This window comes from Chanos chanos, chromosome 1, assembly GCF_902362185.1.
Source record: "Chanos chanos chromosome 1, fChaCha1.1, whole genome shotgun sequence".
NCBI lineage: Eukaryota > Metazoa > Chordata > Actinopteri > Gonorynchiformes > Chanidae > Chanos > Chanos chanos.
Window position 1 is genome coordinate 32,885,653 of NC_044495.1, and position 144,179 is coordinate 33,029,831.

At 41.6% G+C, this 144,179-nt stretch overlaps 9 protein-coding genes across 10 annotated transcripts in view; 3 read left to right on the forward strand and 6 right to left on the reverse strand.

Moving 5' to 3' along the window:
• The first annotated feature begins 4,215 nt into the window (after window positions 1-4,215).
• phox2bb (paired like homeobox 2Bb) lies at window positions 4,216-6,182 on the forward strand. Its single transcript, XM_030788395.1, has 3 exons — window positions 4,216-4,456; window positions 5,154-5,341; window positions 5,757-6,182. The coding sequence occupies exons 1-3, from the start codon at window positions 4,216-4,218 to the stop codon at window positions 6,180-6,182; spliced, it is 855 nt and encodes a 284-aa protein (XP_030644255.1).
• Window positions 6,183-9,356: 3,174 nt separating this feature from the next.
• limch1b (LIM and calponin homology domains 1b) lies at window positions 9,357-81,004 on the reverse strand. 2 transcript variants are annotated; one of them, XM_030776009.1, is made up of 27 exons: window positions 80,894-81,004; window positions 51,856-51,926; window positions 49,041-49,110; window positions 42,466-42,572; window positions 39,352-39,382; window positions 37,030-37,140; window positions 35,038-35,236; window positions 30,697-30,949; window positions 21,961-21,996; window positions 20,881-21,007; window positions 20,624-20,784; window positions 19,912-20,350; window positions 18,589-18,942; window positions 17,484-17,565; window positions 17,151-17,245; window positions 15,971-16,070; window positions 14,899-14,924; window positions 14,291-14,404; window positions 13,045-13,137; window positions 12,713-12,892; window positions 12,526-12,614; window positions 12,289-12,404; window positions 11,656-11,767; window positions 11,329-11,412; window positions 11,052-11,160; window positions 10,734-10,836; window positions 9,357-9,718 (listed from the first exon to the last, which is right to left on the reverse strand). In XM_030776009.1, exons 1-27 carry the CDS (start codon window positions 81,002-81,004, stop codon window positions 9,693-9,695), a joined length of 3,399 nt encoding a protein of 1,132 aa, XP_030631869.1. In that variant the 3' UTR covers window positions 9,357-9,692. The 2 variants fall into 2 exon arrangements, with proteins under 2 accessions (XP_030631869.1, XP_030631877.1); XM_030776017.1 differs by lacking the exons at window positions 49,041-49,110; window positions 51,856-51,926; window positions 80,894-81,004 and adding an exon at window positions 42,916-43,195.
• Window positions 81,005-84,158: 3,154 nt separating this feature from the next.
• On the forward strand, window positions 84,159-89,130 carry tmem33 (transmembrane protein 33). The gene is made up of 8 exons (XM_030778264.1): window positions 84,159-84,245; window positions 85,320-85,390; window positions 85,901-85,995; window positions 86,189-86,376; window positions 87,007-87,074; window positions 87,217-87,350; window positions 87,633-87,716; window positions 87,981-89,130. The coding sequence occupies exons 2-8, from the start codon at window positions 85,346-85,348 to the stop codon at window positions 88,108-88,110; spliced, it is 744 nt and encodes a 247-aa protein (XP_030634124.1). The 5' UTR covers window positions 84,159-84,245; window positions 85,320-85,345; the 3' UTR covers window positions 88,111-89,130.
• Window positions 89,131-90,429: 1,299 nt separating this feature from the next.
• ccna2 (cyclin A2) lies at window positions 90,430-93,378 on the reverse strand. The gene is made up of 8 exons (XM_030783415.1): window positions 93,166-93,378; window positions 92,253-92,493; window positions 92,067-92,173; window positions 91,590-91,813; window positions 91,292-91,496; window positions 91,092-91,205; window positions 90,729-90,862; window positions 90,430-90,481 (listed from the first exon to the last, which is right to left on the reverse strand). Exons 1-8 carry the CDS (start codon window positions 93,376-93,378, stop codon window positions 90,430-90,432), a joined length of 1,290 nt encoding a protein of 429 aa, XP_030639275.1.
• Window positions 93,379-94,374: 996 nt separating this feature from the next.
• On the reverse strand, window positions 94,375-100,465 carry bbs7 (Bardet-Biedl syndrome 7). The gene is made up of 19 exons (XM_030787703.1): window positions 100,430-100,465; window positions 100,154-100,219; window positions 99,794-99,856; window positions 99,487-99,662; window positions 99,094-99,280; window positions 98,719-98,791; window positions 98,448-98,564; window positions 98,217-98,347; window positions 98,002-98,086; window positions 97,639-97,741; window positions 96,862-97,054; window positions 96,666-96,740; window positions 96,470-96,535; window positions 96,209-96,348; window positions 95,526-95,690; window positions 95,270-95,379; window positions 94,935-95,038; window positions 94,664-94,787; window positions 94,375-94,508 (listed from the first exon to the last, which is right to left on the reverse strand). Exons 1-19 carry the CDS (start codon window positions 100,463-100,465, stop codon window positions 94,375-94,377), a joined length of 2,148 nt encoding a protein of 715 aa, XP_030643563.1.
• Window positions 100,466-105,070: 4,605 nt separating this feature from the next.
• anxa5a (annexin A5a) lies at window positions 105,071-114,978 on the forward strand. The gene is made up of 14 exons (XM_030783531.1): window positions 105,071-105,167; window positions 106,295-106,432; window positions 106,664-106,683; window positions 108,824-108,908; window positions 110,082-110,176; window positions 110,720-110,833; window positions 111,358-111,448; window positions 112,153-112,232; window positions 113,360-113,410; window positions 113,655-113,748; window positions 113,929-114,024; window positions 114,371-114,429; window positions 114,654-114,776; window positions 114,919-114,978. Exons 1-14 carry the CDS (start codon window positions 105,071-105,073, stop codon window positions 114,976-114,978), a joined length of 1,203 nt encoding a protein of 400 aa, XP_030639391.1.
• Window positions 114,979-123,162: 8,184 nt separating this feature from the next.
• On the reverse strand, window positions 123,163-123,834 carry fgfbp1a (fibroblast growth factor binding protein 1a). The gene has a single exon (XM_030790465.1). It carries the CDS (start codon window positions 123,832-123,834, stop codon window positions 123,163-123,165), a length of 672 nt encoding a protein of 223 aa, XP_030646325.1.
• A 1,802-nt stretch (window positions 123,835-125,636) lies between these two features.
• fgfbp2a (fibroblast growth factor binding protein 2a) lies at window positions 125,637-126,779 on the reverse strand. Its single transcript, XM_030789974.1, has 2 exons — window positions 126,334-126,779; window positions 125,637-125,955 (listed from the first exon to the last, which is right to left on the reverse strand). Exons 1-2 carry the CDS (start codon window positions 126,777-126,779, stop codon window positions 125,637-125,639), a joined length of 765 nt encoding a protein of 254 aa, XP_030645834.1.
• A 3,956-nt stretch (window positions 126,780-130,735) lies between these two features.
• prom1a (prominin 1a) overlaps window positions 130,736-144,179 on the reverse strand; it is a 47,106-nt gene continuing 33,662 nt past the window's right edge. Inside the window, exons 13-28 of the mRNA XM_030777949.1 lie at window positions 143,897-144,049; window positions 143,594-143,717; window positions 143,093-143,196; window positions 142,628-142,712; window positions 140,756-140,902; window positions 140,541-140,612; window positions 139,085-139,177; window positions 138,293-138,310; window positions 137,351-137,404; window positions 136,558-136,638; window positions 136,352-136,420; window positions 135,850-135,939; window positions 134,057-134,172; window positions 133,014-133,037; window positions 132,440-132,508; window positions 130,736-130,805 (exon numbers count right to left, since the gene is read on the reverse strand). Coding sequence (XP_030633809.1) covers window positions 130,736-130,805; window positions 132,440-132,508; window positions 133,014-133,037; window positions 134,057-134,172; window positions 135,850-135,939; window positions 136,352-136,420; window positions 136,558-136,638; window positions 137,351-137,404; window positions 138,293-138,310; window positions 139,085-139,177; window positions 140,541-140,612; window positions 140,756-140,902; window positions 142,628-142,712; window positions 143,093-143,196; window positions 143,594-143,717; window positions 143,897-144,049 — 1,369 coding nt within the window. The remainder of the gene's footprint in view (window positions 130,806-132,439; window positions 132,509-133,013; window positions 133,038-134,056; window positions 134,173-135,849; window positions 135,940-136,351; window positions 136,421-136,557; window positions 136,639-137,350; window positions 137,405-138,292; window positions 138,311-139,084; window positions 139,178-140,540; window positions 140,613-140,755; window positions 140,903-142,627; window positions 142,713-143,092; window positions 143,197-143,593; window positions 143,718-143,896; window positions 144,050-144,179) is intronic.

Genomic DNA, 144,179 nt, shown 5'->3' on the forward strand with positions numbered 1-144,179 from the left:
ATAAGATTTTTATGCTAATCCGTTCCTCTTCGGGCCTGGCCTCTTGGTCACTTGAAAAGGCCCAGTCAGACGGGCAGCCACGCGGCGGTGCACGGACGACTGCACAAACGCCTACATTACCGCACTTATCACAACCAGTGCACAAAATATGCATTAGGCTACCACAGTTAACAAACTGAACCGGAAATTCTTCACTATGCCTCGGTTTACTGGCATGGACTAAATTGCGGGCATTAAACAAATACTCTGCACATTGGTTGTCGTCATCCACATCCTCCTCATCACAATTATCAGGACCACTTACATCTCTTCTCTTGGACAAACAGAGCACTGATGGGAGTCATATTCATAATTACACGTGGATCACTCCATGACTGATTTTCCTCCCGTTATCATGGTACGTCTAGTGTATGACAAAACCACGTTCCTGATGTCAAACAATTATGATGCAATTCGTGTTCAAGTGCTATGAGTCAAGGCATTTCTAATGCATCTCTCCATGTAAGAAATTACCCTAGTGCTGCATTATGTACAAATGGTGCGTAGCTAACTCGAAATCTCACCAGAGCTACTGACAAAAATGCAAGCAAACATTCTGTCCATTTTCCAAAGTTTCAAAGAAAAGGTATAGAACACTTAGTGATTGATTGACTGAAGTGACAGGCTGATTGAATGATTGATTATGCAGAGGTCGTTGCAGAACAACCGTGTGCTTAAAGGACACGCTTTAGTGCAAGCCTATTCACTCTGGACAGCCAGCAATTTCTAATGGCTTACTTCAGCCTATGATCAGTTTGAGCACAAACGTCCCCCATCTATTTCCCAGTTTCGTATGGTGTTGATTTGCTTTAAACTATTACATGTCTGAACAATGATAGCCTGAGCAATTGTGTTGTTTTGTTTCTTTTTAATCGTCAGAAAATTTTATTTATCACGATTCACCCGGACTTAGCATTGCAATCAAGAGAGAAGTCCGCGATAAATATTTAATGTGTGATAGCAAACAGATACTCCCGAGGGCTCCGTGACCATTCGTTTCACGCACATCCTTATTAATTTCCTCTTTGATAAGCGTAGGATTTCCTCATCTCAAAGTGAGACGTTATGTTAAACCTGACAGCAGCTCCGCCCCTCCGCCTTCTCTCTTTCTCAATCCCCCTGTTTTTCTCCCTGTTTGGAAGTGTGATACAGCCCATCCATCCATACACAATGGCATTTTGTTCGTCTTTTTTATCCGCTTGCCGACCCGCATTCCACCAGCCCAGAGCAACAGAGTAACGACATGGAGCGCTAAAGACAGAGGAGTTCCTCCACGCCTTTTAAACGTCCGCGCCTATTGTTCGCCACTTCGCAAGTGAAATTTAGGGTCTTGTATGCTTCGCACTTTGTCTGATTTATTTAAGTGAAACCATATGGACACGGTTATTTATGAGTCATTAAATCACAAATTAACCTCCAGTATACTGTTATTAAACCATTACCGTACTGTTAATCATAGATAACCAAGACTTTTACGGTTTGTGTTGGAGATGGTGCTTGTTTTTAAGGAGAGGCCATTGACCCGTTAACTAGTATGCCGTAACACGTTCATTAAGTTGATTTACTGTCGATCTAAAACACTATAGCAGATAAATAAAACGCCAAATCCTATACAGAATATGCATATATAGTCTAATTCAAGTTTGGAGCTGAAAAAGTGTGTGCGTGTTTGTGCGCGCGTGCCCCCCCCCCCCGGCCCCCCATCTTCAAGCACCGGGCACTGAGGTGAACATGTTTCAGACCCAAATCGCAAAATCAAAGGTTAACGCAGGCATTTTAACCCGCCCAACAGATTGTGGAACCAGTTGATCACATAACAGAAGATGTTGAAAATATAAAAGATGGGCGTTACAATGGCTGGTGGACTATGGAGCAAGAGAATAAAGAACCGTTTGAATAGGAGAAACGGATGGTAAAAGCTATAATTCTATTTGCCTCGGCAAAATATCAGAAAGGACTTCTCGGCCCTTTGTATGTTATTAGATTAATTCCTAGAGATGGTTTCTTTTTGCTCACCAGACGCGTGGAGGGAAGACGGTGGGGCAGTTGGTCTTTGGTTTCCGTAATCAAATTAACCATTTGGTACAACTTTTGGGCACAACTCGCGTGTAGAAAGAAAAAAAAAACATTTACATAAAGGGGGCTGGGTTGTGTCAAGAAAGAATGAACTTTTTAATCGTCGTTTATCTTTCTTTTCAATAGGACACCAAAGCAACTGAAGGGAAAAAAGACAACTTAAACAGCGCAGCAATGGTGAAAAATCATCCTTGAAACTCTTGATGCCTTTATTCGAATAAACTCATACATTTTAATCATTGCTTTCTTTACATCTGGACCAAGCCCATGTTTTAGGCTGCTGCCTTAAAAATACACGAAGAAACCATTTTTCTCTAAGCATTTAATCAACTGACATTTGTGTTGATTTATTTTTCGAAGATGGAAAACTGGTTAATTTTCGTGGTGAAGAAGAAAATAATTGTTTACATTTGTTTACATTTGTGCTATCTGAATCCATTAAAAGACCAGCTTATTTTTTCATGTCCATGAATTGTTAATATTAGTTTCTTTCCACGGACATTGTTTTATTTTAGAGAATGTATTTGTATTCAAATTAGTCTTATTCTTTTTCATAACAATACAAATGTATTTTTGTGTTACATAAAATGCATTTTAAATTTTGCATAGAGCCTATTCCAAGGGGCAAACAACACTCCATTTTTGCAAAGTAAATAAAACCCCTTGTTTTAAATCGATGTATTATTTAATTCTGTTTAACTAATCTGTAAAGACAAACCGAAACTCAAAGAGGAACACAATTACCAAAATTAAGCACTTGACCAAGCCCAAAATATTTGATGATTATTTTACCAGTTTGTTACTTCTATTAGTAACAAATTGTTTGCCCTTTAACGACAAAGATAGCTGCAATAAAACTAATTACTAAATAATTTTAATAACATAACAGACCCCTCGTTTATGAGACTGCTCTATGCAAATAAACAATAATGAATCAATTTATTTAAGATATTTACGGCCGCAGAAGAAGTGCTCCTTTGTGCTCTTTCTTTAATCAACAGTGGAATGTTTTTATCCCCATTTATGTCTTATGAATATTTTCACTGCGCAACAACAACAACAACAACAAGAACAATAATAATAATAATAATAATAATAATAATAATAATAATTAGTAGTAGTAGCAGTAGTAGTATATTATTATGATGACGACGATGATGATGATGATGATGACGACGATGATGATTAGTAGTAGTAGCATTTACAAGTTATCTGTAGTATAATTTATCGCCAGATAGAGATCAGAGCAGGTGCACACGTTAAGAAACTAGTTATCCCCCAGTTCAACCTGTTCCCTTACTCCAGTACTGGAGACCAGCCACCTCCATGTTGTACTGAGTATGTAACATTCTTACATACAAACTATAACATCCGCATTTTAGACCTAGGAGGCAAAATGGAGAGAAGGGGCAAGAGAGAGAGAGATAGAGAAAGAGAGAGGGGAATACTATCGAAAATTCAGCCCAAGGTATATGGTCGGTTAAAAGGCTTAAAAGCTTGGGGAAAATTGGATCAGGGAGAATCGTCACCCAACTTTCATTATTTCCAAGTGGTGTGATTGAATTAAAGGGCAAGATGGCGGTTTGAGCGGAGAGGGCTACGCTGCGGAGGGGGCTGGCGCGTAATGGCGGGGTATTAAATTCTAATTAGAGATGCAGGGGATCAATGATAGGAAGGTTGGACAGCCCGATCCCCCAGTGCCAGCCCAATAGACTGATGAGTTATTGTCATGTAAAAAAGCGCTAGCAATAAGACCCAAACGCTGTGCTATTGTCCAAGCGGAAAGAGCCAAGTTTATTATGAGGACTATATGCTCTAGAGACCTGGGGCTAGGCGGCTCCTTGGGAGGCTTTTCATAAAACAAGGCTCAGCTCCTATAAAGGAGGGCAGTTTTGGAGCAGGCGCCGAGCAGTGCACATCTATCCAAGGCACGAGCCTCCTTCAAACCAGTAAAAATCCAACCATCACAACCTCCCCAAGTCAACTCGCCTTTTGCGTTCTTTTTTAATGTGCTCCTCGCCTATTTAATCCAATTTGAATTTGACGCTTGTGTGGTTTTTCTCTGGGAGTGCAGCTTTCCTTCTCCACTGAGCCTTTTCAATGTATAAAATGGAGTATTCTTACCTCAATTCCTCTGCCTACGAATCTTGTATGGCCGGGATGGACACATCGAGCTTGGCGTCAGCCTATGCGGACTTCAGCTCCTGCAGTCAAGCCAGTGGCTTTCAGTACAATCCGATCAGGACCACGTTCGGGGCCACCTCCGGGTGTCCGTCACTGACGCCGGGCTCCTGTAGTCTGGGCACCCTGCGGGACCACCAGAGCAGCCCGTACGCCGCAGGTGAGTCCACCGCCAAATTTAGCACATTCGCTGAGAGACACGAGAATCTCAGCCCCGGTATATAGGACGTCTTGATTGCATTTGAAAATGGAAATGTGTTTAGTATTTACCAAACGAAATTTGCTTACACAAATGAAAAAATTTATCACGTTAGAAGCGATTGCAGGCAAGAGGTAATTCAGTTACAGGGTTACACTATCCCAGTCACACCCTAACCGCCAACAAAATTATCTTAAGCTGCCAAAATGATAGGCATAATTTATTTACTTTGCGATGAGACATAAACCTTTGAAAATAATGAAATAACCAAAGACTTAAGCTCATTATTGACACTGAATTGAAGTTACTGTAGCTACTACGGAGGGGGATGGAAGCATTTATGACAAGTTTCCAATTCAGTTTTCAATAACATTCAATTAAGCACATTTCACAAGTTAACAAGATTACACCTGATTCAGGATTTCTATGGCTTTCGCTTCCACGATTACGGTTTTGATGCATTTAATTTTAACCAGTTTCTATTACTGTGTAGCTTATTTTTTATTTCTTGGTTCTCCTTAAATGTTTCCTGAAGTAAGATTTTATTCTACACCGTTGTTCCTCTACTGAAATATGACGCATATTGTATTGAATTACATTACTGGTTTGCATTGTGTACAATTATCTCCTGTGCTTCTTTTCCATTCTATTTTGACAGTTCCTTACAAGCTGTTCACGGACCATGGTGGCTTGAACGAGAAACGGAAGCAGAGGCGAATTCGGACCACGTTTACCAGCGCACAACTGAAAGAGCTGGAGCGTGTTTTTGCCGAGACCCACTACCCGGACATTTACACCCGTGAGGAGCTTGCCCTGAAAATCGATCTCACGGAAGCCAGAGTGCAGGTACACCACCCAGAAACCCCCGAGTGAATGACGTTACCACTTGATGCAACGAATATGTTGTCTTTGCAATTATAACACACTTGTTTTCATCCGGAAAACAGATAAGCGAATTTTATAGAATATATTATGTGATGCCACTTTATCGATTTCTGAACTTTCAGAGGGAATTTCAGCCACCATTACTTTAAATTTAAGGACATAATGAAGTACTTAGTGTGTTTTGCACAATAGTGCTTGTTTAGTAGTCGTATATACGAGACTGATACTTTGCTGAACTTGATCATGAGCCACATATTCGATAGAACATTTAGAGCAAAAAGCATCTCACTCAACTTCTTTGTTATCATCGGAATGGTCTGTAATGCAAAGTTGGTTGGGAAATAGAGGGATGTCTGATCATTTTACATTTTTGCAGGTGTGGTTCCAGAATAGGCGCGCAAAATTCCGCAAACAGGAGCGCGCTGCTGCTGCAGCAGCTGCTGCAGCCAAGAATGGATCCGGAAAGAAATCGGACTCAAGAGAGGATGACAGTAAAGAAGCGAAAGCCACCGATCCGGACAGCACAGGAGGCCCGGGGCCCAATCCGAATCCAACCTCCAACTGCGGCGGACCTAGTCCCACCAGCGGACAAGTCAATACCACTGGAAACGGGCCCGTCGAACAAGTGAAGACGTCGGTTGCTGGCATGGGTGGCACTGCGCCGAGTCAAGGCTGGGCTTCAGCTCCAGGCACCATCACCTCTATTCCGGACTCACTGGGTGGACCGTTCGCTAGTGTATTGTCTTCTTTGCAAAGACAAAACGGTGCCAAAGCTACTTTAGTAAAAACCAGTATGTTCTAAAGCAGCGATCAACCGAGAAAAAAAGGCAGACACGGAGCGAAGAACAGTTTACCTTAGTGACTGACAAGTATTGACTCGTGTGATGCGGAATGCCAAAAGAATGAGAGAGGCATCTCTCTGCTAACAGTTAAAAAATGAGGAGACCAACAAAGGTCACCATATGACTTTCGATGCCATTCGTTTACATACCCAAGCTGGATAATATAATTGTGTACTATACAGTTCATAATTTCACCGTGTCTATTTTGTTTATTAAAGAGTTACTGTGGTCAGTACCATTTCTTTTCCACGTATCCAAGAGCCTGCCAGGTGCCCGTCTACTGCAAACGCATTCTCTGCAAGGACTCATTGCCAGTAAGAGTGCCAACACAAAATGGCACTACTCCTCAAATTGTTTGTTTACATTGTTTTCACTGACTTTAAGTGTCACAGTAACGGGAACATTAATGTCAATACCACAGATTATTGCCAAACGAGGCACAGATTTTTGTTTTTAATGACACATTTGCCAAGCCTTTGGGTCAGTTGCTATGACAATATTCATTTAGATATCTTGTATCTGTCTACGGCAAATTATTCCCTTCAATGGCACAAGTACATATTCACTGTTGACAGGAATACGTAAACGTTTTGTGTGTCTTTCTACGACTGTGTTTTTGTGGCTCAGATTGTATAGTGTTAATACGTATTATCGTCTTCGATAGATAAACATAGGCCATATCCCCCTTGTAGTTCATTGAGTCTTTTTAATGTTTTGCAAAGTTACAACTGGCAATTTACTTTTGAAAAAAAGGAATGGATGCAAACATTGTATTTATTTCTATATTATTTGCATGTTGTCTTTTCCGTCCAATTTTATAATAATTTCCCCTATTTTGTGAGCAAATGTAACATGTTTTGTCCAGGATTTGAAAATTATTTATATGTAGGTAATGGATGCTTATATTTAAGAAGGAAATATTTCTACATGTGCACATAGTTTTTCAGGTGTACCATTGACATGGTTGTTGATGATAAAAATAATAATGAACAAAAAACTCACTGTCATTTTTGTTCTTTCGTTAGAGTTATAATATTATTATTTCAGTAGGGGCAATCTGCTGTTCTCCCCTAATGAGTCTTTTTCATGGTTCGAGGCGGGAATCAGGACCACGGATAGCGACACCATTCTAACTGCTAGACCACACCGCTCTCTATGATGCAAACGGTTCAGGAATCACACCCATTATTTCAAATCAGAAAAATAAAAAAGCGAACACGGTATCAAGAATCATATGAAAATATATTTTAAATGGTAAATATTGTGATATTAAAAAGACGGACAGTGAAAGAATACTTTAAGATTTTTATTTATAAACATACAGGATAGTGTGAAGCCATTGCATTTCAACATCAATTATTCTATATTTGGATCGTGTACAGTTGTATATCACAATAAATAGACCTTAGATTTGATATATCACTTCCAAGGTAGCTATTCATTCTCCTACACAATAACGAACGTCTCTGGCAAATACCTCTGCCCGGTTCCAACCTATATATTTCAATTATAGCATACTTTAACGTATATTCTTCAGACCCGAAGCATAGAAATAATGGCTATATAAGAAAATTTGAGAACAGATTAAATTTTTGAATAGAATCAAGATGCTTAAGAATGAAAAGAAGGAATCTGAAAAAAATTACGACCTTTTGTGAAGGTACATGTATCATAAAGAGCATTTTCCACGGTTAGTCTGAGCCTAAAATAAGCCTAACTGATGGCAGACATACTGACTGATTTGCTGTTGGCAAACAATATATAATTTGTTCGAAGACAAATGTAGTCACAATCATATTGCAACCATATTGCAGCAATATATTGCTAGCTGTGTTGGACATAAGCTTGTCGAATAGCAATGATATTTTCTCTCTAATCCTGCCTAAAAATTACAACACAAGGCAACGGTAAGCCGAAATTGTTGTGTATCAAAGAATAGCATCTTTTTCTCGGACAGGTGAATCCTACTCAAAATTCCTGTTTCAACAAATGGCATGTAATTGTGTCCTGGGAAATGTATAACATCGGTTCCGTTCGGGAAAAAGAATTTAAACTGCAGTCCATGCTGCAGAAACCGACTAAGAAAATAAAACTGTGTGTAATAATGATAAGGAAGGTCCTTAGTAATCGATACAGCAAGGTGCGATTGGAGCAGTGTCATCCTCCAGCTTAATCTGAATAAAATACATCTCAGTTTCCCAATTTGACAACAGGCATGGTCTTTGGATTTCAACAATTAAGTCGACCTCCGGACAGTTTGCAGTCACTTTCCATTCTAAGGCACATGTTAGATGCAATAGCATTCCAAAGAACGATTTTCTGAAGAATGTGTCTCCTATTTGAGGAACTGGAATGATTTAGTGGTACGTGTGAGCGGAACCGTAGCAGCGATATTACCTCCTCCAAGCATCCAGCTTGCATGCATTCTCTCCCACTGTCTGAATCGATGAAGTCTAACTTAGTGAGCAAACAGTTAACATATTTTTTTTCCCAAGCCAGGAAATGCCATGGGGAGCGTGAAAGTTATTGACCAAAGATACCTCTGTAATTACGACCATGCTTTCCATTATTATATAGAGCGAAACGAAAAATAAAAAGAACGACGCGCTGACGTGGTCGAGCTGCCTCATTAAGGAAGCATCGTTGATTTGGTTCAGCAAAACGCAAGCAGCAAGTGCTATTATTTTGCATGTCCATATTGATTTTAGGCAGATCAAGTTTGTGAAGACACAAAAATACCGTGGGACCCCTTGTCCACTAGGCTATATCTTGTCATGAAATCGTTTGCATGTAACGCTAATTTCCGTTATTTTTTTCGTTACGCCAAATATGAATAATTCTGACTCGTTGTCAGTGTGGATGGAGAAGAGCACAAGGAAAAGAATGAACACTGTATGAAGTTACACAGACTTTTCCTCCATTCTACAACAAGAGGCAGGACATCGTTAACTACCAACATCATGCCGTATCCCTTTGATTTGAACACATTTGAAGGTGGGAAGTTATTTGAACAGTCATCAAAACCAGAAATCCATATGAGTTGCATTTCCACTCTACACCAGACTTCACTGTGCTACACTGATTTAAGATGATCTCACGGTGATCTTAAGATGGTTTTAGATGATATCCACAGTTTGGTTAGTGTTGAGAAAATGGCGGTCATACTGACAGTACAGGCAGCAAAGGCTTATTGGACAGTTACAGACAGATGATCTCTAGTGGGATCTAAAGGATTATTTAAACCTGCAATTATGAGCTACTGGATTTGAACACATTCATCTAACTCTCAGTGGGATGGTGGCGGTTGTGGTGTGGGCACACTTCTCTCCACTCTAAAGTATTGCAAGTGGTCCCCACCAAGTCTATTTTGGTCTCAGTGTGACTCTTCCACATGACTGGGATAATCTGAACATGCTGGTGGAGGGAGAGACTGTGAAGGTGTCCTGATGGATGCCAAATCACTCATCGCATCACAAGGTGGTGGGCTGACCTGCAGCTGAGAAACGCAGCAGATGAGAGAGCAGTGAGTGAATGGTATGCCATTGCTTTCTTATATTTTCCTAATTCAGTGCTCTAAAACTGAAAATATTATAGCGGATTTAACCAGCCAGCAATGCAAAGATATGGTTATTGTTGTTAAAATTCAGATTCGTTTGATGGCACATCTGTTTGTATATGCTCATGGCAAAAATATTATGTTTATTACATATCTGCATTCAGGTGAACTGGATTTCACCGAGTAGAACGTATTCTTGGAGCTAGACTCCCTTGTTGTTCCTGGAACAACACTGACTATTGACCAATCGTTGCCCTCTGATGTCATAATCGTGTGCCTCCCACTCCTCAGCCATTTCAAAAGTGTCTTTATGAACAGATAGGGTGTGTGCTAGCCTGTAGCTGCATATTTTGAATAAAATAAAATTGAGCAAAACCCTTGATTTATTGAAAACATTTTAACTGCACATCTTTCAGTCATTAATTTAAATGAGAACTCTTAGTAGAGTTAACTAGCCTGCGAGGCAGCTTGGTAGGTAGGCTAACAAGTTAGGTTGCTAATAGTCGTGCAAAAGTCTTGTTAGCTTCACATTAATACAGACAGGTTTACCATCTTTGTGAGTCACACAAAGACCTGTGACAGTCACATTTTCTCTCATATCTTGTATTGAAAAATGATCTCCCCTTGCAGGGAATGATGCATACATTTATGAGACCCAAGCTCCCATCCAGCGGGTGCTCCTCGTGGGCTAACTCATTGTGCGGGGGGCACACACTGATGACATCAGAGGGCAACGGTGGGTTAATACGAATGTTGTTCAAGCAATGACGAGGGAATGATGTCGATCCAGGGAAACATTCTATGCAAAATCGCTTTCACCGTTGCATTAAGAGTAAATGTACACTCACTCCATCATAACTTTTAAACATGATGAGTCTAGTGATGTCCTGATGGACCATGTAGAGATGGATTTCTGTGAGAGCGATGTGTGCATGCGTGCGTGTATGTGACTCACAGCGTGAGCGGATGTAACATTGGTGACAGTTGAGCAGGCCATTACGAATCCTCACATCTGTCCCTGTAGTGGTGTCACCCAGCTGTCCCTTACAGATCCCACACTGAGAGAGGAGAGAGAGAGAGAGGAAGAGAGAGAGAGAGAGAGAGACAGAGAGGGAGAGAGAAAGAGTCACTGGCATGAAATAAGAACAAAGCATTCATGGCACAGCATGCACAGCATTAAGGGGACTTCAGTTACCTCCCACACCCGCCCACACTCAGTCTCACACACACACACACACACACACACACACACACACACACACACCATACTGACCTTGAAGCACTGGATGTGGAAATAAAGGCTGAGTGTCTCAATGATCATGGCTGCCCCTTTACCCAGAGGATGACCACAACTGGAACACAGCTTCTTCCCACTGACAGACCTACTCACACACACACACACACACCCCAAAATGTCACTGTGGTTTAAAAACAAGCTTAAAGTCTCTGAAATGACAAACACATGCACAACAAAAAGATGAGGTAAAAGATGACATGGTGAGAGAGAGAGAGAGAGAGAGAGAGAGAGAGAGCGAGCAGTATTACTGTACCTGTTTGGTGATGGAGGTTGCGTGTCTGATGAGTATGAGGATGATTTTAATGATTTTGGCCCAACATTCTCAACAGAGCCAGACCTGAGTGTGACAAGCAACATGCAACAGTCGTACCATACACACACACACACACACACACACACACACACACACACACACACACACACACAAACAAAGCTCAAAGCCTGAATGATGATGTACTCTCCAAGCATATGGTAAGATCAAAGGCAAGATTAACTAAACATTCCTCTCACCTAAGTGAGAGTTTCTCTCTTTAATACAGGTAATGCAACCAAATCCAAAAACATACTACTACACACAAACCTTCTCCTTTGCTGTCCAGCAGTTGGTGTCAGTTGTGGGTTTCTGTTGCAGTCAAGGGAGGCAGTCTTCTTCAAAGCCTCTGACTGCTGCTGATTACTGCCCCATAACACATCTGCATGACATTATTATTGTTATTATTATTATTATTATTATTATGATTATTATTATTGTTATTATTATTATTATTGTTGTTGCTGTTGTTGTGACCTGTATGTTAACAATAGATAGAATTAATAGAAATTTATAGAAATCCCTCCAATAAAAGCAGTCACTTATCTGGAGTGGTATTGGCTGCCCCCTAGTGTTGAAATTAAAAAAAACCCTCACGTTTACCAAAGACATGCAGTGTCACAGTTATTGGCCCCAAAACAAAATTTTGTAATTGATTCAATGTCACGTTTAATTTAATCTTGTACACAAGTACAATATTCATAATGATAGCAAGAGGAGAAAACTGTTTGGTGACACGCTCTGACCAAGCTTTGACTGGGGACATTGTATTAAGGGAAAAGTTTCTGGCCCTCCAGGCAATGGCCACGTGTTCTGTCTCCCTATCTCTGAGATCCTGCCCCCAGTCTTTCAGTCCCATGTCACTCCCTCCTGACCTCTGAGCTCTGCCCCTCTCATTCTCACCATGGCTGGGGTATGGGGCAGGCCTGCTGTTCTGGTTTGGCTCCTCTGGACCTTTCTGTCCATTAGACTGACCGGCACTGATGCCTCCTTTCTGGCTGGAACCCAGGAGTGGAGTGCTGTGGTCAATAAAAATAAAAGAAACGACAAAAATAACAACAAATTTTATATATATTATATATACACGAACAATATAACTTTGATAAAGCAACTTTGACTCTTTTTTTTTTTTTAACTGACCTTGCTTTTGTCTGTAAGTTTTTATTTTTCATTTCAGTGGCTTCATTTCTGTTGTTTTCCCTTTGTCTCAAATCCTTTGAGTTCCCCATCTACAGGTATGAAAGGGTAAATTTAAAATACCACCTAAAAAGAAGTCCAGCCTCAGTCATGTACAGTTAAACTGTCAGCCAATTCAATCATCTCTCACCGTCTGTTTCTCCAGCACCTCCTGCTTGTGTTCCCAGTCAGTGAGGGAGGGTACTGTGGTGCTCTCTGGGTGTGTGTTTGGAGTGCTTGTGGAGGGTGCTGTGGCCGCCTGGTGGGGGGAAAGGGGTATGGGGGAGTGGGGAGTCAGTGGAGCCACTGTCTCCTCCAAAATCTTTCTCTCCTGCATTACACACAACAACAGAAAGAGACAAACCATTAACAAAACATGAACATCATTCATCTCTGGCACAACACTAACCATGAAAGTGAAAAAGTGAAGGGACAGTTTGTGTGAAAGAGAAGAATATGGAGAGGAAAGAGGGATGACCTCACCTCCTCATGATACCTCCTTTCCTCTTCTTCCACCTCTCTCTGAGCTCTCTCCCACTCCTGCTTCAGCTTCTCCTGTTCACGTTGGTATTTCTCCTGTGGGTACACATGGACACACACACACACACACACAGACAATACATAAACACACACACACACAAAAAGAAAGAAGGCTAAGTTAACATCTTCGGAACATTTAAAAGATAGTGACTTGTCTTGTAATGTTGTCTGATAAAGTTGCCATCTTCAATCACAAAAAGACTGCTTTTTTTCCCAACCTTTAATTGAAAACTTTTTTTTTAAGCTTTCAGCTTTGCAAACATACAGCATCATGCACCAGACACTGTAGAATGTTCCTTAACATTCTAAGGTGTTGCTTCCCATTCGACAGTGTTACTTCGTCACATAGTTCTCATTTAACCTCTTCTTATCAGATCAGATTTGAGAGAAATCATAACTGTTTAATAAAGCAAAGCAGAAGCCCAGGAACAGCCAAAGTATAGGGAAACAAACAGTCTTTAACAAACATAAGCAAACACACCACGTGCAATAAGGTTATCAAATCTTCATAGAGCCCATGCAGAGTTAGGTTGGTGGTGTTTCTGTGCAGGTGGAACAAGTGCTCATGGTGTCGCAAGCACAGGTTAGCATGACTGAAACATGTCCCTAGTTACGTATCTTAACCTGACTCCAGACCAGACGATCATAACCAAAGCCTGCCTGTTTTTAAACTGTAGTGCATTTCCAGTGCTAGCGAAATTCAGTTCCTCAGAATGGTATGGATGTTAAAGCGAACACTTTGTTCTGGTTAGTTTTCAGCAAAAGCTCAGTTCTAATTAAGAGAAGCTGAAATGGGGGACAAACAGACATGAGTTCCCGAGGCTCAAGCATGCACCCTTGCTGCATTTCCATGGGTTCTCAATCTGAAACCCATTTTCTGATCCAACCTTCAACAAACAAAAATATAGCCTCTCAAGAATATTTTGGTGTTTCTGGAGTTCGGAAGATTCTAGACCGCTTCTTTTTCCCCAGACTTCACTCAAAGCGCCTGACCCAGAAAACTCATTTTGTGAGACGGTGTTATAAAAGCATTGGGATTGCCAAGCTGCGGTTGGTGAGCGATGCTACATGCTGTATCTGGGCTCTGTCTGTGAGGCTGTCTGGATCCAGGGGGCGGGGAGGGGAGGTTTGGCGTGGCTGAAGCTGAGCTGCGGCCCAAGGGGGTTAGTTTTTCGCTGCCCGTCTGTACCTGAAGCATGCGCTCCTGCTCGTGCTGCCACCTTTCCTGACGCTTGCGCTCCTCCTCAGGGTCCCAAGCAAAGGGCTCACCCCGTTTGAGCAGATTTAACACGGCGGGGGAGACCTGGTGGTGCCGCACGCCCGTCAAGCGTGAGCCCCCACACACACACGCACACACACAGACACGGACACGGACACGGACACAAACACGAACACAGAAAAGGAGAGGAAAGGAAGAGACAGATAGAGTTTGCCTACATCTATCCCCATGCTTATATGTTTCCTGATTATCAGGAGCAGAAAGAAGACCGGTGATGTTGCAGGAAAGCAAGGACAGTTTGGGTGTTCTCACCTGGTGTGAATAATTCCTGACTACACTGTTCTTTGTAGTGTATGTAACCTGTTGATATTATCCTTGAAGGTTGGTTACTTCATTATGTAATACTTCAGACATTTGACAAAGGCGAATGATCTTGCTCAAATGTAATTTGAACTTCTGTAATTGCTGACATCTGCATTTCAACACCAGATGAGTGCCAGAGAGAGAGAGAGAGCATGGAGTGATAAAATCCCTCAAGAGGAGAGACAAGGGCTCACTGATGAACCAGTTTGACTTACATTTTCATGTTCTTTCTGTCCTCCCTCTGTGAAAAAAACAGAGAAAAAATGAATACTCGATACTGAATTTAATTCTGAAAACTGAAAAACATCTCTGTACTCTGAGAGCATGAACATTAAAAACAAAAGCTTTCCTGTGCTGTGACTGCACACTTAGAGTAGACAAGAGTTTCCTCCTGAAAGCATAGTCGACCATAAAACCAAAGAAGGAAATGAACCAAATCAAAAAGAAGAAATAAACACACAAATACACAAACAAAATATGTGTACTGCAGAATAACAGGTGCAAACTGCGTTAACGCCTACAGAAGGCTTGACCCCTAACTTCCAATCTGATCGAGTTTGCTTTTTGCTCTTTGGAGAAGATTTCATTACAAAGTATTGAAGAAGAGAGTGTCTGAGGAAGAAAAACAAATATCAACATAGCGGTGTTATTTCTTTTATGACATTACAGTGGCCCAAAATAGGTTTGAGATATTGGCAGAGTAAAGAAGGCCTAAGTGACTGTAAATGAGAAACTTGGATCCGGTTTCATAAAAAGGGGATGAAAAGGGGGAAATGACTGTCAGACTTCTTACTGGTATTAGATGAACACTTTAGAAGATTGCTTAGTCTGCACTGATCACACACAATGAAAGAAATGGTATGTAGGTAAGTAGAGACAATTTTCAGAATGATGCTATTTTAAAACCACCACAAATCACAAAAAAACACACACACTTCCCTGGCAGCCAAAAACAATGATGGAGTGTGTAAGGTTAGAGCCACAGACATGGTACAAGCCCTCTGCCAATGGGAGAGCCCCAAAAAGGCCCCATGTGACCAGGCAGGATGATGCTCAGCCAATAGGCGAGCAGATTACCTGGTGGGGTGAAGAACTCCCAGCGTAACCTAAGGTTACTAAGCAACGGCGGTTGCTGGGCACTGATAACCAGCTCTAGACAACAGCCCAGAGAGGAGAAGAGAGAGGGAGAGAGGACAGAGTTGACGCTAGACCATTAAAGGTTTGATTAGCAAGTAAGATTGAAGGGGAATCACTGAAGAGATGAAAGCCACTCGAAAAGCAACTTGCCTGTCGAAGATGGTCCACTACCTGGTTCTGTTCTGGGCGATTCTTCAATGTTCTGGTCACCCACTGCTTTCTTTGAAGTTTCCAGGCCCAACGTACTGATCTAGAATCAGAATCGACACTGGTTAAAATGAAAACAAAATAATTTGTGGAAATTCATGAATTCCTACGGTTAGAAAAATATGTTTCCAAAACTTGCAAAGCTTCATATTACAACCTTAGTACCAGTGCTGCACAGTTAATGCCTCTATTCACAGAAATCACAACAACTACAACAAAACAGTGCATTTCACTATCCCTGACTCTACATACAGCCCTTTAATATCTAAGCAGGTCAGATACTCATGCCAAGACGGTACAAACTACAGATCAGCCTTTCAGAAAATTGTTCCTTTTCACTCCTAAAACTCAGCGGTCCAGATTTACATAAGTCTATGTGTAATACTGGATTTCCTACTGGGCAGAGCACAGGTGGTGAGAATAGGTTATTAAGCTGTCAGCGTGAACACTGAACACTGTATGGCCCTGAATATTTCTGCTTAAGACCTCAGCTGTACTCACTGTTTACCCATAAGGCTTCAGTCTAACACAGTCACATAGCAAGTCATCAGATTCAGTTATGACATCACAGTAAACGCGCTAATCTGCACCAACGAGGAGACCACATACAGCAGGAACTGATACAGGTTTCACCACAAATCAGAACCTCCGGTTTCATCTGCAGATCAGGGGGCACTAAGATCTGCAGATGAAACCAGAGGATCTGGTTTAAGATTAGATCTACATCACCTGCTACTGTAAACATACAGGATCCCAGCCACAAACTACACTTCATGTTTATCAGGCAAGTCAGACAGCGTGTTAACTATGATTGTTCATTCTGCTGCCACCTTGTGGTTAAGTGCGCAGCCTAGAGACACAGGAGCAGTGAAACTTGCTTGAACTTCAAATCCACATCCCTCCGGTATCTGAACCATGTCCCTCACCACCAGGGCAACACCACACTGACTGAGTGACTCCATGTGGACCCACACTTCCCTAAGCAATCACAGCTCTTACACACACACTAGTCATATCATCACACCAGCTGTTACTGTGCACTGGACCGTATGTGGAAAACCGTACATTATGATGTACACTATATGAAGTATTCCAATGAGATTTGATTGGTCTGTGGACTGACCTGTGTGGCAGAGACGTCGTCCTGTGTAAGGGTGTTGGCATTCTGAATTACTGAAGAGGAAGTCTCAGCCTGGCCAACAGGAGGCTGACTGTGCCCTGAAAACAACAGTCCATGTCAATAAGTCAGATAAGGATGAAAAGACTAGGAAAATATTATTTAGTATTTTTTCTATCATTGCCAATCAGACAAAGTATGGGTTTGGCTTAGAATGAAAATTTAGTTTGTAATAACTTACAGATGTATTGTGAGGATGGCTAATTACAACCAGCTAAAAAGCAGTTTCAGTCAATAAACAGTGGGATGGTAAGGTCTTTGAGAACTGAGATAACAGACCTGTTGGAGGGGTGTGGTCCGAAGCCCCCTTTGTTACTTGCCCCTCCTCCTGTGGCACTGCCTCTCCCTCACTCTGCAGCTCCTACAGCACACACAGTGAAAATGTTCACTGAACAGGGCCAGCGTTGAATGTGACTTTCTCTCTCTCACTTACAGAAAAATGTATGGAGCACTGCAAGCAAGTGTTTTTGAAGTTCAACAGACTAAGCACAATGTGCATAAAGTGTGCATGGGTAGATATGTATGTTTGTGTGTGTGTGTGTGTGTATGCACAGGTGTGTGCACATGTATGAGTTATGTGCCCATGTGTGTAAGAGAGAGAGAGTGCTTGTGTGTACACGTGTAAGTGTCTGTATGTGCTTGTCTGTGCTGTGCGTGTATCTGTGTGCGCGCGTGTGTGTATGTGTGTGTGTGTGTGTGTGTGTGTAGGTGTGTGTGTGTGTAGGTGTGTGTGTGAGTGTGTGTGTGTGTGTGTGTGTACGTGTGTGTGTGTGTGTGTGTGTACGTGTGTGTAGGTGTGTGTGTGAGTGTGTGTGTGTGTGTGTGTGTGTGTACGTGTGTGTGTGTGTGTACGTGTGTGTAGGTGTGTGTGTGTGTGTGTGTGTACGTGTGTGTAGGTGTGTGTATGTGTGTGTGTGTACGTGTGTGTAGGTGTGTGTGTGTACGTGTGTGTAGGTGTGTGTGTGAGTGTGTGTGTGTGTGTGTGTGTGTGTACGTGTGTGTGTGTGTGTGTGTGTACGTGTGTGTGTGTGTGTGTGTACGTGTGTGTAGGTGTGTGTGTGAGTGTGTGTGTGTGTGTGTGTGTGTGTACGTGTGTGTGTGTGTGTGTGTGTACGTGTGTGTAGGTGTGTGTGTGTGTGTGTGTGTACGTGTGTGTAGGTGTGTGTGTGTGTGTGTGTGTACGTGTGTGTAGGTGTGTGTGTGTGTGTGTGTGTACGTGTGTGTAGGTGTGTGTGTGTACGTGTGTGTGTGTGTGTGTGTGTACGTGTGTGTAGGTGTGTGTGTGTGTGTGTGTGTGTGTGTGTGTGTGTGTGTGTGTGTGTACGTGTGTGTAGGTGTGTGTGTGTGTGTGTGTGTGTGTGTGTGTGTGTGTGTGTGTGCTGACCTGGGGCAGTGCTGCGGGGAGGCTGGCTGACTGTCTCTGTTGGGTGCTCTCTCTCTGACTGTCTGACACTGGAGCTGGGGACTGGTACTCTGACTCTGCTTTATCAGATCTTGCCATCACCTCCTTCACCTCAGACAACCTCATCCAACACTCAGGAGTGTGTGTGTCTGAGGGAGAAGCTTCACGCTCAGGCGTGTCTGTGGTCTCAGAATCCGAAGGCCGAGATGGAGATGGGAAAAAACACAAATCAGAGGAATCTGCTTCGCTCTCTCTTTCTTTCTCTCTCTTCAACTCTACCTCATTGCTGTTAATGTCATTCCCTGTCTCTCCATTCACTCGCAGTGTGTCTTCCACCTGAGAGAGAAAGAGAATCAGACAGAGAGAGAAAGAAACAGAGAGAGTGAGAGCGAGATCAGAGTATTATCTAATTTGTAAAAACGGAGTATACTGGCACTGTGTCTGAAAAAGTAATTGCTAAAGTATGACACCAGAACTCATTTCCTCCCAATATATTCAGCTCTTGCTTATTTATCATTCAAACTCCCAGAGAAAAAGAACAAGCCTAAATGAATCACTGTGCTGTGTGCGTGTGGGTCTGTGTGTATGAGTGCGTATGGCATTGCATCTGTGTGAATAAGTGTGCATGTGTGTGTGTGTGTGCATACGCAAGCAGGAACTGAGGCTGTAACTCAAGCTGTCCGTGCTGTTGAATAGAGTGCTTCAGTGAACTGGAGCCCAGTCTTGAGGCTCTTTTTGTTTCCGTGGAGACCACTTCATATGGAGAGGGTTCACTCTCGCACACAGAGTCACTCCAGAACACAGGACTCCATTCAACACACTCCCACTCAACACACACTACACATTCCTACCAGCAAGGGGCCACACTGACACAGCCAAAGTATCCATTCACATCCCCCGGATCCTGAGACACAGTACCCCCCTGCAGAATATCTCTATCTCTGTAATGCTCTACGAGAAGAACCAAAATCCCATCCCATTTCCCACTGTTAACATGACTCCCAAACACAACTCTAACCACATTCTGTGCTTTAGCCCTCATTGGTGGTGTTTGTGAGATCAAAAGTTTCAGATTCTGCATTGGCATTAGTCCTGTGTTAATTAATTTAGGCCAAGAAGAGTACACACTACAGAAGGGAATGCTTTTGAGTATAAATGAATACCCAAACAGGATGGTCTAAATACAAAATATAAAACTGACTAGTTGTATCACCAAACAGAACCCTGTGTGTTATGGTGTTCAGTAGTTACACAGAGGGAAAGACAGCCCCACCATGTGTTCAGGTCCTAACACAGGAGCCATACCTTAGCAGTGCTCAGGCACGTGCTGGTGGTCCTGCTCTGGCTGTAGGGTTTGGGGCTCAGTAAGGGCGCGGTTTTGGGAGAGAGACCACGTGCAGGAGGGCTGTCCGGAGACCTGGTTTCTATCCTCTCCTCGATGAACCCCGACACACGCGCTTCCATGGTGGAGGTGAATTTGGGGACGGGGAGCGACTGCTGCCGTAGGTACTGCATGGGATTGGAGGAGGTGGGTGACAACGGGGCTTCTGAGGAGAAGTGGGCGGAGGAGGTGGCGGTGGGGTCAGCGGACACGCTCCGCTCCAGTAGTTTAGGGAGTTTGAGGCACTCTAGGACAGCCTCACTGATGGTGAAGCGTTGAGCGTAGCGGTGCAGTATGGAGGCCGCCTCCTCGGGCGTCCGAGCTCTCCTGTAAGCTTCGTGTAACTCTCTCTCCCGTCGCTCTCTACAGAAACAAACAGAGAGATTCAAAAAAGGAAAACAGAGACCAAATTTAGACTAAAGAGTGAACCAAGAAACAAAGAGAAGGAAAGAGAGAAGGCTTTTTCAATTTACAATCGACCCAAAACACAAAATGGCCGCATCTCCCCATTTTTAGGCCTGAGAACACTTTAATACGCACAATGTTGGACTAAAGCGTGAACTGTGACAAAACAAACGTACTGAAAAGAACATAAGATACAGGAGTATACTGACAAAGAGAGAAATGCAGACATACTTCTCCTCAACAATTTCACGGTAGGTTTTGATGCTCTTCCTTCTTTGGGAACCTCCTCCTCCATCTCCAGTCATGAGTCTCTCCATCATCTTCCTCTCCTCCTCTTTCTTGATCAGGTCCTGGGACATACTCCTCCTACGACTCTTCCACCGCGCCAGGTCCTGACCAAACAGCAGCTTATGTTACATATCAATTTCACAAACCTGTGACTGAAATACACATTACATTTGAGTACTTATGCTCATGGGGAGACTCACGTCCTGCCAGTGGTCCTCTTCCTCCTTCATTCTGATGTACTGGTTGTGCATAAGCTCATGTCGGACCTGACTGTGTGGTGGCAATGTGGAGTCTTCCTCATAACGCACATCACTCATACTCACACTCCTGACAGGGGGGGAGAGAGAGAGGGAGGGGGGAGACAGGGAGGTAGGGGGGAGAGATACTCTCATAAGCTGAGATCTTTTACAGTACTGTATGTGGTAAAGATAAAAATACTGCATTAACTGAGTTAAGGAATTAAAGATAGCAGTTTAGCTCAGAGTTATGAGTTGGCCGTGCTTCTCATTTAGCTCATGCAGCTTAGGAGTACAGCCCAGAGTACCACACACACACACACACACACACACACACAAAAAAACCCCATCAACAAACACCTCTGCACGTTCTTTAAATATGCTTACAGACAAGAGAGCACTGTCCTGATAAAAGGAGAGAGAGTGTGAAAACAGCAAAGGAAAGAGGAGGGGGGAGTGTATCATCATTCACTGGGTACCTCTCAACAGAAATAAACCAAACCACCAGGGAAAAAGAAATAAAAGTCATTTCCAATAACAGACAGAGAATAGTATGTTATAGAACCTTCTTAAAACGTCACTTAGACGTAACGTAATTAACCAACACAGGGAATGTGACACTCCCAAGAACCTTTCCTCAAATTCATTCTTAATGTGAATAGCTGCAACTCCCTGTTTACAGTCAGTCAGCACTGGTCATTAGGGGTTAAAGTTGTCTAATAAATGACAGACAAGAGCCAAAGACCAAATGACACAATGGCATTGGTTCACAGTTGACCTGAGAGACGCAGGTAAACAAGCTGCTCAGTCAGTAACACAGTCACAGCCACAGTGTGAATCAAGGTGAAGCAGCTTAGTGGCTCACTGAACCCAACACAGACACAGGTTTAGTGCACTTGTAGTGTTCTTAGTTAGAGCATGCATTTGTACTGGCTTTGGTGTGTCACAGTGTCAAGTGAATACATGCATACAGCAGATTTTGTGAAGAAGCAGTTCTGTGTGTGTGTGTGTGTGTGTGTGTGTGTGTGTGTATTACAGACTTACTCAGAGTAATCACACATACTAGCTCTGTGGCTGAATCTACAAGAGGCAAAATACGGAGAAAAACAATGGTTTATAATGATACCAACATATAGAATTGAAACAACACTACATTCAAGAAAAACAATAATAAACATCATGCTGAAGTAAGCCGAGCTTATCCACATTATACATTGTAGGAAGTACTTATGCGTATGCATCCTCAGCATTTGACCCAAAATGCACTTTTTAAACACTATGTCCATTTACAGCCACAGGGGGGCAGTGTAAGCATGCAAAATCACCAAGCCAAAGTTACAAATCTTTTAGCATATGCTGCTGACCACACATACCAGGGTAAATGGAAAACAACCCCTCAGAGAAAGCTTTTAAGACTGTCTCTGTTATTCATGAGAAAAAAAAAAAACTTCAAAGAGAAAGTTACTCAAAATTCAGACCAAAACTGCCAAACTGGTGGTCTGGGCTTCCCTTAAACGTCTCTGCCCACAGAGCACCATTAAAGCGATTGGGTGACGTAGTGAATGGGTGTCTGAGTGAAAGTGCGGCCTGTGGTCTCACCAAGGGAGACCACAAGAAAGAGACAAAGAGAGACAGTGAATTGGGACTGTTCAAACACACAAAAGCAGAAACACAGCCTGCTACAATGGGTATATAAACGCGTACACACTGTAAAACATAAACTGGCTGTGTTAAAAAGCCAAGGGTAACATGGCTACACTGACTTTACAGAAATATGAACCGAACCGACATCAGAACCACAGTTCACGACATGAATAAGCCTTAAAAAGTTCTAGTTTTTTCACAAATACACAGTATTTGTGGTGAAGCAGCTCATGTGTACGTCTAACTGAATTGTGTTTGATTTTTTCAGTTATGAGGTTTTGCGACCTGAATGAGTTTTGCCAAATGTGGGAGAAATATGCATCACAGCATTCACATTATGGTATTTTCTGCAAGAGAGTGAATATAATAAAGCTGAGGAGGACTACCAGTTCATTTCATAGGATTCTACTGGCCATGAAGCAGAACAAATGGAAGCTATCTTTAATACTTCTGAACAATCTGCTTTTCTGCCCCAAATCCCTCCTTACTGAAAGTATTACAGAGGTCGCAAAGGGCAAGGCACAATGAGAGGAAACCATTTAAAGGTATTGCTTTGGGCTATAGTTTGACCTTGTGTTGTGTTAAATGATATACTTCCTAAAGTCAGGGGTCAAGAACATGTAAACGGTGGGAACATCCATAGATAGTGCCTTTGATGTCATCTCCACATCCTCCAAAACATACACGAAAAACATGCAAATATGTTAAGAATATACCATATAGGACAATGACAAACACCACTTATTTTATATTTCTACGCATTATAATTTTCTTTTTTCTACATGTTCTACATCACGTCTTCTGCAAATGTAAATAAAAAAACAGCGATAAATAAAGTAAAACGAGGTGAAACAGACAACCATAACAAATGGCATATCCTGTTTACTGTCTTTTATCTCCTGTGCTCCTGGGAGGAAGAGGATACACGTCTCACGAAACACGCATCACCGGTACTTTCAGAGCAATGCACAGTATTATGAATGAAGGAAAGCATTTTTTTAAAAAAAACACACAACAGTTATTGGGCTATGTTTAGAAATCCAAAACAGAGCTGTTGTCTTAGAGACTCATGCATGTAAGTCCAGCATCTTCAGTCACTCATTTAATCAATCAGCCGGCATAGGCGAGAGACACAGGCAAGCTGTCCATGGAATGATGCCTGACACTGGTTCGGCGACAGTGCACAATGTCTAACAGATGTTTATAATCAGTCACATTCATTAAACTAACGATAAGGTCTTTCATACAAGGTTAAGGTTAGTTAGTGGCCTAATAATCAGTCTAATTAGGTTTGAACTGCTTTCAATATCTAATTTGGAGTCGTAAAGATTACTCGGACATTAAACATGAAGGGCTAGTCCACTGAAAAACATTTTCCAGATTTTCTCTTATCTCCTGATAAATTCATTGTCAAAATCAGTCTACATGAGATGGAAACCACTTGCCTGTTCTTACATTATCAGTCTCCCCTGCTTTTCTTGGCTCTCTTTCTTAGATGAATGGAAAGGGAACGCTCAAGGCTAAGCACTGCGTTTTATGCTCTTGAAACCACTTTGGATGAGAGCATGGATTTCACAGACATACCTGGGAATCTGGAAATTTCTGTAAGGTGCACAGGAGCCTTGAGCAAATTTTAGATCATCTTGTACGGCCATGTTTCGCTCAATTGAAATGGAGGTAGCCAAGAAAAGCTTAAAATATCATCAGTAGATTGGATGAATGGCCACAGCCATATATAAGCCAATTTTGTCAGTGACTAACCTATGAATGTCATTTTTCAAAGGCTTCATCCTTTAACAAGCGTGGTGCTGGTTTTTACACGAACAACTCTTGCCAGCGGAGGACTGCATCATTTCAGAGACAAAGCTATGACAACTGCCTGTCAGCAGAAGCCTCCTAAACAAGACCCGACATGCTTAACAAATAAAGGCTTTCTCTTTAAATGAAGCAGCAGGCCAAGGCAAAGGAGGCTCACGTTGGTGGGAGATCATCGTCCGACAAGGGAGGCTGTTTGTGAGACTTGTCCGCCTCTGACTCCGCCCCTTGGGTGTGGCCTATTTGACTGTCTCCTGCTGGCACGGGCAGGTTGTGGGTGGGGCTTGAAGAGTCATGCTTGGGCGACGACTGAGATCTCCGTGCCCACACATCATCAGCTGAAGGAGACGCCGTGCCGCTTTTATCCGATTCCGAACCGGGGAAGTTTCTCAGAGTATCCGGCCTACTCTTTGGGGTGGGACTGAGAGGACTGGTCACTACGATGCTGGTTGTCATGGTGCTGGTCACCATGGTTGTGCGGTAGAACTCCTCAGAACATGAGCGAGCAGGGCTGCTGCTGAGAGAATCATCCGATTATCACCATCGGCAACAAAGAACAAACGGAACCAGGTCCCCAACCCGAAAACGATCATAAGCAAAGTAAATTAAACTTAATTCAATCAAAACAGCCTGGTTTCAGAACAATTACTGCATAATGTCAAAAACAAGAAACAACAAAATAACACATCATGGTTACACTGTAAACTTGTTTGCAGATGTCATTCTTATTCGCAATGTGTGCAAAAGCATGAATGATTTTCACACACACACACACACACACACACACACACACACACACAGATACACCCCCCCCCCCCCCAAGTTTTTTCTCCCTTCCCCAAGTCCATGTATCAGATGTTCTATGTGCATGCAGAGAAAGCTTCTCTCAACGTTTATTAAAAGTAAATCAAACACGAAAAACACTACGGCCCAGTGAACCTTTCTTATAGGAATGTATATGCAGCAAAACTAATGGGTGTTATCTGAGATGAGTTCTGTAGACTGGTACCAGGTAGAATCCCTCCATGTCCATTCCATGGTATGTACTGGACACATGGATGGAAACAGTTCTTAAACACTCCAAAATTAAACTCTTTGAGTCCACATTTTGAATGTGAGGGGTGAGCTATTTGGGCTTGACTGACAGAGAGATATTAATTTGGGGGGTGGTCCGGATGTGTGTAATTCAGAGGCCCCCTGAACAGACTTCTTCTTCTAACTTCTTACAGTGGCACTAGTTTCTTCTAACTTCTTACAGTGGCACTAGTTTCTTCTAACTTCTTACAGTGGACACTAGTTTCTTCTAACTTCTTACAGTGGACACTAGTTTCTTTTAACTTCTTACAGTGGACACTAGTTTCTTGGCAGAGGAGGACAAAGACTCTTTGGTGGCTCTCAGTTGGCATCAATGTCCCAAACCCATCCCCAATACCTTTCATAAGCTCGCCAATACTGGCACTGTGAAATGCCACCACTGTCCATGACAGCACACACAGCTGGAAGAATTTTCACACCACACACACACACACACGCGCACACACACACACACACACACACATGCACACTCATGCGCGCGCGCACACACATACACACACACACACACACACACACACACACACACACACACACACACACACACACACAGAGAACTTAGGGCAGACACCACACAGACACTAAAGAATATCCACAAACAGCAAGAAATCAAATACCAAAAAACAACCAAGACTTCACAAACTAGCTTCTTCATGTCCGAATTTACCGAAAAGAAAATACGAATTTGAGAAGGGTGGGTAGAGAGCTGACGTTTTATTTGTAAGTTTGCTATTAGCCTGTATTCACACATGAAACAATGTCTCTGGTCAAACCCCTGACTTTTGCCTTAATTATGAAAGCTTGAACCGCCTTAACTCCTTCACCCTTTTCATTTCCTCAAGGGTTTATTCTGGCCATTACACACTCCTGCTGTTGTGAAACAAATCTACTCTCAACTAATAATAATATCATGAGACAATGGAGCTTTTGGTATAAATCCCATAAACCACAGATATGACTAACCCCTAATAAACCTCAGGCGTAGGCTTTGGATAACCGTACATCAAAGAAGCATGCACTTCCTCAACAATATGCCTCGCTAGATGTGAACTAACGTGCAAAGAAATGCATTTAAAACTGGCTGCGTTGAAATGATAAGACTACAGAGGAGCTTGTGCGTGGTTTGGGCCTGTGGTTGGATACAGAACTGGTCTTCACACCTGCAGTGTGGAGTGAAATCACATTCTGTTCTCACAGTTGACCAGCCTGGGAAGTCCAGACACAGCCCTGTCCTGTTCAGGGTCTAACACAGGAAACCCGCTCCTTTCCCCTGCTTCCTCTGAATGGGTCACATGGACTATGCGTGTCTGTCCCCAGGATTTCTTTTCTCACCAAAACACAGACACACATACCAATACACAAATACACGTGATGTGAACGAGTACTGCACAGTGTTGTACAGCGAGTGCGATGGAACATTGGAACACAATGATGGAACACAGTGAGGCAGTCTGTGTTTAGTGAACTGTATATCTGAGTGAGGTCTCGGAGAATAGTCACAAAAGATGGAAGAACTGGAAAGCATCGGATTTGGTCGGCACACGGTGACATTTAAGTTCCTCCAGGTTACTAAGGTAACACTTGTCTAGCATGAAAAGTGATTTGCTCCTTCAAGAGACTATGGCTGCCATAGATACTCTATGAATCTCGCTATTCAGATTCAAGCACCTTTTGTAGGTCCTCTAGATTCACATCATGACCATGCACCAGAATTTGACCTTTTCGGGCCTTGAGATCAAGGCGTTTAGCCCTTTTCTTGACCAACATTATAAATCTAGACCCCTTCCCTCCAACAGTTAATCTACTCCATCCACACTCTTTCACTGGAAAAAAACACTGATTCTTCTTGTCACTGACATAAATTAGACCACAAACATCTCAAAATGCCAGACAACCAAAGGGCTCCAACCCAAACAGCTGGTTCAGGTTCCGTCTGTGAGAGAGAGAACCATTAGAACCAGCCACAGAGAAAGTTCTGGATCTCACAACAGCAACCCTGGAATGGTATTCAGACCTCCCAGGGACAATGGTCCAGACACACATCACAGAGCACTGCTCTTTTAACGCGAGTACAGTTTTATCCAGTAGAGGGAACACATCGAAAACAGTCGGTTAAACATAAATTCAGTCAAACACAGCTCCAACACTAACATACAGACCATCCAGCTTTTAAACTGTATTTGTGGTCAAATCAGCCGACTGTATATCATTTCTTGTCATGAAAACAGGAACATTTTATTATTCTGACAGTTCCACAAGCTTTCATTTACTTAAGCAGAACAGCAAAAACAGAGTTATACTGTTTCTAATCTGATGGGCTTTTTTTGTTATGGAAAGCTTTTCAAACATTTATGTCCTGCAGCAACAGTGAATGTAGTTCTTCATACTCATTAATGCTGAATATAGTGCAATACACTGAGCTCGTCAGACAGGTAGGGCAAGGGCCCTGCAGCCCTGAATGTGAAGGGGGCAGAGTTAAAGGTTGAATGTGAAGGGGCAGGGTTAACTGTTGGAGGGGCCTTTCTGCACCTTGATTCTGTGGTGACGGTCAGCTGTTGTAGCGCGTCTGGGTCAGTTTGCTGAGCGTTAGCTGGCAATTGTGGCTGCACATCTGGAGATGCAGGTTCGTCCCCACTCACAGCTGGTTTGGGGCGCTCAGCGGGAGAGAGTCCGGGACCTCGGTCCGTGTTTGCTCTCTTCACGCCGGATGTGATCTGGGGACCGTCTGCCTGTTCATCCTCATTTTCGCTCTCCTCCTTCTCCTCCTGTTCCTGATTATGCTGCTGGGGTTGGGGTTCAGACAATAGTGGTGGGTTTGGGAGGATAACTGAGGGTTGGTGGGTTTTAGTCTGAGGTTGTTCGGGTGGAGAATCTTCTAGATGGGAGTTTTTAAGACGGGCATGATTAGGGCGGGAGCTTTTAGAGTGACGTTTTCTGGAGGGAAGTTCTGATGAGCAGGGTTCTACAGTGGTTACTGCTGCTGACTGCTCTAATACTGGGGAGTTACTTGCACTACATTACATAACCACAGCACAGCAAAAAAAACAAACAAACACAACCACGACACAATCAAATGACATAATCACGAGGCAGACAACCACGGCACAGACCATAACAAGCCGTGGACACGATGGGGAACAAAACCACACAATGGAAAAAAAAAAACGTGAGGACATGAGGACAGAGGGAATTCACCATCACATTACAGGAAGGTTGCAAGAGGGAAAGGAAAAAAAAAAAAAAAAAAAGGAAATGAGACAGCCAAAAGACATAATAATGCAGATGTATTGCTCTCAAAACATTTAAAGAGATGAAAAAAATAATTCTGCAGAGACAACATCAGCAAAAGTTTTCATGGATGAAAATTTACACGATGACAAAATAACAAAATGCATTAAGTCATAAATCCATTTACGACTTGTACGATTACATGCATGCCCACTATAATCAGAAAAATGGTACATAAGCATTCTCTCGCTCTCACACACACGCACACACAACAACAGCAATGTCAGAGCACACTTTAATTATAAATGAACTCTTTATTCATCCTCTTCTCTAACTTACCAATGAAAGATTCTGATCAGTCAACAGGATTTTAAATAGCCTATTTAAACCTTATTTAACATAACTAAAAGTCCACTAACTATATACCAAATACTGGCTGCATAGAAATACCATGCACTTCATTTCTCAAAATACTTTGCACATACAGAGCTAGCGAAGGACAAGTTATGGTCTTTTTCCCCTGTCAGTGGACACACATTTCCAGTTAAAAACATACTGGAAAAGAGGGGAGGAATGCTTTCCTGGGGAAAGGAAAAGTGGTCAGAAAAAGCATTCTTGGGGATGGGGTGGGGTGTTCCACAGCACTGGTAGAGATCAGTCTCCATCCAATTAACACCATCCTAACACATCTGTTCTACATCAACCTCTCCCCTCATACCACTACTGTAAAAAAAGACAGGAAAAAAAACCAAAACAAAAAAAAAAAAAAAAAGAGGCCCCCGCCCCCCACTTTCCCTTCTTCTTAGCCTAACTCCCAATGATGTTTCCAATCAGTGAAGAACATATTCCCCAGTCTCTAGATCTTTCCCAAAATGTGAAGACGTGAGGGAAAATTGGCGGGGTCTTGGTGTTTTTTTGAGGTGCTATGTTGAACTTGGCAATGAGGAAGACTGTTGAGGGGCTCGGCGTAAAGGAAAAGAAGACAGTCCATCCCAAAACACTTTCTTTACATATCTTGGCTACGATAAATTTTCTTTAGTCTTTATTTTGTCTGCGAGTTTTTGCCAAAGAGTGGGGCCTTGAGTCTGTTGCTATGGTAAAATGCATGGATTGAGGAGGAGTGTCATAAACAATAACTGAAGCTCACTCCACAGCTAATAAAGTCTGTGCTGTGAACAGCCTGCTAACAACCCACTAATAAGTGCTAATACAATCCCATCCACTCATCCATACTGAGTAAGGTATGAATGAAATAAAATAAGCAAATTCATTAAAATGTGATTAAACCAAAGGTTACATAAAATACATATTGTGGGGAATTTTGCTTATTTAACTGAGCTTCTTCTCCAAAGCAACTTAAAATGATTACTCTATATGACAGAGGGGATAGACCTGAGCAGCAGTCCTAGGGTTAAGTGCCTTTCTCAAATGCACATGAGCAGTGAAAAGTCATGTTTGGACTTCAAACCCATAACCTTCCATTAATTAGGCCATCTCCCTTACCGCTATGAAATCAAAAGGCTTTTGTCTTGAGCAGATTCAGCTTTGCTCCACTCTCAATCAATCCCCACTGCAGCTCAGTGTCTACACCCACAGAAAAACAAACAACTTCTTACCCAGTCACTTTCATACGCCTGCAGCAGTTACAGGGGTTAGAGGAGTAATAATAACAGGTTGGCTGGGATATCCCACAGACCTGTCAGCTAACACTAAGAAGGGCACAGTCACCATGGTTACATATTACGCTGATAGACTGGCTAACTTATGTAACAGCTGAGATGACTGGGCACCGAAAACATAATGACATATTTCATCGACTGCAAGACTGGTCGCCATATTTACCTGCAAAACCTCTCTCCTCCAGTTGGTTGACAGCGCACACTGACAGCATAGTTATGTATGACAGACCAGTTGCCTTAGTTACAGTAAATCAATCTCTCCCACTAGAGGTAAACAAACAGCGATGACACGTCAGAGTGTCAGAGTGGTCGTCACAGTTACCTGAACGGCCTCTCTCCTCCTATAGGTGAGGAGGCGTTGCTCCAGCTCTTGCGGCTGTCTTCTCTCTCGGTTCTCTTGCGGCGTAGCGGTGTGGGCATGTAGGCTGTCTGGTTGCTCTTGTTGGGTAGGAACTGGTTGAAAGGCATGGCTGTGCGGGGCTCGCTGCATGAGGTTCGGCGTGCCAACATGTCATCCTTTCGCACATCCGGTATCCTTCTGTGGGGGACGTCCGACTCTGAGTCGCTACCGCGGCCTATGCGTGAAAATCATTAACAAGTGTTAACAGTATACACACAAGAATGAGAAGAACCACTGACTTATCCAATCTGGGAACCTCAGTGGATTTCTGTGTTTACTTAATATCATTCCTGCGAAATAAGACCTGATTTCAGGGCAAAAGATACATATTGGAGACTGTGATGAAAATGGAGAGACTTTTTGAAGCTAGCATCACTCAGACACCTTGGTCACCACCTCTGTTCTCAGCACTGCCCCAAACACTGCACACCAATGCACGAACTGCATTCTAACCACAAACAAAACAGAACAAAACACAGAACAGAACTTCTCCAGCTGTACATAATTTATAAAGGAAAGAATAATTTAAGACAAGAAATGTCATAAAGGTTTGGTCTAATCAAATGTTTGGATGATATTATGGATAGATGGACATCTACTGCTCTTTGAAGGAAAACCAAAAGTGACAGTTGACCTAAAAATCCATTACATCTCTTGAAAAAGACCAGAGATAACGATTCACAGAAACAATGTACTTTCATCAACTCCAAACTCCTCTTAAGCACACATAGCTGAAAATCAGACCTCATACATGTGAACATTTTCTGAGAAGGCTACTGGCTCTTCAAATGCACCTGGATTTTAAGAGACACACCACTCTTTCTCTCTTTTTCATTTCTCACCCTACCGCACATTCTTCAGCAACCTGTTCTCCACATGTCTTGCTCTCTCTGGCACTGACAAACCCGCTCTGATGGAAGGATATACCACTGCATGGTTTACATCAAACACAGATAAGAGAATTTTCTGCTGAATTTCTGTCAGGACAGACCAGAATGACTGACAAGAGTTAGCTCAAGGGAGTATCCCATATATTTTATATGAAAAATGAAATCCCTGACTATAGTCTCCAACAGACAGATCCAACCATGCAATCTATGTAACCGCTGTGTGACTCCGTGGAGTCTGAGTGGGACCTATGTGTAGCATTACTGAACTATTAGATGGACAGTGGGAAACATACGGAACCTACACAGGTGAAATGTCGGAGCACACACGTGTAAGCAGAGTGCTATGTCAATGACATGCTTAACCCACAGGAGCATGCCCACAAACCAAATTAAAGCCATGGTCTATACAGTTAAATGGACTATATGTGTTATGGCACTGGAGAAGAGAAAAGAAGAGAAGAGAAGAGAATCTTCCCTAAAAGAAGTGGTAAAATGTTTTTTTTTTTTTTTTTTTAACGATTTCTTCTCATACCATGACTCATTTGACATGATGTCCCAAACAAGAAAAAAAAAATCCAATAGTCAGGGTTCAATACATTTTTGTGGAAGAGTTTGAACTGACTGTAGTTTGCTCTTGACTGTTCCTGCAATCCCCTCTCAGCTATGAGACAAAATTTACTCAAATAGATACCCAAAGTCTCAGACTGGAGGGTCACCAAGTGCCTAGTTTGTTTTGGGTAAACACTCATAATTAGAAGGTCTTTCATGTAATCAAAAGCTCCCTTGACCATAAGATCTGGTCTCACATCAGTTTTGGAATGGGTTCAGTGAAATGTTAGTCCACTGCAGCTGACCTGTGGTAAGTTATACCGTCTCAAATACAGTTGACCCACAGTGAGGCATGCAGTGAAACAGCAGGAGAGTAGACAAGCAACACAGAGCAGACACAAAGACAGTTTCTCATTATAAAGAAACTGACTGCAAATAAGGAGAGGGAGGATTTCCCGACAGAACAATGTATTTTGCCATTCCAATATTCTCAAATTGATATTGTTTGAATTATTATCAGACCTTTTAAAATGGTTCAAGCACTCCTGTTTCACTACTCCAAAGAGCTATGAAGATTTAATAACTAATTAAGCTTCACATTGGCCGGTCTTATGTGTTCCTGTGAAAATGGGTGACCGTTTATTTACAGACCAAAAGAAACTCAACAACAAGCTGGAAAATGAGGCATTTTCAACTGGAAAGACGTCAACTTCCCCTCTATTTCCCTCCTGACTAAAACACCATCTGACCAAAACAGGAAATTTTGACTTTCCTCAACATGCTACAGATCTTCTCTACAGAAAGTATGGCCTCATTACTTAACGAAAGACTGTAAACTTTTTATATGACCTTGTTAAATTCAGAAGGGGTAGCCTTATTTTATTTCATGGCTCACAACTGCTTACTAAAGTGACTTATGTGCAGAATGACATTATAAAACTCTTCATCATATTCTGCCAAGTTATAATTATCTCTCCAAATCTACTTTCAACGGCACACATAAATACCCCTAAAAACTGTTTATGAGTCAACTCCACTTTCATAAAATATTTACAGTGCTAACATGTGTAAAATAGCACAAATTACACACACACACACACGCACACGCAAACACACTCATGCACACATACATGCACGCGCATACACACAAATACATACAAACATGCACACAAACACACATACACAAACATGCACACAAACACAGACTTTATGCATATAATTATCGATTACAGAGACTGGATATTGTTTGGATACTTTGACAATATTTACCATACTTAGCACACTGTGTGAGGTTTGCCTTTAAAGAAAAGGTCTACCAGTTATCATCTTTATGATACTTAAATTAGACATAATCACATACAAAACAGACCAGTATAGAACCACACAATTATCATCACAATAAAACAAACAAAACCCAACATAAGCCTGGTCTCTGCTACAGACCTTAAACATTACAGAGAGAGAGAAAAGTGAAGAGAGAAAAGAGGAGAAAGAGGGAGAGACAAAGAGGAGAGAGTGAGTGAGAGAGAGTAAACGAGGGAGAGAGAGTGACAGTATGTGTGTGTGTGAGAGTGAAAGAGAGAGAGAGAGAGCGGGAGAGAGAGAGAGAGAGTCTACTGCCTGTATGAGTAAACCCTGGACTGCAGTTTCACTGTGGTCAGTGCCTGTCTTGGTTGTCTGGTTTGGTTTATATAGTCCTGGAAGCAATCACGGAGGTAAAAATCTTTCATGGGCAGAAAGTGTCTCCAACACTCCCTGTGCTCACTGCAAAACAACAATCCAGAGGGACCATACTCACAAATTCACAGATATATTTAGAACAGAGAAACAGAATATCTACTCTTCCTTGTGTGTGTTTGTGTGCGTGTGTGTGTTTGTGTGCGTGTGTGTGTCTATGTGTGTGTCTGCACAGGAACTGAGTCTTGTCGACTTGAAGTTTTCTGACTCAGCACTTGAACCCTCAGCTTCATTTAGCCCACGAGTGTAACAAAACCAGATTATACAGAAGCTTCAAAACCATTAATGGAGTAAGGGAATAAGTTGAGGTGTGTCATGGTGTGTGTGTGTGTGTGTGTGAGTGTGTTTGTCTGTGTGAGTGTGGAGGGGGCAGGGGGTGATGGGTGGTCAGGCTGCATCTACACTAAGATAAAAAAAAAAAAATCCATCAACATTGTCGTTGCGTTTTCTGATTGGTAGCACACAGTGAAGAGAGGCCTTGTGTTGCGAGACAGGCAAGCCCAAGCTCTGTTATCTGTCTTCACCTTCAAACACAATCAAACTACATTTGAAGTCTTTCAGCGGTCTCTCTCTCTCCTCCCTTTTTCTCTCCCTCTTTTCACGCCTTTTTTTTTTCTGAGGCTGAAACAGGCCTCAAAGGAGCGTAACCAATGACAACAGCATTCTGATCTGCTCGCAACATTTGAGTGTGGATAGCCACAGACCACAGACACCGCAGTACAGATGTTAAAACCAGTCCACATTCAGCCCTGCCACATGACCTCACACACAGAGATACTGCATTAATGTATTGTGCTAACATAATACAAGTTGCCAATCATAAATATTAACATTAAACTGAATATCAGTTGTGGTCTAAAGCAACATCTTCAGTCTCCATCATTAATGCTCTCTATGGAAAGAAACAGTTTTTGTCTATGTGGGAAATCTAATTGTCTCCTTTTTCTGAACATAAGGTCTTTGCACAGTTGGGTTAAAATAACCTGATCAGAACGATGACAAAACCATGCATATAATATGTATAGCTGTGATGGTTTATGGACTGTGGATACTTGAGTAATAAGAGTTCTTTAGGCTTGTCACTCACCATCACTGTTGCCGCGGGCGACCAGGACGTCTGGTGAAGGGGTGTGGCGGGAGCGGGATCCGAGCGAGTCCAGGCTGTCGAAGGAGTCGTCGCGGCCGTGTCGCGGTGGAGAAAGTGAGTCGCTCCGCTCTGATTCCCAACAGTCAATATAGCCACTGTCCCTGATACTACGTTTAGGGCTGTCCCAATCTTCAGCCTCCTGATACAAACACACACGTGCACGCACACACACACACACACACACACACACACACACACGTATGCACACACACACAGACACAAATACTTGTTTGTAAAACATTGGCATGTCTTGAAAGTCCTATCAGACTAACGCACAGAGAAAGTTATCTAAATACACACTAGAGGAGAGAACATTCAGAAGTAAACTACTGGTCAAATTATGAAATATGAACTATGAAGTAATGATAACAAAGTCACATTAGTCTGTTTAGAAATTTCTCTTTTTGTCCTCTCTCTTTCTTTCTCTCTCTCTTTCCATTTTTCCTCTTCTCACTTACCCAACCACTTCCTGTCTCATCCATCTTCTTTCCTCACTCCTAACTTAGACTTCCAGCCCTCTTCACCAGCTCTGTATATCCTCTCATTATCTCTCATTTACTCTGTCTGTCTGTCTGTCTGTCTTTCTCTGGTAGATCCTGTCTGAGGGGGGATGTGGGGGCACTTCTGCCTGACCCTCATGATGGGGGTCTCACCGCACAATGACTGTCTTTGACGGTTCACAGTCACAGAGGCATTCCTTCCATTGGCCCAGTCCACTCTCTGACCCCCCCCCCCACACACACACACACACATACAGACACAGGGACACGCACACACACACACGCATACGCATACGCACACACACGCGCACACACACACACACACACACACACACATACACACTCCCTCCCTCTCTCTAACATACAAAACTCTAACCACCAAACTCAAATACACAAACCAGGCTAAGCAGTGGAATAATGCAATTACTGAGAGGAAAGCTGTCCATTTACTAAAAAAAATAAAAATCTTGTAACCAGTCACTACAGCAGCTACTACACGGGGCAGAAACCTGAAAAAAAAATAGCTTTTGTTGATTAGAGGCTGGTAACACACACTGAAGGGTGAGTCAGCATTTTTGAGACCGCTTGCCATGTCACCAAAACACAAGAGAGTCTTTCATTAAAGCATCAGCCGCTTCCACACCGAGATTAAAATGAGTTTCACTGACTCTCAAGAGCACATATAAAACACTGTCCTCTGTCAAGACAGCGAGAATCTTACACAGGCCTTTACACAGCTGGAGAACCGCTCTACAGAGAGAGAGAGAGAGAGAGAGAGAGAGAGAGACAGAGAGACAGAGAGAGAGAAAGACTGTGACTTTTATACGATGGACGCACGACATGCTGGAGAAGTACATTGCAGCCGTGTGACATCATTCTAAATGAGGCCATTGCAACGTGCATGTGTGCATGTGTGTGTGTGTGTGTCCTCCCAAGGGTTTCACAAAAGCCCTCAGTCCTGGTTGTTTGGTTGTTGAGTCCAGTGTCCTGAGATCATCTCTGGAGAGAAAACTTGAGGCTGGTCCATGACTGACTCAAGCGGAGTGAAATGGCAGGGAAAACAGCAGTCCACCCATCTCCAGAAAGGGTCCAACGAGTTAAAGTCAGGGTTCTGTCTGAACACTGCAGCCCATCTCTCTTTAATACCACATATCCGTTCAACTGAACACAGACTTCCTAGGACAAATAACTTTACGCTCAATAAAGGCCTTTTGGAGAAAATCACAGAGCCTTAACCTCACAAAATGCAATTTTTGTACCCCAAATGCATATTGTTCTTCCACACGATCCATCAATCAACCAATCTATCCATGAATCAATCAAACGATCAATCGCTAATCACAAAGGACATCTACAGACAGCAGTGGCAGGATCACCCCTCTGTACATGGCAGTGAATGAAGGCATCACAGGGCAGTGTTAACTGTCTGTACCTTGCGCATCTGTGACAGCAGCCCCTCAAACTCCCTCAGGTCCAGTGTGGGCCCACTGTAGGTCGCACAGCTGTTGGCAGCCCGGCCCAGCCAATAAATCGTGATCAGAACCTGAAGGTAGATTATGGTCAGACAGATTAAACAAACCAAACAGATAACGAAAACATGCTTTCACTCATCCATCCATCCATCCATCCCCTATATCCCCAACTCAATCCATTTAATTTGTAAATAAACACTAAAAGCTTCACTATCAACAACTATCAACCACCCTGGATGAAGCCAAATTGTTCATAGTAAAAACTGGAGGCTTAAAAATACAAAGTGTTCAACAGTGTTCAAGATGAGCTTAAATATTCATAAAACATCCAGCATGTCATGTAACACAGGTTTTCATGTGTGGCTAGCATGGTTTAAAGAGAGGTTTGTAAGAGCGCGAGCATCTGACAGCTAGCAGACATATATACTGTCAGAGGTTACGTTATCCCGTGGCTGCGCTGGCATTCTGAACCACCTGTTAGACATCAGCTCCATGTCTTCACGACTGATAGCGAGTTTACAGTGTAGTCCTATACACCGAAACCACAATATAGCAAAAACAAAAGACATCTGATAGCTGTGGGTTTGCGTCGTTTGAGAGAAAAAGCTGACTGCTGGAGTTAAGTGTGACCCTGGAGAAAACTCCACATGCTAATGTTTTTTCAATAAGGCAAAAGTTTCCTTATTCAGTAGAGTTTGCGAGGACCACACATACACAACTCCAGATTGACAAATGACACATTTGGGATTGATATAAGCATAAAACACTGGAGGGTAAACACACTTTTCTCCATTTTCAATGCCTCCATAAATGCAGCCGTATTCCCATCACGACAACAGTGATTTCTCTTGACAACATAAAGCTGTAAACAGAGCGTATGCTGTTCTCACCATTACTCTAACACAAGCTTTCTTGTGGTTTGTTTGGACACAAAGCAAGGCTTTGTTAGCAGGACTGTGTCATCAAACACAACTCTATGTTTACCAAAGGCTTCTGTACAAATGAGACAAGAGTTTCCACAAGTCGCCACAATGGCTAACACACAATACGGTCAACTCATGCTTTAAAATACTTTGTAAATGCTGAAAAAAGTAAACCACATTTCTTACTGCCATATGACTTTAACTGGAAAACTCTACCCTCTATCAAACAGAGTTAAAACATCAAAACCATGAAAAAATCCTTGCCCTAAAAGTAAAAGGCTAATATTGACGCAGACGGTCCTTGAAGAGTGAGTTCATTACATTTTTGTAAGCTATCATTTGAAATTTTAGGCTGCAAAGGGCCAGTTCGTGACTCATGTTTCAACAGCCTCACAGATGTTTCCCATACTTTTCAAATTCATGTGTCCTCATATTTATAGGAGTATGTAAAAAAAACCCTTTAAAGTAAGTACATTGTACTGGTCATCAGTGAAAAAAAAAATGTGCCTCTTAATTTGAAGACAAAAAGAGCCAAAAGATATTTTGGTTATGGTTAGGCCTATCAGTCTTACTGCAAAAGGACAGTCTTCACTAAGACAGCAATATGTGTGTCTGCATGTGTGCATGTCTCTGTGTGTGTGCGTGTTTGTGTGTGTGTGTGTGTGTGTGTGTGTGTGCCTAAGCGTGTGTGTCCAAAACCAGTCAGAAGGCCATTGAACAAAAGCCTTGCCTAATAACTTTGCTGCCAGTGTTGCTAGTGCCAAGACATTGTGCACATAACTCTCTGTGTAACTTCAGTAAATTGTCCCCTTGTTGTGAAAGAACAATGTTGGTATGCAAAAGTCTTAAATAAGCAACAAGGTCTGGACAAGAGGCAAAGCCTACCCGAGCACAGCCCTGCTGACTGATAGCACACGTGCTGTGAGTGAACTGTTCACATAGCCCAGGTCTGTTCTTGATGTCAGTTGTTCCAAGTTCAAGTTTGTTGGCTACCTTGTCATTCTAAAACAACATGATACCTGTCACACCAGTTCCACACAATCCACTCTTTCAACCACAAACTCCGCTCAGAATGATGCTGATATTGTTTGATATAGTATGAAAACCCTGACACAGCGAAACTTCAATATTTACATAGAAACAACTCAATTCCTTTACATACCAAATGAGTCATCTGTCAGAACATGACACCACAACCATAACCGTATAAAGTCCAGGTAAAAACACAACAAAATGCACAAACTGCAGAAATAAGATATAGATTGCGTGTAAAACTTATAGTGACAGACAAATACACACATGCTGAAAATAACAGGAACTCATAGATAAACAGACAAACAGACAAAAACATTCACTTACATTCTTTAGTTTCCTACTGCTTTCGAAGCCTCTGACAGAGAAAAAGAAAGAGAGAGAGAAAGAGAGAGAGAGAGAGGAACAGAGAGAAAAAGAGAGAAAGATTACCTCACCATTAGTAGCATTCAAAACAGTTATAATACACAATAAATCAATATCAATACCAATAAAAGTCAGGTGAGACAGACAGACTTCAAGATGAGAGAGAGTGGAATTACCCTGTGCGCCTGAGAGCCAAAATAACAGTGTTTCATTTCACATACACACACACACACACACACACACACGCACACACACACACACACACACACGCACACAGACACACGCACACACGCACACACAGACACACGCACACAGACACAAATACACACACGCACACACACACAACTTCTGACGCCACCGTTGTCTCTCTGTGGCTCCTCACTCCTGCAATTTTAACTACTTTATTTAGGAAGCCTCAGGCCATAGTCAGGAGAAAAAAGAACCAAGGAGCAAATTTTTCTCTCTCTGTCATCCTGACACGCTCTTCCTCTTTCAACTCTGAATTCTCTGAACACTGGATAAGCTTAAAACGTCGAAGAGAGGTGTAGCTGTAAACAGAGTCACATTAGTCTCTGCAGTCATGGGATGAAGTCTTATCTGGGAAACATCATCATAATGGAAGTGCAGTCACTGGGCGGCACTTCATAGTCCCAAATGATTGGGTCATAATTGCGGTGTGTTTTTGCCAGATAAGTATCCTGATAAACAGTGTTGCTGATGTGATATATTAACATTTGTGAGTTTTGGGTGAGTGACTGAAGGGCTCGAAACAAGATTTGGTCTGTTGACAAGGTTTTTGTCAGGGTTTTGCAAAGAGAAACAAGAGGCAAGACTTGATGCTTGATTACAACACTGCTGGCTGCCCTTCAAGTCTCTGCTCACTACACAGCAAGACAAAAGAGTAAATGCAATTGAGAGGATGTGTGAAAATGAAAGAGAGGATGATAGGTATGAGAGAGAGAGAGACAAAGAGAGGGAGAGAGAGAGAACAACACGAGGATTAGAGATGACAGAAAGGGGGTGAGAATAGGAAAGAAAGAGAGACAGAGAGAGAAACCGATAGAGAGTGAGAAAAAGAGGGAGAATGAATCAGTGAGAGATACATGGGCAGATGAGAACAGTGACTCGCTCTGTCTTTCCTTTGCTACTGACCTCACCTGACCACAGAGAGAGAGAGAGAGAGAGAGAGAGAGAGAGAGAGAGAGAATGGATTGTTTCTTTACAGCTTCCTTGCATAAGCTTACATAAGTTTGGTATTCTTAAGACTACCACACCACACAGATTCCGTAAAGTATTAGATCACTCTTCATGATATCTCTCTCGCTCTCTCTCCTGTCTTCACAGTCTGTCTCTCTCCACTGCTCAGCCTGTCACTTGTCACACAGAACTCTCAGTTTCCATCAACAAACATCACGACCTCATATTTCAACTCTTTGCTCACTTTATAGAGCTGTCTTCACTCCAAGAACTGGAGCACCAGTGGAAAGAGTGATGTTAACGGAAAGATATGAAGACAAGAAGACAGGAGCAAAGATAATAAATGCCTCCAGGTTGAGGAAAGAGAAAGAATGAGAGGAACTTATGATTAAAGGCAGAGACATATCTAAATGCAAAATTCTTCACTTAAGACAGAACAAAAGGACAAGCTCCAATTCCCTAAAGCCTTTACTGTGCATGTGTGCTAACACAACCGATAGCAAATCAGATCACTGGTTTTGAATGGGATAATGTGTTTGCCACCTGTTAAAGGCATTGACAAATTTATCTGTAAGGTTTTGAATTATCTGAAGGTTTTGAGTTCATCACGGAAGACAACATATAACATGCTATTAAGAGCACAGCGTTTCACAGTACACCTCTGTTTGGCAGTATTCTAACACAAGATAACATATAGTAGACTAATGGAGTTTTTCGTAAGTTCTGTTACTTTCAAATCAGCTCAAGTTACTAGTCAACTTAAGTTACTGCACAATGCAAAACTCAACAGTTCTGATTGAGTTGTTGGATCAGAAAAAGTCGCTTTAAACTGAGAATAGCCCGAATCTTCCAGCACAAACCTACACTGTATACCCATTCAGCATTATACTCTGTGTTCAGTGTTCAGAACTGAATATGTGGAAATACATATACGCACACGCACACACACAGACTGACAAATTCTTTTTCTGATGTGCACATGAATACGAAACTCTATTCGTCTTCTCTTGACAGAACCAGTTCAGTCATTTCTGTCACTGACTATAGTTTCTGTACTTAGGAGCCAACTCCATACAGGACTGTCACTCCATCCCTCACAGGAGACAACACACTGTTACCTAGCAACAAGATTCACAAACTCGTGATTGGGACATTTTTGGAAAATGAGAGCATGCATCTCACAAACAAAACGCTCTTTCTCTGCTCTGATCCGACCTGTTTGTCGTAACTTCAGGAGAAAAATACCTTTTCAAAAAGTAGAGAGAGAGAGACAGAGAGAGGCAAAGGAAACACACACACACACACAGACACACACACACACACACAGACACACACACACACACACACACGCACACACACACACACACACACACACACACACACAGGAAACAGAGGGTGTGACATAACAACACAAAAAGATATGTGCAGATAATCTGCTGGATGCAGTGAGAAACAGACAGAGAAAGGACACTTAGGAACATAACAGGCCAACAAGAGACTTATTTCAATTAAAGGCAGAGTGTCACTTTAAGAGGAGTAAACACAGTGTGACATTTCTGCTGATCACACGTAAACAGGTACACACGTTTTTGTCAGTTTCAGAAACGGAAACAGCAGTTTTCTAAACCAATATTTCAGACAGGCATAGACTCTCTGTTCAAATACTGTGTGTAAGTAGAAGTTACCTCACAAATGTTACATTAATCTTACACTGGTTACCTTCACTCACAAGCGTCTCTGACTTACAATGACAACACAAAAGTCAAACTCATGAGAAAGGAAGAATGGATGAGAGTGCATGAGAGAGAGAGAGAGAGAGAGAGGGAGAGAGAGAGAGGGAGAGAGAGAGAGGGAGAGGATGAGAGGTAGGAGTCTTACTTGTGGTTGGTGCGGGTGGATGTGTCTTGAAGGTCACCAGGGTCAAACAACTGAGAGCCCTTTAGTCCCAGCTCCTCACAACCTCTCAGGAACAACGTCAAGTTATCCTATAAACGTGCACACATACACGCACACACGCACACACACACACACACACACACGCATACACACACACACACACACACACACACACAGAGCAGAAAGTTCACACTGGGTACCGCAGTTTGAAATCACAACACAGCAACAGCCCAGCAAAAACACGCATACACACATGGACACACAGAGGGAGAGAGAGAGAAAGTCAACAAGACGCCAGTGGTTTGGCCTCTCATTGCCTGCTGGCTCTACAATAACTGCCAATCACCCTCCTCTCTCTTTCTCTTTCTCTCTCTCTCTCTCTCACCCACACACACACACACACAAATGTAGAAACATTCTCTCTTTTTCTACCTCCTTCACTTGGTATTTTTCTTTCATGTACTTCTCGTATCACTTTCATCCACTCTCTTTCGCTGAGTGAAGTAATCGCTGTCCAGCTCTCAGCGTCTCAACCTTCTCAGGTGCTGTAAGCTTCCCAACTCTCTCTTTCTCTCTCTCTCTCTGCTTAGACCAGGTGTCTCAGTGTCTTTTGTCTGCTATGTGCAACCTGAGCTCCTCTCTTCTCTCCTCCACTCCTTTCTCTCTCTCTCTCTCTCAGTCTCTCTGGTTCCCAGCTCCCATGAAAAGCTCCCGTCCTCCCGGCTCCCCCTCCCTGACCTGGAAGGGTGGCACGGTTTCCTCTCGGTCACGATTGTTGTGCTGTCGTATTTTTCAGAGGGACGGGCAGTTTTTTCATGTTTGAGAGAGTGAGAGAGAGAAAGGGAGAGAGAGAGAGAGAGAGAGAGAGAGAGAGAGAGAGAAAGAAAAGACCTCCCCCTGGAGCCATACCAACAGCCCCCTGCCCCTCCTCTGAGCTTCCTGTCCATTTGTGAAGGTTCTGTTTCTCTGGAGAAAGAACCCCACCCAAACTGCCCCCCCCCATTACTAATAGTACAGGTTTACACCCTCTATTAAGTACTGACAATATAAGAGGGCAGGCCATATGTCCTTATGTTAACTGGGTCACGTACAAGCATACAGAGACAAACACACACATACACACATGCACACACTCACTCACACAAACACACAAACACACACACACACAGAGTACGAGGGGTTCACAAATACAGCATTGTGGACGGGTATCAGTTGTCTCCTGCAGTAACACAGTATGGTTAAGACTCATTCTGAAGCCACTTGCCATCAATGAACCTCTTTGTGTCCCTCTCAGAAGCAATTTAGGTTTTAAGAGCAACTTATACCAATTCTATCTTCATTTCACTGTTGTCACAAGAATGACTTGCAAAAGTCAGTTAATGTAATGACATCCATACAAGTAGGAGAAACTACACATGTGATGAGGAGCGATACACAAAAACCATCAGGCAATACATTCCTTTCCTTAGTATTAATAGTCCTTTAGCGGTCTTTTCACAATTCATCAAAGCTGTAAGGATACAGTTAAACAAGCCAGGGGACGAGGGCTCACCTGGTTAGAGCCGCCCCATGAACACCCCCGACCCCCTCTGCTTGCTGAGGATGCACAGCCCTGTACTGTAATCAGCTTTTACCATCAGTTTAACTACCTGCACTACCCAAGCAGGTGGACCTGATCATTCCTCATCACTCAGATCATCACACCACCTCTCTGACATGAGCCTGCTGAGGAAACTGTATCTTCTGCTTGTGTGTGTGTGTGTGTGTGAGGAAATTGTGTCTTGGTGAGATTTGTGTGTGTGTGTGGTTGATTGACAGTACTTCAGTACTCTGGGAAGGTTGGAGCTTGCGTTTTCTTGACGTCTGTACAAACACAAAGCCATCATCTCAAACCCAGCTCCAGTCACCAAAGCAAAACAACAGACAATAATGGGTCTCTGTGTGTGAACTTAATTTTCAATTTCCGTTTTGTTCAACTGGATTCTGTATGAATCTGTGACAAAACCAATATAAGCAATTTTAACATAACAGGATTTGCTGTCATACTTGAGTTCGGCACAAATACAAATGACTAAAGGAGAAAATGTGTGCATCCGAGATACTAAAACAAATTACCAAAAAAAAAACCCCAAAAAAACCCTGCTATATTGGAAGGCAAAACAGGTAAACACAGGTGAAGAATGTGTTTTGAGTCTGAGAGTAAAAAAATTCCAGATGGACCGAGGACAGGCACATTCACTGACTGGTTAATTGCCTGTGGTCAAAGATAAATTACATACAGAATACTCCTAAATAAAACATGGTTGCAGGAGACTGGAATCCCGTCTTGGCATGTGGAGTGTGGTGAGATTTGAGCTGTAATAAAGCTTCTATGCAGCTCAGATAGATGGAAGTCAGAAAAAATTCAAATTAAAAGCAGAAGATCTCAGACAGCTGACAGCTGGGATGAGAAGCGAGAGGGTTCAGTTTTTGGATACAGATATTCAAGCCCATTTCTTTCAAAGTTTACCCCGATGCCAACTTTGAAGAGAGAAATTGCTGGTATTTGGGATTCAGTCTGGACCAGTGTGAAGAAATTAGCCATAGATACCTACATCACAAGACAACACTGGAATTTATGATCCATAGCTTCACTAAAGACCAACCAGCAAATTAGACCTCAAATCTTCATCCCTCATCATCGAGACCCACTTGATACCATATTTCCTGTCTCACTTTATTTAATTTCATCCTAAAGTCACACAGCCCACCATCAGTAGAGTGAGGCTGGGGTAACTTAACGGATTCAGTCGAGCCTCATAAGAAGAGTTGAAAGTGTAAATGATTCTCGCTGCTATGAAGTTGCATGTGCAAAAGTTTCAATACCACATTTGGGCAAGTACTGCACTAATGTGGTGACATTTTCAAGTTAGCTTTGACTGAGGGATTATGAAAAAGAAGAAATACACAGAGAAGGAGAAAAGAAAAAAAATGTGTCGATTTGAGAAAGGGGAAAGTGAAACAATAGCTCTTGGGAAATACATCAGAGGACATTGAAGCTTAAGAAACAAGGTTCCCAACCAAAGCACAAAATTCCTTCCCGCGATTTTTCCCCCTCCTCTTCCAATGTGTGTACCGAGGCCAAGAATAACAGCCTTGCAAACAAACACGCTGACGGTCGAAAACAGAGAGTAATCGGTGAACAGGAAAAAAAAAACGCAGAGAGCAGTGAAATTCTGAGGAAATTGTGTCTTGGTGAGATTTGTGTGTGTGTGTGGTTGATTGACAGTACTTCAGTACTCTGGGAAGGTTGGAGCTTGCGTTTTCTTGACGTCTGTACAAACACAAAGCCATCATCTCAAACCCAGCTCCAGTCACCAAAGCAAAACAACAGACAATAATGGGCAGAAAAGGGCAAACATAGGTAGTAAAAGAGATGTCAAGAAAGAATTCAAAACATTGAAGAGCAACATTTCTCCACATTTGGTGCACTTTTTTTCATTTTCCCTGAAAATAAGTGAGATCTGATTTAGGGGCATGTATAGTAAGCTCACCAAATTGCTCTTTGGGACACCTCATTGGAGACATAATATTTGGCTTGTAACATCTCAAAGTTTACCTCCTTTTTATGTGGAAAAAGGTTCTCAGATGTTGAAAAAAAAAACCTATCATTTTTTTTACACTGCATCTCGACATCAATAGTAATTTTCTAAAAGCACTTGTCATGTACTTCTCAGGAATTTGAGTATCGCGTCGCTGATGATGTCATCTGTCCTGAATAACACTGTAGTGCTATGACAGTTTGAGCGAACAGAATGCGCTAATTGGAGACCCATAACACTTACAAGCTCTCGTTACAACACCAAAGGCTTCATATGAGGCCAAGACTCCCATTAGTCCAAAACAGGAAAAGGAAGGAGGAGTGGCCCTTTTTTTATTACGATGTCAAAGATAACAACCAGGCCTCCTTGTTTATGCAGTTTGCACCTCGCTAATTACTCCCATTGCCTTCTAGTTTCAAAAACACCACCAAAGCTAAACAAACTTTTACAAGCTAGCTCGAACATGCTTTTAATAAGGCTCACGTTTAAGTAATCCTGTTTCTGTGGAACAAGAGTCGAGTTTTAAAGCGTTCTCCCCTTTTACTCTGCTTAAACATGCTATGCTAATAAACATCGGACAGGGCGTTGCGACAGTAGCGGCATCACGGCAGGATTACCAGGGAATTTGGATAATCCTCTAAAAGTACAAGTTGACCGGCACTCCAGACCGAGTGTACACACAAGTTAGTGTCATAGACACTGAGGAGTGTGTTTGTGTGTGTGTGTGTGTTATGGTGAGAAAAAATAGGACAGGTAAACACGGGAGACTCTTGCTTTTGCAGCAGCAGTACTGCCGTGCTTTGAAAGTGTAACAAGATAATCTGATGTTATTATAGCCAGGGGACTGTGTGTGTGTGTGTGTGTGTGTGAGAGAGAGAGAGAAAGAGAGAGAGAGACAGAGAGAGGGCTTTGAGGAATGCAGGCGTGTAATTACCCATGCCTGTTAAAGACCATAGGAGGGGCAGCGGCTGTGATTAGCGGCCAGGGAAGATAAGATGGTCGGACAAGGAGGGAGAGAGGTTGCGGAGGAAATGGGCCGGCCAAACAAAACTTCCTTCAAAAACACTTTTACTGTGTTCTACAATACACATCTTTACCTCTCATTTTCTCTATCTCTCTGAATGTTTATCTCTCAAATGATACACTCTCTATCTCTCTCTCTGTCTGTTTCCCACCATGCTCCTTCTTTCTTATTCGCTCTTATTTCCCACCTCTGTGAGGGACTTTTTCCATCCTCTGTCTTTCTTCTACTCTCTTTCTTTGACCTTTTCAATTACACTTAAGGCTGTATCAACTGCAAGCGAGGTGACGTGAAAAACAACCTCCCCCTCACACCCACACACAGACACACACACCCACACACAGACACACACACCCACACACAGACACACACAGACTCGTTTTCTTGCAGTGTTAAGGAGTTGTGAGCAGAGCGGAGCAGGGGACCTGGGGAAATCCCCATTCCACCCCCCACCCAGGGATACACAGGCACACCATTGATGTAAGTGGATCTTAGGACGAAGCGAGCGGAGAAAAAGAATGAACGCAGTGAAAAGAAAACAGAAGGTAGATTCTGCTGAGGCTGGACACAGGGCCAGGCCTAAAAAGTGGAGCCGCAGCCCAGGAATGAACTCCACGAACATCCAAGAGGAAGCAGTTCATCACACAAGTGAAAGACTCATGTTAATATGAACATCCATCAAATGACTTAGCAATACCCTCAACACTAAACAGGAGACTGGTTTTACCTATTCACAAAATTTTGCTTTATGGAGCTAGTAACAATTTATTAGAAATCTAAAAAATGAGTATTATGTTTCCGCTCTACAGTACTCTAATATGTCAACAGTGTACATCAAGAAGAGTAAAGACATACAAATATTGACAATGCCAGTCGCACACCTCAAAAAGAATTTGTAACTCTATACAGACCAACTAGTTGTTGTATAAATATTTGTTGATCTTCTCTTGTAATTTTGAAATGTTTAAATATCCCTCAGATAAATGTTTTGTCGTCACACAATGAACATTTGTTTAAAGCTCATAGCTGTATCCTTGAAGAGGATCTAGAAGCTTTAAAAAGGTCTCTCTACAGGTGTTGGGCAATAATGACTGAGATACTAAAGGATGCCACATACTTAAAGTCCCTAGACTAATTTATTTTTGTATCTTTTCTTGGCTCTTCACAACAGTCAAAAAAATGACAGCTAAGAGTGAAAAGCAAAGAGCCAGAACATGCCCAGCTGAAGTGGCAGAGAGAGAGAGAGAGAGAGAGAGAGAGAAGCAGACGAGTATGGATGGTGGAGAGGGGAGCACGGTGCGTGAGCAATAATTACAGTGAAACACCACCATTAAAGGAAAGTCAAAAAAACAACAGAGAGAGACAGAGAGAGAGAGAGGAGGGAAAGAAGCAAAGTGGGGCCTCTCTAATTGTGTTCCTCCTCCTCTCTCTTTTGCTTTGATATGAGATATTTGACACAGTGAGAGAGAGCCAACCGGATAAGACCCCAGCAGCTCTCTCATTCCCTCTGAAAGTGCTCTTGGCAGCAACAGACGATGGATGTTTCAATAAGTCAGTGAAACACAGACAGACTGTACATCTGTCCCACAGCTTCCTCACATTACCATCCTGAACCAAGCAGCTCTCCCTCTCTCTCCCATTCTAACCCCAACCCCCCACACCACGCTATTTAACCTACTCACACACTCACATATTAGTGTATGCCAGGGAAGCACACACACACACACGCACGCCCTGTAAACAAACACACAGAGGCACGCATGCATATATGGGTCCTGTGTTTTATGTATAATTAGTTATCAGATGTTGATTGACATACACACTCACTGACTGACAGTAAGTTACAAACTACTGCACAGCAGAGAGAATGAAAGGCAGTGATGAGCGGCTGTCAGTCACTGTCCTTCAGACATGACACAGGATTATTATTACTGAGGATGTAGAAGTCCACTCACCAGGCCTGCGATGGGAGTAGGAAGTCTGTTAATCTTCTTCACGAGACCTGGTTTGATAGAACTGAGCAACCTGATAGAGAAACAGAGTGAGAAAGAGAGAGACAAAGAGAGAGAAAGGAGGAGAGGACTTAAATGAGTATAATTATATGAAGAAATATAAATGTTTGCTGTTAAGTGTTTAATGAGCATTACAGCTTCAAAAACTTGCCACTCAAACATTTATTCATCCTCAGACACAATAATGTACAACAGTCTGACTATATGAGAAAATGAGAAATTCTGCTACTAAGAAAATACTGCCCCCGCCTCTCTCTTTCACACACACACACACACACACACACACACACACACACACACACACAGGAGAAGGGAAAAAGTCTTACAAAAGGGAAAATGCACTTCACTGCCCATAATAGCACTCTAACAGCATGCTACGGGTGTGTACAAATCCATGTTTGCCTGTGTTCCATCAGTGTGTGTGTGTGTGTGTGTGTGTGTTATATGGAGGGCAAGAGGATGCACCTGCAATGGGTCAAGTACTGACCAGTCATAAGAGCGCAAGTGTGTCTAACCAGTCACACCACAGACACACACACAAGCACAAACACACTAGCAAATCTTTCCACTAGGCTATTAATCAGCTCGGTCTTGAGTTACTAAGGGGTAGAGATTCATGAACATCCTGCACATTGTGTGTGCGTGTGTTTATGTGTCTTTAAGAGTCCATGTTTTCACGGTGTGACTCTCCGAGGAGCCTTAAAACAAAGATCGCTGTCTAACAAAGATAACTCCAGGTCTTGTCTTGGAGAGTCTATGTTCCACTAGGGACCACATTCCATAACTTCCTGTCTGTTCCTGCGGGGGTGCTGGATTCAGGAGTCTACAGGCCTATCTGATCTGACCTGACCCCACCCCACCCCACCCCACCTCCACCCCCAGCTCCACCTCCCAAGCCAAACTATTGCACTCCCATCAATGATATTACCCCCCCCCCCCCCCCACCTACGGAATGAGGGGATCACGGTCTACTTTTTTTTTGTTTTGTTCGGCATCAAAGGCAGGGCCATGACATAATCATGTTCTGATAACCATCATTTCCCTCTGACAGAGAAACAATAGGACCACGTGACACAATATCAGAGGACCATCAACATTTCCTCCATGCTCTATAGTATGTCTGTGAGACTTCAGAAGCACGAAAACAGCTGCACTTGCTATGATTCTTCAGCCTACAAGCAATTCGTACCACTGTTTTAATGTTCTTTAGTCTGAAAACAACATCAAATCATGTAAATCGCGAGAAGTTTGGTGACAATATAGGTTTATAAATAGAGGACATAGTACCTCTAACATTGAACAGGATTCTAATTTTCTTAATTTGAAGTTACATTATAGCAGATGCCCTCTAATTTAGCCCTGAAGGACTTCTAGATTTTGCTGTCACTTCATACTCACAGGCTGAATGTTACCTGGGAAACAAGTGCATGCACTCTTTGGGCAGTCAGAGAACATAGTCTTTGGTTAATATAAAAACCAACAGGACTCTTGACCTCCAGGACCAGGTTGAAAGAGTCCTGCATTAAAGTCACATGTAAGGTTTAATCCAGAAGAATAATAATTGATTATTCGACATAATAAAATAGTTAGAAATATACAAAAAGATATCTTTAAGAACACTTAATCACAAAAGCTACTATTAACATTCTTTCCTATACAGGAGCGTAAGGAAATGCTGTATGAACGCACATTTTACATGAGAGCCCGTAAAGCATTAAGCTTGATTTAAAGCTAACACTTCAGTTAATGCAAGTATAACAATAGTGGGATTGGTAAAGAAAACAGGCAGAGTTCGGGGGAAGTCAGAGGGTTATGTAAACCACTTCTGATTGGCAGTATCAGGGCCCTAAATAAACCTCATTAGACACTATGTCAGGATGGTGCTGGACTGGAATGACAGGCCTGCTTTGTGATGAGTGTGTGTGTAGTGGGGTTCACCCATCTGTTACAGCTGACCCTACTGCAACCCTTTTCCTGAGCAGTACCTCCAGGGGCAGCTGAATGCACGGACACACACACACACACACACACACACACACACACACACACACACACACACTCTCTCCCTCTCTCCTGCTGATGCAACATAAATCTGACAGATTTGATTCTTGCTGGGAAAGGACAGGATTGTGCTATTCCCACTAATGAAAAACACGCCATGAATAGAACAACACATATGTGCACCTGCATATGTGCCAACACACATACACACATACACACACACACACGCACAAACACAAACAGAGGTGTCCCCTGAAAAAAAAATGGCTTGAGTATTCATCCCAGTGTGTGATGCAGCGTTTGGTATGACAGGAGTGAAGACACAGGACTGAACTGTAATTCTTTAAAAATAAGATGCAGACAAGTAAACCACCATTAATCAGGCCTCTTCCCTAATAACACAAACACTATTCTTCTTCATCCTCATTCTCAAACACACACAAAGCTGACACTACAATCACACTGGCCATCTGTACACTCCTCATGCACTGTGTCAAGAATATTTATATGAAACAATTACCACTGCCAATTAAAAGTGAACAAAGCGTCTGAATTAACTTCACAGTGATTGTTTCCAACTGAGATGCAAAGAAACTGACCTCAGCTAAACATCTCACTCACAAAGACAATATGACAACTTTCTAAATATCAACGTCCATTTGGCGCACATGTGAGACCAAGACCGGCATAATTTATTTCTACTAGCGTTCGTGTCATTTTAAAAAGACCCGAAAGGCGCGAAAGTGTCTGTACTCACTCGCACAGAAGAATGCCGTTGTCCAGGCCGCTCCTGAAGTCCTTGTCACCGAAACCCCGGCCCGTCACTGCCTGCAACAGCAAACACAGTCAGTTATCAGGTCAACACACACCTTCCTCTCTGCTCTCCCATCCACAGTCCTCACAATACCTGATATAAACAAGTACGTGTTACACAACTATGACTCTGGCCTTTCCTCTCTCCACACTGTTCTTTTCTCCGCTGTCTTTGTCTAATTGTGTTCTTGCAGCAGCAGATCATAGTTGGACGGTGCCCGAGTCTTGATCATTGATATCAGAAGAGTTATTTGTGAAACACGCAGTCCTGCTGTGGTAAAAAAGCATAATGACACAACGTCGCTGGCATCACTACAGACAACAGCAGGCCTGAGAAACCAAGAACAAGCACTTACAAAGAAACAGGAAATGACCTTCCTCAATATCAAAGATTTCTCCTCCGCTTATTGCACACAGCCAATTGACAGTACAGAGGAAAAGCAGATGGAAGGAGAGAGGGGGAGTAAAATAAAAAAAAGAGAGAGAGAGAGAGAGAGAGAGAATGAAGAACCTGCCACCCACTCTTTGACAGCACAGAGCTAACAAGCTTGTCGCTAAGCTGTTGTCATCCTGACCAAATCACCTTCTCAGGCTTTCCAAGAGACTAACTAGATGTGACACTGAGGATTTACCTCCACTTGTAGCAAGCCCTTTGGTTACTCTAGCAACCAATACTCCATAGCTCACGGTACCTTTTACAGTGCCCTAGCTACTTACAAATTTACCTGAAACTCAGTGTGGGAAGAACCAACATCTTCACAACCAAATGAGTTCATAAGGTTTTTACCATTTATTTTGTTAATCCTGAAGAGGGTGATAAGACAAATGAGACATTTAAGACAACTGGAACAGGGTTTCTCACATATTTAAAAATAGATAACAACTTTTGATGAATTACATAAGCCCCTGTCTTAGGGAAAACTTTCACTGGACCGGAGGGAGACTGTGTTACTGTGGCTGAAACTCCTCTGTGCAGTTCCTAGAATTTTGTCTCACAGGTGTTATTAATACCACTGAACTCAAACAAATGAATTATGTAAACAACTTAAATGTGCCAAATTTAACTCCCCTATGATCAAATTATTATGTCATTTTTTTTTTATCCTGTGCGAGATGTGTGGTCCCTCCATAGCACAGACCTCCCTCAATCTCAGTATTAAGCTCTCCACCCGGTAAGATACACAAAACAAACACAAAAACCCCAGCTACATGCCATTCCTGAAAACACACTTAAAAAACCCTCAGCCACACACCAATTCTGAAAACACATTTACAAAGCCTTCAGTTACACACCAATCCTGAAAACACACACACAATCTCCACACCATCCCTGCAAACTTATAGACTGGGACCTGAGACCACATTGCCTGTAAATATCTGCTAAATGTACTCAAGGGAAAATGGGGAAATGATTAGTGCCTCATTCATTTGACAAACAGTGGGGAAAAAATACCTGTTAAAAGCGGACAGCTACTTAGGCAGCTGAAACACTTACAGGACCACAGCGGGCCAGTCATAGCAATGTGTGTATTTGTTCAGCTGAGGAAAGCAAGTGGAAAGAGAGAGAGGACAAGGAGAATGGGGAACAGCCAGAGTTGTGTTTCAGGTTTGGAAGGCATACAAAAGAAACGCACTGCTGTATGTCACCAAACTGCCAGACACACCAAGCTGGGCTCAGGGGGGACCAGAGGCCTACCGCCAAGTGCTAATGGACTGTGTGTGTGTGTGTGTGTATGTGTGCGTGTGTGTGAAAGCGCAAGCATAGCTTTGACCTGCAGATGGTTAAAATAGGAAGCATTCACTTGCAGCATACGCCACTGCTGAGAGCAAGGCAAGCACTGTAAATAAATGACTCTACGTGATGCAGATTCTTAAAAGCACTCAGGAAATACCATCTCATCTCCCAACAACCCCACACATTTTCATTTCTGTGGGAAAACATGCCACTCTAAGACAGTTATATAGTGATGCAATAATCAGTGAAGATGACCAGGACCACTGGTCTTTGCAGTGTCATCTCTGGTGACAGTGGTTTTGATTGGTCATGGTCCGTAATCAGTTTAACGGCCGAGTGTTTAAATAGATCCCATGACTGAGATAATGCATCATCAGGTAAGAGCTGTACTACTGCAGCACTGCAGCAATGACTGAGGGCTCACTCACATACATACACACACACACACACACACACACACACACACACACACTCACACACACAGAGCACATTTCCTTAATCTGCTAAATCAGAAAGACACAAACCAGTCCTAGGTCTTGCGTGTAAACTGGAATGACATCTTTCCCTCTCTTGCAGGCATGGCTCTTTGAGTCTGTCAGGGTTTTGAGTCTGAGTTTGGGCCTGTCATTCTCATTACCTGGCTGAACCTTGACACATGGATCCCATAATTCACAAACTTGTTCAGATAAATTTGGCCACTCACCTCAGACTGGAGTTCTGCCCAGACCAAAGGGAAGCTCATGAGCAGGGTGTGTCAGGCTTTTCACACACCCTGTCTTCCTCATCTCACACACACAAACGCAAACACACACATGCTTGCATACACACACACCCACACACACACACACAATACAATACGTTTACCAGCTCAGCAGGGCCTAATTCCTTGCATAGACCCATAACTAGCTCTCTGAGGAGGCCCAAGTCAGGGAGCTGTAGCTAACAAGTAACATAAAACATGAATTTGCTCTTAACACATTAACACAAATTGGACGGGTCCAACCAAAGAGCCAACTGGGAATTAGGCTGAGCCCAAAGTCCAAATGAATTACTCCACAAATCTCTGGTGAACACCCATACCAAAAGGCCAAAGGAGAAATTCCTGTTTTGCCCATAATTCCAATAGCCTTTGCAAAAAGGTAGTACAGAAAACACTGTTCTGTCAACAGATACTTCCCTCGAATTAACTGTGATGATCTTCCTCACTGCCGGCAGTGTCAAAACATGTAACTAGCAATTAGCTAACCAGGTTTCAGGATATCGATCTCACACAAACATTCCTGGGTCGCTAACGCGGGGTGCTTTCAAAAAAACTCACATGGTAACTTCTCGCCTAAGCTTACTGTTTAAAAAAATACAACAACAAAAAAAAACGGACAGGGGTCATGCTAGGCCGACTCAATTAGACGGAGGAATGTGTTGCCTTTGTTGCAGAGACAGAATGCATCCCGATGTGTGTCCGCTCTTCAGCTGCATTGTTTCGCTAAACAATCAAAAGATGTTTCCCTTTTTTCTGTGATGTGTTTTCCCGGTGGATATTTAATGACATAACACAGACCATTCTCAGGGATCCATGTCCAAGTTCCTCACTTCCATGTCTTTGTTGTTTTCTGGTGGGAATGTAGATTCCCTTTGCTACGGCAGAAACTGCTGCAGTAAACATAAACAAATGTAAACATTTTCTCATGAGGGACCATCACCAGCAAAACACTTTGTCAACATAATCTTCATTTACATTTGCAAGGAGTGTGACATTTTTGTGCCTTTGTGGTTCAAACAACCCTTGACCGTCCAACATATTTTTAGATGGAAAAAGGGAATGAAATAATAAACATCATTACGCTTGATGTCTGGACACCAAGCCTTAAAATAGTCAGAATATTTGGTCACAGTGGTGCATAGGGAGAAGAGATGCTGTGGTTGGTACGCTATGGTAAATTAAACATAATTGACCAGACTGCTCACAGAAGTCCACTGTGGGACACCCAGTAAAGAACAGCTGACACATGAGAACTACCTCACTGGTCTTAATGAGTGCTGAAGTCATGAAGAGCAATGAAATTAACCATATAATCACACACTGAGATGAACTGAACTGTGAACACACAGTTATACAGCCCTGAGAACACACAGGTAGCCCTGAGAAAAGCCATTGCATTCAATATCATCTTCTCTCACGATTCAGTTCAGAAAAATCCATGACAACAGAGCCTGTGTTTCTGAGAGTAGATTACTGCTCAGTGTGAACAGGGGCTAAACTGAACCTCCCCAGACTCAGCCAATAAAAACAGACTCTGTCATGGTATCTCCATGGTAACCCCAAGTGGCCTACCTCAGAGATGGGAGGGCACAACTTCTTAATTATTAACCTGTGCTATGGGTTTCTCTTATAATGAATGTTGTAAAAATAAACAAACAAACAAAAAAATCCCTCCCACAATTCAGAAGCCCCTTAAAGCATTCAAGGTTTTAGAAATGCTACTCCACTGCTGACAGCTGAGCCCCAGCTGACTAAAACCTCGAAAAACATCAACAAACTCTTAACAAGATACTCACACTATACCTGTTCCAACATGCCACGATTTTCTGCCAAATTTAACCAGCTTGTTGAGTATCCATAAACAGACACTGTGGAACGGTGAAATGACTACTACACATCAAAGTTGAAAAATGTATAAATAACTTTTATGGCAGTCAGCCAATAAAGTGCTTGGTCTCCTTCGGCACTCTAATTAACTGCTCTTTTTCCCTCCAACATATTGCAACACATGTGGATGCATATCTAACAATATCAGCTGAGACTTGACTGAAACTTTTGTCAAGCCTGACAAGTAATGGTTGTTCTGGCCTCCATGGGACTCCAAGGTTTCCAAAGAAAACTTCATCTCATAATACAATGCAAAGTTACAAGGAAATTTTAGACTGTTAAAAGAAAAGCCAGCCCCATGTACGCTCATTCAGGAGAATTCTCCAACGACAAATCGGTCAATCTAGGGTTGTTGTAAACCACTTTGTTCTCTGTCCAAATGACTCCACTTGATCAGTCCTTTTCCTGCTCAAATTTAAGCTAAGAGCTAAAGGAAATGGCAGTGACCCATTGGCTTTGATGTTGACGCAAACAGATCAGTAAAAGCTGAGTGATTCCATTGATCAACATTTCTATCAGCTAAAACAGCCTCTGAAAGTACAACAGTTTAGGTCCAAACGATTAAAAATGTATATGATAAAATATGTACGTATACAAAAGTGCGATAATGTATTCAACCATTCTCATACGTGTTATCAGCTGATTCCATCACTTCAGCTACAAGCTGCAGACAATAATGATGCCAAGTGTCATTAAAATGTACAGCAAATTGCTTTGCCCAGGTGTAATACATCAAACTTGTCAACAAAAAGGAGACAGGAGGACAGAAGATGCTGAGTAAGCAAGGATTTTTCTCCATGAGTCCAGAGTCTCACTTTCCAAGAGAGTCCTGAGTCGAGTCCCATGTGCTGAGAAGCTGAGTCTGGATAAAGTCATGTGTGTCTTTAGCTGACAGATAAAGTAGAATGTGTTGTTGTTGTTGGTGTCAGTGATTCTTGTCCCACTATAAGCAGACCTCTTTTTTGATATCTTTGTATCTAACAGAAATAACAAATTTGTAACAGAGTGAAGTCCGAAGTCAAAAGTCCTTGGATAAAGAGTCAGATTGGAGTCATGAGAGATAGGCTTTAGAGTCTGAGTCAAGTCACGAGTCACAGATTCATGTGCACATCTCTGTGCCAAAAAAAGGAAAAAAATCCTTGATATCCACACCACAAATATACCAACAAGCCACCACATCTACCTCTACAGGAGTAAACTATGCTTCAGCTTAAACAAAGATATGTAACTAACTACACCCAGTATGTGGCTGGTGTTGTTTTTGTCCCTAAGTGGGATCTTTGGCAGAGCCATCTTTTCATTTTTCAGGCTCTGTGGAACAGCAGGACTCCTTTGGTTCAGCCAGAGGTTAGGTGGGGGGACCATCTATCTCATGCTTACTGCCAACCCCAAAAACCCCCCATTCAAAATCTCACAACCCCCATTCTATTCACCCCAGTGAATGGTGAGAACATGACAGCTTTTTTTTCTCAGAGACAAGGGTAGAGTGGTGGTCTGGCGCTTGGGAGATGGTTGATTTTTAAAAAGCTGAAGGCAAGAAGAACAACAACAGAACTGGTGTAGCCCAGTCTCTGAGATGCCAGTCATGGAGGAGCTGATAGGGAGCATCACCAATGAAGGTACTCACAACAAACAAAGTTACTAACAGGAGGGTGAGGGTTGTACTAAATTAGCTGCAATATTTTATTATTATCTTAACTTTAACTCTTACACACATGATCATTCATTCCTTATTAATCTGGAGGTGTATCTTAGAAGTGCTTCAAGAAATTCAGAAGTGATGATCCTATGTCTAGCCACTTGCTGTTGGACGACGCAGCTGAAACGATTACTTTTTTAAGGTTTTTCCTGTAGGAATATCTGACGTGAATGAGTGATTGACAGATGCAGAATGACTACTCTGCTGCTTTAAGGAGGGCAAGCTGCTCTACAGTTAAGGAGAGCAGATCTCTCGCTCTGCCACTGCCTGCCCCTGAGGCTTATGGGAGTAGTCTTTGGAGGTGGCTGGAGAATTCTGGCCTACTTTCTGCTTTTAGCACCACACATAACCACGCACCTGTTAGCAAGACGGGCAGCCTGAGATAGAGGAAGTGGATGAGCTCACAGGAATACCAGTTAAAGGCAAATCCACAGTCTTTATTCTTCAGATCAGAATACCAGTTAAAGGCAAATCCACAGTCTTTAGTCTTCAGACGGATAAGAACTGTGCTGCTTTGAAATGAGAACCATGCTTAGTAATGGACTGTGTACTCTGTTGACAATGACCTGATCAACATCCCAAGGGTTCTCATTTTTACTAGGTTTATTCCCTTTCTCATTTCTCAATTTTCAGTAAGGGAAAGTATAGATTGTTCTCCTGACATTTTGATGATACTTCCTGCCTTTTGCTGAATCTCTCAACATTCTTACCGATGTTTGTCTTCTAAAGTACATAACTGGATGATCAAGGGAACTGCAGGATACATCCAAAGTTTTACAGGTACATGTGTTACTTCTGACCTTGCCTTTTAACATTCAGACCTTTATAAGTAAGGGTTTCAGAGAGCTAGCAGCAATACAAAGTGTACTGAACCAGGTAGAATGGCCAGTGTCCTAAGGTGCAGTTAAAATATGTGAGACAGAAAAAAACATTACATCTGTATCACTTGGATTTCTAAAACTGGACGGGCAATGTTATATTTCTCTTGCACCATGCCAACAGTGAAGGATCAGGAAAGAGAGTCAAAAAGCAATTCCTGCTCACATTCATGTGTTCATGCGCTGGTCAATAAACCACAATGAGGTCAAAAAGGCTGGGGTCTGACACCCACATCCACACACACACACGTGCACACACACACATGCTCACTCTCATACAACATACAAAAAACAACAAGAGCCTCAGGACCTAAATTGAGCAGTTGCATGCAGATTGCTCACGGACATATGCTAGCACATGTCAGACATATATATCCAGCATGTATGCCATACAGATAAACACACACAACATACAAGCATGGACAAATTCACAGACATACATGCACACACACACACAAACAATCAGCTCTCTTTTCATGGATAAGGATACAGCCACATACGCACACACACACACACACACACACACACACATACATACATACAACAAAGACAGAAGGCTGTGTTCTGAAAACATTTGTGTTCTACTAAAAATAACAAAGCACAGAATTGTGTGTGTGTGTGTGTGTGTGTGTGTGTGTGTGTGTGTGAGAGAGAGAGTGTGTGTGTTTTTCATACGAATGTATCTATGTCTGAGGAACTGCTCTTGTGTGTAAATTCCTGCGGCCAGTGACAGGCAGAGGAATTGGTGAAACTATCAGTTTAAACAAACAAGACCCTGCTGACTGCATTACTGTGCTACCACCACAGAACAAAAGGATTCTATTACACATCCTCTTAGGCAGTGACACACGATGATGAGAGGTGATAATCGTATCATGTGGAAGTAACATATCTTCTTGGCACAGTCAAAACTCAAACTACAGAGACAGAAATAGAAAAAAAAATTATCACCTTGGAATTGGTTAGCTGAGGGCTACCCTCAGGTTAAAGCCATCTCCATTCACAGGCCAAACGTATTCCGGTCTCACACTGGCCTCTCTCAGCTGTCACGATTTCTATGCCTAAATTTGATTTGGGCAGGAGCTGACTGATCTAGGCAGAGTTGACCAAGACTCCGGGGACTTTGGAAAGAGCAGGCACGGTAACATAGCTGAAGCCCTTACTGAAGAGCGGACATATGTGAACAGCGCTCTGAGTGAGGTGCGGAATAATCCGGCTGGTCTTGGCACGGACCCACTTAAACTCCCACCACAGGCGCTATCCTGTGTCAGCACTCAATTAGCATGATTTATACACGGCGATGGTGACGACTGACAAAACTGCATTAGCACGGAAAACCATAGACTGTTATTAATGGTAAAATTAATATTAAAAAATGACCTTGGCACAGTCAGTTTTTAAGGATATGATCGATTGCCTTTTGAGAATACGCGACTATAGCTCAGCGGCATCAAAGAGGTGCAGGTGGCCTAAAACTGTCTGGCCCGTTGTCTACATCTTGAGTAAAACAAGACCACAAAACAAAACCTAAATGATATAGTTCAGTTTCATCCTACACTTATCCCAAATTTATGATGGATTACTATGGAGTCTGGAGAGTCGCTGTTCTAAAAGTCTCTCCATTGTGATTGGAAGTAAGCGGAGCGCTAACAAATCAAAGCCCAGTCTGGTGAGTGTATGAATCATTAAACATCACTAGCAAATTCAAAAGCGTGTATGATCCCAAATACCTCAGCACTGCCTCCCCAGCCTTCTCCAGCTGTGTGTACACTACAGCACGATCGACAGAATTACATGTAAACCTGAAATCTTCAGAAAGTCATATACCAGACATGCTCCATCAGTGATTACTGAAGAAAAACAGAACAGAGAGAAAAACAGAGAGAGAGCGAGAGAGCGAGAGAGAGAGAGAGAGAGAGAGGGAGCAGACAGATTGAGAATGAAACGCTACACTGTAGAGAACATATAAACACATGAGGCTCAACATGTACTGGAAGATTTATTAACCGTGACAATACCTTTCATCTGCAGGAATGATAACACAGAAGATCAGCTTTCTGGCCGGCCTCTCTTCTATAGCACTACCTGAACCACACTACTCCTGCTATAATGAGATCTAAAGGAAGAGCAGTTGAACTTGAAGAGACACGGAGTGATTGTGATCGTTCTTCCTTCAGAAATACAGACTTTATGTTAAGTGCCCTCTAGTCTCTCTGCTCCTTCCCACCGAACCACCAACGTCTTCACCTAACCTGCCCCTAATCAAATAAATGAGAGAAGAGCATGAGGGATTTTGCTCGGGTTTAATGATGAGTGTGTGTGTGTGTGTGTGTGTGTGTGTGTAACTGTGAGAGAGCGAGAGAGAGAGGGAAAGAGAGAAAGAGAGAGGCATGTTTTGAGAGGGAGAGAAACAGAGCACCTGCAGAGAGTGAGAAGGAGGGAATGTGTGTGGGAGACTATAATTCACTCCCCGATAGAGAATGTTCTGAAAGAGAGAGTGAGAGACATCGGGAGAGATAAACGTGGAAAGTGCGTGTGTGTGTATGTAAGAGAGAGAGAGAGAGAGAGAGAGAGAGTACCTAAGGGCACATATGAATAGACACAATAGACAGTTGTATGTCTCCCGAAGTGACGTATAGCTCTATGGGGGAGATCCTGAGAAGAAACACTTGAACATCCACAAAATGATGTCACACTTTCAATGACACTATCACATCTTGTCCTGTGAAAGACACACAGAGCCTCCAATCAAGCAGCTCTACACACACACTCTCTCTCTCGCTCTCACACACACACACACAGCCAATCCTCTTTCCCCTCACACCAACTACCACCAACGTTTGCCGTCATCCCTCACACATTACATAAACCCACATTCTCACAGATTACTCATCTTCTTTACAATACACAGATCATTACAGGAGGCTTACACACACACACACACACACACATACGCAAACTCAGTGTTTCACTCTCCTAAGATCATTCTGAATTTCTCAGAGAGGGACCAGGCTGCTACAGTGCTGTTTCTAACCATTTCTGCTATACTGCTGTTTCTAACCAGGTCTCAGAACTGTAACACTGCACGCTGACTAACTGACGAGTCAGACAGGGGACCTCAAGTGAAAGCTATAGTTCTGCAAATGACAAGTGCTCTTTTCCCAAACATAACAAAATTGTTTTTCTTTTCTTTTCTTTTCTTTTTTTTCCCCCTGAATGTATGAGTTGTCATCATTCAGACGCTGAGGTCTTCTCACTGGGTGATTTAGCACCTGGACTGAGGCAACAAGTGTGACTGCATTAACCCCTGAGCCCTACAGGCGCGTCTAACTCATGCGAGCAGTTAAAAAAGCATCAAGGTCATCAGTGAAATATGGAAGCCCTCGATTAGGCTTTTGCTGAGGAGTGCTTCCAGGCCAACAGTTTCCAAACCAAATTCAAACAGAGAGGGTGGCCAAGAACTGAATGGAAGAATGAGTATTTCAGTGTGCAATGATGAGAACCGTGCTGCAGTCAGAGAGGAGCAAGAGAACCCTGTCACAGTTCCAGTATATGCCTCTGTATGAAATCCCACATGAATATTCCAAAGGTTAGAAAAATATGCCATATGTTTACTTATCCAGTGAAAAAACTATCCATATTTTGGGAGATACTGAGTGTTAGATACTCAGAGGAACTCTGGCGGCAGCTTCAGTGTGATTGATCCACACACGGGGGTGTTTTGTATATAATCACAGTTCAACGTTATGGCCCAAAGCATTTGACAGTTCAAAAGAAAAACAAAAAAAAAAGAAAACAAATGGACCTTGACATGAGATGAACAGATAATTTAAATGTAAACTATCAGTAAAATTGAGTAATGTATTCAACGCAGTCAGAGCCAAATGAAAGAATAACAGAAGAATGGAGTTTAAAAAAGGGAAAAGACAGGAGCTGGAAACTTTCCGCTGAATTTGTTGAATTTATATTGACATTTTTTGGGAAAGTGCTGAGGATTAATTCTGATTCTTTGACTGACTTGTTTTTATCCTCCCCCAGGAGGGCTACACTTTAGCCCAAGACCTAACCCTAGCTAGATATCCTCATTCTGACATTAATTCACAATGTCAGGTGGAGTGACTCCAGACAGGAAATGTTGTTTGGAATGTTTAATCGAAAAATAGCCCTGCTTGTATCATGGACAAAGACGCACAAGCACCCTGAAACCTGGGATAGCAAAAATCAACATTTCCCTCTGACTTTACAGGAGATTACGCTTACACACCCCAAATATCCAATGCGAGGCCTCTCTTTCATAAGTTCACAGTTCTTATGTTAAGATTTGCTATTTCTGTGCCATACAGTTTCGGACAGACACACACTCCTCATCGAACACACATACCTTCATTACAAACAACTCTGAGACTAATTAAGTTTAAGTAACAAGTGACCCACGTGAGAGATTTTTTTTTAAGTTGTTACAATTCATCATGCAGATATCCCGTCTTACAGTTGGTATAGCTGGCATGGACCACTGTGCTTTGTCAGATAAAAAGACACTTCGATATGTGGTGATATGAATGTTGTCGCGTGTAGTGTCTTATCTGAATGTATTTACCCTTAAATCTGTGAGCTGCTTCATTGGGAATACTTGAGTTTGTCTCTATGTTAACTTGTATTGTGGTACCTCTGGTGCACTGTGTTAAAATCTCTTACATTATGAAGTGCTATCAGGGTGTTTCTGACTTTTGTTCCACATTAGTGGAAACATTTCCAAAGTCTTGATCATATGTTTACTTTACTGTGAGACATTAGCATGTTTCTCTGCACTGTAAATCCACAGTGCGATGACTCCCTCCGGTATTTTCCGGTCCACTTTAACCTGAACGGGTCACATGCCTCTTGTGACACCTACCACTAAGTTGCAAGGCCAACTTCTCGACCCTGTGTAATGCTCCTGACCGTCAATTGAGCCTTAAGTACACGTTGTCAACAAGCTGCCAAGACCCTAGCCCTTACCTGTCAAAACAATGAAGAGAATGCATGTGGACGAGTCGGCACAGCTTAGCATGTGAGCTGTACCATCAATCAACCACAGAGGGCTGTAGGATATTAGAGCCAGTGACACACTCTCTGGTTCCAAGCTCCAGATCCAGCTGCTTAAACTTAAGTTAAATGAAAGCTTTTTTGCTTTTCTTTTTCATTGTAGATGCAATCATGTCCAGGTGTATAACGATACATTAAAGCTCTATGTGATTAAAGAAATTCACAAGGAGGCAAAGAGAACATTAACCAAAAGTCTTGACTCCTATGACACTATTCAAATAAACCAAATTGATCACGACTGCTCCTAATGACAAGTAAATGACTGGTGAATGGACCCACTGTAAAACTTTATTGCTTATGGTGTTGAGGATTACGTCATTATTAACCTTTAAAAGGCAGGCAACCATGTGAACAGCAAACAACAGGTTTCCTGCGTTCATTAAAGGAGGGTATAATAGTGCGTGTTTGTGTAGCGTGATGAAGGAAATTCCACACACACACACACACACGCACACACACACACTGCATAAAGACTCCTGTGAGAGGGAAACTTCATGGCGCCAGAGCCCTTTCAGGTTCTTTTACTAGTGTTGTGTCAGTAAATGTGAATTTCCTCAAACCTCAAAGTCTATAGATACATGTGCAGCACAAGAAGCATGCACAGAGCTACAAGAAACCACTGACTAAATTTAGCAGGCACTCTACACATCATTTATGATGGGGAGATGGATGGATGGATGGATGGATGGATGGATGGATGGATGGATGCATAGAATGCAATAGTGTAGTTCTGTAAATTAAGCCTGGGAGCAGTATTTTATGGTCTGTCTGAATTGAGTAAATTGTGTGTGATGCCTGGTGTCATAATGTGTGGCAGGACGGGTATAGTGGTTGGTGTGTGGTTCATTAGTTGTAGTGGTTGGTGTGTGGTTTATTAGTTGTAGTGGAAGGTGTGTGGTTGTTTAGGCACAGAGGTTGGTGTTGGCTGTGTTGGGTGTAGTGGTTGATATGTGATGTGCTAAATGTTGTAGTTGTCTTGCTGTGAGTAGTCTGTTGTAGTTGTCTTGCTGTGAGTAGTCTGTTGTAGTTGTCTTGCTGCGGGTAGGGTTTAGTGGTTGTCTTGGTGTGAGCAGGGTGTAGTGGTTGTCTTGCTGTGAGTAGTGTGCTGTAGTTGTCTTACTTTGAGTAGGGTGTAGTGGTTGTCTTGCTGTGAGTAGTGTGCTGTAGTTGTCTTACTTTGAGTAGGGTGTAGTGGTTGTCTTGCTGTGAGTAGGGTGTTGTAGTTGTCTTACTTTGAGTAGGGTGTAGTGGTTGTCTTGCTGTGAGTAGGGTGTAGTGGTTGTCTTGCTGTGGGTAGGGTGTAGTAGTTGTCTTGCTGTGAGTAGGGTGTTGTAGTTGTCTTACTTTGAGTAGGGTGTAGTGGTTGTCTTGCAGTGGGTAGGGTGTAGTGGTTGTCTTGCTGTGAGTAGGGTGTTGTAGTTGTCTTGCTGTGAGTAGGGTGTAGTGGTTGTCTTGCTGTGGGTAGGGTGTAGTAGTTGTCTTGCTGTGAGTAGGGTGTTGTAGTTGTCTTACTTTGAGTAGGGTGTAGTGGTTGTCTTGCAGTGGGTAGGGTGTAGTGGTTGTCTTGCTGTGAGTAGGGTGTTGTAGTTGTCTTGCTGTGAGTAGGGTGTAGTGGTTGTCTTGCTGTGGGTAGGGTGTAGTGGTTGTCTTGCTGTGAGTAGGGTGTTGTAGTTGTCTTGCTGTGAGTAGGGTGTAGTGGTTGTCTTGCTGTGGGTAGGGTGTAGTGGTTGTCTTGCTGTGAGTAGTCTGTTGTAGTTGTCTTGCTGTGAGTAGGGTGTTGTAGTTGTCTTGCTGTGAGTAGGCTGTGTCTTGCTGTGTGTCAGGTGTTGTGGTTGTCTTGCTGTAAGTAGGCTGTAGTGGCTGGTAAGTGATGCGTTGTGTCTAGTGGATGTTGTGTTGAATAGCTCTGATTTTGAGCTGTCCTAATCCCCTCAGTACCTCAGTAGGAGGCAGGGAAAGGATCAGACAGACAGCAGGACATTGGTACACTAATGACTGATCTAAGTGTGGGCAGGCATGAATGTGTCAGTGAGTACGCTGTGGGAGTGAACACGTGTGTGTTAAAGAAACAGAGCACACAGAATGCGTCTGTGGGTAATAGAACAGTAACGGCCGTGATTACAAAAAAACCCCCCAACTTTGTCCGATAAATTTAAACTCAGACTGACTCAAGCTTGGCCATCATCCACTCCACAAAAAAAAATCTGAAACACGTCTCAGTATACCATAAGAAAGTCTTGATTTCTCTAGCAGCAGTGGAAGTGTTTTAAGATCACACTGTAAAGTGACCCTGAATAATGTTGCTAAGCCCTTACTCCTTACATTCATTCATACATTAGTGTGTCTTTAGGTATGTGTGTGTGTGTGTGTGTGTGTGTGTGTGTGTTAATGTGTTTGTGTACTAAGCTTTATCAGGCATACTTCCCTCTGGAGTATAATAAAAGGGTAAAAGCAGTGACCATCTGAGGCACTAAAGTGAGTCTGTAGGGGCTACTGCTGAACCCACAGCAGGAAATTTCACATGTTTAATCAGAGCCACTTATCAGTCAGGAAACGCCAGGGGCAGCAGTCAGCCAGCCGGCCAGACACGAACCCTCCAGACAGACAGAGAGAGAGAGAGAGAGAGAGAGAGAGAGAGAGAGAGAGAGAGAGAACGAGAGAGAGAATGAGAAAGAACACTCATGAAAACACACCATCCTTCTGCCATACTCCTGTCTGGACCCATTAGTCCAGAAAAACTCACAGTGGTCTCATGGCTACAGGGGGAAGCTGATATGAGGCATTCAATCACAGTATTGTTTGACATATCAGTGTAATGTTAGTAGAGACTACACTCTAATTACAACACCACCTGTGACTTATCGTTCAAGCCAACAAACTCAATCATACTCATATATTTATATTTCCTTTGTCCCTGGCATAAAGCTCCATCATGTAATCACACAATTGTAATAAAATGAATGTAGTGTAGTTCAAATTATGATAAATGTCTTGTTACACTGTAAAAACTGATCATGTCGATCGTGTAGAAGCTGCTTTCTACCAAAGTGTTAGATCTATTAGCTCAATAGCCTTAAGTTAATTTGGATGTCAGAGAGAGTTAGAAGTGCTGGAAATTATTATTTCTCAGATACAGGCCTGCCTTTCTGTCCTCTGAGCTGAAATGCAGAGCTCAAAGTGTGTCAGTGATATTGATTACCACTGCCCAGTGCGAGTGAATGTGTTTGCTCTGCAAGTGTGTGTGATTGTATCCAGTCATGTGTATGTTTTTGTGTGAAAGAGTGAAAGTGTGTGTCTGCGTGTGTGTGTATTTGTGTGTGTGAGAGAGAGTGTGTGTATGCGTGTGTGTGTGTGTGTGTGTGTGTGTGTGTGTGTGTGTGTGTGTGTGTTTGTGTGTGTGTGTGTGTGTGAGTGTGTGTGTGAGTGTGTGTGTGTGTATGTGAATGCTGTTTCATAGAGCTCACAAGCACATAAACAATAACAAAAGGGGGAAAAAAAACTTAAAGAGGACATCTGTACCTCAGGCAAAAACCATCAAACCAGTGTCATAATCACATTTATCCATCTCACAACCAGGCCCAACTGAAAAACACACACACCTACAGTCAAACTATCTACTGACCCACACACACACACACTCATTACCACACCCACAGCCACAAACCATCCACCAAACTATACATGCATTCACTCACACACATATGCACACATGCACACACATGCATATACACACACGCATGCACACACATGCACACAGATGAGTAGATAAGGCATGTGTCTGTTCTCATTTGCCATGAAATGGCCTAAATAAGCGCAGAGCTTTTTTTCTGGGGCCTCCAGAAGGCTTCAATATCCTGTCCAACAAACACCCTACAGGGAAGGCAGCCCTCAGTCCACCTCTGTGTGACCTCCACAGTTCAGACACCATCCCACCCCACACACGCTTTGCACTGCATGCCATAACCGAACCACAGTCATTACAGCTGGGCTTGTGTGTGTGTGTGTGTGTGTGTGTGTGTGTGAGTGTGTGTGTGTGAGTGTATATGTGTGTGAGTGTGTTTGAGTGTGAAAGAGAGAGAGAGAGAGAGAGAGAGAGAGAGAGAGACTTCACTGCTACTTTAAACCTCCACTTACACACAGGCAAACAAATTGAACATCTGTGAACAACAGGAAATCAGTGTTTCAAGTGAAGTCCTACACTTTCAAGTGAAATCCAACTGCAACTAAGTTATGAAAGCAGATACTCCATACATAACCATGTCTTAAACCACACAGGTCAAGTACCTCTTCAATCACTGCTTCACAGATCTAGCAGGGATGAAAAGAGATGGGAGGTGATGGAGATAGACACGGCTTCATTGGGCACATGGTAAATACTGTATCTCCATAACCCATCAAAACCATTCAAAACCCATCAAACATCACCCAGAACATAAGCAGAAACCTTCTTTAAGTCAAACTTTTAGATTTTCTTCAGTGTCAAAACACTGTGAAGTCTCAGGTCACATGAATCAAGGACTTTGTGTTGATTCATAAAGGTTTCCCTTACAGTGAACAACCAAACCCCTTCTTCCCAAGGCACAATCTACAGTCTGTATTTGCGTCCGGCTACAGTCTGCCTGTCTCTCATATTGCTGCCCCCGTCTAACTCTTTGCAATCAAACATCTCTCTCTGACTTTTTCCCAAGCACTGTTCCAGTCCTCCAGTCCAGCAGGACAGGCTGGCAGCACAAGGCTCCACTCCGATCCCCTCAGGGGGACGTTGGCGACAGTCCCCAGGCATCCGGGGGGGAGACTCTGTTCCTCTAGCCCCAAAAGCTTCCCTGCAGACTAAACTGACTTCCCTCATGGTTAATGTGCAGAAATCCTGTCTTTGACTTTTGTGCATATACCTGTGTGTGTGTGTGTGGGGGGGGGGGGCATATTAGCCACAGAATGCACTTAAATCACAGCCATCAAATCTCATTTTATAGGCAAACCAAGAGCAACATCAAAAACAATTAGCTTGGGTCTTACGGTTTAATCATCCTTTACGCCTTCTGTCCCATTAAACCTCTGTAGCTCCAGTATTGTAGACCCTGACAGATCTGACAACCATTTATAACCTAAACATTAAAGGTTAAAAATACAGTTATTTTGGAATTATCTGCTAATTTAACCGCACCCAGAATCTGTGAATTCCCAAATTGGGATTTTCGTTAAACTTTGTAAATATGAGTTTGAATCTTAAACCGTGTAAGAACCTTGAGAATGTTAAGAATGAAAACTGAGAATGTTAAACTGATGAGAAAAGTTAGGTACAGAGATATCATCTCCACCACTCTGAATCACAGGACATTTCAGTGCAGATGACGAAACACCCGAGAAACACAGTAAGGCCAGCACACTTAGAATCTCAGTAGCCTGTCTCTCACTACAAACAAACAGCTAATGGGAAGTTAGGACTGGGATAACCATGTGAGAATGCCCACTCCCTTAAGAAAGTGGTACTCTTAAGAATGGCATTACCCTAATCTTTGGGATTGGGGACTCAGAGGGGCATAGGACAAGTGCATATAGTGCTTACTGGTTGAAGTGGATTGGGGTCAAGTAGAGACAGCAAGAGATCTTTATCTCCAAAACCCTTCAGTCTCAGTAAAAACAGAAAAACAAATACATCGATTCATGGAAAACGGCACCCTGATACTTAAATGTAAAGTAGGCATATGTAAAGTGGCAAGAGCTTCTGTCAGCCAAAGACAACCAGGAAATACTACTCTGAAAACTAGTGAAGATACTCACCTTCCATTTACTGTCAGTGCAAGTGATTTCTACTTTACTGACATGTGTACGTACAAGAGAAACCTTCATCTGATCATCTGATACCCTGGTCTCATTAACCACACCAAACTCACAGTGAGTGATCTTTACAACACCCTGAATACCAGCGGTGTGTGCCCCACACTCCTCCGGTAGCATGCACCGGGACAAAACTTCTGCCAGTTTTGTTAACAATATGACCTCCACAAACAAGGCTTTCTGTGTTTGCTTGTGTATTTGCAGATGATTAGGTCACTTCCACTAATACTCCACTTCCAGGCCTATTATGGGCAAAACACAAAGCCCAGGGTTACAGACACTCCGATTCAGACTGTAGGCAGTTATGATTTGAACTCTATGATGTGTGGATGGCTTTCAGGGTAGGAAGAAAGAGAACGCTCACATGAAGTGAAAGGAAGTGGAAGAAAGGGACAGGACAAGATTAATGAAGTAGGATCAACTTCCCTTTCACAGTGACAGAATAAACGGGTGCTGGCTATTGTGCGGTGCTCAAGCGTGACAAATACATAAATACATGCACACACAAACTCAATCTTTAGAACAGGACGTTTCGATGCTGCTGTAAATGTCTGCAGGTGTGCATGGTATGAAAAAAAGAGGGGATATATATTTGTTCACACGCACCTGCTCCCTTTTTCTCCCTTTCTATAAATCTGAGAATTTGGAGTAGCTTTTATGTGAGGTCATGAACTCAAAATTATTAGATGTCTATGAGTCTGTCTGTGTGTGTGTGTGTGTGTGTGCATGTGCTTTGAGGGATGATTCCTGTCAGCAACATACACTCATATTTCTTCCCAAAGGAGTCCTAAAACAGAGTGTCTCCTCATTCAGGACCATTCAGTGGCCATGGAGCATTCAGTCTTTAATGGAGGAGATACTGAAAGAGCAGATTTCTACTGTGAACAGGAGGAGTCTGCAGCACAAGCAGCAGAGGGATTTCCACACTTTCATAATACCTAATTGCGCCAGAACACTGAGAGGGTTTAGTCAGAAACATTGATTACATAAGCATATAAGAACGCTGTTTTTGAGAGGGAGATTATATCAACATACTTCATTCTGTGGTCTCTGATCAAGCACCTTAATCTCCAAACAGTATTTTAGACAGTTGAATACATATTCACCAATCAATGAAAATCAAATCAGAGCAAAATCAACAGAACAGAACGTGCTCGAGCTGTAACTGACTTCAAAGCTCTGATCTCAGCTGTCATCAGCTATCAATTTGCAAAATTATGTTACAAAACCTTTAAGGCACAGAAGATGAAAGAAAGATTGCTGGGCAGATTGGGTGGATTTAAAATGTTTAAAATAAACAGATACAGTTTATTTCCAAAAGAAAAAAGGAATTACATCGCAACAAACAATTAATAACAGACAAAAAGGATCACACGAATAAAGCTGCAAAGAAACTAAACCAAATTTCACAGCATTTCCCAGACAACTCCTCTCCCTCCTGACCCTGTAATGCTGGCGTCTGACCGAGAGGGAAAACTGATTGCCTTCGCCTCCACAAACGACAACTAACAAGATACAAATGTGGAACATATTATTCAGATGAGCACAGTCTGACTCTAAAAGCTGGACTGATTGATTATACGGAGCTGCAATGTGATAAATAAACAAATTTTCTTCTTCTTTTTTTTTTTACAAAGACTTGTCATCCTGAAAGACATATTTACATGTCACACCACTGTCTAACAGCTTGGACCTCTGCTATTGACCGTGGGGTGATGTGTGTACTTCTGCAGTCATCTTTCCATATGGAAAAGCTGCAGAAGTAAAAGTTGTGAACTCAGCTGAAGAAGTCAGTTGGGAAATAACACTGGGCTAAGCATTCATTTAGTAAGGTGCAATTATTTTGCCATTACGTTCGTAGATTGTGGGAAATGAAAATGCTCTAACTCTTTGAAATATCTCAAAGATAAGCTTGAGTACGGGCCATTGACCTGCCATTTAACAAGCCGCAAAATCTGTTAAAAGAAATCAAACTGTTTTCTCACAGATTCACACACAAAGATACACAAACGCATGAATCATAAGTAAAACCAAAGCTCTCTCTTAAGTGGGTCCCTCAAGACCCTTTCGTCAGATCTTCTCCAGGGGCTGACCAAGACTGGGGGCCTGCCAACATGCTCTGACCAAAAAAAAAAAAAAAAAAGAGAGGGGTCCAGCTGGACAGATTAAAGAGGATTACTCCTGATCCCCTTCAGGGAAAGACAGGAAGCCCCCCCCCCCCCCAAGCATTCACGCTGCTAACGGCACTCTCAATGGATTTAGATTGGTGAACCTCCAGTGGTGCATTATACACGGCCAAGGGCAAGTCAAGGTGATGTCAATATTTTCTCACTAGACTTGAACCCTTGGTCGTAAAGTCGACATTACAATGCATTACAGGCCCACTGCTGCAGCCTGTGTAAAATAAAACCCACGGTATCAAACACAACTATTTCAAAAGCACCATTAGGTTGGCTGCTAGAACATTACTCTGATATGTCCAAAAGAAATGAAATTCTCGCCGTCATAAACCGACATCAAGGTGCTGTGAATGCTGGTGGCACCTGTAATAAAAACAGCTCAAATTTAACCTTACAGCTTAAGTTATGTCTTCAAAGTTTTATTTAACATGAAGGTTTTGGGCAAAGTTTGTGGTCAAAGGTGCTACTGAGGAAAGTCCCTCCTGTTTTCCATGCTCAGGGAAATTCTTCTTCATAGCTGTTTGTTTTGAGATTGTTTAACAGTCTGTGCCAATGTAAACTAATAAGAAGGCTAAAAAGGCAAAGTTTGATTCCTAATGGCCTACTGTGGAGAAAAACTGCACAGGAACGTAGAGAGGACGAGAAGCATAAAACTCCGTTATGAACGGCAAGTGTGGCTAGATTATTAAACCAAAACAGCTGCTCCACCACTATGAACACACTTTAGTAGCCTAAACACAGATAAGGTTGTCAGTCTGTATGTTCCCATTTTGAAGGATTCTGAGTCAAACTCCCCCTCGTAATGACACATCCCAAAAGGTCACTCTTAAAACATGCTCGTGCTCATCAGGAACATCAACTTATTCAGAGCAAATATGTTGCAGCACATAATAAAAGGTTACGAATTTACTGCTCAACATCTGCACTCAGTCACGTCAGGAGAGACAGGGGCCGCGCACCTGTCAATCATCCAGCATGATTCATCTAGCAAATATCAGGCTGCCAAGTTCACAGAGACAGGAAACTGCCACTAGAGCAACGTAAGGGAAGTGCAAACGCTGCAAGGAAACCAAAGCCTCAAGGCAAAAGATGGCAAATTACCATTATGTCTTCGATGCCGGAAACCTTGGCATTCCGCTCCTACTGGAAAACGCTGTGCTTCTCTCACTTACCAGGTGTAACCCAGGGACACCCACAACATGTGTGTACTCAAAGAACCTGGTGCACGGCCCAAAGCACCACCTATGGGAGCCCAGACGTTCAAAGGGAGGAATGTCAGGAGTGGAACTAGCTCCATTTTACATTCAATCCAATTATACACCAAAGAGCATGAGAATTCGTACAATGTCATTGTCATGGAGCCTTCCTGAGATGTTGCTGGGAAGTAATCCTTTTACTGAGAACAGTGTTGAAGTTGCCCATCCTCCAATGGGCCAGCATCAATGCCAGGCACAAAAGGTGAACCCTCCCAGTCAACAGGCACAAACACGAAAGAGTGACATTTCCTACAAAGCCAGTGTTCTTTCTCTCTCTCTCTCTCACACGCTCAGTGACACACCAGAAGGTAAAGCAAGATACAGAAACCGACAACACAAAAAAAAAAAAAAAAAAAAGAGAGAAAAGTACGATGTGACTCCCATGTTGGAGGGGTGGTGGCAGGCTTAAAAAAAAAAAAAAGAAACCCACAACACAGGTTTAAGACACAGACAAGGGTGAGAATATAAACAAAAAAAATGGTGAGGGACAGCAGAACAGGAAGAGAGACTGACTTATTCTCATGCTAATACACCCAAATGGATTTGCCTGAATGGCCTGATTTGGCGGGGGGGGGGGGGGGGGGGGGGGGGGGGGTGTGACAGAATGCAGACGTGGCCTAAGAAAAAGAATGTCAGAACGGCGGAGGAATAGATTTTTCTCTTTTCACGTACCCCTTCAGCCTCCTAAGGCCGCACGGGAGGAGAAAACAATTGTCCAAGAAGAAAACAGAGATCAGGAGAGGCCACAATCAGGAGCTGTTACAACTCCAAAGAAAGCAGATAAAGTAAAATCTGCCTGTACAGACAGGCGTGATAACATTTGTGCTGACTAACTGCGGGGGGAAAAAAACAAACAAAACAAAAACAAATAACAACCTTGACTGGAAAACGCAGCTATTCCAGTAGTGAACTGGTTCCCAGTTTAATCAAATCTCTCAGTACATCATAAACAGTAGCAGTTATTTATATAGTGTGTATCTTTGGCACTGTATCAAGGGCTTGTGGCCCGTGAGGGTAAGCTTCATGCTAGCAACACCAGGCACAGAGAGAAAGAGCTTAGTTGAGCTAGTTAAGCTCATTCACCTGCTGCCCTGCTACTCAACTCATCCGCTTTAGAGTGCAGATGTCACAACTACTGAACTGCAAGGCTACAGGAGAGGATAAAAACTAGATAGTTGGGTAAAATAGAGGAAAAAAAACATGCTAGTCTTTTAAAACCCTTTGGCAAAGTTAGTCTTGTAACAGAGGAGTAGAGAGAAAGGGAGAGAATGGTGATGATTGAGGTGTGGGCTGCAGAAGAGATGACCAAGCACATGCCGGTCAGCTAAGAGCCAATTGTGTCACTCTGCAGAAGCAATGACGGTGCTCATTGTCACCCAGCGTGGGATGTCCGTGTGTGTGTGTGTGTGTGTGTGAGGCAAGAATTGGAATCCTCAGACACTGAGGAATGTAGTAGGCAGAGGAGACCACGACTTCATGTGGGGGTCTGTGTGTGTGAGTGTGTGTATGCATGTGTGATTAAATGTTTGTGAGAGAAAAGAGATAAGAGAGAAAATCTGATTTAGAATATTTGTGTGTGTGTGTGTGTGTGTGTGTGTCTGGCCCCTCAATGAAAGAATCTATTCATGGTGGTGGGTGGCATTGTTCTACACTGCACATAGCATCAGAGCAATTCAGTCTGTGTGTGTGTGTGCGTGTGTGTGTGTGGAGCTGAAGACCTGATAATGTGGAAAAGCATACAGAGAGAAGAGCATGAGAGAAAGAGAGTGGAGAGGGGAAGGAAGGAGCCAGCTCAGTCTGAGCAGGGCTCTGATAGAGATGTCAGAATCAGTAATGTGATGAGAGCTGAGACCTCCTGAACCTTAACTCAATACACAGACCACAGGCACAGCCTTCCAAACACACAGATACAGACCAGACACAAATACACACACACATGCACACACGTACACACACGCATGCATACGCACGCGCACACATGCACACACACACACACATGCAAACTCACGCACACACACACGCACACGTGCACACACACACACACACACACACACACACACACACACACACACATATATAGAGTTGACAGAGCTACCTTTAAAAATATCTTCCCCTTATTATTCTCAAATAAAACATTCTAACAATATGAAAAAAAGTGTTTAACAAAATACTTATCTTCTCCAATATATTTATTGGGGTTTTAACAGTGCAGAATGAACATACATTTAACAACTAAGCATTTAACAAATACTTATTTTAGCCTCCCTTTCTTTGATGGTTCTTAATAGCACATGTGTTCAGATGCTTTACCTTAAATGCTCTGACATGACTTAGCCTGAGGAGCTGTTAATACTGTTACACAGTACGGAACCCGGGAAAACACTTCAAGAACCTCTGACCACACAGTGGACAGATGCTCCTTCAGGCCATTTTTAGAGCACAGCTTGACCAGAGTGGGGAGAGAGGAACTCTTCATTTACTAGTCAAATGCTGAGCAAACCTGAGGAGAAAAGCAGGCCGGCTGCCGACAGCCACAGTGGCACTCAGTGAAAAGACTGTATGTGTGTCAGTAGACAGCAGAAGTAAGCAGGTGTGTAACTTATTTTGGATGAGTAAATAAGTTCATTTACAAGTACACAGATGATAATTCTGGGTGTGGAAGTGTTCCTTTCTGGTGTACATACAGAACTGCTTACGTCTGTGTGTGTGTGTGTGTGTGTGTAGGCTGGTTCCAGCATTCCCCCTGAGAAGCAGAAAGAGTCCACCTCCCATGAGCGCACCACTGCCATAACGTCCCACTTACTACCTTCTTCTCTTTCTCTATCTCTATCTCTCTCTCTCACTCTGTCACGTGACCCGGCGCCCATGCCCCACTTATGGCCATTTTCAGGTTGTAAGTGGGTCGTAAGTGCGTATGCATCACACTCCAAACTAAGCATTCTATGTTTCAGTCAATATCTGTCATTGATAAACTTTGCTGAACATTCTCAATGAAATTACTCAACAATTCAAACAACACATAATAAATAAAATGTCATTGTAGGAATCCTAATCCACCTTTAAACCATATTCCCACCCTCTACTGCTACCCACACCCTATCCCATCCACCCCCTCCCTGCCAGAAACATGGCATATATTTTCTTTGACAGACCCCAGGAGACTAAACTGATGGGACTACATTTCTGTCTAAAACATTGAAGAATGAATCCTATTCAATATCTTGCATACTTGAAAATTAAAGTCAACCCCAAAAAAGGGGAAATATAAAATCCATCATTGGAAAAGACGAGTCATCTTATCTCGCTGTCTCTGTTCCAGACAGGAGAAACCTTAAAGAAAACCTTCAATAACCCAGGCACAACCGTAAACAACTAGATTACTCAAAGTTCTACATTTGTCACACAAAACCACAAATCTCAACCTAAGCCAAACCTAAATTTATTATGGTGGTTTGTCGAAACTGGTACAAACCAATCTTACAAGTATGCAGTGAAATTTACTCATTGGAACAACAAGGTTTGTCACTGTGAAGTCGAATCATTTACCGTCATCACACAGTTCTCAGAGGGGTACAAGATATAGCAGGTCCGTGTGTTTAATGCTGAATAACATGAGGACTTAAAAGAGTTTGAGCACATTAAAAGCTTCTACATCCTTGAGACATCTGTCTGGCCAGGAAGGGGTCTCCTCTCTGTGGTCCTTCTCAAGATTTCTTCCATTTTTTCCCTGTTACAACTGTGTTTTTGGGGAGTTTTTTTCTTGGGTGCTATGAGGATTAAGTCAGGGGGTGCTGCCCTGTTCTGTTTGTTGTGGGCATGTAAAGCCCTTTGAGGCTTTAAATAGTGATATTGGGCTCTGAATAAACTTGAAACGTATATGGGGCATGATTAAGAGAACAGAGGATTAGCAATTTGCACCTTCCTTTCAAAGCTCCTGTGCTGCTGTGTTGGTGAGATCTGTGTGTCAGTATGCCTCCGTGTGCTTTTGTGTGTGCTTGTGTGTATGCATGTGCATGAGTGTGTGGTACAAGAGACAAAATATTATTCACTTTTTTTTTACATAATCAAATTTTATCTTTGTTGGCCGTGATCACAGATTTGCAACATCTGTGGAAAATTACTAAACAAAAAAGATACACAGGCACAGACACACACACACACACACACACACACACACACACACACACACACACACACAAACACCCAAACACATCAACATGGTTTGCATGTGCTGAATTCCCAGAATGTTCTTGTGGGACAGTCAAGTTGTAAGAATCTCTCCTGTGTTTTCCAAAACAGCCCCAGGGTGCTGTCTGAGTGGCTGTCTTACCTCTCCAGCCTCCAACTGTCATGCCATCATATGGACCTGACAGCTGAGATATGCTGGAGACACACACACACACACACACACACACACAAACACACACACACACACTCACAGACACACATTTCTACACATACAGTTTTATTTGCATGACACAAACAAACAAACTGTTGCAATCTTATGAAAAGCTCATAAAAGTACATAAAGATACATAAGATTACTGGGGAAAAAAACAACAGCTCCTTCTTACAATGTATGCTGAGAAGAGCCGGCTGGCGGTCTCAAGTCAGAAGTCAGAGAGAATCTGAGATCAATTTAAATGAGACCAAAAGAAGATTACATCACAACTGTAAAATTATGGGGACAACCACGTTTTGTTTTTGAAACTGAATCAGTTTATCAATCACAAACAGGTAACCATCAACAAAGCAATGACTAAGCAAAAGTAACAATGTGTACGCCAATCTGGAGTTCTGGTAACTGCGCAGTTGCTAAGTGAATGATAATCATCATCTCTGTGTGTAAGCACATAACAGTGAGTATGGACCTCATGTTAACTCTCCAACCAATTAAAACACAGTCTAACTGACAAAGACAAGTCTCTGAGGATATGTGCAGTGAACTGTAATGTAAATACACTGTGTAAACAAGGAATGGCACATCCTCAGCTTAGCAACTGTTACAGAGTGCATCCTCATAGGATATACTCATTCATACTAGAAAACTTTATTTATGACTTGGAAGTTCCCGTAAAAGAGGCCTCTGAGTTTTGGTATTTGTAAGTGTAACAGGTTCCCATCTCTTGTCACTGAGACATACTGAGACACAGGTCCCTGTCTCTTGTCACTGGGACATACTGAGACACAGGTCCCTGTCTCCTGTCACTGAGACATACTGAGACACAGGTCCCTGTCTCTTGTCACTGAGACATACTGAGATACAGGTCCCTGTCTCCTGTCACTGGGACATACTGAGACACAGGTCCCTGTCTCCTGTCACTGGGACATACTGAGACACAGGTCCCTGTCTCCTGTCACTGAGACATACTGAGACACAGGTCCCTGTCTCCTGTCACTGGGACATACTGAGATACAGGTCCCTGTCTCCTGTCACTGGGACATACTGAGACACAGGTCCCTGTCTCCTGTCACTGAGACATACTGAGACACAGGTCCCTGTCTCTTGTCACTGAGACATACTGAGACACAGGTCCCTGTCTCCTGTCACTGAGACATATTGAGACACAGGTCCCTGTCTCCTGTCACTGGGACATACTGAGACAGGGGTCCCTGTCTCCTGTCACTGAGACATACTGAGACACAGGTCCCTGTCTCCTGTCACTGGGACATACTGAGACACAGGTCCCTGTCTTTTGTCACTGAGACATACTGAGAAACAGGTCCCTGTCTCCTGTCACTGGCTGAAAGTTCTGTCTGCTGTCTGCTGTTGCTAGTCGTGACGTGCATGGAAAAGCGTTATGGGATACAATCAAAAGGAAAGATTTACCATTAAAAAAGCAGTTTATTTTATTTTTTTTTTTCTCTTGAGGACGATCACAAGCACCATTAGTTCTCTATAGTGCTCTGAGAACATTTTTCAATAACAGACAACTCATAACAAGTCAACAAACTGCCCAAACATGACAGAATATTTTCTAACGTCAATCCAAATGACCTTTCACCACACCGAAAATAACACCACCAAAAGGATATTTGGCATCCATGCAGGTCACGAGTGAGCTGTATTTCATCCGAAAAAAAAAAAAAAAATCATATAATTACCACAAAGAAACTTCAAACAATGTGATGATAGATCATAAAAAGGAGTATGTCTATACACATTTGCACGAGTGGGTAAATCACCAACAAAAGCACAAATGAATAATAAATGATTTTTTATTGAAGGGTACAGTCAGAAACAAACACCCCTGTAAATGCTTCTATCTCCATGCAGAGATCCCAATAAAGAGATACAAAGGAGACAAAGCAATAGGCTTTGCCACATTGAGTTTCACTACAAAAGCACTAAGCCTAGCCCCTAGCTGAGGCGTGTGCTTTCTGAATAAACAGTTATTTGTGGTATTTTGGCACTGGCATGACTACCTGAAATGACAGGAGTTTAGGAACAAACAACCCTGTGAGCCAAAGCCAACCTGATGTAAGAAATAGAAATCATCAACTGAAATGAGAAAGTAAAGGAGCTCTAAAAGTGACTTAACATTCCTCCTGTTCAGCTGCATTCTGATGCAGCTGATAATCTAGCCTATGCTGTATAATGGGATTCATATTGCTCTCAGAATTACGTTTGTCTGGTCTGTTATGGGTTTTGTGGGACTATTGGCTGCGGTAGCAAGAATGGATGGTTGACAAGACTCATGGGAACCCTCCCGTAACGCTACGAAAACATAAAACATTTCTATTGCACAAGAACAGTTAGAAGAGAGAACCCTCATTTTATTAACTTGGCATGTTTCCTTTGACCTCTGGCATTCGGCAGGACTAGCAGAAGGAAAAGTCAAGTTAAAGTCAGTTCAACGTTAAGAATCATACATTATTCAGTGAGAGCGCTGAAGTAAATGGAGTATTGGAAAGGGGCTGGTAAAATAGTTTAGCTCTCTTGTGTTAAATGTCTTCATTAGTTGAGGGCTGGAGAAACAAGATGACAAATTGTCTGATCATCTAAGGCAGCCAAGTAGATGCAGATGCACAGTCTCTTGTTTAAAGTCTCATTGATATTTCAGCAGAGAATGGTACATCAACTGCCTTTAAGTAACGGTATGGCATCCGCAATACCCGTGGACATCTGCCTGTTATTTCTTTTATTGTCTACAATTTTGTTATAGTTTGGTGCATACAGGCAGGCAACATCAAACTAGGCCCTCTCGTGTGTCCACTGGTATGCTTGCCCATTGTAGATAGCAATGTTGTTCAACCACACTGTTGGATGCAGCTGAAAGTCAAGTGTAACGTAGCGCTTATTGTATGTATGCTACGCTGTGTTTGTCCCGTTATTGTCCCCTACAACACATTCCAAACGCAACCATCAACGCTCCACTTAAAGCTGGAATGAAGTCTAATGTTGTGAAGGTGACCATTTTCAACAGGTGACCATTACTACCTTTCCCCAAGCTCTATTAAAACAATTAATACTTCAGTGGCAACATCCTCCGCTTTTAATAGTCGTCACAACATTGACAAAATTTTGCTCAGCTCAAAAACAGAGAGAGAGACTAGTTTATCTGCAGTATTTTTACGACTGAGTGAGGATACAATGAAAAAGACGTTACGCTGACGCACGTTCACACCGAGACATAATGTCTGATGTCGAGATTGGCACTCACCTCAATCCATCTCTGCGCCTCGCGAACGGCGGGTTCTGAGGCTGACTCGGTATGAGTATGTTGCAGATGCAAGCCTAGATGTCGTCCAGCATCTGAACCTGGGCTGGCCATTTAGGACGCCTTTTGGTGCGTGTTTTATCTGAAACTCTGCGTTGGATGAGGACAGCACTATCACTGATACAAAATCGCACCGCTTTAATGTGCGATAAAGTTTTTTTCACACTTTGTCGCAGCGATTCAGTTTTTTTTCCTCTCACTCTCCTGCCTTCTCTTTTTCGTTGTTCCCCCGCTTTCGTGCCGCAGACCTGTGCTGCACTTGCAGATGAGCTGAGACGCCCCCCCAAGTTTCTCAGTCGCACGGACCACGAGCTGCGCCGACCTGCTCGCGCTGCATTATAAATTTAACCAATGGCTAAAAATAAACGGGAAAGCGGAGCAGGCCCGAGAGCCAATCAGAAGCGCGTTTGCCATCCCACAGCCGCCCAGTGCTGACTCCGACTCCGGGGCATAGGCTCAGAGACGACCGACCGAAATTTCTTGAAAAATGAGCATACCTTATAAGAGCCTGTGTAGCATACTGTCTCGTATATGTTCATATACATGTATGTTCAGTTTTCAAAGCACTATTAAAAGTTACAACATTTGATTAACTTAATTATGCGCTGTCCCTCTTGGTTTATCTCTAAATACTGTAGGCATTCAGAGACTTTCGCTATATTACTGGAGGAAAACCACAAAACAAAAAGTGTATCTGAAATGTTTCTCAATAACATTAGGTCCATACCATACAAATAAATTTACTTTTGCCCAGATAATCAGTTTACTAAGCAATAATGGCTGTAATCTCATTAACTTTGTGTCACCAATAGGGATGTTTAAGTTAAATCACTTTCTCAGTGTGCTCTCTAGAAACATCATCCTAAAAACATGTATCCAAAATATATCCAAAAACTTTAGACCTCGTATATGCAGATATGCATCAGTTTTGAGTGACTAGTCCTTAGCCCCAAGACATCTCAATTTTCCTGTCTCCCACATTTGATAACTGAAATGGGTAAACTAAAGCTACAAAGGACCTTTGTGTGATTTTTTTGGGAATGTCAACCAGCATGGTTTTACATTTGCACTTCATTTCAGTCTTAAAGAAGCAGTGACTTAATCAGGTATTCTTGCTTTGTCTGTCTCAACCGAGTCACATCACAATTATGCGTCTACAGAGCTCTGTGCAGTATAGAACTGTGTGCTGAAGATACTCAAATACAATTAAGATAAACAGATATGTGGAACGGCAATATCTCTTTAAGTACCTCTAATGTTTGTGGATGAGCCCATAAAAGTTTGCACATGGAAAGTGCTGATGATTGCCTACATTGCATGCTTCCATTGAAAATAGCAAAACTACAAAAGAGAGAGTTACTGAATGTTTTTTTCATGTCATAGACTGATGCTGAATTCTTTCAGGTATATAAGGTCACTCTAGTTGTCCACAAATAAACAGGTCACAAACAAGGACCTGAAAATTCATCACCGAAACAGTGAGCCACATTTTGTGTGTATAGAAGTAAATGATTCTGATCTTTAATATGATATATTTAAATTATTTGAATGCAATGGGCCCAATATGAATGATCTTTCCATCCTGACAATCATATGGTATAACTTCATTCAGAAGGATCACCTGCTCTAAACTGTGTTTTACAGCCCTCCTGTGGCCAAATATAGAACCGCATTGCTGGTCCACGTAGCCTTGGCTACAGATCAGGCCAGAGGGCCTCTCTATCCATCATTCCAACAAATGTTTAAGTTATAAGAAAATTGTGATTGACCTGAATATATTGTGGTGTGATAAAAAAAAAATTGCAAATACTCACAGATACAATGCATATGCATATCCAATGCATCCATGTGATTTACATTGTTTTTAGGTAATCATATGATAATAAACTATGCTTGTGCTGTGTAAGGATAATGCAGTTCTACTGTACTGCAATAACACACTTCACCAGTACTACCACAACAGCACTGCTGTAAGGCTCTCTGAGCTGTGGTCCTACTGCTGTGTTACATTCTGCCCACAGTGACAGCAGAGCACAGTAATTTGACATAAGGTATTTAAGCGCATTATGGATAAGGTTTTACCTGTTCCTGCAGTTGTTGTTTGTGTAAAGTTATATTTGCCAATTCTGTGACACAACTATTGCTGGGTGCAAAGTGGAAACAGAAAGCATGTTAGAGGTAGAAAGCCTTGAAAAATTTAGCCGTATTTAGGTCCTCTAACGGTCAACTGTAATGCCACTTTTCTGTGGTAGATGCGCCCTCTACTGCTCATGTAAACAAACTAAACCAGTGGCAATTCCACGACTATGTTGTAACAGCCTAGTAAGGAGTGCATTCCCCGATTTTCTCAGTAAGTTATTAAAAAAAAAGAGAGAGAGAGTTTTACAGTTGATATTGATTTTATACAAATTGTTTTCATTGCAGTTAAAGTATTTCCTGTAATCACTACTTATGGATTTACTAAAGCATTTGATTGTCATACGGATATCAGTGAGTCACGCAACTTCCCTCAGCAGCTGCTGGCTGTCGGGTTCATCTTTTGTGGGCTACTGTATATTGTAATTATACTGTTATATTGTAATATTTTTTATAATACGTGTTTGAGTTAACAAGCGTTGCATGGATAAATATCTGTATGGTTAATGGATAAATTAACATAAATTAATGTGTGTGTGTGTTTGCGCGCGCGCTTTGGATAAAAACAGTTTAAAAATACATTCTTTCATTTAACTCGTAGTAAATGTTATGGGGACCATTAAATGCGCCATAGTTGCTTACATTGGTGTGATAACACATGTATGCTTGAAAACTGATACCCTGAGCAAGTCAAACAACAATAAGTTTGTCGAATTACATGTTTTATACTGTACTGCTGTGCAACCTGAAGTGCTAAAGAATATGTACTGCGTGACTTCCGAGTTTAGAGCATGACAGTTTAATCTAAACGTGAGTACGGGGCCAAAAATTCTGTTTTCTGTTTTTTTTTTTTTTTTTAGGTCTTTCAATTTCCATATTCTGTAATTCATCAGTCATATTCTAATATTACAAAAGTCTGTCAAAATATATGTATTCCAACGTTTATTGCATTTGCAAGAATATTATCCGCTTGGTTTATCATACAGTCTATGTCTAGTACTTTTGAAATATCGCGATAACAGATTGATCCTTCGATAGTGCAAGGTCAGCTGATCAGTACATTTTCCTTAGAGAACGCGTGAGCAGTCCAGCGGTTTTGATGTCAATGACTTTTCTGCCTCAACAAAACTGAAAACTGAGAGCACAAAAGGAGTCACAGGTGTAGTTATTATTTACTTACACTGTCTTCGCAAAACGTCTAATCAACAGCTAATATAGCACTATGTCTTGATTTCGACCGGTGTTGGCTAGCAAGCGAATTCTCTTTTACTGGAGATAGCGTTAGCTCTAGGAACTTGCTGCTAGCTTAGCTATCGTGGATGACTATGAGCTAGCTGATCGGCTAGCTTGACTAAACATAGAACCTTCTGGATCGTTCTATGACAACAGCGATTTAACATCTCCAACTTTACTAGCTCTTATCTAAATATATGATAGCTCGCCAAAGTAACTGTTTCACATACGACGTTTTTGTCACCTGATGGTCAAATGCGTTAACGAAAGGCAGTTTTTGGATTGTCTTGACATCACTTTGATGAGGACAACTTCCTGGTTAGTGTGTATGATTGTCAAAGTGTTAGCTAGCATGCTAATGCTAATTTCTGACCCCACATTTCATGCTTTCAATTGGCGTCTGAACGTTTTAAGACTTGCTAAGATCGTCACTTGTCCAGTCACACTGGAAAGTGTGTTACTATTCTCCGTTTGAAGCTGAGTGACATCCCAAATTGACTTGCCAAACTTGTATGTCTGAATTCGTTACATCATCATATTCCTATAACGCTATAAAGAATTTGTCATCATTTACCCGATATTTCTTACTCAGCTATCCTTGAGTCGTTCTCATCATGAAGAATAAAAAATGTGTTGTCATAGGGTTACAGTAGTGTGAACCAGTGCCATGGTTACCGTTGTCATTGCATGATGGTGATGTGTTTCTTATGTCCAGAAAAATGCTCAGTTGTGATTCATTTGCTTTCCCTACTCTTACTGTAGGGACTCAAGCCCGTACATTCCCCTGCAGTAATGTGTACTACAAACCCAGTCAAATACTGTTGCAATACCTGTTCAGGCATAGCTGTGAAAGTTTAATTTATTAAGCTGGACTCTTTCTCGTTCTTTTTTTAAAGCTTCATACATATTAACTCCTTGTTCATATTGTTACTATGTGCAGAGGATGTTGGCTGCAACCTTTGAACTGAACAGTCATTTTACTGAAATGAATGTGTCTTAGGGTGAAGATAGATTGATTGTTTAAAGATGGCAGACACAGAACAACGGCCTCCCCCTCAGATGGGTCCGGCGGTAAGTACCATGTTCAGATTTTCATTCGATTCAAATACATGGTCAGTTCAGAAAATAAAAGAACATCTTATTTATAATCGGTGAGTATCTAATTTAGTTTGGGTGAGCCAAAATGGAAACTGATTAATGCATGATCTCGCTATCATCATAGCTGAAATATTAGAGTGTTTTCTTCTGTCATGAGTTCATTTTTGTTCCATTTCCACTTTCAGATGGTGAAAATTTGCTATTTGTTCACCTTGTAAACCACATACTGTTCTCAGTGTTATCAGCCACTTTCAGGTGGTGAAAATTCGCTGTTCGTTGACATTACAATCTTATTAGTGTGTTTACTGATGTAGAGAGAGTGCTATTAATTGCATTAATATCCAGGGAAGTTGACTGATGTTCATAGAAGGCCTGTTTTGTTAATAGAAGAGGACTTTATAGATATCCAGGATAGATATTTATTCCATGAACCGTATAAGACACTTTTGTGTCCAGTTTTAACAAATCTTTCCTGTATTGCAGCAATTTTTATTGAGCAACAAACTGGAGACAGCCATGTGGCTCTCTCGTCTCTTCACAGTCTACTGCTCCATCATGTTCATTCTGCCTTTGCTGGGGTGAGGAACTTTCACATGGAGCACTTTTCTGGGAAGATGGTGTCATTCTCTTCCATTATGGCTTTACTGACATGTTTGAGAAAGAATTCACTTGACAGCTGATCTTATTTTATAATTTCTGTAACTTCATGTGACTTGTGGTCATCTCATGCTTCCATAATTATGTGTGTTCATGTAACGGTCTCTTCCTTAGGCCACATGCAGCTGCTAATTTTTACCAGCGGGCGCTGCTGGCCAACGCTCTGACCAGTGCGCTGCGGCTGCACCAGAGATTGCCTCACTTCCAGCTGAGCAGAGTCTTCCTGGCCCAGGCCTTACAGGAGGACAGCTGCCACTATCTCCTCTACTCCCTCATCCTCGTCAACTCCTATCCCATCACCAGTATCCTCTTTAGACTCCCTGTGACTATAGTCTGAGCGTTAGTCTCTCGTTAAGCTCTGATTCTGTGAAGAATTTGATATGATGCCCATGACAAAGATATCTGTAACTTTTTCCATCATAAATCATGTATTCGTATCAAGTTCTGGGTTCAGGGACTTTTTCAGTTCACACTTAGCACTTAGCAACATAAATAAATCCATCGGTTTTTTTTTGTTTTATTTTACATCAGTTATTGATACCAAATTCTGGGTTTATCCATGTTTTAAATTCATACTCAGTACTAAACTGCAATTTGAGCTCTGAAATTTAAAAAGGTTCCTTTCTAGATATATCTGGGCTATGATGGCATAAATTCAGTTTGTCAGAGAGTTATCAATTTGGGCTGAAAGAATTCCTGAACTTTGTTTGACAGCTATTGAGAATGTATATTTTGAACATATAACATCACTCAAGCTGCATTTTTTTTGTCTTTGTCTTCATTTAGAAGGCATACATTGTCAGGTTAAGGCTTTGCTTGTATTGGGAATTTTCTGTGTTACGAGATTACACAACTTCTGGACAGCCCTGTCGTCATTCAGGGTTGTCACGTGGAATATGTCCTGGATACGTTTCCTTAACCCGAGACATCAGTGAGTATCTTCCCAGTGTTCCTCTTTTCCCTGCTCCATGCAACCACCTACACCACCAAGGTTCTCAACGTAAGTACCTCATGCTGTCTGTTCTCTCCATTCATTAAGCATGATCACAGTCGATGTGTTTCAGTCTGTAACCGTAATGCAGTTGTTGTGGTGGATGACACTCGCACTTCACGTCAGACTCATCTTTTGCTTTTGAATCCAGACGATGGGTCCCGACAGCCTCGCGTTTGTGAGGAATTTCCTGAACAAGCTCACAGCTAATCAGCAGAACATTCTCAAGTTTGTTGCCTGCAACGAGATCTTCCTAATGCCCGCCACAGTCTTTATGCTTTTCAGGTACGTTTGCGTTCTGTTACCTGCTTTATCTAGGCTTAGATCAGACACTAGAAGTTCTTCTGATGCTTGGACCAGTCATGACACTTTATTTCAGGGTTTTATTTTTCCTTTTTCTGACCTTCTGACCATTCTCGCATGTTATTCTGAATGATGAATCAATCAAAGGCCATTTAAGTATGGTTAGTCTCTGTAGAAGTTGTTTGGCAGGTTTTATTAACGTGGTGTTAATGCAATTCTCATACATGGTGTGGTGATAACGGCATTGTTTTGGTGTGTTGACAGTGGCCAGGGAAGCCTGCTACAGCCTTTCATTTACTACAGATTTCTAACCCTGCGCTATGCCTCAAGAAGAAATCCATATTGCCGGTAGGCTTTCTGAATACCACATGCAGATCAATTATCTAGCTGTACTTTTGTGTGTGAGCTCACTTTTTTGCTACGTATCCTGTAGTTTTAACACCAAATTGAAAGACTTCTATTTCTGTATTAGAAATGAATGCTGTGTGAAATTTAAAGAAAAACAAAACAAACGAACTCTGGAGCAGTTTTGCTTCAAGATTTAATTTGTAGATATTTTCTGCCCTTGCTTACCCCGGTTTGCTTAAACACCTGTGTAATGTTGTCCCTCAGTACCCTGTTCACGGAGCTGAGAATCCTGGTGGAACATTTAATAATGAAGCCGGCGTGTCCCGCATTCTTCAGGAGGATGTGTCTTAATAGCATCGCCTTTATCAGCCGCCTGGCCCCCACTGGCGTTTAAACATCTCCTCTCCACACACACACACACACACACACACACTCTCACACTCACTCAACACACACAACAGGTGTCCCAGGTCAGACTGACAAGCATGACAGAGAATCCTCTGCAAGCTCAGAGCTGGTTCCTGTTCACCTCATCAGCTGTTTTTAACCCTCAATGCACTGAATGTTGTGGCTCTTTTGGCACGGCTTCACTGAAACCGAACTGTACCAGACGAAATGGAAGCCATGGTTCAGAGAGGAAGAGAGAAAGGATGAACGTCAGTCAACACTAGAGTGCTCAAACAATTGTAATGGTGGTACCTTTATTTGTATGTTTGAGGGATTATTTATACTCAGCCATTAATTATGTATGTTGGAATTAAAACAGATTTAGGTATTTAAATAAATTATAGAGCATATAGTCATCATTAAGGTTGTTTCATTTTTTTTTTCTCCCCCTTTAAGAAACCACGTTGTGCTGGAGAATGAGATTACTGTATTTGTGTATGCTCCAGCTAGATTGTCTCTACCTATTCTGTTTTTATACTTTATTGCTCTGTGTTTAAATTGTAAACTTACTGTGAGCTGTTCTTTGTCTTAAAACTTTTTTGGTTTTGATTGTTAATTGTTATCTCTTCCAAGTAGATCCCCTGCTGAGAGTAAGACATTGTAAACCAATGCCCTACTGAGACTGAATTGAGGAGAAGCCAAATGTTGACTATCTATGGATATCTATTAAATATTTTAGAATTTTTTTTTTTTTAAGTTGTTGATTGAAAATTCCTGATCTGTGTATGGCTGAATGACTTTGTGTTGTTAATGAAAAATCTACAGCTTGCCGCAATTTCCCTTTTTGTATGCCTTATGCAACTCTCAATATTGTTGCTATGAATGCAAAGGGTGAAATCCCAGTCTAGACCCCCACTTATCAGTAAGTTTTGTAGATGACATCACCTAGTCATTCAAGGCATGCTGTCATTTGTTCAACATATTTATTATTTCTCTGTTGATAACCATGTTTGCGTAGAGGAATGAAATCAATAAAGTTGATAACTAATTCACAACTTTGTTTTTTAGAGCTGTATTGTTTTCAGCGTTAACATTTTTAAAAAATGTCTCGGATGTGATGTCAATTGATAGCTCGCCATAGGATTTTATGAGTATTCAGTTTTATTGGCATGCAGTTGTTCAACATTTTAAGGTCTTTAACTTAATTATAAACTGCCTCTGTAATATCAAGAGCCCTTTTCAAAACTTTATGAATGTGTAATTGCACATGTAATGGATGACCTTCAAATTCAGTAGACTGCATCTTTTAAATTGTGAAACATTGTCATGCAACCAGATCCAACCTGCGAAAGATTACCATTTTCTTGTGTGCTGTCCAACAGTTGCTTAACCTTAGGTTGTCACTTTGAGTTATGATAGATATGTGATGAAAGCACATGACTGGCTTCCTCACATTTGGATCAAGATGTCCACACAATGTCATTGATAAGATGGCAATTTTGCAGTCGGTACAGTACTTGTAAAGTACTTTATTTTGTAATACATGAGATTACAAATCCCAGCATCATATCTTTCGTGCTTGCTGAGTTACAAACTTAGTAGCTATTTGCTTGCTCTTATGTGCCACTAGACAGGCTGACCATATTTTCATTGCGGGTATTGCAGTTCTTTCCATTGTGACATTCCACATAAGACCAAACACCCTGGAATGATTGTTTTAATCTTCATAGAGCTCCAATTACTTTTGTCCCCACTCATGCTCTCAACCAGGCTGGTTTAACATTGTTCCAGTTCTCTGAAACCTTCTTATAATGAAACTTAGTTTTATTTGTTCAGAACAGGATCCCAGATTCAGGATTGATGGCACAACTGACTTTGGAACAGTATGCCAAAACAAAGCGATCATAAAAGTCAGTGACTGAGGCACCAACGATAATGGCTTTAAATCAATCAGTTTCACTCAAAACACTAAAATTGCATCCAAAAACTTACAAGACGTGTGTAAAACAAGTGGCAGTTTTATTAGATGTCGCTGTTTGGACAAAAAAAAAAACAACAACTTTGCAGCTTGAAATGTGTAAAGTCAACCACTGTCTCAGTAGGAAAAACAAATTAAACCATGTTTCATTAACTGCTGTACAAATGTGTAAGCTTAAAAAGCAGTCCACTTGGACTACGCATATAAAATTTACATAAAAAGCATTTTAATCGCACCACATCCCAAATTCAGGCTATGGTTTCAGTTATTGAAGTTCTGGGGATATGCAACACCTCGTAAAAAAATAAATGTTTACAAAAAGTCGGAATAGGGCAAATGGGGACAAAATTAAACCAACATTAGCTTGGCTGGGGGTTCAATGAGGGAGACTTCATGGTACCTAATGGATGAAAGAGACAAGATTACTTCACACTCAGGTGCTCAACAAATGGTTAAAGTGAAGCATGCAAAAAGCTAAAAGTTAGGTCGACAATCACATGGTATGGTGGGTTTGTCTTCCAGGTCTACAAATCTTTAGAAAAAAAGGACAGTAATGCACGATAAGATTCAGTTTCAATGTGTCGCCCACCTAACTTGTGTTTATTTACTTCTATGTATAAGCCATCAATCAATATGGGTTTACTTACTTGGGGCCCTTGTATTTCTCCCTGACTGCCTGCTGGGCATGCTGTGGAGCATTGAGGTAGGTCTGATGTAAGTCAAGGATACATGGCATGAGGTCCTCCAATGTGTAGCCAGTCATTTCAACCAGTGCCTTTGACTGAAAAAAGCAGATCAAAAAAAAAAATTACATTACATCAAGAGTTTGGCAAACTCAAATTTGTAAACCATGATAAACAGGGGAAGGAAAAAAAAAAAAAGTTAACAGGGTCAAAAGCATAGAACAAAGCAAGTCCTTCTCTGAACAGATTTCAGACTGCTTTATGAGGTTTCTCTTCAGGGTCACCACTTTAATTAAACTTGGACAATAAGCACACTTCCAAACCTACCCATGAACCACCAGTGATAGTGTGATTTGCCAAAATGAAGGCAGCAGCAGCCGTTTGAGATGGAAGATACTTCAGGTAAGGATCAGAATCAATTAGACTAAGCTCTCCAAGAAACTGAAAACAAACAAAGATAGAAATAAACAAACACCATATTCACAAACTAAAAAAACAAACAAAAAAAAACCCCTAAAGTTTCTCACCATTGACAAGCTTTCCACTTTATTGTTGACAGGCTGATGTAGGAAGTACTGGGTGAGAAACTGATTGACTGTTGGCACGGCCAGATCAAAAGAAAGGACTTTCAGCACCAGATGCTCCATTCGTAACACTTGTTTCTTCGTGTAGGTGTCGTCAGTGATGTAAACAAACTCTGCCACCTCTGGGGGGTAGATCTCTTCAAACTTCCTGCAGTCAGAGCAGAGGCCTGAGTTACACTGATCAAAGGTCAGGAATGAATTCGGCACCTAGTATCATGGCGGTGACCACAGTGATACTTACGAAGCCAGCAGCATCGCTGCAGTCCCGACCAGCTGCAACTTCCCCCTCAAAACGGACATGGAAGACAGGAAACGGTCGATATAGTTGACAGCCAGGTACAGTGTCTCGTTCTGAAGCTTGTACTCCTCTCCCACCTCTACCAGCCAGTCCACCAGGATGGCACGCATGCTGTTGGTTATGTCAGGCTGCTTCTTCATGTAGCCAGCCTTTGGCCTTGACTTCACCTACAGAGACAAAGAAATATTTAAAACATTCGAGAAGATTCTTACCCAAGTAAAGTATTTCACCAGCCCCCTTATGCTACAGGGGCTGGTGACCAACCCCATATTATGATACAAAGCTATCCAGCTCAGTGTTCCCCACTCATGTGATTACTCATCCAGTGTGGCTATTTCTCCCATTAGGAGGTCCAACTTATAATTTGGGGGTAATGAAGACAGTCATTTTGGAGCAGCAGTCAAGACAAACTCAAATCACCTCCATGTCCCTCAGGTGTGAGTGTATTTCTGCAGCATAGTCAGTGGCCTCATTCACATTCACTGACTTCTCCTCTCCATCAACAATTGACATATCCATGGGAGAGTCTGCAGAGATAAGATTAAAACGTTATCCAGCAGTTTAAAAAGAATAATAGTGTACCAGTGTGCATTTCTACATGCTTACCAGCGCTCATATCCATGGGCAAATCAATTGTGGCCAGTGGTTGTCTTAGACGTGTTACTGTGGGATTTAATGTCAGGGGAGAGAAATCCATGGGGGCTTTTTTGTTGGACACTTGCTTCTTGGAACATGCTCCATCAGGTTCATCAACATGGATCTGAAAACCTGCCGGTTTGGCGGCCGCTTTTTCTGCAAAGCTTTTGCCATAATCTTCGGATTTACAGGAAAATGGTTGGGATGAGGTCTATCAATGACAGAGAGGTGGTTCAAGTCACGCTAAAAACTGTTAGCATTCAGAGGTAGTTATCACTAGGTCCCTGAGGCTACATAGCCAACGAGCTCATCTAGTGCAATTAGACAATGTAGCGCGCCACATATTAATGGATCAGTCAAAATAATTTGAGGCTGTTAAAGTGTACATATGACAGATAGATATTATAATATCTTTGTGGAAAATGTAAACGACATTAGCAGTCAAGCTAGTTTAAGGACGCGATGAGTTTACAATGGCGTAAAATGGCGGTCTAGCTGAGTGGGAACTCCACCTTGGGACATTTAAAATTCGCAAACTAGGCATTTTCCCTCGTTTGCAACCGTCCTGACACAAGTGTCATTATGAATCGTGCAATTACTGACGATGGAGTACAAACCAAAAAAGCATTCGATCCGGTTATTTAGCCTAATTACTAGCTTGTCAACGTACTGCATGGCATCGGTATTGCAGAGGTGGTACTGGAAAAATCTGAAACTGTGGTCGAGCTACCGGACGATATGTTGTTTAGAACATAATTAAATGAAATAAGTTCAATAGATTTCTTCGCTTAGAATTAAATGGTTCTTTCCAGATAGAACAAGGGCTTAAGTCTCTCATGTATATACTTACGCTAACCGGTAAGATGGCTAGTAACCAACCAACCTGTTTTGTGCCGCGCAGGGTGGGTTGTTTGCACTGATTGCTCTCCAAAGGCCCCAGAACTGTCCTGTTTCCAGGTTTAGGCTGAACATTTTCTTGATTTTCCACCACGTTTTTGGACGTGGCTCGTAACCTCGGTAGTAGGTTTTCTTGATTTTGGCTCGCTTTAGCTAAGGCATGAACTCCATTTCCTTGTGCTTGGCTGAAAGCTGACATTGTCCTGACTGTTGAGGAATAGTGTATCTATACGGCCTGCAAGACTTGTTGCTACTATATAAAATTCGAACAAAAACAAAGCAACCAGTTCAAACTTAAATATTTAGGCATCGACTGGCATTTCTGACGATGCTCATTTGAACAGGAGATAATACAAGAACTAACTTTTAAAAAAGCAAGAATCGTACTGTTGCTAGTCGGAAGAACAAAACAACCTAAAATAATATTGGGTAAAGTGGCAAGCAAACACTGCAGCAAATCTGATAAAGCGAAAAGCTAAAACAACAGCGACGTCCTAAACTACACGAAAAATGCCATGCTGATAAGCTAAGCTTTGCCCGAGCACTCCATCAAACTGTTCAATGTGCACTATGAATCCCCATTCACTACCTTATTGCTTTTCAGACCGTGCTATGATATTGTTGCTGTCTCAGTTCAAGTAGCCCGCGACTATTGAAACCAACCAATGAACATTGAGATTGATCTTACGTCACCTAATCTACGGCAGCCGGTATGTTCAAAATACCAACGTTCACGTCTCACGCAAACCGTTGAGAATTCAAAGTGCTCACTTCCTTGGTACGAGGGAAATTTAAAACCGATATTGTGAAAATGTAGACAGTACGATCCTCATGATGAAACTACATGTGTAAGATCTAAATTATAATCAAAACGCAAAGTATCGGCAGATCTCAGGATGAAAGCGAAAATCAGCACATGAACAACGTTTCTGAAGTTTACTTTAATGAAATAAATACAAATGAAACTAACAGGAGGGATGATAAATACAATGCTTTTCAAAAGAAATACAACTGCAATCATATTTGAGAGTCTATATTTCACAGTACACTCACACAGATTTCACTCATTCAGTCCTATACCCAAGGGTACTTTAGCACAATAAAAACTATTCCAAATTAGAGACTGCTGGCACTGCAATAATTTTACAAACATATAATAGTATCCAAAACATGTTTTATAATGCCAACTACTTCATTAAGCTTCGTTGAAGAAATCTATTAAGGAATTGAGATCATAGTTATCCAAAATTTCAAGAAGGAGGGAGACCTTTGTTTTCACATTTTGTCCTTTAAATTTGAATTTGTCGATGAAGAGGTCAGTTATCATACCTGTGGGAAAACACACGTTTATTTCCATCAGTCTGAATGATCTATTTTGAGTTCACATGAGTAAGAAGCATTTACAATGAAAACATTTAATATGTATACACTCAAGTTCTGGATAAAAGAGGTTAGTTGTGAAGCTGCTGTAAGCCTACACATACCATACAGTCTTTCCAGGTGGGCTGGCTGTTTCTTGTACTCCTCTAAAAGGTGTGTAGATTCCTCCAGTATGCTGCGGTATTCAGGAATCAGGAAGTCAGCATTCCCTTCATGCACCTGCAGCTCCTGCACACAAATACACAAAACTAATTGTAAAACAATCGTGAAGTGTTACATGAAGTGCCATGCAGATACTTAATTAGATTATGACCTTGAGACAAAAAGAAAAAAAAAGATAAACCACACAAAATGCAATATCATAGTATTAATCACCTTTAATGCATCAATCAGCTGAACCTTTTTGGCCAAAAGCAACTGATATTCAAGCTTAGGATGGATCATCCTCAAAGTGTGATTAACAGAGTCTTCATTTACCTCTGCAAAAACAATAACAGACAAATTAGTTTGGTGACTATAGCATACGTGTGGTGTTGCAAAGAGATTAAAAAAAAAGACTAATGATCTGAATTTGTTTCATGACATTCATTTAACTTGAATATATTCTAACTGATTTTGTGGAATTAACGATGAAACTATTAAATCATGTTTTGTGTGTGTGTGTGTCTGTGTGTGTGTGTCTGTGTGCATGAGTGTGTGTGTGAACTCACCATAAGAAATGTTGAGGTTGATTTTTCGTTTAGTGGCCTCTTTAGTTAGAACATCCTTCAGAATGGATATGGTTGAGATATTGTCTGACTTGAAATGAGCCTCACCTTTACTAAATAGTGAACACAGTTATCAGTTATCAACATTACTACTCATTGTGTCAGTCACAATCTATGCAATTCGATTCTTAAGGTATGTTTTCATCAGCACACATAATTTGAAAAGATTCATCTACATACAGAGTTAAATTCTTCTTACCAATAGGTGGCCTCCAGCTGGGTGCCAAGGAATGTGTTCTGAAAGAAGAAAGTGATGTTTTCACCTGCTGGAGTCTTCTCTGGGACCTCCGGCAAGCAGAAGACCACCCAGGAATGGATCTCTGCAAAGCTGAACTGACCGACCAGACTGAGTGTGTTCATGGGCCTGTAGGAAAGAAGGGAGAGGAAAAAGGAATGAGGGGAAGAAAGAATGCTAAGGGAGATATGGCAGATGGTAGAGGTATGTTTCATTGTTACACATATTGTATTGTCTTAAAGACAGCCCAAGTGTAGGAAACTTGCAGTTAATACCATGGATGATCACGAAAAATTGAGTAGATATGCAAGTAGTCAGAGAAATTAAATGAACTGTTGACACTTTCACCGAAAAGAACTATGACAGAAGAAGTTACATGCTTTTTAATTTCAAAATCATTTAGATAAAAAGCACTTTTCTGATTATAAACTGCTTTCAGTGTATTAACCATAACCAGTAAGGGCTAGCCAGAGGTTGGGAAGAATAATTAAAAAATGTATTTACTCTTCAGGAATTTTGGACAAAAGTAGCATAAGTGCTTACTTAAAGTAACGTGACAAAAACTAAATCAAACTCTAACAGATTCATCTGGGCTAGTGAGTATAAGACATGATATTGATCTGAATCAAACAGTGCCTGAGACATACCTGTCTTGGTCGATGGTGTGGGTTCTCTGGTGGAGGGACAGGGGTTTGATCTGGTACTGACGGACCTGGCAGGTTTTGGGTTGCAGCCGTGGGGTGATGTAAGCCTGGAGGGTCCCATACTGGCCCTCGATAGATCTCACCTGAAGGATCAGAAGATACAGTCAGCTGGGCCCTAAATGTGCAACTTCACACCCTCAAAGGAGAGTTTTTGTAAATAACCAGCACTGAGTCCCAACCAGGAATTTTTAGAGATTCTGTTACCTTCAGCTCAAGCCTTGTAGTGTTTGCCTGACATCTGTAGGTAGCAAGGAGGAAGTTGCCATTGGGCTGCTGAAGAGAACATGTAAACATGACTGTACATCAATGAACATGATAAATTGATAAAGCCTATGTTTCTACTGGAGTAAAATAACATACTAACAAGATTAACATAGTACAGATTAACATGACATCTCACCTCTGAGTCACATTCACTGAAACTGACCACTGCTGAGTTTTTGTCCACATCCAGCAGGTCTATTGGTACGTCACTCTAATAAAATTCAAAAACACACGCATTCATAACATATAATCACATTTCAGGATTTTGGTGTCCTTATTCCAGATCAATCCAATCAAAGCATGATAAGAAAACTATAAAAAGAGATTCTCACCTGTAAAAGCAAGTTGTCAATAGCAGTCTGGACCTCTAGCGTGAGGCTGTAACTGGCATCATCCTGGCAGAGTGTAAACTTGTCATTGATGCTGAAGACGGGCACGGCAGACACGGCCGTGCTGGACTGAGAGCTCTGCTGATATTTCTCTCTGCCCTGCAAAACCTTCACCTGCAGTTGCTCCAGCTCAGCTCTGAAAGACACCAGCAAAAAACCAGGTCCACACGTACACCCAAAATGACAAGCTAACACTTGTTAGCAAACACAAACATACCTCTGTAAGCTGTGATGTGTTCACAGAGGTATGCTAGTAAGAGCAAACTGTGTGAAGGTTTGTTGTCAAATCGGTTTTACCGGGTGAGCCGAGGTTCTCAACAGGCACTGCAAAGCTGTTGTTCCGTATGTCTTCACTCCAAAACTTCTCAAATTAGAGATGACAGGGTAGCTGACATTTCTTTTCTGTGTATGCCCATATTATATCAAGGCATAGCAGGTAACTATCCGGCTAAGACATTTGCACTATTCTTTAACAGCACTTTATGTTCATGGATGGAGGAGTGAGAAAACAAAATCCACAAGAAGAATCAAAGAAATAAACAGCATATGGAACACATATCTTAAGTCTCTGTAGTTTATAAGGCGTAAATGGAATCTCTATGTCTATTCACTGTCTGGCTGAATGTTGACACTGTTTCAGAATCGTAAATGGTAACCAAAGCACGAAGAGGCAGTGAAGGGCAGAGAGTGATGATTGGGTAAGTCAAATTTGTGACGTACCTAAGTGCTGCCACCTTAGTCTGGGTCTCCCGGCTCATCTTCACTTCCTCTCCAGGCCCCGCCTCCATCTGCTGGGGCTCTGTAGTCAGGCCAGACACCCAGCCTGGAGAGATCACATGAGCAGGGTTGGCATGGTCAAATGATGTTCAAATTAGTTAGTTACATACATCTGCCATGGATATGTTTATGGATATGTTTTGTGTCTTTTCTTTTATTAGCAAACACCTTCAGATTGAATAATTAATGCCTCTTATCTAGAAAGTTTGGGATTTTGAGACAGTGTTTACCACTGTCTCAGTGAAGAGGTTCAGGGTTGAGTTGGTCAGAGTCTCAGTGACTATACATGGACACTCTCTATCTCACCTGTGTAGGTTGTAGTTATGATCTCATCAAAGGTTTCCTTTCCAACACATCCACCCTGGATTGATGTAACACTTTCTGATAAAACCTTGTTAGCACAGGAGGAGATCAGTGATCAATGATTAATATGGAGCATAGTAAATTTCTGAGGACTGAGAGGCATGTAAGAAGGCACAAATATAAGGTCATGTTTGAGCTCCTATCCCTGTCCGACTCACGTGTTCAAAGCGCAGAGTGTGTTCACCGGAACTGTCTAGTCCATAGACCTCCACAGTCCCATCATCCCTCCCAACCAGAATGTCTTTCACACCATCGCCCAGAATATCAAACGTATCCATACACAGCACGCCTGTCACAATCATGAGATATCTTTTGTTGTAACATTACAAATAAACACATTGCCATAATGTATTACTGATTTAATATTGCTGAAAAGGTGCACTCCATACCTCCTTTTTTCTTCTTGTTATCGATTTCCCATCTAGTGACTGGAGCTGACCGTTCGATCTTTATGAGTCCCAGTTTACCATCTGCTGTTCCATAAAGAACCTCCTCTCCATCCTTACCTTCACGCAAATATTAAAACATCATTGTTTATCAAGTGAAAAATTTCAGAGAGGAATGTGTATTTCAGTCTGAAACAGAGGGATTCACTTGGTATTAAACACTGACATCTGTAATGAATCATAGACAGAGCTCAGAGTTTGCAGCAGTAAATACCTCCATCTTTATTGTGCAGCTCTAGAACCGATGGAGGCCCAGGGACCTCTACATCATACAGCAGCTCAGAGCCCTGGGGAAGGACAGAGTGAAGGAGACAGTGGTCATTGAAAACTCAATAAACTGCTTAATGGAGAGCTAATACAATGAAAAAAAAAAAAAAACAGGTCACTCTTATCTTGTTTTGGAGACAAAGACAGTTCATCCTCATCATCACATTATTAGAAGTTATTACAGGTTGCTGAGGAAAGTAACATCAAGAAATCCCCAATAATATGGGTAAAGTTCATGCTGAGAAATGGTGGTTAGAGATACAGACTGCTATATCCTCTTGAGTAATAGTTTGACATTGGATAGAGTGATGAGGGGTAATACCTGCAGAACTCGGAGCACTCTGTCCTGGCAGGCTAGGATTGGCACTGTGCGGCCCACTGTCTCCACTGGTAAACAAACAATATCATTGATCTTGTCTCCTGACAGGTAGTAGTCCTGATCCTTACAGTCACAGTAGTGATTATAGATGTAACTGGCACAAACAAAAAGGTCTGCCCCTGAAACATGCCTGGAGAGAGGGAGAAAGAGGGAGAGAGAGAGACAGACAGGCAGACAGAGGGAGAGAGTAAAAAAGTAAAATGATTTTACTTTTAAATATGTAGTTAGCGTAGGAACTTGAACAATGTGAAATGTGAACAATACATCCACTGGAAAACAGAACTGCATCCACTATTATAAGCATTCAGTTCAAACTGACAAACAATAAGTACTCACATTGCATTGATGCTTTCTGTAAGATTGGCCTCAAATGACAGGAACTGCTTGCCTTTCTTGGTGAAACCTCTGACTTCAGAACCAGAGCACACAAAGATCTTCTCCTGGGGGGTTCCAAGGGCCCCTCCCAGCTCCAGCCTGGATATTTTCTGTCCAGGGAGACTTTTGAACACAGGCTGCAGGAAATCAAGACATAAAACTATGTTAAAGGCTTTACTTCAGTATGCTTGGAAACAAATCTTTTATGGACCGTAATCAGCATCAGGAGTGACTGAATTCAAAGAGATAAAGTTTTAGTAGGACGTACAACAGCCTCTCCCTTCTTCATCCCAAAGCAAGTCACAACACCATCGTGATCTGCAACTGCCACCTGTAATTGGAAAATGGCATAAGCAAAACAATATTTCATTATTATTATTAATCATACATTCACAGAAAAACTTAGTGGGAATTTTTTAGGACCCAAATAACCAGCACTAATATCAACAATCACAGTTAAAAGCCCTGCAAAAAGGATAGCAATAAAGACTCAAAAACACATGGAAATGTGCATGCAGAAGTAGCAATCGTACAGGGAAATTTAGATCAGATTTGCAATCACAATTACTAATAGAAAACCTACACTTAGGTTTGTAGGCTAACTAATGGTCTTGCAGTGAAATAGCACCTTTTGTGTAGCCTTACGTCCTATTGCAGGCAGGAGTTTCATCGTTTTCTGGGAAGTCACTCCAACCTGTGATGATCGGAGAGGTTGACAGATTAACAGCTGCGCAATCAGGATGTCAGCCTCATTTTGTCTTCGAAAGCAGACATATATGGTGGTCCACTTTTATAATATGCTCAACGAAATAAAAATAATAAGGACATTTTGTATCTCATACTGCGTGTTCAGTCGTACAATTATCAACAGAGGGAATGTGAGTGGATGATGGCGGACACTTACCTGCAGATAATCGACATGGTTAAGATTGAGGTCCATCGTCTACCACTATGTTGACACTGTTTTAGATTACTAGATAATGTCCTTTGTCTTTGGTTTGGAATTGTTGAAAGGTGTTGGCGAGTTAATCGCCCAAATGTGTTAAACGCTGGGTGTTAAAATGCAGAATCCTACACAAACAGAAATGTTTTCTCTCATCTTCTCGAAGTGTACTATGCAAAGAACATCATTGCAATTGAGTGGATTAACCTCAGGGATTAGTTTGTTGCTTGCTAACGTTTCCCGTTAAAAACCGAAGTAACGTTAGCCACATAGCAAGATGACCCCTTATGAAATACCTGGTTACAAGTGACTTTACACACTAGTTTACCGACATCAATTAAAATAAAATATACAGATCTCGATCCAGGACTGAAAAGACCTCATAAATTATTAGTCGGAGCTAAACTGTCCAATACCTTGATTTTAGTTGCTAGCAAACATGTTCGCCTGTGGCGCCATCTTTGTAAGGGCACCAAACACAACGATGGTTTCCATGGTGAACATGAGACGTAATCTGAGGTCCATTCAAATCCTTAACACGGCTGCCTCTGATTCTATTTTGGCACAAGACGGCTTTTGGCTCCGGCGTTCATTGTCGAAAAATGATAATTAGATAAGTCTATTTCAGTAAATAAAAGTTCGAATATCGGAGACGTTATTTTTTAGTGAGAAGCCTGTCTAGACCTTAAAGACACAAAGACACGGGATCTAGAATAATACCCCACTAATGATGATTTGTGGTAGGCAATGGAGTTTAAAAAACAAAGACTCAAATGTTAAAATTCCAGCATAGTTCACCAAATCTTATAATCACTTAAAACATGTCTGATCTTAATTAAGTTAGTATTTAGAGGACAGGGAATACGTTCTACATAAATTAATTGCCAAATACGGTGTAATTGTCGGTGGTTGTGATTCAATTATCGATCTGCAAGTTGAAACCGGTACAAATTAAAAATGACAGGTGCAAAATTTTTTCTTTCTTTCTTTGTGTGTATGTGTGTGTGTGTGTGTGTGCGTGAGGTTGCGCGTGCGTGCACGTGCATGTGTATGTGTGTGCTTATGTGCGTGCGCGTATGTGCCTGTGTGTGTGTGTGTGTGTGTGTGTGTTTACCCACCAGTTGATGAATGAAGGGAGTGAATGCACATTAAGGCACGCAGGAGGAGGGGTAAGCAGCTGCACAGAGAAGCAACAGCCTCATTCTGCAAGGAGCAAGGAGCAACCAGAATGTTTTTCCTCGAATGGACACAGCGCTTTCCCGGAGAAAAAAGTTAAGGATTTCCAAAGAAGAAAATTCCAGGACATTTAATATGGATGCATACGATTCCAGACACTACAGCCCGTGACTTCACACTCTCAGTAGCTGTTTCAGGGAACGCCCCGAGAGACTGGAGTTGTTTTAGAAAAATCTCTGGTGACCAATGCCCTCCTTAAGAAGATTCCTGGTGGCCTCCACTGCGCTGCCAATTGCTGGAGGCTGGAGTTATAACCTGAGTGTTTATGTAGGGCTCTTTACACTGTTGCTGCTGCTTATGGGACTCCTCCTGTGGATGTTACTGAAACAATTGAAGAATTCTGTGGGGAATACTGCTCTCCAGCCCTGTCGCTCATTCCGAAAATCTCAGTATGGACCCTTCAGCGAACATGTGGTGTTAGGGATGTACTGACTGTAAGGTTTTTTGGAAATCCTTGAATTCCCATTGAGATACAGAGGCACTGCATGCAGGCTTAGTATGTTGTCCAGTGATGGTCCATGCGTTCTTTGTGGAGCTGCCCAAGAACGACCTATAAACCTTGGGATGCAGTGGTTGTGGAGTGAACTCATTTGCTTTATGATGCTCAGATGGGTATGATTTCATAGAGATCAAAGTAACTCTGTAACTCAGAAATTTAACAAGTCCATTTTGCTACTTTAGTGGAGTCATTGCTTGTGATTTAATAAGTCTCTGTTCTGCACCTCTGATACTCTTTTTATTTAAGTTTCATGCTCTTGTCATTTGAAAGCTCAGAACTATTGATTTTGTGTCTTGCACAAAATGTTCATATTGTTCTCTTGTTTGAAACATTCATAATTTTGAGCATGAAGGATGTCATTGATTATGTCTGCCTCGCTGCAAATTAGACCAAATAAGACTTGCATGTTTGTCCTGTCTTTCATCTGAACAAAATAGGGTTTTATACATATACATATATATCTTTAACAGGATTTCATTGATGGACTAGGTATTGAGAATATGTCACAGATGAAATATTTGTCTTCGTTCAGTAATTTATGGCACAATTCCACACCAAAACCAGACCTTAATGAGGACCTTAAGGCTACCAAAACATGACTTCTAATTTTAAACAGTGACTTGATAAAGCCTGTGTCAACATAAATACAAAAGCATCATCACATGCGCAATAATGATATAAATAATATTATTTGGAAGAATAATATGAGAAATCCTTTCACAGGCTGTTAAGAATTCAAGTCATTCCTTCAAAACAACAGTGCAGTCTACATTAGTATTGTAGACATATTCATTACATTAAGTTAAGACTGAAGTGTGTTTTGTGCCTCTGCATTGCCTCTAGTACAGACAGATGCTAAACCTAATTTCTCTCCATGTAAGTGGCACGCTGTGCTGTCACGAGCAGATGATCACTGGATGACAGATCAATACTTGTCCATGTCGGAGGTCAAAGGTTAATGAAGTCTTAACCTTTCTGTCTTCTTGTCGATGAAAATGAATGCCTGATCCAAACATCCTTTGTTGAATCCTATATCTTTAAACATGAAACAGAATAGGTTTACACAAGCCCCAACCCACTGCTGACTCCTATGACGAAATAAACTGTCATTGTATCGTAAAAGGGAATAAAAATAAGCTAACAAAAAAAGTATATTATATAATATTATCGTATATTATGTGAGTTATGTTGTCAGTTAGGTCTGATTCAGTATTAATCAATTAATATCTCTCTCATCAATTTTAAATATCACAATTTAATATTTATTATTACATTTATTATTTAATAATACATGTATTATTCTAACAAAATTAAAGAAATAGTCAGAAAAACAAATGGCTCTGGGTTTTGAATATCTGACAATGTATATGTGTGCATGTACTCAGGTAACTCCCAAAATAAAGCAAAGTTTTGAGTCATTGGGGGATACAGGATATACTGAATAGAGTTGCATCCACACACCTGTGTCTGCTAGGTTAAATAAGCAACTAACACCATTTAATGCTCATGGTTATTCCAAGAAATGCAGATCAAATCACCCGCCTTTTTGGTGACCATGGCAAGAGCCAGAGGTCTGAGTGATGCTGAAAGAAGTCTTTGCAGGAGCTCGTGGGGGGAAAAATACAGCTTCCATTCCAGGAGAATTTAAGACACTTTTTAGAGTCTATACTGAGGCACACGGAAGCTGTTCTCATGACTTGTGGTTACCCAACACCCATTTAAAGAAGACTTTAAGTCAATGCAGGGGAGTGAGCTGCAGATTAACAGGTAAGGGAAGATGTCTGTCACCCAGTCTTCATCCACACGGTTTAATAAAGTATATGCTTTGACCTCTCTCCAGCCCTGTCTCATCCTCTTCTTCACTGCGACTGAGAGACAAATATTTCCAGGACACAGAGCTCTGTTCAAGACTGAAACACCTACGTGTACAAGAGATGATTTAACCCTCAAGAACTTTTCCAGTAAGCTATTTGGGAAACAATACTGTTTTAAAGCATGTTAAACTCAAAAAGAATAATGTTAAAACAATATCTCAGTATAGCCCATCCAAAACATATACACATGCTGTATTCTTTTTCACTTTTCTAATCACTAACAGCATATTTTTAAAATATGTTATTAGCTCTATTGCGCCAGGAGCTATGAGCAGGAGCTATTGGTCATGTCATCCGCGATTTCTTGTCGGAAATAGGTTTGATCATGCATGATACATTGCCGGAATTTATGTAGTCATTATCGACATCAGTCCTAGAAAAATTCCATTATGCTGAATTTCTCTTCAGTATAATGCTAATTAATACGTATATTGATAACATACAATAAAAATGGGATAGGCTACTTAGCTTGTAATCAATAAATATGAATGAGGTGGAGAAGGGTTAAAACTTTTTTTCACAGGCCAGCAGCCAGGAACAATATTGTACGCGCTATTCATTTTAAAATCTGTCTCTCTCAATATATATACACACACACAGACAGACATATATACTAATACTAAATATATACTGTATATCTATACTGCACACACACACACATTTAGCACATAGAAATACACATAATTTATTCGCAGCGTCCACACAATGATGTAGGCTACAACACTATTTCCAATACTTGTCGTGTGTGTGTGTGTGTGTGCGTTCAGCCATACCGCAAGATCTCTGCAGGTTCACTTGACCATGCAGTAAGTTATATTTTCATGTGCTGAGTTACAGTCCGCCAGTGCTATAAAAAAACAAGACCAACTAGAAGATACCGGACTGAATTTTGCCCGAGCCGCACCTGATTCCACCATTCAATTCAATAATCCTCCATCTTCCCTCCGAAAGCGTTCAATACTCTTGAAAACTTATCCCTCTCCATTTAATATCATGGCACATCCACGGAAAACGCCAGATGAAATCCCTTATAGGAGGAAGACCTCAGCCAATGAATTTGAATTATTGTCCATCAATCATCAGTTGGAAGGTGGGCTGTTCAGAGCCTGCATTATTATCGTCATTCCCACTAATGTACTTATGATGAATAATATTCCAGTTATTGATTATACATAAGAGAACAAGAGAAGAAGGGAATTGCTGATGCTGGAATTTGAGGACTGAACTTTGCATGAACTCTGAGCTAACTTTCAGAGATAAGTTGAGAGAATATAGGTGAGCTACGAAAATACACAGAGCATCGTGGAACAAGGTTGGTGCAGGTGGCCTGTTTGAAAGGACCGAGTCGTCAATATTTCAGTTAATGGCAAATATGCAAATGATCACAGCTGTAGCCTGCCACTTCAGTTAATAATGGCTGCAATATTTTATCCCGGAGGCGTTAAACCTGAACATTCATCTAAGGTATTGTGGTTGTCGTACCACAAAGTTTTAAACCATTGACCACCTTTATACTTTATGACGATGAATGACTTAGTCTAACTCTGCACATTCTATCAGGTTTTAAATACCTGCATGGAGTGCTTCACGTGAGGTTTGTCTTGTTCAGCGCTACTGACTTTGACTTGGCTGTTGGTCAGCTTGATAGGGCAGGTGTAACTCGATATAACACTTCTTGGTTCGCTCACATTTCCCTTGGGTGCCCATCTTAATTAATGCTTGCTGTTTGGACATGGTGCTGGATTGAAGAGATGTGAATGTGACATCTAACCCCGGTGTACCACTCTCCTGCTTGGCACCCATCACAAGCTCAATCACTCTCACTTCGTCTATAAACAACGGAGATTCCCAGAGCTGAGATACATTTTTATGTTTATTTTGGCAATTCATTTAGGCAAACTGGTATAAAGTATCAGGAGATATGGGTCCTATCTTGAGTGAAAGCTTAGAGCTGAATTTGTCAAACCCACTTGCTGGTCAGGGAATAAAATGCAACGAAAATCCAACAAAATGTAAATTGCTCCGTTTGTTTTCAAATACAAAATTGTTCTAGTTTCTAGATTCTGGGACGATTCCCTGGTTGTGCATCTGATCTTATTTGGTTTTTATTAGCCACGATGATAGTGTCACAACCATTGTGGAGCAATATTGATTTTGGGGAACTGTAGCCTACATAAACATACCGCACATTAAAACGATTATCTACGTCTCGTGAAGACATTGTGTCCAGCGTCATCACTATCGCTCGTGAAACGCACTACTGGACTGTGGGCGTGGATATATTAGACAAAACACAAAAAGCTCCCCCTGCGTTAGTGACAGCACTCTCCGCGGCGCACAGGTGGGCAGGGACAGGTGAGTAGCTGTCTATTTCTTGTTTGTGAGAGAATACCCTAAAGTAAATATGGTATGTGATAGAGTTTTCTTTACCGGCCCTTTGCTGAATGAACGAAATGACAATTAAACTGCCCTGCGTTTGTCATGTGCAATGTCATGAATATACAAGCATTTGTCTGTGTACAGTAGCTGAAAATTAATATTTTACCTGTTAATTTTTCAGACCATTCAGCTCTGATTCTTTGATAGAAGCCTACAACGGCAAAATGGTAAGATTATCGAGTTATATTGTGGCCATGTCTAACATTTTAACGAGCCACCAAAACGTGTTGTAAAAAGTTTGTCAGCTCTTTTGTCATCTAGGTTTACAGACCGTTCCCTTTAATCCAGAAAAGACCATTGAAACAACATTAAAACACTAATGTTTTATTACCTGTGCAGGTAGTGTGAACAAGGCGCATTGAGGATTAGTCGATAGCGATTTAGGTTCTCTGAACATCGCACATACTCGCGCCATTCCTGGACTATAAGAATACTGGTCTCGTCTCACAGATTAATAATCCTCACAATTAGGAGAACTGTCATTTTACATAATGGCGGCTATCTGCTATGGTAATAGCTTTAGTAATAATAGACAGTTACCGCGGGTTGTTACAGTCTCTTCAGCGCGATTGTTGATACAGAACTCTGAGAGGTAGATCTGAGAATATATGGTAATCGGAGATTAAAACTCATGAATATTAGTAATCTGTGCACGACCTAGATTAATTGCCACCAACAGTTATGTGGACCAATCCCAGTTCCAGTTCTAGATTTGAATTTGAACCTGGATTATGTAATAAATTCAGCAGAATTCGCGGAGTAGTTTGATATGTCTGACTCTGATCGACGGAGAGTTCGACCTGGTGCCCACCACCCAGTTTTAGCTGTCACGTAAAGTGAGAGATCTCAGTTGACATGGTGACTGTTGTCAGGCAAATAGAGGTGATGGTAGATTGGGTTACAGCTGATGAGATCTGGTACTGATCATGCTTCTGTAAAGCGTATAGCAGGTCACTGAAGTGAGTATAGTTGAAAGATAAGGCAATGCCCATACATTGTACTGTGCATATCTACAAAGATTAGACACACACATGGTCAGTCATCCATGTTTGGTCTCTGTAATTAAGTGATTTCATACTAGCTGCGTTTTTTCTACTCACGGAATCAATGCCCATATAATTAAGTCTGTTCACCATGCATGTAATTGCCCTATTTCATTCATACATAACATGATGGAGAACAGACAACATAGGAGGACTATCAAGGTTTTGTACATGTATTATTACCTTTTAATTAAATTTTAAAGTTTAATTTCTTGAGACATACCCCATATGCTGAAAGTTATTACTTACAGCTGCTGTCAAATGTTTCTTTTACTCCAATAGTAAACATAGACAGAACCTTAAACTCAACCCTGACCTTTACCCAAACTGTAACGTTAACCCTTTTTTCTCCTTGAAGCCTATTCCTAAACGTAACATGAAGCCTAAACTACCAGCTACCCTAATCTGGATTGTTAAGGGTCAGATAGCACAATCTGTAAATGGTGTCACTTGATTTTTCCAAGAATTAATAGGCCTATGTGTTGTCCCAGCACCTTTCTTCTCAAGATGAGACAATCCAACAACTAGCCAAACAGAAAAGGCTCAGGTGATGTGTGCAGTCATCAGAATGACCTGGCTGATTATATTGTCTACATAGTATGGACTGATATTTCTTAATTTGCATTTGTATAATGGACGAGAAAAAAATGGGCATACAAAGGATGCACATGATTGTCGAAGGAGAGAGGCTGAAGTTTATCATTGTGTTTTCATAACCCAACACAAATGCCAGTTTGGTTTTACACAAGTCTAGCCTAGATGCTCTGAGGCTTGTTAGTCTTTGATTATAGTATCTCATCTGACACTCAGCATCTTATTAACTCATTACTTTTCGGCAGAAATGAAAACAAACCCACAAGCAGCATGTAGACGTCTGAGACTTATCTTTTTTTTTCTTAGTTGGTTTGTTTGTTTTTTTTTTCTGCACAAAGATGCTGCTTGACGTTTAAGCTCATGTTAATAGTTCTCTAGAGAACTACTGATATGAGCTGTAGAGTGCTATAGCAGCGTATCAGTGATTGATGATAAAATGGTTGGCTTCTTACTTTCACCAAACTTTCTCTTTAAATTGATTGCTAGAAGACCTGAATATGGCAAAAATTACACCAAGGGAGAGCCAGATAATAACTTTTGGACTGCAGTGTGCAAAAGCCTCACATATCTCAGTGAATAAGTTGTTTTGTTCATTTGTTGAATGACATGTTATTTTACTCTGCTACAAAAACTCATGTCATCAATTTTGAGTGCAATTTCGGCTCCCCAGGCAACCAGAGGCAGTGTGCGACCATTTCAGAACTTCAATGCAAAACAGGATGCTGAGGTCCTACACAAAGCCATGAAAGGCATTGGTAGGTTAAAAACACTCACACTGGGGAACTCGTGGTTACTGTTTACCTTGTTAATTCACTTAGATCTTCCAGTACATGTAATACTGTCAGGCATCCTTCAGAGGATCTCAAGACCTGAGACAGTTTCGGGTCATTCTGATACAACAATGAATGAATAATGACTTGGACGATTACTTGTAAGAGCAATTTAACCCATCTGGGTTTTCCATATGCGAAAATCAAAGCGATGAGTGATCCAGTTCTGGACCCGGTAACAGGAGCCTCCTAGTCTGGAATTGGCAATGAGATTGGATGGAAAATAATGATGTCATCTTTCTCACTTACTCTCTGATTAGCGATCCCTACCTGGTCCGGTGTGTGGATCATTAACATGCCCATTCAGGGGCGACAAAGTGACCTGGGCTGATTGAAAATCACACTGCTGGTGGTACAGGCCATTTTCTGAATGAGGCTTTTTAAACTTCCTGTGAGAAGGTGTGCCTTAGTATCAGTTTTCAGTCTCTGGAATTTACTGCTCTACTGTCACACTCTACACTCTGAAAAATAAGACAGAGCTGTTGTTTGTTTAATGTGCTTTTCCCCCTCCATTAGAGGGAATGGAAAATTATATATATATATATATATATATATATATATATATATATATATATATGCTTAGCCAAACTCTGTTTGGGTTACATAAAATCAGAAGAACCTATTAAAATAATTAAAAAAGGAACAATGAACAGCTTGTTACCACCCAAAGAAATTTATTTTCGTCAATCCAAAAACAGCGTGTGATAAGGTGGTTTCCTGCAAGCTGAGATGCTACATCTTTTCACAGTTATACATGAGCTGTTCACTTTTACTGCCTGCTCTAGCCAGTATTCTTTTTTGTTTATTACTGCCTTCTCTAGTCAGTATTCTTTATTCTCTTTTTTATCCAGGATATTAACAATGGTAAGTTTGTAATACTAGTGTCACTGGTTTTGACTGCTAAAATTATATGGCTGCCTTATTGATATCATGTAGAGATTGCATAGCCTGCACTGACTTAGTTTAAAAACAGAGGTTAGACAGCTTTTCCAGAGAAGAAGGTGGACTGAAGTACTTTTTTTAAGGCAATGTTAAACTCAATATTAAAGCCCAGTTTGTGGGAAGGTTTATAATCATGTGTTTATAATCCATTCTCAGGGACTGATGAAGATGCTATCCTTATGCTTTTGGCTGCCCGCTGTAATGATCAGAGACAGCTAATCAAAGCTGCCTTTAAGAAAGCCTATGGGAAGGTAAGACATGCATGTCACCCTGCTTTTATGCACTCTGTTTAGCTGCACACGTGTGTCTGACTGTCATGACTGTGAACTATAGAGGTCCTCCTTTAACATTATATCAGCATCTTTTTTTTTTGCAACAGCAACATTTTGCTTGCTGTTTTAGTTCTGTTCAGCATCATACACTGATGAAACCTAAGCTTTTCCCCCATACCCAAATATTGAGTAATACACTTCTTCAGTTTAATGCCAAACAAGAGGTCAGTTTAGGTCCGCTGTTAGCCTCTTCTCTGCTCTGCATAGTTCAGCTGAGTCACAACATAGGAAAAAAAAAGCCTCATGATGAATGTTGAATGGAAGTCAATTCCACACAAACAGTCCACTTTAGTGAGTGATAGCCATGGAGGGAGAGGCCTACCGTAAACCCTGCTGTCAGCTCCTAGCCTCCCCTTCCATTATATTATACTGAGCCATAAGATGTATTATATCTCTCCCTGCCCCTCCACCATCTCTCTCTCTCTCTCTCTCTCTCTCTCTCTCTTCCCTTGTTGCTGTCAGGACCTGGTGAAGGAATTAAAGTCAGAGCTGGGAGGGAAGTTTGAAGACTTGGTCGTGGCTTTGATGACTCCTCCCATAAGCTATGATGCTAATGAACTCCGTAAAGCCATAAAGGTGATATGACACATGTTCTCTTCCACCGTCAGCCTTAAATATTCAGACATGTCATTTGGCAGCTGGGCAATGAATAATCCTAAATAATTCCTGACCTCACTGTGTGAGATTAGTATGTTATCACCCATTCATTATTTTCATAGCCTCATAATTGGATATTTTGGGAGAATCTGTAGATCCTGTATGCACACCCTTATAGCATCCTTGTTCAGAAGAATGGGGGCTATGCACAATGTTATGGTCTCATGCTTAATTTGTCAGTTTTGGCTTATGCTTATTCACAGTCGTCTCTGTGGTGGAAGCAAATGGAAGAATCCTGTCTAGTGGGTGGGAAACGAAAGCTCAGGATGGTGTCTTTGTGTTTTCCTCAGTATTCTTTTTTCATGTATATTCAGGATGCACTGCATTTCATGATCGTTCATGTTGTTTTATTGTACATGTAATGACACAGAAGTGGAAATGCTATTAGTGTGTAATTAAAAGCTTGGGGCATATGTCATTTGAAACATTCCTGTGTGTTTTAGGGGGCAGGGACAGATGATAAAGTTCTCATTGAGATCTTGGCCTCCAGGACAGGTGACCAGATAAAGGATATCATCAAGGCATATAAGAAAGGTAAGAGTTCACTTTTAAAATACACAGCAGAATGGTGGCGGTCACCCCTGGAACTAGCTGTGCAGCATAAACACAGATTAACAGTACGAATTTAACACTGGTCCTCATTACAGCTGGTGTTAACATGATGATATTTTGAAAATAGGTCAGGGGTCGCCAAATGTTTATATATCGAGCGTCTGGGTGAACACATTTATCCACTGGTACCAGACCTGTCTGGTAGTGGGTACAGATCCAGTGAACGACAAACACAGCTTAACATGTGAATAAAATGTGTGAGTTTGCTGTATGATTCTGTTCTCATCCCCACATAATGTCTCTCTACCCGCGATAAGGATTAGACCTTTTTAGCTGGAAAACTGGCTTCATAGCCCTACCCTTTTGATTTTGCACTTGTCAGATAAAAAAAAAACACAAATAAGTTAACCTGTTCAGGCTAACCTTGCCGCCTCCCTTCTTAAAGATGATGCCTAATGTCCTATGCCATTAACACCTTGGACAAAGATAAAACGTACAAGTCATCTGACACAGACACCGGAGAGGGAACAGCCGTCCTTTATCCAGGCTAATTGTTTTGGTGACTAAAACCTTTTTCAGAACAAAGCCGTTCCAATTTACGTTGATTGAAATTGTTAGGTGGCTTTTGTGTGAGATGAGTGTAAGCTATCTTCTCACGTCCCTGTCTCGTGTTTCTTGTCCTTCAGAGCACAGTGGTAAACTGGAGAAAGACATCATGGGAGACACATCAGGCCATTACCAGAGGATACTGGTTATTCTTTTACAGGTAGAGAGGGGGGAGGGCCCTGACGTAAGGAATCAAAAGCTTCAGGATAGTCACACACTCATTAGATTCAACCAGGGAACAACAAAAGAAAAGAAATTATATCAAAGATTACAATGATACAAAACACAAACTGAAAGCTGTCTGCCCTTAAAATCACTATGTACTAATGCAAACCGTGGCGTGATCAACCACAAAGTGAGAAATAGACTCAGTGAGCATGGCCTGACCATAGAGAGTGGCCAACACCTGGCTGTTTAGAGAAAACAGGCTGGGCTCTCCGATAGAAACATGGAGCTCTTGGGAACAGTTGCCTTGGATAATGGAAGAGGGGGATGTATGTGTCCAGATAGCTGCAGAGTATGTTCCAGTCTATCTCTCTGATAGCCAGTGAGGGCCTTTTGCTTGTTATTGCTCCTCCACATGCACACACACACACACACACACACACACACACACACACACACACACACGAATGACATACCTGTTGGGGTTATTTAAGTACAGCATAGTTGTTCATTATGACATCTGTTTAGTATTTCCTGTGTCACAGTTTACCAAGCTGCTTCAACAATATTTCTTACAACTTATGCCAATAAAGCCTTGTTGATTTAAACTGAGTTTGAGAGAGAGAGAGAGATGAGTAAAGGCATGAAAAGCAGGTGAGTGGAGGAGAGATTAAAGAAAGGTTAGGGGATTAGAAACCTAGCTTTCAGTGGGAGAAGGAGAGATAGGAGATGAAAAAGCTTAGGGGTTACAGAGTGTAGACTGACAGGAAGATATAGGTAAGGAACAGGTGAAGGTCAGAGAGCATTGTGGGAAAAGATTGGAACAGAGAGAGGACAGAACATGATGGATGGGTTGAGAGAGAGAGAGGGAAGGGGGGGGGGTCCTGTGTGAGTGATAATAGGAGTGCTGGGGTGATGTCACCTGTAAGTAATTAAAAGTGGTCTAAAAGTGCTGTTGTTGAGAGGATCAGATGGTGCTCAGCCATACAGAGCCTGTAATGTAATATCACAGACTGTCAGGTTAGCGAAAACTCATCCCCCTTGTTTGAGAAAACAGACAGATGAAAGCCTACCATCAACACCCTTTGACCTCTGACCGTTGGTCTGTGTCCTTCCTCTCAGGGAAACAGAGAAGAGGGAGTGGATGAGAGCCGAGTGGAGAAGGATGCCAAGGTAAACAACATGAGTTGGCATCAGTGATATTTAATCAATGTGTGAACCATAGAACACTTCAGCATTTTCCTGTGAGTGAGTGATAACAAGGGGCCTGTATGTCACAGTTCTGCCAGCTATTTGTTAATCTTCTTATTTTGGGCATGTCTGTGGATGGCTTACCTTGTTGATATGTCTATAAAATGTCAGATGTGGAGGGTTACGCTACCAGTGTAAAACATATTGCATGTCAATTTTGTGTCAGGAGCTGTTTGCAGCTGGTGAAGAGAAATTTGGCACTGATGAAGACAAGTTCATCAACATTCTAGGCAACAGAAGCGCAGAGCACCTGAGAAAAGGTGTGTGTCTGTGTCTGTGTGTGTTTGTACGAGAGAGAGAGAGAGCGAGAGAGAGAGAGTCAGAGAAAACAGATGAGAGGTAATGACTGTTGATAAACTGTTACAGGTGAAGTTTGGAGGGCTGTAATTGCTAATTACTCTGTGAATCAGACTTGAAGACATCATTGACTTTCTTTGTAGTGTTTGATGCCTACAAAAAGATCGCTGGGTGTGACATTGAAGAGAGCATTAAAGGAGAAACCTCTGGAAACCTTGAGAGTACTCTACTGGCAGTAGGTATGAAATTCCCAGAAATTTGTCCTCCAAAATTCAACTCTGTACCAAGGGACCCTGAACATACCATTGACACAGTATTGTATAATATAGTTGCAGGTCAGACTTCATATATATAAAACTGCTAACTTCTCCCTACTGTACCTTTTTGTAATATGAATATGACCTAATGAAGTGCCAAAATGCATTGTTATTCCAGTCAGGGTGTATAACCAAGCTTGCCCATGCTGAATCTTAGAAGTACACTGGGTGCCAGGGGTTCATGCCACTTCACTTCAGGGTTCTAAAGTGAAAAACTGTCAGCTGTAATTCTCTACGTGACACTTTTTCCCTCTCTCTCACTATGCAGTGAAATGTGCTCGGAGTGTGCCGGCCTTTTTTGCTGAATGTCTTCGTGAGTCGATGAGGGTAAGTTTTGCATTCGTTTACGCGGGATTTTCCGTTATGTTAAATCAACATTTCAATTTTCACAGTCAATTTGGTCTCTATTTTAAAACATGTAGATGTTGTAGTGAAAATAGAACCATGTTTGAAGATTTTGTCACATTTTAAAGATGTTCAAAGCCATGAAGTTTCTCATGTGCTGTGTCTATTGCTTTGTCTGTTTGTTTGTTTACTTGATGTGAGCGCAGCGGGCAGGTACGGATGATGATACTCTGATCAGGATCATGGTGTCCAGGAGTGAGGTGGATATGCTGGATATCCGGGCAGAGTATAAAAAGATGTATGGAGAATCTTTGTACCGTACCATACAGGCGAGTCTCTCTCCCTCACACACATGCACACACACACACACACACACACACACACACACACACACACACACACACACACACACACACACACACACATCATAACTGTTGGAGTCTGACATGTGTGTTTTCATTTTGTCTGTAGGAGGACACTGCGGGAGACTACAGGAAGGCCCTGCTCTACCTGTGTGGTGGGGATGATTAGTAATAAGCTGTTTGTGTGATTGTTTATCTTTAATATTATAATAATGTGCTCTACACACTACACACACACCCATACACACACACACACACACATTCATTCATTTCCTGTTACTTACTGTGTGTTTTGAACCTGTTTGATTTTGTAGTTAAGAAAAAGTAACCATATGGTGTGTCCATGTAGTTAACACAAATCACAAAAATCCATGGTCAGCCGCTGGCAAGAACAACATGTCAATTGTTTGCCAGTTATCAGCTGCTCCCTAAATGGAAATAATAATTTGTTTTTCACTCATTCAATAGTGTTAATGCTCATTCATCCAGTAGTGTGTTCATTTGTGTGTTAGTCCCAATATTTTTATGATTATATTTGGGCATTGTATGTGACAATTTGAAGTAAGAAACAATACACATCTCTGACTGTCTCTATTTTAATCATTAATCTCTCAGTGCATGAATGAATACCTCCTTCAGTCACATGCATACTTATTCAATTTGTAATAAAGGGCACCATCAAGTTGCAGTGACACACCAAGTTTAACGGTTAATTTGGACAGGTTTGGGTTCACATTTGAAATTGCACTCTGTGGCCACTAGATGTCACAATTGTCATGATTGGTCAAGTTTTCTTGTATCTGATGGTATCAGAGCAATTAGACTCTTGAATTGTTGCCCTTTGAATAATGGCCAGGTTTGACTGGTTTGCTCAAAATAGTGAAGAGGAGATATGGTTACTGATATTAAAAGGGTCACTGAAGACAGAAAGCATCTGATATCAGGATTACACTTTAGTGGATTATGTCTCTACCAAATCTTCTAATGCAAAGAACCAGAAGTTACACAATTCAGCCACTTTGCACTGTTTTACATGAGACAGATATGACAACTCACCTCCTAAATACAGCCAAAAACTTGAGAAAACTAATTAAAGTAAATCCAACTAAATCAAACTTTTTTCTGACTGGATAAGATGTTTGTATGGACTGTATGGTTTATAGGCATATTACTTTGTCTTGAGAAAAACTTCTTTAACAGCTAAACTATCTGTTGTGTAGTTGTGTAGGGCTTGTACTACATCATTACTCATGTCATATATACATATATATATATGTCTGTGTGTGTGTATTTATGTATATGTATGTGTGTATATGTATGTGTGTATATGTGTGTGTATATATATATATATATATATATATATATATATATATATATATATATATATATATATATATATATATATATGTGTGTGTGTGTGTGTGTGTGTGTGTGTGTGTGTGTGTGTGTGTGTGTGTATCTATCCATCTATCTAGGTTGTACTTACACTCTGATAGTGTCATTGGCGTTTATGTGTTACTGAATGGAGATAGACTTCCTAAGGTAGTCTATAGTCCTTGATAAGGCCCACAGTAAAACCATTATATAGCCTGTGTCCTCATGATGTAACGTAGTCCGTTTTTATTTCAATCAGGCTGTGTGGCCAAGCCAACCCCAGCCATGAATAAAACCATGAACTGTGAATACAAACCGTGATACATGTGAGCATATACTATTAATAGAAATAAGTCTGTCGTCATAGCAATAACGTGCGTATGATACCAAAGCCCTCATTATGTAATGAAGTGTTGCCAGACAGAGTCGTATGTCACATTACAACACCGATGTGTTATGTTATGCAATGTTTCAGTATTTTGACAATATCTGAACTTTCCTGTAGTTGAGGAATGTGAGCTCATATCGTAGACTTGCTTTTGGGAGGATCTGGCCGCAGGGTTACACGTTGAAAAAATGTCAGAACCGTAAAACACACCACAGTGTTTAAAGACAGACCTCTCAATGCTCAGAAGTGGCAACAGCCACATGGCACTCAAACGGTCGCCACGGTAATGGCATAAATTTTCAGACTAAAAAAATCTAAAGCATTAAACTTGTTTTCCGGTGTATTGTGGTGTGTTCGTGAGTACGTCCTTGAGAAACAATACAAATCCCTAAATGACCGCGTAGCGTCAGATTTCAACGTTACAGTGAGAGCGGTAAGACCAAAAACTTCCAAACAAAGTTCATAACTCAGCTGTGTTTTTGCTTTTGAAGTTTCATCACGCATGCATTGCATGTTCTCCGGCATTCCTCTTCTGACTCCCTGCACCGTCCTGCAGTCACTCATCCACTCAGGTGTAATAATTAACTTTACCCATGCTAATGATATCTGTATGATGGACTTGTGTGAGTGGGTATGCTGTACATAGACTACAGCGAAAGACATTTTGTGTGCTATAACATTACTGTATGTACTATAAACTTCTCCACTATAATATGGCCTAAAGTCCTAACAAGGCAAATTTGAGACTTAAATCGTCTTAGTGAGGTTTCAGTGCTTCGTGTGTGTGCGTGTGTGTGTGTAGACCTCTCTACAAATGCAGCTCCTAAACCTCTTTACTAAACCCTCTATACTGGCACTCTCAGAATCATAGTTTAAATCCTTTTTTCTGGAAGACCCCACTGTTCGAGTGTGAGGGGTCTTTTTCATATAAAATTTTAAGAGGGTCAATCCTTCATCCAATCAGAATTCAGGAGGACAGGGTGTGGAATCAGGCCACCTCAGTCCATATTGAGAGAACACAGCAGGACCCACCCATCCACCACAAAGCATGAGGAAAAGCTGGATTCCTGGAGTGGAAGTATGTTAGACAACAAAGGGGTTTGATTTAACCTGAAGGTGGGGTCACCACTCAGCTTGCGTGAGTGTTCGTTTTTATATATAAGTGTGTGTTAGATAGATAGATAGATAGACAGATAGATAGATAGATAGATGGATAGATAGATAGATAGATAGATAGATAGATAGATAGATAGATAGATAGATAGATAGATAGATAGATAGATAGATAGATACATACATACATACATGCATGCATGCATACATACATACATACATACATACATACATACATACATACATACATACATGAACGTAAACACTCACTCTTGAGCAAATATCAATGCACATTTAAGGAGCAGGAGGGCCCTTTGTGTGTTGACTGCAGTATTGAACAAAAGATCTACAGAAGACATTTCTGCTAATGTGAGGCCTGGGCCAGGGATCATAGAGAGGAAATATTTAAGAATTATAGAATTACCAAAGTTAATGTACAGTCTCTCTCTCTCTCTGTCTCTCTCTCCCCCTCTTTATTTCTCTCTCTCTCTCTCACACACACACACACACACACACACACACACACACAGACAGAGTCATGGGTACTCTTTGCCACTTGCATACATTGAATTTGCCTAGCTGTTACAAAGTCCCATGAAGGACAGTGGACCCAACCTGCACATGCTGCTCTGCCTACTAACATGTAGTGAAATGGAGTAAAAAATAACTCTAAATTGCCCCTGAATTTAACCTTGGGCTAACTCGTAACATGATGGAACAGCCTTTTTCTCTTGATTCCACACCAATCACATTTCACCTCCCTTACGCCTGTAGGTGCAGTTATTCTTCATAAAAGTGTATCCCATATTTTTACAGGTATATGTGTGTGTTGGAGATAGACTGTTTCAAATCTTATACTCACCTTAACTGCATGGCCTGAACTGAAACACACTTTCAAAGCAAGTCATCTGACGCATATATCACCAATGAAATGAACAATTATTTCATTTCCTGAAAACAAGTCAACAGCATAAATATTTACATACATATATACATGCATATATACAAACATACACACATTCAGATTTAGATTCAGGATTCAATACTGTACAACTTAGTTGTTTGGAATTTTCCTCAGTGTGCTCATGACAGGACAACAATCACAGCATGACACACAATAAGAAATAAAAACACAGAACACATAAGCCTCACCCCATAAAACATTACATACATACATGGATGTAAGATCTAGTGCCAAACAAGCCACATGAAAACACACAAACCACAGACAGACTGACAAACAGAGCCACACCATGTCGCCATAGGACTGCGCCATCTTGATATCTTGGATATCTCATACCATTAATAGAAACCATTCTATATTAATAAATCAGCTTTTTGCAATGTCTGACATTCTAAAGCTGTGGGTATGTTACTTAATATTGCGCTGGGCAGAAGATTCACTGCCTGGCGGAAGAAACGTGTAGTTGCCCGTCTGCGTTTGGTCATGGCAGGTTGGATCCTGGACTACGGTTGTCTCCCTGCCTGAGGAAAATGCCTCCTCACCCCATTAAATGATGATGTACGATCTGAATTAAGTTTGTATCCTGCAGTCATAGCTCAGGCAACTAGTTTAGATGATGTGATTTTTTTCCACCCTCACACATATGCCTCCGTGATGTTTCGGAAAGCTTTGTAGCTCTATACCCTCTGGGAAGGTACGCCATGATCTATTCCATCAAAAATGAAGGATGGAGGGAAGTTCGACATGACAGGACTTAATTCTCTAATTCCTAACCACCAATCATCAATGCAGATTTGGAAACCTCTGTAGATATGGACTTTGTGTGTGTGTGTGTGTGTGTGTGTGTGTGTGTTTGGGGGGGGGGGCAAGGAGCAAACTTATTTCATAATCACAGACTGGCTTTACATGTACAGGGCTTCCCGTAAACCCACAAGAGGCTAAAATAACCAACTTTCTCTGTCCATGAATGTTCCAGAACATGGCTGCCCACGTAATCCTATTCCTGGAGCAGTTTATTTTCAAACATTGAAAACAATAATTTAGTGTATGCATCAAGCCTTGTAAACTGTTGTGTGTGGTTCTGTGTGTTGCTTAATCTAAGGAAAATATATAAAGCAACAGCAATATCAAACGTAAAAACATCATGTACTGTTAGGAACACGTCTATAGGAACACAGAAGATCTGCTGTAGGGAACTGCTAAGAAGCAGCAACAAAGCAGGTGTGAGTCAAAAAGAGTGGGTGTGTTTGACACAGTCATTTACTGCCAATTCAGCTGATGGAAAAAAGGAAACAAGCCAAAGAGAGAGTCTGGCAAAATCTGTATTGGGAGCCTTCCAGAATTTTCCACTGACAGCCAGGGATGCTTGTCACAGATCCGTCTGATTTAGCAGACAGAATCTACCAATTTAGTCCCTGATATTAATCTCCTTCTGTTCAAGTATTAATATTACAGACTTCAAATAGGTCCTCCATAAAAACATCTCTAAAAAGATTCTTTTCAAACAACACATCCTGGGGTCTTGTCGACCCCCCCCCCCCCTCCAGACAATGTGTTTTAGTCAGAATGGTTATCTTCAGTTATTACTCCTGGTGTTACATGACACTAGATCTAACTTGGCCTGGGTGCCTTACCAGACAGTGGCAGTTCTCTGACAGAGCACTGATAACAGCTGAACAGTGGTCAAGAGGGAAAGTACACGATGGTACAGTGTCATGAGTAGCACACCATATCACCTGTGAAGTCCAGCATTTACCACAGAGCTGTGTGGATGCGGTGAGATCACACATAAAACAAAGACTGAGGAGTATCATGCTACATGGAGGGAAAAGAAATAACAATTTTTCTATTTGAAACACCTATGTTGTTTCCTCACAGCGGGAGATGTTTCTTGTGGTCTGATGCCACAATGATTAAGATTTTCCATTTAACAGTGTTTGATATAAAGACTGGCTGCCTTGTGAGGCTTTTCTGTACTGCTTACACCAAGGGCCTTTCAGAAATGCATAGTTACGACAGGAATGCAAGACTCACTGCTAGTTTCATTAATCCCAGCTTACAGCGTGTAACAGATGTATGGCTTTAAGGTACCCTGAGGCATGCTGGGCTACTGCAGTGGGGAGATCTGTCATTAACACAATGCTAAATGTTTCAGAGTCAGTTCTTTCTCTCTATGCTGAAAACACACACACACACACACACACACAAACGCAATAGTTCTTACATGGAGCACAGGACACTTATTGTGAATCCTTAAAGGTTGCATGACTCTCTAAATGAAGAAAAAATGTTCAGCACTTCTAAGAATGAGACGAGAGGAGGGGACTGTAAAAGAATGTCAGTGTAAGAGGAGGCAGGTCTTTTTTTTATCATTATTAAATCATTAACTGTCATTGGATTGCTTTGCTCTCAGCTCAATTACACAAAAAGAGCCACCAAAGCCATGGAAGTATGAGCATATTTGTAGAGTGTGTGGGATTTATATCCATTTAAAGTCATGAATGCACTAGTGCATGATCAGCCACAGTGTAAATATTAGAATTTAACTGATAGCAAGCAGGGTCCTGTAAAGCTCTTCGGTACATATCTGTAACAAGTTATTGTTTTTCTCCCAGAATGGTAAGAAACAGGAATGGAGTAGTTTGCCCATTCAGCTGACAGAGCCAGAGCTCGTGTATATGCATGTCTGAGACATACTCTTAAAGAAAAGGCCAAAGAGTTCAGGGAGCAATCCTACAGTCAATGTGAAGAGAATGTGACAAGAAGGCAGCTCAAAGACTGCAGACAACTACAAGAAGATTGTCTATTCAAATATTCTGTTTGTGTGACTGTGTGTTTATGTGCGTGTGTGTGTGTGTGTGTGTGTGTGTGTGTGTGTGTGTGTGTGTGTGTGTGTGTCAAAGGGCAAAGCAAGGGTGTCCTTGGATGAGAGTGTGTGTCACTGAGGTATTTTCCTTGAGGTAACAAAAAAAAAATACCTGTAAGTTTCAGAGTAACAACAGCACAACATTCTCTGAATCCATTGCCTTTGGGGAGTTATGCTGGGTCTTTCTGAACATTGTGAATTTTGTCGTTTGCTGTGGCTTTGCTCACACTGCACAGAAAGATTGTTGTAGAGAAAAAAAACGAATAGAATATCTTTACCACAAGAAGCTCTTGGTAGAAATACCATGGCTCAGTTAAGGAAATGAGAGGCCTGAACCTCAAAGGACTGAGGTCCATCCGCTCCTGACCCCTGACTAGACTTTAACTGACAACCTCCAACTCATGTCTGTCTGGTTAAACACGGACTTCAAAACAGAAGTCAGTTTACCATCACTAAGGACCAACAGATCAACCCCTGGTTGTACTTTGAAAGTCTGAACTCTGGACTTACTGCCAGACTATTGGTGGTTCATTTGAAGTCTGAGAGGAGAATGATAGTACTGACTCTTAAAATGCTTACCAGAGCCATCAAAAAAAAAAACATAAACAAAGACAAAAAACCCACATAGGCACTCAGTAATGCACTTATGTAGATCTCTCTCTTTCTCTCGCTCTCTTTCTCTGGACAATGAATATTAGCTGCTTGGATCTGAGCAATTTCACAGCAGAGGAACTGGGTCAGGGGCATTAGAATCTAATCATGCATGGCCAGGGAACTCAGAATGTATGGGGAAACAGGAAGAAAGGTTTATACTTATGTGAATAAAATGAGTTATCGAAGGACCATGTTAAGTACTTTTTTCAAAGTATTACCAAGCTGCAGCATTTGACTCAGTATAGTTGGAGCTGTTTTAAAGCTGAGCTCAACCTCTCTATCCATGTCTGCTCATTTACAGAGGCACCACAAAATCAGCTGTTCTCAGGTGCAGCAGTATGTTTAGGAATTTGGGCACTTTCTGAATGTTCATGAGGCATTTGCTGAGAACAGTGATGAGCAGAGAATGGAATTTGTGTGTGTGTGTGTGTGTGTGTGTGTGTGTGTGTGTGAGAGGGGCAGGAGTAGGTGTCATAGTAGCAGAAGTTGTCATTCTGTTTTAACCAACCACCACATATCTCTGATTGGTTGAGGATTTTAGATATTTGTTTCACAGGTAGAAATTTGTCTCTAACTGTCTTGTGATACTGAAATGCAAGGGAACAAAGTTTCAAGGACTGGATCTAACCAATTGTTCAGAGGACAATATTATGAAGTCTACTGTAGAAGAAAAAAGTCACATTGCATAATCGGAATAGAACAAGAACAAATATAAATGTGAAAAATCACTTTATTAAAACATTTGTTTATTATATACAAAATAATTAAATCATTCAGTATTTAGGGGAAAAGTTAGATGCACTGCAAAGCATGTATCAAAACATCTTACTTTCATATGTACACTAACTCTCTCTCGCTATACATCAAAATACACGTAGTCTATTAACTGCATTTCCAAATACAAAAGTTCCCTTGAGGATTAGCAACGAGTCATCACTTCCAGTCTTTCGACAAAAGAGATGTATTCTAACAGGCACGTAACTCACATTACCGATTAACAATCCTCATTCTCTATCATTGAGAAGAAGAAGGTGCAAAGCGATGACCATGAGCTACTACAATACTCCGCAGCCAATCTCTGTCTATCAACCCGCTCAGGACAAAGTTTGCTGCTCGACTGAGTTGACTGGGACTGCGGGTTCGCGACCTGTGCGGACGGGGCAACGTTAAGTTTGAAGTGTGCATCGTTGGGGGCTTTTCTGCACATACCGGCTCTAACCAACGAAGTCGCGTCATGGCACAGTCTCTTCTGTTTCTTCAGAGAGCGGGCAATCTGTTTCCAGTAAGTTTTAGATTTGGAGGCGTACTGGGGGCATGCGTTGGGTTTCGCTACGTACTCACAGTCGAAACTCTCCGTCTCCTTTTTGCAGTTGACACCGAGTACAAAAACGTCTTCACCCGTGGCTACCCAGGTGCATTGTGCTTTATCTTTGGAAAATCTACCTTTGAAAACACCTTTCCCACTAGAAGTCTTCGGTCCGCTGTCACTGCGAACAGATGAGGGTGCCGATGGTTTAGGAGACGAATTATCCTTTCGTCCGCGACCTTTCTCCTTTCCGTTGTTACGTCCCTTTCGGCCTTTGCCCTCCTGGCAGTTGACCTCCCAAAGCTGCTGTGCTATGCAAGCGACAATCAGTACCACCACGACATTTTTAATGCACATCATCTTCTCCTGTGATTTTTATGCAAAAGCCTATGAAGAGATGAAAATATCGAATGGAAAACTGAGTATGAAACATTTGTGCAGTATAAATTATTCCGGTACACGCTGGTTGGACACACTTAAATTAATTTGACAATCAACGACTGAAATATACAGATTAACAATTAAACCTACCTGAAAGTGTACATGAGAGTGACTGAAGTCAGTTTTATTCCACTGGGACACCTGAAGGCTATTTATACTCCGACAGCACACGCGCATATATACACCTCCTGTACCAACCCTCTTGGTTTTTACAAAGCATTTGGATTCCAGCTGCACACACACACACCGCTCTATAAATGGTAGGATAATCCTAAATAGGAATGTTAATTTGATACGGTAATTTGATAAGCTACGGCATGTCTGACAGTTGACGTTTTCTGATCACATGCGTCTATCTTCTATGTGAAATTTTCACGTGTCAAGTTATTGTAATATGAACACATTCTTTTAGGAGTCTTATATAAAAATTGACACACTTGATTGCAATGCAATATTGCACGGTGACAGTAATATAAATGAAAATATAAAAACTGACTGATGGGAAACGAATGCTCAAAGATGGAGTAATAACTACAAGCAGTTGTTAGTAGTAACAGTAGTAACAGACAACAACCTGGAAACGAGACGCACCGGTTGCGCTGCGCAGAGATTTCTCTCCAAGGTCCTCTTTTAAATACACTAGCACCTCCTGCTGCCCTCAGTTGCAGCCTTGAGGTTTACCGGATTAAAAAAAAACAAAAGCTCTAACAACAATGATATAAGTAACAACAATAAACAATAACAACTTAAAGAGTTGGTTTCCAAAATCACACATATACATATGAAAAGACAGATATCAAAAACCAAACTTTATTCTTAGCATACACAAGTACACATTCATATACTGATAGATTTTGTTTGAGGGAAACAGTGGTACAACTGACAACTGAGAGTATTCCACTTTACAGGTGTAAAGTCCTTATCTGGGCTTAACACAGTACATTCTGTACAAAGTCTTACAGAAACACTCTGATGGTTATCTGCCCTTTGAGTTTTTAAGTTAACCCCAAAGCTTCTGGAATGTTCTTTAACAATGCTTAAACAATTTGAGACCAAACAAAGATTCAGACACCCTGTCTCCACAATACATCATTCTGAACATCTGAAAGTGTAAAGATACACAGAAAAAAAAAATCTGTCGTTCTGATCCTACAATATATCACATTTGGAGAGTACACAAATCAGTCGTCATAGCGATGCAAAAGAAGCACTTCATTCAAATAGAATTATGTACTATAGGCTCTATTCACAGAGGTACAGGTTTTAATGGCACATTCTGTACAATTGCAATGCGTGACAATATACAGGAGGGGAGGGGCTTTTGACCTGAACCCCTTTAGTGTCTTTCAATCAGAGAAGACACTCATGCTCGTCTTCTTCTGGTCCTTAGTCACTCTCCTCTTGACAGAAAAAAACACAACACCAGCTACTGCTTTCATCAGACTTTTCAAGCTGTTTTCACCAGGAGTTATAACCTGTGAAATAGAACATAAAACAAAATAAGCAGCCTGGACATTTGAAGGCAGCTGTGTAGCCTAATATATATTTAGTGCATTCACGAGATTTGTGTATTTTAAGATAATGAAAATGGGAACAAAGAAGTCAAAATATCCACAAATAATTCAGTGATGTGTAAAATGGTCACAATTTTAAAACTCAAAATCTTTAACCAGTTTTAAATCAGTCTGAGGAAAAAAGCACAGTGGAGATTACCTCTTCCTTTAGTTTCTGAACCAGCCAATGACGTAGGCACAGACTCCCTGAAGTGAGCGCCAGCAGTATTCCTGAGCGATCTTCTTGGCTTCGCCTTTTGGTGCTACCTTGGTTGGTTTTGGTGAAGGTGTCTTAGGTATGAGGATCTTCTTCAGAGTGGTGTTTTTTGGGCCAGGCTTTGCTGACACTGGTTTCCCCTGCTCTGGTCTGGACTGATCAGGCTTTGTCTGGGCAGGTCGGGCTGGCTGGGGTTTGGAGGGCTGAGGTCTTGCTGGCTGGGGCTTTCCTGATTTAGGTCTTGGCTGGTCTGGTCTCTTTTGCTCTGGTCTCATTTGCTCAGGCTTTGCTGGTGCTGGTCTGGCTTGCTCTGGTCTGGTTTGCTCTGATGGTTCTGCTCTTGTCTGCTCAGGTCTAGTCTCCTCTGGTCTCTCCTGCTCGGGTCTTGACTGCCCAGGTCTTGCCTGTTCGGGTCTTGCCTGCTCGGGTCTTGCCTGCTCGGGTCTTGACTGCCCAGGTCTTGCCTGTTCGGGTCTTGCCTGCTCGGGTCTTGACTGCTCTGGTCTTGCCTGCTCGGGTCTTGCCTGCTCGGGTCTTGCCTGCTCAGGTCTTGTGGGCTCTGGCTTGCTCTGAGCTGGTCTGGCTGCTTCCGGCTTGTTACTGGGAGCCCTGGGGGTGTCTGGTCTGGCCTGGGCCGGTCTGGCGGGCTTGTCTCTGGGCACGGCATCGGGAGAGGAGGACGCGGTGAAGACCATCTGGGCCTCGTCAGATGCTCTCTTGCACATGAGCGGTTTCATTTGACGTTGGCCCTGGCAGGCGTGTTGCAGTTTGCGTAGGTCCCACATAATCTGGGTGAAGTAATGCCGAGGGTTGTTATTGTAAGCGCGACACACTTGAGGTTTGCCCTGGTACTCGCACCAGTATGCCCTGTCTTGGCCCTGGCAGGTTATCCGTAGCTTGGTCAAGTCACCCTGCCCTGTCACAGCCATGCTGCACTGGTCCTTGGCCTTGGTCAAAAACTGAATGGGTTCCTCCCAGACGCTCTTGCGCCGCTCTGGCTCAGAACCCTCTTGGTTTGCGTCTTGGTTCTGAGCATGCACTGACAGCCAGAGGCAGCATGTGAGCAGGACGAGGGCGCCAGCGTGAGTCTGCATGTTGAGAGCCAGGCAGTGGGCACAACCACAAAGAGTGAGAGAGAAAGAGGCGGGAAGCTGAGACTTTCTGCAGGCTGGGGTGTTGGTGCTCCACTATTTATGGTCTCTGCACACAAAGAGTGCATTTAGGTAAAAAAAAAAAAAAAAAGCAAGCAATGTTCCTCCTCTCTTGGGCCCAGCCCCCTTACGTCCCTCTCCTGTGATCGTCTGGGGACTGTCAATGAGCAGTGGGCACACATATGAAACCAATTGAGTATGGGAGCACACACACCGTATGCAGACTGAGAGAGCACTGGCTGTATACACACGCCGAAAAGAAACCCCTCTGATGCTTCTTGGCACATGTTACATAATTCTCGAGAGCACACCACAACTATTCGTGTGCTTCACTCCTAACATACATGTAGCACAGTGGTGAGTGGTTACTTGTTGGGGAGTAGTGTACTGTGGCCTGCATCCACGTAGAGGAACTGAGGGGAATTTTTGGCATCCTACATACATGTCCCTGCTGTATGAACGCCTATCAGAGCTATTCACTGTCTGGGTGAATGATTGGCACTTTGAAATAAGCTGTCAACACTATGAGTAAAGCATTTGTAAGAGCTTACATGGGACAGAGAACAAACTGTTCTTCATATTCAGTATGTGACCAGATTGAATGCATCTGAAAGGAGAAAGTGGTGTCTGAACATCTGGGGAGAGCATGTATTTGAGATGCTGAGTTTGAGTGTAGTAAGATTCACTAAGCACGTAATTGGTGCGCTGGGGTATCATGAAAAGTTCAAATTGTTCTTATAACGAAATGATTTCCCTTTAGATGTAACATGGCTATTTGTAAAAGGAGGGAAGGAATTTGTAATATTTAGAGTCTAAAATGTCAGAGAGAAACTGTGACTGTGTGTGTGTGGTCAGTGTTGGCACATACCTTTTATGTCTTTATTTTCCAAGCAATCAGTCCCGTCTGGAATAGAAAGGGGGCTCCCTGTGACGGTTGCAGGATTGTAATGTAAACATCCGGAGTGAGCCTGTTTCCCTGAGCTTAGTCAAAGACCCGCACCCCATGGCACTGCACCAAGTAAGGGGCTAAGTGTTTCTTTCTTCTCCCCGTCTCCTGTTCTCTTTTTTTTTTTTTTTTACTGCTCTCTCAGTACTTCAGCAGCTTTCAGGAGTACAGGATTCATACATGGGGGTGAGGAGGTGAGGCAGTCTTATTTAATACAGAGAGATATTGACTCATATGTGAAAAAAAAGAATTCAGCAGACAAATACATTTGTATTTGAAACTTTATTCACAATATTTTACAAACTCAGCCAGGGCACATAGACTTCCACCAACTACGCAGACAAAAAGCCCTCTAACTGACAGATCTCATTCGGACCTTTCTTAAGAGTCTCTGTATAAGCTGAACTCAGCACCAGGTGTCTATCCAGTGAGGCTAACCACTAACCTACAGAGAGAGAGAGAGAGAGAGAGAGAGAGAGAGAAAGAGAGAGAGAGAGAGAGAGTTTGTCCCACAGATCTTAGAGGGAACACAATACAGACTGTTCTGGGTGTATATTTTAGCGACACTTTACCTGAACTGGAAAATATGAAGAGTTTCACTATCAGCGTTGACACAGTGAGTCATGACAGATTATGACATTAGTTCCAAACCATTTAGGACCTGATGTCACGTCTCTTGGTTTCTCAAAGGAGAAATGAACTGGTGATGCAATATGTGTAAACATATGAGTTCAATGACATCATCGGGTAAAACGTGAAGATAGCGGTCATAAAGTAGTCATGCGTAGATTTACTTCAAAACGGACATCAAGGATAGTCTCACATTACGGATTGTAATTCCACATTGTTTTAAGCATTTAATCTGTTCTAAAACAATTCAGACATTTCACACATTCACCCTTTCATGCTTTATATTTCAATGGCAATGTCAAATAACATTTCATTAAAACAACTGTTAAAATAGGCAGTAAACTATCACCTGAGACCTACAATTAAAATGGGTTTTGGCGTGAAAGAGCTGCTCTTCCTCTTTAGATCTGCTTGCTACAGTAGCCCAAAAATATGCCGATCATCTCTCAGGATTAGTACAGTCAGCAAAGTCATTTTGGAATATCACTACCGATTCAGATCTGCTAAATCACATTCTATTTGTCATACACTTCTTGCAAAGTATTAGACAAGTTAACACTACAAAGTACTTTACGTCCTCAACAGCTCAAGATGAAAGACAGTGGTTGGACACACTAGGGAGAAGCCATCTTTAACAGCTGATGTGGGGACAGCTTCTATGGATCAGATCCGGATTTTAACTTAGAGAAACTGACCTCACATCAGCTCTTCAAGATAATTCTTTAATCTCCCCTGATGTGTCGAGTCAAGGCAACATATTGATTCACCCTTCAAACACCAACTTCAGGCTTTCTCATTGAATTAGCACTAGCATGCCAGCTAGCACGCTTGACAAAAACTAGTGTAGCTTTAATCCATCGCGCAGTGCCGATAAAGCAGTGGTGGTCAGTCTTACTTTGCTTGGTCTCTTGGAATAGAAACAGCAGTGAGATTTTACACTGAGAGCCTCTGGCCGTGGAGGTCTCCCGGTACGGACTGTCTCAAGAGTTCCCAAAACAACTCTGATGTACTTCAGAGTCAAAAAAGTAAAGGACTTCAATTTCAAACACTAGATAATCTGGTGTGTTTGGGGCAAAAAAAAGAAAAGAAAAGACAAATGAGGGAATGTCTTCAGAGAGAGTATAATGATCGAAACCTTCTGTGAGGTTTGTCCTCTGAGTTACAGGATAAGAGGATGATAGAGATCAAAACAGTACTCTACCAAAAGTTAAATTAACACTTATAACAACGACCATGCTGAGAAGTGGAATGATTCAAAACGTCTCTGAAATTTCTGCAAAATCCATGGAGCAGATTCGTAAGTTGTGCAAAACAAGAGGATAAAAGTGTAAGACAAAGATAAAATCTCAGCTAGAGGTGAAGGGGGGGGGGGGTGGTTACTTGGACCCAGGATCCTGGTCTTTTATGTGGGCACCACCTCCATATGGTGCCCCTTCTCTGGAACATGGCCAGTAGTTCACGATGTGGGAAATAGTGTTGATCTGACAGGAAGAAGAGAAAACTATTAGAAATACAAATACACACAGACACCCATAGAGACAAGCTCACAAATGGCTAACACTCGGTTCTTACACATGTCTGTTCACACAATGACTCATATGTATAGATGTATGTGTAATTACAGATCAATTGCACAAATAAAAGTAAAACTTACAGTCCGGAGAGTTTCAGTTCCATGTTCCAATGGTACTGAAAAAAGAGTAGATGGAAGAAACATTAGGAAGAAATATAATTAGTGGTTCTTAATGCATTTCTTTATTAAGCAGCAGGATTAATAAATGAAGTGGGGAATGAATGTCCCACTGAGAGGATGAAGAGTGAGAAAAGTTCGAAAGGCTAGAAAAACAAACATGCAGCTAGCTCTGGCTACTGTGTGTTTGTCGAGCAGTTAGACATGTTTGAATTTAAACGAAGACAAGCCGCAGTGAAGCAGACCAGTGGTTGGTTATAGACTCCAAAAACAGCAGTCCACACAGCAAGAGATGTTCTGCAGAGTCACTGTGCTAAACAGGCGTCAGAAAATGAAGAGAAGGGCCGGCAAGACTCAAGCTGTGTGCATCGAAATGACAGAAGAAGAAGCACTGACAGGTACAAACAAACAAAAAAAAAAAGAATTCAAAGGTTAGAGAAAACAAAGCTGAAATGGATAAGAGGCAGAGGGAAAAAAAAAACAGATGAACAAAACAAATGAAAGAATGATTATGGACAGCATGCTGAAAATGAGGAAGAAGATGCTTAAGACGCGTGAGGCGCCACTCCTCTGTGGGTACCCTGTACCTTTCATTAGCCGATGGAAAACAAAAACAAGCCTGATGTCGCTCTCTCACCAGTCGGCGTGGCGGGGGGGCGCTGAGGCCCGCGGGAAACGTGTCATGGTGTCATAAGTTGGGATGCTTTAAACACACAGGAAGAGATGAGTCAGACATCAGAGATTATTGATCAGAAACCCTTTCCATTAAAACACCCGTGAGTCCACAGGTCCTTCGATCCCAATCACCCTGAACAGAAGAACAGGTCACAAGGCGCTTTCCGTACTACACACACGACCACACACAGACAACATACGCTATCTCTGTCCAGAGCACCATGAATGAATGAATTAATTGATCACTCTGCAGTGGTGGTATCTTTATGAAAAAATTCAAATGAAAACAAAATGCTTTTCATTCCACAAGCAGACTGAATATGTTTTGTAATGTTTAGTAATGCATTTGGTGAAAAGCTTTTACTTTTGGCCATTAGCTGTTCAGAAATGCATTACTCCAGGTATTAAAATCAGTAGTATCATAAATCATATTAAATGCATCAGATATTAAAGGATATGTAGCGTATATCCTTAATGTGTATGTGAAGGTACATATGGTTGTAGGGGTAGCTGTAAATTTGGGCTGAAGCCAGAACAGATAAGGTAAAAGGTCTCTTTCATACAGTTTGTTTAAGTGCATGTATGTGCTCTGTGTGCTTTACGGTCCCACAGGTCTCACACAATGTTCTTCTTTCAGGGTTTCATGAACAGAGCCCACACTCACAGGCTTTAGACATATGAAGTCGGAGCGTACGACCGGCAGTCAGAGAGCAACGGCTGGTTAACCAGGTCAGAGTCACATGCAAGTAGCCATGCTGTACAGAACAAAGCCACAGGAATCCAGTCATTCGCAATTAATAGGCTGTTAAAATAAAACATCACTGTCAAATGAAAGTGTCCGGAAACCTTAAAATAGTGTCAAGATAACCACAGCTACAGTGATTAATTCATTTAACAAGAATCTACAAAGTAATCCTTTTAACAAGAATCTACAAAGTGAGTTTTTGAGACAGATTTTTTTCGACATGTTTTAATCTGCTCTAGCGTGACTAACTGTATAAATGAAATGAATGTAACAATGCGATGTACTTTGCATTCATATGAATTTAAACGAATGCGTTTGAAAATCAAGTGCCTCGGGACCCTGTTTCCTCCCGAGCTGCACCCTTCTTTAGCAGTGATGTTTCAGTTTGACTTGTTTTCCATGCTTTTCCTTCTGGAGCATGCAACGTTTGTTAGTGTGGCTTTGGGCATTGAACTAAAATAACACAACTTGAATGCACGAGCACATCCCCCCAGAGGTAAACTGCTACATCTCCACTCAGCTCACAAGCCAACACCCAGTTTTAAAGAACTTAACTGAACATAACATAGCTACACAGTGTGTGTGTGTGTATGTGTGAGTGTATGTGTATGTGTGTGTGTGTGTGTGTGTATGTGTGTGTGTGTGTGAGTGTATGTGTATGTGTATGTGTATGTGTATGTGTATGTGTATGTGTATGCGAATGCGAATGCGTATGCGTATGTGTATGCGTATGCGTATGCGTATGCGTATGCGTATGCGTGTGGGGCGCAAGTTAGCTTTATCCCAGCATGCAGTGTTCCTACAACACCTCATTATCCTCCTTTAACCTTTTCTCCCCCACCCCTGCCAAACTGAAGCATGCAAGTCATTAGAATGACATCTGTTTGGGGTATGGGGGAGCTTTTTTTTCTCTTTACCTTGTCTTTACAGGGAGTCTGATAACTTCAAATAGTTCACTATAATAACCATTACTACTTATTTCCATACTGAAAGCAAATGGTACATCAAACAAACAAAAACAACAACAAACTCAAACACAAAAAAACAAAAACAAAAGAGAAAATGGCATGAAGCTAACGACGTGCTGACATACAGGAAGGAGGGTGGGGTTAGAATGTGTAAACATGTATAAACCTCAACCACTAAAAGCATGGGGACGAGTATAAAGAGAAGTACAAAATCGCTCAAGAACAAAGTTCTAAATAGCTTTTCATTGAACGTCACAGAAAGACTGACTGATGCCTGTTTTCAGGGTGATTATAACAGCCCTTTATATTGAACAAGGGTATATTTTTTTTCAGCACACAAAAACAAGCGAGAACCTCCACCAGAGAAGCATTCCAAGGCGATAAGCTTAATAAACCAGCACCAAAAGAGTTAGCAGAGACATTTATGTACAAAAACGAGATCTGCGGTTCAGTTAATGATTAATAATCCTCGCTGAGGGGGAAGATGGAATAAGGTAGACAAAATGGGAGAAAATTCGCTTACGTTTTCATGGGAATAGTGTCAATGCTAAAAAGATACAAGACAAGCAGAACAGGTTAACTGTCTGATTGATCCGCACCATTGGGCCTGATATCACAGACATGTCCAAACAGATGTCCAAATGGATGATTTAAGACACTTGGTGACTTGATGTATTGCAGTCTTTCATTTTGCTAAGTTTATGAGAATGACTGGTAAATGGAAAAATACATTAAAGATATATACAATATATACACAATGTTTTGTTTTCTTAAAGTGCAAAGTGCCAGACAGAGAAAATGAAGAGTGGCAGAAGACAGAAATAGTGAGAATGGTTATCATAACGTGAAATGCCAAGTTCCTGCAACAGAGGAACTATAAAACAAAAAATAAAACAGGGAAGAGTCATAAAAACAAAGAGAGACAGGGAAAAAAGAAGAGAAAAAGAAAGAGAAAGTTATATACAGTATACTAAATTATATAGCTATACAGCAGAGGACACAAAAATTTGTGAGAAGAGAAGAGAAGAGAAGAGAAGAGAAGAGAAGAGAAGAGAAGAGAAGAGAAGAGAAGAGAAGAGAAGAGAAGAGAAGAGAAGAGAAGAGAGGAGAAAGCTATTGCATTGCACTACACAATAGTAAGACTTCGAGTGAAAATGAGGTGACTTTCCTGGTAAGCTAACTCACTTTTGCTAACTCAGTTCGACTCTACCTCTTCTAATTACTGGTCTTAGATAAAAAGGATACACAGTGAATGCAGGCCTGGGTTCAGCATATTCATTATCATATTCTGACATGACCTGTTCACAAAACTGGTCATGTCAGAGTATGGATATTGCAAACACTGACTGATCAATCCTGCTTTACCTTCCACTTGCCAATCTGACTCCAATTCCACATAACTGGTACAAGACTTTTAACTATTAGAATAATCAAGCATCTGAACAAACCCAGGTCTATGCACTGCATTACACTAATGTAACATGACAACATTTTATCCAACCAACCAATCCATCAATCCACCAACCAACCAATGAACCAATCAGCTGCAGCGGTACAGATACTCACTCATCATAAACATCCTCTGTGTCCATCCTGCGGTAGTACTTGGCCAGTTTGACTGACAGGATGATGTTGGGTAGCAGAAAAAGTGTGGAGCAGCCCAGCCCAAACCAGAATGTGTTCTACAAAACACAATATCAAAAACATGTTTCAACATGTGGCACTGGAACACTTTGAGTTACGACACAGCAGCATCAGTGTCCAGTAAACAGAGCAAACACAAGATAACATTTTAGTATTTATTTGGAAGTAATTTAACTTACAGTTCATTTAGTTCACGGCAGAGGTACAGAACACGTTTTCATCTCTTTTCAAACAGTCAATGTCCTTTTCTCTTGGGGAAAATCCTAATCTGATATATGCATAAAAGGCTTAATTAAGAGTGTAGTGTATTAATAATCAGGTTTCTACAGCTTGGGTAAGCAGTTGATACAACAGACTACACTCAGAAGGGGCTTTCATGCTGTGTTGTGTTCTTTATGTATTTAAGTTGTATACAGTGAGAATCCAGATAAAATGTATGCCATAAGCAGTTCATGTGTCAAACTGTGTTCTCCCCTTTAGAGAGAGTTACCTGTGCCACTGTTCCATGTTAAACAGGCCTTATGTAGAAAAAGACATCAGACAATCACAGTGCTCCCCTGACTACCCACACACAGACCTCTGCCCCAACACGCTCCAGTGACTGGGCCCCTCCTGTATAGCCCTCCGACTAACACATCTGACGCAAAATGTTTGAATGTTTTTAACAAGCGTTTGGGTATCCAGCTGTGCAAACATTTCCTGCTGCAGTTGGAGAGAATCTTTCCTACATGTGACCTGTCTCTGTAGCTTCATGGCCTTAGGAGCCAAAGGGTCAAATGACCAATTAGTCCTGTTCATTAGGGCCCTAGAAGCTTCCTGTCATTTTGCGTGTGTGTGTGTGTGTCTGTGTGTGTGTGTGTGTGTGTGTGTGTGAAGGTGTCAGACACACAAAAGACAAGACGTTCTGAAGGCTGTTATGTAAGTCTGTTTTTAATTCCTACTAACAGTCAGAGAAAGATCAAGAGCAGGTCAGAATGACTCTAATCATGCAGCAGATAGCAGGGTCTGGCTGGGTAGGTGCCATAGAAATGACAGGAGGAGGGTGATGGTGAGATTTGTGGAGGTTTTAGAGGCACACAGGGTTTCATTTGTACACGGAGTCCTGTGGATGGTTAAGCACCCCAATCCTCCCATTAGAGACACACATACACATCCTGCCATTACACACACACACAGACACACACACACACACACACACACACACACACACACATCCATACATCCTGCGTGAACCCCTCCTCCCTTTCCTGTCCAAAGCCAACAGGAGCTTTCACCACACACTCGAACGCGCACACACACACACACACACACACACACACGCACACGCACACACACACATAGGCGGTCCTGTTCGATCCCACTCTCTCTGACATGCTAAGCCATCACTTTTATAACCACTGCCAAAAGAACATGTATGTGAACATACCGTACCCACACCAGCACATATGAACACTGCCAATGGGAACAGCATCTACCTCCAATCAATCTCATTCTCTCATTCTATACTGTTAAAACACATGTGGACCCTGCCGCAAAACTCATGATCCTCTTGTCTCTCTAGTCTTTTACCACGTTTGCTCATGTGTACCACTGCAAATAGCACACTCCACTACAGGACACTGCAAAGATGTATGTTTCTCAAGAAACTATAAAGATTTGCATTTCACAGATTTGTCTAATGAAGTTTCTAAAAGAACATTTATTATGGTTCTCACCATAGAGTCCAGAACGTAGCTGCAGGCTACAATCTCAGCCGTGTCAACCATGTTACTGAGGGGTTTGCAGGCAGCCACCTCCATAGCCAGCTACAGAGAGCAGACAGACAGAATGAATCAAAGCATGAATGACTGAATGAACAAAATAGGAGTCATTTAGAACTTTCATTTAGTGACACATTCATTAGGCTAGACAAGGCAGCTCCTAGAGAGAAAGGATGAGTCTTGTTCTTGGGAAACATTAACTCTTACACATCAAATTAATGGGGATTCATTAGGTTCAGTTTAAGCTAATGTGTAACTTTGACTTTTTCTGCTTAATTCTCAGTTTGAGACAGAGGGGAGACAGAATGTGACAGAATTTGACAGAATGCACTCTCATGTATCTTGTCAAAGTCCTATTAAAAAGGCAAATCAGTCAGTGCTAACTATATGCTAATTGACACACTCAGGACAGTTTTTTTCTTAAGACTAACATGCATGTTATTAAATTAATACTCACAGAAGTTAAGACCCATTCTATGTACTGACTAAAGTAGCCGATGATAGTCGTCCTGTATTTCTCAGCCTCCTGTTGACAGAATAGAAAACAATTATAAGCCACTGGTAATGAACTGGTAGCCTATACCATAGTTCCTGATATGGCAGGAGGTAGAAGACAGATTCTCACACAGGGTCAATACTAAAGTGTAGGCCAATTCACATTACCTGATTAACCACAAAAGTTGCATTCTCCGAGATCAGGTACTGGGCTTCATTGATGGAAGTCAGCACCTCATTGACTTTATTCTGATCAAAGTATGGGAGGGAGAAATGAAAACAAAAGATTAAAGCGTGTTAACACTCTAAAACAGATGCAAGCGTAGAGTATCACATGTTTAGGTTGAGGTCCATACACTGTATTCATATATTATGTGTGATAGACTGTCTGATAATTATTCATGTTGGAAATCTGTAATGATGTTTGATGATTTGTAAGGCTGAGGTCCATACACTGTATTCATATATTATGTGTGATAGACTGTCTGATAATTATTCATGTTGGAAATCTGTAATGATGTTTCATGATTTGTAAGGTTGAGGTCCATACACTGTATTCATATATTATGTGTGATAGATTGTCTGATAATTATTCATGTTGGAAATCTGTAATGATGTTTGATGATTTGTAACGACTCCGTGGTTACAGCGAACTGCTGGAGTCACGTGTACATGCACACACTCTTTATTCGGTCACCTAATGCACAGAGCCGCAGGACCATGACAGATATAAAGTGACAGATCTGATACGACCTGAAAGCTTGTTGCATTTGATCATGTTACCGTGTTACACTGCATGTGCATTTGGTGCTTGTTTTCTGACTGTTTACTGCTTAAAGAGGCCATGCCTCTGCTACAAGATTTCCTGACCTGGTGACATAAAACTAAAAAAAAACAACAACAACAACAACAACAACAAAAACCCCCTCAACACTGAAGAGGAAAAGGGAGAGATGCTCACAGGCAGGTCTGAGGTGGTTTTCTCCAGCAGACTGATGCTCTGGTTTAGCGAGCTCTGTAGTGGGATATAAAAGACAGATGTATTGACATAAATTTCCCATACAACTTGCATCTGACAGCAGGCAAGATGAAATGTCCAGCCTCAAGACTCCATAGGATGTGACACAGACGAATGTAATCACCGCTATACCAGTAAAATTACATTAGACATTAGACCTGTTGTTGTTACATAATGTGAATGCACAATATTAAGTGTCATGACATGCTTTTGACTGGCATGCAACACTCATACTGCACGTGAACAGGAGAGTGGAGCTACCAGGGGTTTGACATGCTTAGTTTGCAAAATCACAATATGACTGACAGACATGCACCTCCTGTACGAAACCACAAATGACTGTATGATTTACAAGAACATGCACAGAAATACCAACCTCTATAAACAATATATCCTTTGTATAAAAACACCTGTTCATGGTTTGGACCATTACAAAGATGGCTCTTAATATCTTTAACCTACGCTCTGTATTACCATTGGAGAATCATGCCATTAGACATTCTTTAAAAATCTTATATTAATATAAGATTTCAATTTAATTTATTTTTTTAAGAGAGAAACGCAAAATTGAGCTCTTCATATTGAAACTAGATCATGTCAGGATGAAAGAAATCTTTGCTTTCGACATAGTGAATGAAGTCCACACACATGAGAATAATTCAGCTAGATGATTCCAACCTGCTGTTTTTACATGCCCAAAGACCATGATCACTGCATGACCAAGTGAACAAAATCCATTTAAAGTCTTCAGTGTAAATACTTTAAGTGGGCATTTCCTTTTTGGTTTTCTTAGCAAACACTAAAACTATAATGGACAGACAAGTAAAACATACAGCTCTCACAGGAAATGATACAAACAGCTTCAAATTGGAGACACATGCTTACCCTTGCTCTGACAAATTTCTTGAAGCCATTAATTGAGGTTGAATGTGTTAAGAGAAATTGAGAGAGAGAGAGAGAGAGAGAGAGACAGAGAGAGAGAGAGAGAGAGAGAGAGAGAGAGAGAGAGAGAGAGAGAGAGATCACCCGGATCCCTACAGACACCTCAGTTAAACTCAAGAATCGACAACTCAATTTGCTGAGAGAAAGGAGAGGTTTTCTGAAACATTACCTGTGTTTCCAGTGATCCGCCTGAACATTTTTCTTGCAATAAATCAAGAAAATTGCAATTATAATGTTCACTGAACATTTTTCTTTATATAAATTCAGAAACCTGCATGAGAATACAATCTTCCACTGGTACATGCGCACTATCCTTCAGCATTACATTGTATTTCAGACAATTGTAAAACAAACAAACAAACACCTGAATGTTTAGGGAGAAGGACTAGTGTATCTTCACTGAATGGTGATTACTACACAGAGCTGACATGAAATGCTTGATTCAGTGAACATTACTCTGAGATAACACTGAAATTAAGATCCAGGAACTGATGGGGTCCCATTGCTCTCGTGTATTTATTTCCTCCTAATATATGCCCAGTTCAGTTTGTTTCGTCTGCCCAGTTTAGTCTGAGTGTGTTGTCCATTAACGATGTGCCACAGTCAAAAACGAAGACTATGGTACCATAGCCTGTAGGTCAGCGACTAAGACTTTATCAGTAGCCATCACTTAACTCTCCTCAGAGCAAAGTAATCATTTGAAGAGCGGTTGTGGATGAGACAGAGATAGATTACCATGGATTGCTCCAGAGGGATGACTTGCTGATTATGTATCTGGCGGAGAGTGCTGGCATGGCCCCTTAATGCAGTCTGCAGGGTCCCTCTAGGCTGGAGAAAGAGAGAGAGAGAGAGAGCAAACTAATGATAACTCAGGCAAAGGATTATTTAGATTGACTATATGCATGTTGAATAATTTTGAGCCATGCAACCCCCATCCCGTTGTTGGTGTCGCTGCCCTGTTAACCAGCTGAGTCAGAGGGGAGTATTGTGAGAACTCATGTATTAGACTGTAGGCATAACAACAGAAATGGACAGATGTCCAAGCCTGTGTGAGGTCTGCAGACATTACATGACATAACATAATGAGTAAAACATGTGTTGTTAATCAGAGAACTGATGTACACACGGACACACACAGACTGTATGGAACATACAGCCCTTCTCCATAAGCTCAGTGTGAACATACACATGCACACACACACACACACACACACGCATGCATGCAGACACACCGATACATGCAGATACACACATACACACACACACACACGTGAAAAACATGTAGAGGCTTCTTTTAGCAGGTACAGTAGTTCACTGTGGCTGTATGAATGCAGGTAATGTGATGTAAAGGAAACATGATCTGTCCTGAGTGTCCACTGAGACTCGGAGAGATGCGGGGAGAATACAGGTGGGCAGCAGCTGGCCAGTACGACTTGATCAGCACAAATTACACCTCAGCACTCTCAGACCAGGCTCAATTACTGCCAGCACACCTTAGCAAGAGCTTCACTACTCCCTCTGAACCGTCCAGAATGAATGGGAGACTTGTCTGGCTCCTGACCCCCTAAAGGTTTGGTAAAACGGTCGAAAAATGCTTCCAGAGTTTGACTGTGAGCGTCCAGCTCTGAGGAGCCACACCTTGTGGACAGACTGATATGAAAAGCCAACTCTCTGCATGTTCACATGTATTATATCTGTTTATCAGTTTAAATATTAAATTCACATATGATGTTTGATGATTTGTAACGACTCCGTGGTTACAGCGAACTGCTGGAGTCACGTGTACATGCACACACTCTTTATTCGGTCACCTAATGCACAGAGAGAGCCGCAGGACCATGACAGATATAAAGTGACAGATCTGATACGACCTGAAAGCTTGTTGCATTTGATCATACAGTTTAAATGTTAAATTCACATCTATTATACCTTCATCAGTTTAAATATTAAATTCACATCTATTATGTCTGTTTATCTGTTTAAATAGTACATTCACATCTATTCTATCTGTTTATCAGTTTAATAGGACGTTAAATAGTCTTTCTTGTCATATAAATCAGAGATATCACTTAACACACAATCGCAGCAGGTTATATTTTATATTTAAATTTATCTTTGCATTTATATGCAGGCAAGTATATGTGAATACATGCAACTATAGGTTTATTTGTACGTATAAAGCATGACTTACCAGTTGTTCACTGTATGAATCTAGATCACTGGCAAATGAGAGCAGATCAACAAGTGTAACTCCTTTATTGATCTGCAACCAGACAAAGACATAAATGAAGAGAAGGTGAGAAGTTCCAGGAGTAGAAACATTCATGCATGTGTGTGTGTGTGTGTGTGTATGTGTATATTAGCTTGTGTACTATGTTTGGTCTAACCACTGGACAACCACAGTACCTCCTCTGTGTATGCAGCATAGTTAATCTCTCCCACTCCTGTCTCGGTGAAACTGATGAGATTCTGTTTGCCTTCAGACTCCAGGAGAATAATACCCCTCAGATCCACTCGCACGCCGTTAAAATTCCTCGACACATCCTTAGTGTACTATGAGACAGACAGAGGGAGAGAGTGAGAGAGAGAGAGAAAGACAGAGAGGCAGAGGGAAAGAGAGATGACTTGTTAGATAAAATTTAGTCAAAAAGGGTAAATGAAAAGTTTATGGTAAATGTTCACCCCTTTTGGAGATCATAATGAGGGAAAGGATGTTTCACTGTCTTAAATATACAGATCAATACATAAGGCACTAGATGTTCTATTGACAGTGAATGGACTCAAGTTTTGATATGGTGGCTTTCATCAGTGCCATGCAGGCTGAGATGGGCAACTCTTATTTTCCGGTTACCATTGAGTTACAGCCTGCAGGCCCAACTCCATCCTTCTATCGACTATCCTTCAGTATGGGTCATTCAGAGAACATGATTTTTGTTTCACTTATATGTGAATGTACATGTTTTTGGGAACAGGGACAAAGACTGCAAATTACATAAGGCTGAAGGGGGAGAAAAAACTCTTATTTACATTGGGTTGAAGAATGTTATGTAATGCTGAGAAAAAAGGTTTTCATTTCCTTAAAGGGAGCAATTGCAGGGCCCACGGTAAAGAACTCTGTCGCCCTGGGCAACGAAAAAATGTATACCGAGCCTCCTCCACATTCTTAATCAGCAGGAGAAATACCTGGGTAACCAATCACAGGGCTACAAAAGACCACATTCTGTGGCATGCCTGCTCTTTGTGTCCAGCACTGATGTAGTAAACAATCTAATCAAGTAATTTCAGCTTAATCTAAAGAGACCATATCACAACAGCTAATAGAAAACAGACAAACTTCAGTGGCCAACCTGTAATTCATGTTTACATATAACGATTCACATGATTTTGTGACAGAAATTTTGAGCTAAGATGCTTTCATTCACTGCAAAAACGTCCAACCTGAAGGGGATGTAGCTGTCCCCCTGCCTACAGAAATGGCTCATTTGCATCACTCTGTCTGGCACATTCTCTGCTCTTTTTGCCCATTGACATGTCTTTAAGCAGGGAAAGCTGGCTAAGCCTGCCAGCTGGCTGGAGTTAGCAAAAGCGAAGAAAAGGGGGCTTCTTATGTGCTTTTGGTGAGACTGGCCCTCACTCAAAAATGTCCCATAATAGTTCAAATGGCAGGTTACGTAGAGGTTGAGAGGGTATGGGTCTGTTTTTGCTCCGTGTCAATGAGATGTTTTGCTATGGCGATAACGTATTGTACTGTGTGTGCTGATGCTAGTCTCCTATAGCACTGTACAGACATGAATTACAGTAGTGATAGGTCATATAATGTGCCTGAAAAAAAGCCATCGATTACAGTATGGTTCATAAATATTTACATGTAAAACAGCTTCAAGCAGCCAAGAGCTATATGACAAAAAATGTGTCCACGGCAAATTTGCCAGAGTTAAATTGACTCTTAAAGTGTTTATATTGCAACATTCTGAACCAGTGTGTGGGATAATATAAATACTTTCAGAGTTCATTTAACACTAGTGAATTTGCATGAACACTTTCAGAGTTAATGTAACACTAGTGAATTTGCATAAACACTTTCAGAGTTAATGTTACACCACTCAATTTGCATATTAACACTCAGAGTTAATTTAACACAGGGAATTTGCAGTGTAAATGTCTCCAGGTGTGCAGGAAAAGCAGTTTCATCACAGTGCAGTATAAAAAAGGGAATGTTCCCTAAAACAGCAGGCACGGAACGATTCTAAGAATTTTTTTGTCTTTTCTCTCACTCACCACATTGGAGTTGAGGAAAGCCGAAACATTAAAGATCTTATCCAGATGAAGAGCAGAGTAGATCCCTCTGTTCTCCTTACAGTCACTGTGTGTGTGTGTGAATGTGTGTGTTTGAGAGAGAGAGGGAGATAAAAAGAGACATTAATCAAACACATATGTCTAACTAACATCTGAACATACCTACACACTTTAACATCAGTGCTCAGAGCCAAACCACTTCTTAATAATTTAAGGATCTCTCTGTCTCTCTCTGCTGCCATCTTCTGGTTTCAGAGCTGCCATGTTAATAGTCCTGATGTTACAGAACGCTTCATTCTAACCCAAAGCACCACAACTCGAACTGACTTTGATTCAGGCTAAAGTTTTTCAGAATAAAATTCAGTCTATGATCTTGGCCGTCATTGCTGAGTCAGGGCTGTATAAGATGAGGGCTAAGCTCAGCTGAACTGCTGATCACTATGTTACCTGTACAGAGACTCAGCAGTGAGGTCCATGTCTGGGTCGTTATACAGGTAGCCAGGTATGAAGTTCTTCCATGTTGGGTTGATGAGATAAGGCGCGTCCAACACCTTTTGGCAAAACGACATCATCTTATTGGTTAAAAGACACAGAATGTGAGGGATCTTGGTGCTTGTTTTGAAGACACAAAGCAGTGCTTTTCGCATCCAGACCCATGTGCCAACTGGAAAGCACATTTTCAATCTAGCCCTGTGCCAGCACTCCCAGTTTAACTCATGAGTGGAATATTGATTTGCAGACAGGTCTTATTAACGTCAGTGTCAGTGATTAAAAGTGGTTAAAACAAAGAGTGCCTGCTTCGTGACTCTCCAGGGCTGGGTGAGAGAAATACTGATAGCTCTGGATGTAAAAAGTAAATTAATGTGAGGTCTACTGGTTCCTGCCTCAGTGAAGCTGGTCACAGGTTGTTGGGATGTGATATGATTTCATGTCATGTGAAATTCTTGCCTTGAAGACTTGTTTGGTGTGGAACGGCTCACACACCAGCTTCTCCAGGTTTCCTCCAACCAGGAAGGTGGCGGTCACCACCCCCATGAGAACCCAGGAGAACATGAAACTAAAACCAACCCCTCTGTGGAAAACAGAGAAAAAGAAGGAGAGAGAAAAAGAGAGAGTGGGAGAAAGAGAAAGAGAGAGAGAGAGAGAGAGAGAGAGAGAAGTCGAGAGAAAAAAATGTATATATGAAAACACTCAGCTCATCTCATCTCAGTATCGTAATATTTAGAGTCTGATATGGTGGTCAATACTTACGCCATGAGCAGGTTGCCGCCTGTGTTAGAGATACAGCCACGGGTTGTCGGGGAAGCATGTCTGTCGTATCCCAGAATTCCACACAGCAGACCCAGGTAATTAAAGGTCAGAACCATCACCACCATACAGCAGAGCGTAATACAACAGACCCACCTGCACAACCACAGCACAACGCTATTATCACATTCTGTACCACACACACACCCCTGAGCCACATCGTAACACTGTATTACAACATACTGTATTCTGTAAATATAGCAACAGTCATAGCAACACAGTATTA

Excerpts from the sequence above, each read along its gene's own strand:
- ccna2 (XM_030783415.1), bottom strand. The coding sequence starts at position 93,378 with ATGTCAGCTTTCAGCCAAGCACAAGGAAATGGAGTTCATGCCTTAGCT. Across the intron at positions 92,494-93,165 it reads CCCTGCGCGGCACAAAACAG|ACCTCATCCCAACCATTTTC; the intron begins GTTGGTTGGTTA and ends TGTCATTGATAG. Across the intron at positions 92,174-92,252 it reads GCCCATGGATATGAGCGCTG|ACTCTCCCATGGATATGTCA; the intron begins GTAAGCATGTAG and ends TTATCTCTGCAG.
- anxa5a (XM_030783531.1), top strand. The coding sequence starts at position 105,071 with ATGGCACATCCACGGAAAACGCCAGATGAAATCCCTTATAGGAGGAAG. Across the intron at positions 105,168-106,294 it reads CATCAATCATCAGTTGGAAG|ACATTGTGTCCAGCGTCATC; the intron begins GTGGGCTGTTCA and ends CGTCTCGTGAAG. Across the intron at positions 114,430-114,653 it reads GTCTTCGTGAGTCGATGAGG|CGGGCAGGTACGGATGATGA; the intron begins GTAAGTTTTGCA and ends ATGTGAGCGCAG.
- phox2bb (XM_030788395.1), top strand. The coding sequence starts at position 4,216 with ATGTATAAAATGGAGTATTCTTACCTCAATTCCTCTGCCTACGAATCT. Across the intron at positions 4,457-5,153 it reads GAGCAGCCCGTACGCCGCAG|TTCCTTACAAGCTGTTCACG; the intron begins GTGAGTCCACCG and ends CTATTTTGACAG. Across the intron at positions 5,342-5,756 it reads TCACGGAAGCCAGAGTGCAG|GTGTGGTTCCAGAATAGGCG; the intron begins GTACACCACCCA and ends ACATTTTTGCAG.
- limch1b (XM_030776009.1), bottom strand. The coding sequence starts at position 81,004 with ATGGCCAGCCCAGGTTCAGATGCTGGACGACATCTAGGCTTGCATCTG. Across the intron at positions 35,237-37,029 it reads TGCTGTCACAGATGCGCAAG|GAGGCTGAAGATTGGGACAG; the intron begins GTACAGACAGTT and ends TGTTTGTATCAG. Across the intron at positions 13,138-14,290 it reads AGCAGGAGCGCATGCTTCAG|GAGAAATACCAACGTGAACA; the intron begins GTACAGACGGGC and ends GTGTACCCACAG.
- fgfbp2a (XM_030789974.1), bottom strand. The coding sequence starts at position 126,779 with ATGCAGACTCACGCTGGCGCCCTCGTCCTGCTCACATGCTGCCTCTGG. Across the intron at positions 125,956-126,333 it reads GATGCCGTGCCCAGAGACAA|ACCAGAGCAAAAGAGACCAG; the intron begins GCCCGCCAGACC and ends TGAGCAAATGAG.
- tmem33 (XM_030778264.1), top strand. The coding sequence starts at position 85,346 with ATGGCAGACACAGAACAACGGCCTCCCCCTCAGATGGGTCCGGCG. Across the intron at positions 85,996-86,188 it reads TTCATTCTGCCTTTGCTGGG|GCCACATGCAGCTGCTAATT; the intron begins GTGAGGAACTTT and ends TCTCTTCCTTAG. Across the intron at positions 86,377-87,006 it reads CAACTCCTATCCCATCACCA|TGAGTATCTTCCCAGTGTTC; the intron begins GTATCCTCTTTA and ends CCGAGACATCAG.
- bbs7 (XM_030787703.1), bottom strand. The coding sequence starts at position 100,465 with ATGGACCTCAATCTTAACCATGTCGATTATCTGCAG. Across the intron at positions 97,055-97,638 it reads ACTAAGGTGGCAGCACTTAG|AGCTGAGCTGGAGCAACTGC; the intron begins GTACGTCACAAA and ends GGTGTCTTTCAG. Across the intron at positions 96,536-96,665 it reads TCAGTGAATGTGACTCAGAG|CCCAATGGCAACTTCCTCCT; the intron begins GTGAGATGTCAT and ends TCTCTTCAGCAG.
- fgfbp1a (XM_030790465.1), bottom strand. The coding sequence starts at position 123,834 with ATGATGTGCATTAAAAATGTCGTGGTGGTACTGATTGTCGCTTGCATA.